The 144,179-nt window shown below is 45.6% G+C and overlaps 2 protein-coding genes and 1 long non-coding RNA gene across 3 annotated transcripts; all 3 read left to right on the plus strand.

Moving 5' to 3' along the window:
- Positions 1-9,629: 9,629 nt before the first annotated feature.
- On the plus strand, positions 9,630-71,060 carry JMJD7 (jumonji domain containing 7). The gene is made up of 8 exons (XM_085627080.1): positions 9,630-9,764; positions 43,305-43,458; positions 59,403-59,656; positions 60,526-60,582; positions 67,197-67,292; positions 67,755-67,831; positions 69,148-69,307; positions 70,799-71,060. The coding sequence occupies exons 1-8, from the start codon at positions 9,707-9,709 to the stop codon at positions 70,885-70,887; spliced, it is 945 nt and encodes a 314-aa protein (XP_085483206.1). The 5' UTR covers positions 9,630-9,706; the 3' UTR covers positions 70,888-71,060.
- Positions 71,061-84,681: 13,621 nt separating this feature from the next.
- LOC146799514 (acyl-coenzyme A thioesterase 1-like) lies at positions 84,682-96,565 on the plus strand. The gene is made up of 3 exons (XM_085627081.1): positions 84,682-85,272; positions 91,216-91,418; positions 92,656-96,565. Exons 1-3 carry the CDS (start codon positions 84,816-84,818, stop codon positions 93,274-93,276), a joined length of 1,281 nt encoding a protein of 426 aa, XP_085483207.1. The 5' UTR covers positions 84,682-84,815; the 3' UTR covers positions 93,277-96,565.
- A 42,023-nt stretch (positions 96,566-138,588) lies between these two features.
- Positions 138,589-140,147, plus strand: LOC146799515 (uncharacterized). The gene is made up of 3 exons (XR_014969280.1): positions 138,589-138,687; positions 138,963-139,116; positions 139,757-140,147. It is a non-coding gene; the product is annotated as an uncharacterized LOC146799515 (long non-coding RNA).
- The last annotated feature ends 4,032 nt before the right edge of the window (positions 140,148-144,179 follow it).

Below are 144,179 nucleotides of genomic sequence, written 5' to 3' on the forward strand. Positions count from 1 at the left end.
GTAGCGTTTGTGAGTGTTGGGTGCCCAAGATCCACTGATAAACTTGCAAGCGTCTCGTGAAAGGCCTGGGACCGACCAACGGTCCCAGAAAGTCGCCAAGCCAGAAGACGGAGAGAGCCTGACTGGATCAGGGGATGTGGATTGCCGAGAGGGTCCAGCAAAAGATTCCACTTCTGGGGAAGAAGGATCGGCACTGCACAACACATTTCCAGGAGAACTGGGAACCAAGCTTGAGCCCTCCACAGAGAAGCAATCAGAATCAGCTCTGACTGATAACGCTTTGTGCGAGCCAGGACTCTCAGAATCATCATGAACAGGGGAAAGGCGTAGCACAGAAGGGGAGGCCAGGTCTGGAGAAATGCGTCCGTGGCCAGGGCTTCCGGATCCGGTCTCCAGCTGAAGAACCGGGGAAGCTGCGTGTTGAGGCGAGAGGCAAACAGGTCTATGTGACACTGCCCCCAAAACCGGCAGAGATGGCGGAAGATGCGAGGATGAAGCCTCCAATCGCTGTAATCCCGAAGGTGACGCGAATGCCAGTCCGCAATCTGATTGTTGCAGCCGGGAAGATACTCGGCAATAACAGTGATCTTTTTCCGCAGACAAAAATGCCAAAAATCCTTGGTGATCTCTGCTAATATCTTGGATCTTGTGCCGCCCAACTTGTTGACATAACGAACCGCGGACACATTGTCCATGCGGAGAAGAATGCAACAATTGGACCGAAGAGGAGTGAAGTAACGGATTGCAAAGGACCCCGCCAGGAGTTCCAGACAATTGATGTGGAGAGACAACTCCTGAGGAGACCATCGACCCCCCGTTGAAATTGGACCGCACCGGGCCCCCCAGCCCCACAGGCTGGCATCTGACTCTATCACCATCTCCGGGGAAGAACCGAACAGGGCTCGCCCATTCCAGGCCTCCATGTGGTCCAGCCACCACTGCATCTCGCACCTTGCCTCCTCCGAAAGAGGAATCAGATCTGAATAGCGAAGGCCGTTCTGGAGATGACGAATGTTCAACTGTTGTAATGCCCTGTAATGCAGAGGACCCGGAAAAATCGCCTGAATTGAAGACCGACTACACGAGCTATAGATCTCAATGACACAATCCGTTTGGAGATAATCGAAACCAACTCCCGTTTGATGTAGCGAATCTTTTGATTGGGTAAAAGAAGCTGACAGGTCAGAGAATTGATCTGGAAGCCTAGAAAGTCCATCACCTGAGATGGGATGAGAACAGATTTCTGAGGATTCACAAGAAATCCCAGGGATTGTAAAAGGTCGATCGTCCATTCGAGATGCAAGATCAATTTGTGTGGACAATCTGCCATGATCAGAATGTCGTCCAAATAAATAATCATGCGGAGACCCAGAGCGCGTAAGTTCTCCACCACTGGCTTCAGAAGCTTCGTGAAGCACCAGGGCGCCGACGAGAGGCCGAACGGGAGGACCTTGTATTCGAACCAGTCCCCTTGCCATTGGAACTGGAGAGACCGACGATGTGGACCGAAGATTGGAATTGACAAATAGGCATCTTTGAGATCTAGACGAACCATCCAATCTCCCGCTCGGAGAAGATCTCGCAAAAGATGGATCCCTTCCATCTTGAAATGGCGGTAAACCACTCCCCCGTTGAACTCCTTTAGATTGAGGACGAGGCGGGATCCGCCCCCTCGTTTCTGAACCAGAAACACCGTGCTCACAAAACACTTGGATGACGGGTAGTTCGAAGAATAGCCCCTTTTGCAAGAAGGGAGTCTATCTCTGATGAAATGATCTCCCGATCCTGAAGAGAGAAGATCAACGGGTTTGGAAGGAAGGATTGAGGAATGAGCTGATAAAATTCTATCTTGTACCCCTGAACCGTGTCCAGCACCCAAGCATCGTTGGAGATTAACTGCCAATTGTGGAGAAAAAATTGGAGCCTTCCCCCCAAAACCACCTCGGAAAAAGGAATCAACCTCACCTGAATTGTTGGAGTCGTGATGACCTCCTTGTTGGCCTCCGAAGCGACCTTTCCGGAACTGACCTTTTCCTTTACGGGAGGGGTAGAAGTTTGAACGGGTGGTAAAGCCGGAATCCTGACCACCCCCTCTGTGGGACTGGAATCCCCGCTGGGAATTCTGCTGCGAACCTCGACCGAACAAACGTCCCCTAAGACGTCCGGCCTTTGCAAAAACCGGCCGAAACGCCCGCCGCAGCGAGGCTTGGGCCTTGTCAAGGCCACTTAAAGTGGCCACAAACTGGGAAAGCTCCTTCAGGAAAGGCTGACCAAATAAGAGCCCCTGAGCCAAGGGGCCGGCTTCTGAAGAAGAAAGCTCCGCCAGCTTGGGATCCAGGCGGAGAAGAATGGAGCGGCGTCGTTCACATGAAATCGCGCAATTTGCATTGCCCAATTGACAAATGGCCCTCTGAGACCATTCAATGAGTTCATCCGGATTTACCAGAGCTGAAGACTCCTTAGCAAGAACTCCCAAATCCCAAATTTTTGTGAGCGGGCCCAATAAATCCAGTAATTTATCCTGGCAGGAACGCCAAGACCTGTCAAGACCTTTTTTGGGGTCTCTGGCGTACTTTTTAAGGTACGTGACCATGGTAGGGTCAACCTCCGGGGTGTCGGCCAAATGGTCTGCCAAATCCGGACGTGGGCACTCGGATCTGAGGCGGGCCCGGACATCCTTTTCAAAAGGCTGGCGAATATGCGCTTGCACATATTTCGCCACTGCTGGAGAAGGCAACCAGGAAGAAGAATGGGGATGTACAATATCCGAAGGTTCAAAAGTTAGAATGGGTGAATGAGAGGGGGCGTCCACGAAGTGCTCCTTACGAGCCTTTTTTCGTGGAGGAGGCTCAAATTTAGAAGAGGAAGAATGCGCTTCGTCAACATCAGTATCAAGGAGGGATGAAAACGAGGTCCCAGCCGACCCCTTAGCAGTAGCCGTGTCAGAAGACAGCGATTTAGCCAACTTCTGAAAATCAGATCTATGAGGATTGACAGGGGACTTACACGTACGCGCAGCTGGTAACCAACCCTGTTTCTGTGCGTAAAGAGACAAATGACGCTTCAAAGGATTGATAGCGCGAACAAGCGCCTTATTCACAGATTGTTGCACCCCTTGATCTAGCGCCTCCACCAAATCATGCTCCAAAGAGCCAGAAGGATCCTCATCATAATAATAGTCATCCTCATAATATTCCTCCATCCTGACACAAAGTGTAACAAGAGTCAAAGCCCACAGGAATGACGTCAAATCAATAATGGCCAAAGCCACAATGCAGGGGGAGTGAAAAAAACCCACAGCAAGCCCACAGTGCAGATTGGCAAATCTGAACACTCTATTAAAATAACTTTAAAATGTGGAGGGAGGGCTTGCTGACAGAAAAAACTAGCACTCTAGGCAAAGCCTATGCACAATTATGCAGCCCAAATGATTTAAATAGCAAATGGGCGTCAGGAGGGGCGAATACACAGGCTGTGGGCTCTTCGGTGCAAAACGACCGTTCTGACAGGATAAATCACCTGATTCCAATAACAAATATGGCCGCCGCGCATGCGTGGTAACGACCGCCCGGTATTCAAACACACGGAGCACTCGCAGAGCTAGCGCGAGCCTCCGAGCCCCTGTCTCCCTCTCCACAATAACAGAGACGCGGGCGCAAATCGCCCGTCCCCGGGAAGGTGAACCACACGCTCCCCGCACTTATATAAAGACCGCGGCGAGCGGAGAAAAAACCACTGAAATGCAAATACAACAGTCACCATGGAAACGTAAACAAAAGCGTGAAAACACGCGGAAACAATACGCTGTCAATAGCGAGGCAAGCACAATTGCAACAGTTACAAGCGTGTAAAATATAAGAGAAGAAACACTTAACTGGCTGCGGAGCAGCAAAGAAAGAGGATGTTGTACTTGCTATGTGACCTTTTATACTATGGTCTCTATGGTTGTTTACGTCATACCCCTGTGTTTATGGGTATTGTAGTTTTTTCTTGGCATATACTGTGTTTTTATTGGCTGCTGAGCATTTCTAGTAAAGAAATGAGAAAGCATAATCGGAGCCTCCTGTCCTGACATAAAAATCTAAAGAAGCAACGATATGCGAGGAAGCCGGTTTAGGAAAGCTGGTGAAAGCAGCTATTTTTAAACTACCAATCCCACGTTAAAATGCGTTGAAACTACATGTGCACGTCATGTTACACCTCAGGACTGGAGTTGAAAAGGCAATACTATGCTGCGCCCTTAGAGATGCACAAAGGGGCTACACTGAGAAGGAGCATTAGATATGGACTGGGGTCATATGGACTTGAAGCAGATATCTTTTGGGGAGCAAGATCGGTAAATAGCATAACCTCGCCAAAATACTACAAATATGCTCACCTGAGTAGCTAGTGTACGTTGTGTCTATTAAAAGAGAAACAGTACGTTGTCCCTCTGTAATATGTGCAAGGCTGGTTATGAGAAAACTAAAACAAACAAGAAACGAGAAAACAAAAACAAACGAGAAAACATCCTCGGCTAAAGTGTGCAACGGCGTTAATAAAACCAAACAAAAGTACCCGTCTGCTATCTTACCTCCTGTCAGCCGTGGTTGGTAGTGGGAGTAGCTGCCGGGCGGTGACGTGGGGAGGGGGGTAGTAAACTATGGATTACGGAGGTTTTCAGGTAAGTACACATATAAATAAATAAAACAAATTTTGTTGCGTGCACTGCATCGCATTTGGAGATGCAGTGAACGCAACAAAATTCATTTCATTTATTTATATGTGTACTTACCTGAAAACCTCCGTAATCCATAGTTTACTACCCTCCACCCTGCCCCTCCCCCTCCCCACGTCACAGCCCGGCAGCTACTCCCTCTACCAACCGCGGCTGCGGCTCCTGTTCATAAACTGGCAGCAATGTCTGTTAATGTGAAATAGTAACGCTGCACATTGCCGGTCTCCCTTTATATACCCTTTGATCAGGATTGTTCTTAATTAGTTCCACCAGAACATAATCACTGTGCCAGAGTTACATGGAAAGCCTGAACCGGATTGAATTATTCCGCTCCACCGATTCTCACTTCCTATTTGCTTTCTACAAAATAGAAGGATTTCTTGCTAAACACAACAAAAGAACCTAAATACTGCTGGAAAAATAACCAGTGCATCCTAGCTAATAAATGGTCAAAATAACCAGTACTGAAAAGGACAAAATCATACATGTCAAAAGGTATAGAGCACTGCGGGATCGAACCCGTGGTCTTTATCATGAAAATCCATCCTCTAGCTAGGTGTGCCAAGACTTCTACTAAGTTTATGGAATGTAAATCCCCAAAAAGTGGAAAAAGAAACAAGAGATTCATTGTAGGATATAATTGAATAGAAAGTTTGTGCTTTATCGATGTATTTCTTACCTGACCTGGAAAAAATCCCGCCTCGCTAGGTAAAGGGCACGGAAATCCTAAAGCAATGTGTTAGCAATAATATATAAACCATTAAAGGCTGGTGTGCCTCTAAGCATGCAGCCCGATACCACTGGGAAAGATAAACAAATTGTGTAACATTCTGTTTGTAACGCAGTTCTTTTAAATCAAAAAGATGGGGCTCACAGTTCTTAACATGCTGTTCATGGATTCTAACTAAACGTAACTACAGAGAGTTGCACTTGAAACTTGCAGAACAAGCCCACTAAGCTCCGAGAGGGAGCGTGAAGAAAGAGTCGATGTCCAAAACTCTTTGCTGCTGACAACACAAGGATAGAAATGACACAGGACGTAGTGTTGTGACGACACGCCTTACTTGAATAACACAGCTCGGATCCTCACGGTGCTGCTCTGACCGGGAACATTTTACAGCCAGCACTCATTTTTGGGTGTTGGTATTTATGGGAATAAAGCGATGTCAATGGCTCACAACAAGGCGTCCATTTGCAAGACTAGATGCACGCATTAACAAGCTGTCGGCATTACGCAAAGGCAGCCGCTTGTTAAGATTTGCATTGTGCTTTCACTTACAATAGCTGCCGCCTCACACAGCACTCGCGGGGTGGGGCAGCAGCTATTGTAAAGTGAAAGTGCAATGCCAAAATAAACACGCGCCGCCTTTGCCAAAGCCCCTAATGAACGGCCGCAAAAGTGAAAGTGATCGCGATCAAGCGCGATGAGCAATGTGCTTAATGAGCATGAGGCGGAAAGCCATATGGCGCCTCTGCTCGTAAGCGCGAGTCCGAGCACATGCACTGTAGCTATAGGCTGGCCCTGGTAGCCCTTTTTTGAGCCCTCACAAAAAGTCTCGCCAGACCAGCGCATGCGCTGGGTCAGACGAGACCTAAAAAATGAATATTCCCTGGAGCCTAGTGGGCTTTCTGCCCTGGGGGTCAGATCAGGGTCTACTGCCCCCGTCTCCCTCCTGAGGGGAGGTGGGGTCAGAAAGACTGTGGCATGTTTGTGTGTGGGGGCATTGGCATACCCCGTCTGGGCATCCCCCTCCCCAGAACTTTGATGAAAAATAATCCCTGATGCCTAGCGGGCTTTCTGCCCCGACGGGGGTAGATAAGGGTCTATTGTCCTCATCTGCCTCTCGGGGGCAGAAAGACTGTGGCAATTTTTGGGGGGTGGGGGCATTGGCAGGCCCATTCTCTGCAGCCCCTAGCTATAAATAAATAAAAAAACGAATCCCTGGTGCTTAGTGGGCTTTATGCCCTCCCCGAAGTCAGATCAGGGGCTATTGCCCCCACATGCCTGTTGGGAGGGGAGCAGAAAGACTTCAGCCTTTTGGGGGGGGGGGGGCATTGGCATGCCCATGCAGGGCATCCCCATCCCTGACCTAAAAAAAGAATCCCTGGCGTCTAAGTTGCTTTCTGCCCCCCGGGGGGCAGACTGGGGGCTCCCGCCCCCATCTTCCCCCCAGAGGAAGCAGAAAGACTGATCATTACAGTTTTTTTGAGGGGGGAGCAAAGGCCCTTGCCCAAGGGGTCGCTCCCCCTCACTGGTGCCTAGTGGGTGGATCCCTGCTTGAGGATCACATTCCTTGGGGTGAACTCCAAGCAGGGTTCCACTAGGGAAGGTCCCTAGTACTCCTGTGGAGTGCTTGAAAACCAAGAAAAACATTGCTTCGCAAACTGGGAGCAGTGTAAGGAGACATGCACTTGGTCCATGCGCTATGGGAGGTCCAAATACAAGAATAGGTCATGAAGCCTGCATGTCATGACGAATGGCATCAAAGAAAATTGGAGCGACGCTGAAGTTTACCAATGGCAGGAGATGGTCTGGCTATAAGCCCACAGATAGAACATGCGCTGGCTAGCTGAGACCTAAAAAAAAAAAGGAAACCCTAAAAAAAAAGGAAACCTCAAAAGCAGTTGTTTTATAACTGGCATACAAGGTGTGTGCTACTTTGTTTTTCAGGTCACCTACTGACACTCAAGTAACTCAACAGACTTTAGTAGGAGGACAAAATCATAACACTGTTTCAACTCATCCCTAAAACATACTCACTGTCTACATTTCATATTTTACTCCATTTGCATTCCCTAAGAATACACACTTTTTCCAGATGTTGTGTTCATGTCGTATTTTTATCATGCACCTCGCCTGAAGGCAGCAGATTGCTGCACATGGACAAAGACACGCATAAATTTAATGATTAAGAAGATGGGGCTGGGTTAGGGACTGTTAATACATTCTGTTGTGCTCATTAAAGTGGTGGGTATATAACTGTTCCCTAAATTAGAGCAGCTTTGGGGCAGTCCCGGAACATATGGCGATATTGGTCCAGATCCTAGGTTTGTAGATGGGAAAGACCTGCTGTCTTGTGTTTTCTTTTTTACACTTCTTAGTCTGCAGTCTGATGGTTTCCTGGCTGCGGGTGTGCCAAGATCCACCCAGGAGAGTTTCTCCCAGGTGTTGTCGGTGAGGGTGAGTCATAAAGTTGTTTCAACAATATGCTGATCTAATACGTAGCCTGTCTGCGGAGAACACATACTGACTGTCACACGAGTGCCAATGTAATTACTATGTTATCTGCAAAGTGTGTGAAGGAGGTACACACCTGTCAAAATACTGACAGCAGTAGGGGGTGTCTGCGAGCGTGAGAGAGAGAATGTGAAGTGGGCGGCACAAGGAAGTGCATACAGGAAGACAGAGTGAAAAGACAGTAGGGAAGAGGAAGGAGATAATGTGTAAAATATATACAGATAGACAATTTCAAAATGGTGAGGGAAGCAAAAGGGCATATATATCAAAGAAGGAGAAACTGCACAGCAAAGTGATGGGAAAGGAGTTATTGACACAAGACCACTAGCCACTTAAAGACCAAGGGGCAGATCTATATTGGAGATGCGCCACTTTTACGCCGCCGTTGCGTCACTTTTGTGACGCAGCAGCGGTGTACACCCTGCGCCACGTTGCGCCATATTTACATCGTGACGCATCTATGGAGATGCGTCACGATGTAAAGCCCTGCGCCACGTAAAACCTGCGTCAGGTTTCACGTGGGCGTGTCGACAGAGGGGGGGGGGGGGCGTTCCGTCGCAGGAACGCCCCTGAAAAGTGACTCAGTCAAATCTATAAGATTTGACTGAGTCACTTTACCAACGCTGATGCGCCAAAACCCTGCGCCTGCTTGAAGCAGGCGTAAGGCTTGACGCACCATGTTAGGGATAGGGTAGGTTGGAACAGTGCTGGAGTTGCGTCGCGCTTGCGACGCAACTGAAGCACTGCGCCAACCTTACGCCATCGGATGCGTCACGCATCTGTTTATTCCTGCGCCGCATTGTAAATGCGGCGCATCATGTGTGGCGCAAGGGTAAACTTGCGTGACGCATCATTCCTGGCGCATCCTTGCTGATTTGCAGGGATGCGCCAGGAAACATAAATCTGCCCCATAGTAATTTTCAATTCACTGTATAATATTCTCAGAATGGAAACATTTTCATTTCTAATTGATCATAAAATGATTGTAGTACTCATTGATATCATACTGATAACAGGCATTGGAAACACCAATAGAGCTGGATTGTTTTAGCCATATATTCATTGTGGTGTGATATTTTGGATACAATAACAGAAGACTCGGAGAGGCTCTCAAATACAGGCCATTTCATTGATTTATTTGCCCACAAAGTGTCACTCCGAGTGTCACAAATCTGACAGTGTAGCATGCCACTGTTATACACAGTGAAACTATAGAAACTTCACACAAAAACGGTCTGAAATCTTGACACCTACTCTCACACAAACGCGCGATGACATACGTTGACTAATTACAGTCCTCGCTGTTACCGGATATCTACGTTCTGAAAGTGGTTTCACAAACTGCAACTTTCGGTTAAGGTTTAGAATTTTCCCCATGGCTCTTTCCGTTTGCACACAATTATTGTTGGGTACTATCGAGAGTAAAATTATCGTTTGTTATTGCGAGCTCAAAGGTTACTAAAAGTCAAATTATGCCCATTGCGATTTCGAAGATATGTTTCTTTAATTTTAACTTTTAAATGTTAACTTCTAGTCTTCGTTTGGACAACGTAAAGTTGACGTCGTTATGCAAAGGAGGTGCGGCCACCTGAAGGCTGCTCTCTTGTCTACATCCAACATGGCTTCCAAGTAAGCATGTACCGCGGTGTAGTTGTTTGTTTGAGCAGTCAGCTAATCAGCGCTAGGCAGCATTAATCGCGTACCGAATCCTGGCATGCGCCCCCGGTTTCACATGCTGTATTTGGGGTGGCATGGCAGAGGTGGAATCTGTGCGGCGGTGCCTGAGGGACTTCTCTCTCGAAGCTCGGGGTGAGGCCACATTGATCGTCATTCAGCTGTGGGTCGGGGAAGAGTCCTTGCATGGCAGCACTGTAAATTGTGTCGGTTGTACTTTTACTGTTGCTCCAATTGGCCCACAAGTTCCAACATACAAAACGTTCCTGCAAAAAAAAAAAAAAGCCATATCAGACTGAAGAAGATGAAATGGCACAAATATGCGTGAAGGTTCAATACCTAGATCGGGGTTTTCAGACGCTTGAAAGCCGGGCCGGTCCTAGGATATGTGGGGCCCCGGGCAGAATAGGAACAAGTGAGGCCCCCTAAGCAGATACGACGCTGGAATGGTTCGGGCCGGCTCAGAAAGTATTTTTTTTCTTTCTTTAAATTAAAATTACCCTCCCCCACAGTTAACAGCTAACAACCATTGACATAACGCAGCTGCGGCCGACTCCTGCCTGGCCGCGACTGGGTTTTGACAATGGTTGTTAGCATTTTCAACTAAACGAGTACCTACAATTAATGATCTTACTTTCACCCAGTGCTTTAAATGGGAAAAAATAAATGCAGGTACTCATTGAACTGAGCTAGAGGAGTAGTGAGGGGGCGGGGCTAAGGGCAAGATATGATGATACTTAACAACTTCTATATTAGTTGCAGCACATACCAAAACACATGAGAAATGTGTTTATATAAACAAAGCAGGTTAACTCATTACACAAAATGAAAGAGAAATGTGATAATATATTAACATTTCCTTTCTTTGCAATAGTTGCACTTTCTTAATGTCATACTGTTGATTGCTGTTTGGCACAATACTATGGGGCAGATTTATGTTCCCTGGCGCATCCCTGCAAATCAGCATGGATGCGCCAGGGAAGATGCGTCAGGCAAGTTTGCCCTTGCGCCACCGCAGATGCGCCGCATTTACAATGCGGTGCATCGTGGCGCAAGGACAAGCAGATACGTTACGCATCTGCCGGCGTAAGGTTGGCGAAGTGCTGAAGTTGCGTCGCAAGTGCGACACAACTTCAGCACTGTTCCAACCTACCCTATCCCTAACATGGTACGTCAAGCCTTACGCCTGCTTCAAGCAGGCGCAGGGTTTTGACGCACCAGCGTTGGGAAAGTGACTCAGTGAAATCTTATAGATTTCACTGAGTCACTTTTCAGGGGCGTTCCTGCGACGGAACGCCCCCCCTGAGTAGAAACACCCACATGAAACCTGACGCAGGTTTCATGTGGCGCCGGGCTTTACACCGTGACGCATCTCCGTAGATGCGTCACGATGTAAATGGGGCGCAACATGGTGCAGGGTTTACGCCGCCGTGTCACAAAAGTGACGCAACAGCGGCGTAAAAGTGGCGCAACTCTGATATAAATCTGCCCCTAATATTTTTGAGCACGTGAGTAGAAAGAAACTTAAAATACCCACACGTCGCACCAAAGCTCTTCTGGCACCAAGCAAATGAAGCAACTCATCATGACCCTCCCCAGAAGATATCTCTTGTCTCTTCCATCAATCTATCCATTCATCCTACCATTTATCTGCTGATGTCCACCATTTAACCTTTACATTCAATCGTCTCTTCAGTCTTTCATCAATCATTCAGTTTTTCACCATTCCGTCTATCCACCGTTCATATCTAAACCTATCCATCCATCTCCACACCTATCCATTCATCCTTTCACTCATTCATCAATCCTTTTGCTCATCCATCCATCAACCCTTTTACTCCTTTATTCCATCCACCCTTTCACTCAATCCCTCCTTTCACTCATCCATCATCCACCCTTTCATCCATCCTCCCTACCTTTCATTAATCCATCCAAACTTTCACTTATCCACCCATCATCCGCCCTTTTATCCAATCATCACCCATGCATGCTTTCACTCATCCATCCATCCATCCATCCATCCATCCATCTATACATCTACCCTTGCTCACTCATCCATCCACTCACTCATCCACCCACCAACCCTCCCTGTTACGTTATTTATGAATGTTTGTCGCAGACCAGACATGTACAAAGTGCCACACATTTTCTTTAAACTACCTCCTGAGAGTGTCTTGATTCTCTCTCTCTTTCACTTTTTTCATACACACAAACGTAGCAGACACACAAAAGACTCCGGTATGATAAAAGCCATCTTTTCTCTTCAGCTACCATGGCTTTTTTAATTGCCATCAGGGCCGGACTGGCCGTAGCCTGATTGCCACTGCCAGGGCACTGACATGATTCCTGTACTAGCAGGAATGCACAGGATAGTGTGAACGTGATTGTGATTGACAGCACAGGGCCTGAATGGACCCTGCTCTGTCAAGCACAGCATGATGCGTGATGGTGAGCACCCGGACATTATTCAAATGAGCCCTGCTGAATAGCTCAGCTGGGGCTCAGATCGGGACTACAGAAGAGGCGCCTTGGCTGCCAGAGACACGTTCCACTCCTGCTCACCAGCACAGGTAATGAGCCTACCTTTTCATGAGTACTGGTACTCTCCATGGCAGTAGTGAAGTGTCGGTACTCAGAGTGATAAATCAAAGAAGTGCCGGTACTCAGTACCGGTATATACTGGCCCATTTAAAGCACTGCTTTCACCTTGTTGTTTTGACCAATAAGTAGCTCCTTCACACACACTTGCATAGAACCACTACTGCAATGCAGGACCATTGTTCTTTGTGCTCTGCAGAGAGGCCATATTTTGAATGGTCATGTAATCTGAACACGTTTTTGACCCACAGACAGGCACAGTGTGAAAGTTGTACAGCCTGCAGCCTCCTCTCCAAAGTGCTCAACTGTAGTCTGTTATAAACACCTGAAGGCAACTCAGTACAAAGGGTGCATCATCCAAGAGTAAACTGCTGTGAAATAAAATACACCAACACACATGCTGGAAATAGCTAGCACTCTTGGGAAATGCAAAATTCAGTAAAGCATGGGAAATATAAATAGGAACAAAATTACTGCCATAGATTTCCCCAACAGCAGGACTACTGGAATTATGCAGGAGAGGGTTAAATTATGTGGCAGGGTGAGTCAATTATGTGGCAAGAAAAGGCAAATTATGCTGCATAATCCGGCACATTTTGAAATAGTATTACTTCATTTTTTAGCCATTTTTAAGTCTCGCTGAGTCAGCGCGCATGCGCTGCTTGGAGAGACATTTAGTAGGTGAGTTTTCAAAGTGCTGCTGGCTGGCGACAAGCTTGCGTTCACGCGCACAGCCGGCTGCTTTGCAATATGTACAGCCATGATCACTTTCGCGCGCGCAGCCTACTTTCACTTTTCGCGCGCGCACACCACTCGCGTTTCTTGTTAACTCAAGGTCTTGTTTTTCATGTGTGCCAGAACCGCATTCCTGCAGCCCCATTTTTTTTCCTACTCTGTCATTTCCATTGGCTTGGAGCCATCCCCACCATCATAATTTTGGTCGCCATTTAGTGCCGTTTGTGCTTAATGGCTTTTCAAGTAAATGCTGGTCTGGGTTATTTATTAACAAGATTGCATGTACACTGTCAAAGAGAATGCTGAGTTCGCTCAAAGGGCCCATGTGTTGACAACTGCGAGTGACCAGCAATGTCACCACGTCTTTCAGAAGAAACACTAACCTAGTTAGCCGGAAGCTGAAGGCGGTTCCCAGTCATAACAATTAAGTCGAACGGGGTTAATTAGAAGCTGCGTGGGTGAATGTGGCAGCTAACGTGCGTATCCGGGTTCGCGGGAGATTGTGTTTTCATATGCACGTGTTTCGAGGAAAACCTGCAAAGCACGCAGAAGATTTGGGGGAATGACACGCAATTGAGAGGGAGTAAAATACAGCATGTTAATATCCCGTTCGCAAGCCATTCTCATTGCTGAATCATCAGGTCGTTTAAGTGGAAATATGTTCTAACCTCCAAATTCAGAGTGATGTTATTTTTTTCTGAAAAGTAACTGCTCCAGAGAGGCCTCTTGTCAAGCAATTGAGGGGTTATTTGTCTTCATTTTCTTTTTACTTGTGATAGGCCATCTGTTTATTGGCCCTTCACTTGGTCACGGGATAGTTGCTCACAGGAATGCTTTGTAAAGCTAGAACACGCAGGAAGTGGGTCCGAAGGCACTTCCCTTATCAGCATCACAAACTCTTCAAGTTTTATTGAGCCTCCTCCCACGGTTGGATAGATTTGAGGAGCAAAATTCCCTTGAGAGTTGCTAGAGAAACAAGCATTGGCATAGCTAATAGATCTCGCCTTTGGGACCTTATTTTAGTTATGCAGCACAATATCCTTACTGCAACAACATTAACTGTTGCATGGCTAAACACTTATAAGGTCCCAAAGGCGAGACCTATTGGCTATGCCATTGCTTGTTAAACTTGGTAACACTGTTTGGGAACTGGTTGCACCCCATTAGTACCAATTTAACACCCACATTTAGCAGTGGGAAACAGAAAGTTGACTATTCCAGCTTTTCAAAGGGCCTTCCCACATGCGGCAAGACATGTCGCTGCATTTTTAGTAACTTTTGAACCGTTAGAGATAGAAAGCAATTTTGTTGTTAAAATCTGTAGATTATGCAGCAGCTGATGGATTATGTGGCAAATGCATAATTATGCAGAAATCGCCGCCCCTGCACAATCGCATAATTCCAGTGGCCCTGCCTAACATGCAGCATCAGACTGGGACAGAAAATAGGCCTCTGTACCAAAATAAAAAGGGCCCCCATTAGGGAGTTAGTTAGCTAGAAAAGTGTCCCATGTTTGCAGACTAGCCCAGTTTTCAACTTGTAAACACATGCTGTATAGGTTTTTTGTAAGGTATGGAAGGACTGCCCTGATTTTAGTTTGCTGCAGGCAACGTTTGCTTTATTATCATAAAAATCAACAGTAAAACCGGCTCACTTGCCCATAAAGTAGGTCAGCAACTAGCCAAAGAAAACGGCCTACATGCTGACCTGACAGCAGGGCTTTAACTGGGATGAAAAAAACAGTAATTGCCTCCAGATTAATATTCCAACAAGTAAAATTACACCTAGAACAAGCCAGTACTATTGGCTTTGTCAGTGGTTATTAGTTGCATAAGATGAATAAGCAACATCTACAGCTTTCTTGTTCATAATGTTGAAAATCCTTCAGTTCGGACATGATGAGAGTGTGAAAGAACTATAAGGAGTCTCTTTGAAGTTGCATTAAAGGCAGCGAAGGGTGGCACTGCTTCAGAGTTAAGATTTGTTTTTAGGTCTCGGCTAGCGTAGGCTGCACAGACATGCGCAGTCTCGCTGGCGAGATTTTATGTTTTTGGGTAGCTTTCACTAGTGGGGTTTAAGCCCCGCCCCTCTTTTCCATTGGCTGGCGTCACGGTTTATGCTAAACGGTGGCCAGCCATTGGAAAAGAGCTTCCAGTGACGTACACTTTTCTCTTTTAGAGCCGTCCCAGTTAGACTGGCTCGTCTGACTTCCTGCTGGCGTAAAAGGTTTCTTATCTTCTTTATGGGGCCAAACACATAGCCCCATAAAGACAAGAAACCTTTTAGTAGGCGAGGCCATCCAAGTGGGACGGAAGAAAAAGGCGACGAAATGTCATGGCGAGCGCCTTTTATTTTATTACTGTCACGCGCTATGTCACTGTAATTCGTGATTTATCTGCAGAGAGTCCTTCTATGCCACACACAAGCACCTTCATGGCATTTTGTGCCACAGCAGTCGTTCCTAAACATCTCTAGCTTCCTTGCATGGAGACAGTACAAGCAATTTCTGGGCGTGTAAGATCTACAGAGCCGTGTTTTTTGTCTTGCAGTTTTATATAGCTCGAATTCAACCTGGAGGTATCAGGGCGCTTTACAGGAGCACCAGCTGTTCCAGACGGGCACATCCATGTTTTGTTAGGCGCGGGGAGATGAAGTGATTTTCCCAGAATCACAAGAGGTTGAGCCGTAGAGACTCGAACCTGGTTACCCAGCTTCGAGGTCATATGCTCTAACCGTTAGGCCACATATTAACGAGTCCAGCCTGCAGGGACAGGGGCCCCTGTACTTACACTCCAGAGTGTGTCACTCCTAAGTTTGTCAGTCCTGTGTGTCTCTCCTGAGGTTATCACTCCTGCATGTATCACTACTGGGTGTGTCATTACTGAGGGTCTCACTCCTGATTGTGTCACTGGGGCGTGGGGTAGAGCAAACAACCCCGTACTGGTCACCGTGTTCTATTTGTATGCCGATGCTTGTTTAAACCCGAGATGCGCTTGGTGGGCGCTATACCCCGACCTTGTCACGTGAGAGCTGGTGTCTCACTCTTCGCCAACCAGCAGGAAGTGCGTGAATCTTCTGGGAGAGAGAGGCACTTATGGAGGGGAGAGAGTGCATCCCCCACGAGCACACCTCTGAGGCACGTGACAGTGAGTGCATGTGTGAGGGCATGTAGGATCCGCAGAGCCGTGTTTTTTGTATTGCAGTTTTATATAGCTCGAACTCGACCCGGAGGTATCATGGTGCTTTACACGAGAACCAGCTGTTCCAGATGGGCACATCCATGTTTTGTTAGGCGTGGGCAGATGTAGTGATTTGCCCAGAATCACAAGAGGTTGAGCCGCAGAGACTCGAACCTGGTAACCCAGCTGTGAGGTCATTCGCTCTAACAGTTAGGCCACATTTTAATGAGTCCAGCCTGCAGGGACAGGGTCCCATGTACTTACACTCCAGAGTGTGTCACTCTTAAGTTTGTCAGTCCTGTGTGTCTCTCCTGAGGTTATCACTCATGGATGTATCACTACCGGGTGTGTCATTACTGGGTGTGTCATTACTGAGGGTGTCACTCCTGAGTGTGTCACTGGGGCGTGGGGTAGAGCAAAGAACCCCGTACTGGTCACCGTGTACTATTTGTATGACGATGCTTGCTTAAACCTGAGATGCGCTTTGCGGGCGCTTTACCCCGACTTTGTCACGTGAGAGCTTGCGTCTCACTCTTCACCAACCAGCAGGAAGTGCATGAATTTTTCTCGGAGCACGGGCTACATATGGAGGGGGAGAGTGCATCCCCCACGAGCACGAGAGCATCTCTGAGACCTGTGACAGTGAGTGCACGTGTGAGGGCATGTGAGATCCGCAGAGCCGTGTTTTTTGTCATGTAGGTTTATATAGCTTGAACTCAACCCGGAGGTATCAGGGTGCTTTACAAGAGCACCAGCTGTTCCAGACGGGCACATCCATGTTTTGTTAGGCGTGGGGAGATGAAGTGATTTGCCCAGAATCACAAGAGGTTGAGCCGCAGAGACTCGAACCTGGCTACCAAGCTTCGAGGTCGTACGCTCTAGCTGTTAGGCCACATCTTATTGAGTCTAGCCTGCAGGGACAGGGTCCCCTGTACTCACACTCCAGAGCGTGTCACTCCTGGGCGTGTCACTCTTAAGTTTGTGAGTCCTGTGTGTCTCTCCTGAGGTTATCACTCCTGGATGTATCACCACTGGGTGTGTCATTACTGAGGGTGTCAATCCTGAGTGCGTCACTGGGGCGTGGGGTAGAGCAAACAACCCCGTACTGGTCACCGTGTTCTATTTGTATGCCGATGCTTGTTTAAACCGGAGATGCGCTTGGTGGGCGCTATACCCCGACCTTGTCACGTGAGAGCTTGTGTCTCACTCTTCGCCAATCAGCAGGAAGTGCGTGAATCTTCTGGGAGCGAGGGGCACTTATGGAGGAGAGAGAGTGTATCCCCCACGAGCACGAGAGTACCTCTGAGGCACGTGGCAGTGAGTGCACGTGTGAGGGCATGTAAGATCCGCAGAACCGTGTTTTTTGTCTTGCAGTTTTATATAGCTTGAACTCAACCCGGAGGTATCATGGCGCTTTACACGAGTACCAGCTGTTGCAGACGGGCACATCCATGTTTTGTTAGGCGTGGGGCGATGAAGTGATTTGCTCAGAATCACAAGAGGTTGAGCCGCAGAGACTCGAACCTGGTTACCAAGCTTCGAGGTCGTACGCTCTAGCCGTTAGGCCACATCTTATTGAGTCTAGCCTGCAGGGACAGGGTCCCCTGTACTTACACTCCAGAGCGTGTCACTCCTGGGCGTGTCACTCTTAAGTTTGTCAGTCCTGTGTGTCTCTCCTGAGGTTATCACTCCTGGATGTATCACTACTGGGTGTCATTACTGAGGGTGTCACTCCTGAGTGTGTCACTGGGGCGTGGGGGAGAGCAAACAACCCCGTACCTGTCACCATGTTCTATTTGTATGCCGATGCTTGTTTAAACCCGAGAGGCACACTTCACACGTACTGTAATGTACAAACTACACACAATCCGTCATGCTCAGTCTTCTGAATGAAAGGCAGCTACCGTTGAATAAATAAACACTGATCGTGTCTCTCAGCTGTTTCACATGCAGACCCCACAGAGGTCAGTGCTTCGACGCGCACCCTCCGAGCTTTGTAACACTCACTTGCAGCCTCCGACTCTGTACACCTCCGGAGCCACACACCTATTCCTATGTGTACCTCCCTTCCCCGGCCCCACGCTTTCTCAGCGTACTGAAACTCCCCTGGATGTCTAGCTCCTCTTTACTCCTCTCGGCGCTATGTCATATGCTACAGGAGCAGGCGCAGTGCTGGGAGGTGAACAAGGGAGGGCGCCTCATTTCCTCACAGCTGTGATCGGTAGCAATCTGAGTATATCAAGCATGTGAGGCAGGGCACAGACCACCAAAAAATACAAGAATTCTGTTTTAAATGCAAGCCTGCAGCTGTTCCACAACTACGTGTCAACAATATCGGTAGTCATAGGCGCACTGTTGACACATTCTGTAGTGTGCACACCACGCACACACTTGACACGTACTGTAGTGTACAGACCACACACACATTTGACACGTACTGTAATGTACAAACTATGCACAATCCGTCACGACCAGTCTTTTGAATGAACGGCAGCTACCGTTGAATAAATAAACACTGATTGTGTCTCCGAAGTCCGCGCTTGGCATTACTCACAGTGAGGACTCTAGAATCTTCCTTTCAGAAACTGTTGCTAAGCTCGAAACTGCATTAAAGGTTTGCAAGATTTGGCTCCCTCTAACCCACGGCTCTTACCTTCATTAGGTACGCCTTCTGTGTTGTGTACCGTTCCCATTGTACCCTTCATACTTTGTAGCACACAGTGTAGACAAGGGTATTCATAGACAAGTGTAGACATTTTGTAAACAAAAGGGGTCATATGTGGTTCGGCGAAGTGGCAAACCCTCTGCAAGGGTTAACTGGTCAGCTTTCAGTTGACGATTGCGGCATTCAGGTGTTAAACTGGTACTAATGAGGTGCGGCTTTGCTCATACACTATTAGTAGTTGTTAAACTGTCAAAAAACTGAAATATTACTGCTACATATTGTGCCACATTATGTTACATATTCGGCTTTCCTTGCTGCATAATTATGTCAACCCTATTCTTCACTGCCACTTAATTCTAGTGGCCGTGCTATAGTGCTTTATAGTGTTTACTTAGCTGATGTAAGACATACCTCATGGGCAGATATTTCTATTGTTCTGGTGTCAATCTGGTACTGACCAGGTGTGGCAACAACACCTTGTCACAGCCTGGAGTGCTGGACCATTGGCAGAACCCCCAATCTGAAGCGAGAATAAACAGTATACATGAGTGGCGGGTCATTATATCCAAATAAGTTTTTCTGCCCCTATAGATTTTGTTTCCAGCTATCGCTATCATGTACTGCTAGTAATTGCGGCCTCCGTGGTGGTTCTTTCTGGCTTATCTGTACGTCATAGACATTTTCACCATTCAGAAATAAATAAATCTAAAGGGAAAGTTGAAAGAAATGAAGGGCGAAAGCAGCTCAAGTATTTAGGATTACCAAGTCAGGATTCACGGTGTTACAGTTCGCATGAAGCGCACAACAGGAAGCAGCTACGGATAGGTCGCATTATAGTACTTGGTGTCATGTGAGCCAGAGCGCCACCCTCTGACACAAATGTCACCTGATAAGTAATGTAAACCCTTCTCCCCACCATAATAACAAAAAGATGCAACCAGGTCTGGACTGACCCAAAAGCAGCAGCAAATGCTGCTCAGTCTGTACATTCACCCTGCCAATAACAAGGATTACTGCCTTCACTATTGAAAAACATAGCCAATAGGTCTCGCCTTTGGGCCCTTATAAATATTTAGTTATGCAGCACAATATCCTTGATTCTACAACATCAAACGTTGCATGGCTAAACACTTATAAGGTCACGAAGGCGAGACCTATTGGCTATGCCAATGCTTGTGTCCCTCTGAGAGTGAGGGCAAAAATGGAGAGCGGGCCCGTCTCATCACCTGCTTTTCAGAAATTTCATTCATTGTGCAGACACTGGATCAATGTTTTTGCAGGCAAAGTTAAGGACATGAATATAGGGCCCCTTTTCAATGTCCATTTTAATTTACTACCCGGTCTAAGACTTGAGTGACCCAGCAGACTTTAAACCCCGCTCCATCCACTTTGGCATGCGGATTCTGCTTCTCTGCGTGCAACTCTTGTCTCAATGCCGCACACACAACTATCTGCTCCCCCCTACTGTATTCCATTTGTCTTGCCCCTTTTATTCGCCTCTCTGCTCCCTTTCTACTTGTCCTCGGTGAGCAGTTTCCATTTTGATGCGCCGCCATCGCCACTCTATCCTTATCTGTGCCCCTGCAGGATATTCTGTCTTTTATTTATTTAGGGGCAGGGCCACTTCACAGGCAAGGGCACTCAAATTACTTGTCTGATTGCTGTCATCAACATGCAGATACAGCTATTAGGCCCACAGAGAGGGGCCAGCAGGGGAGATTGATATAAAAGAGAAAACATATAAACTCTCAGGGGGGCCCCTGGGCCTAGAACTTCTGATGACTTTTGATGAGACTTTTGTAGTGATATGTGCGCTTAATAAATATCCCTTGATTTGATTTGATTTGATGTCTTTAAAGGTGCGAGGCCCCATGGCTGCGAGTAAGTGTGGGGCCCTGGGCAGCTGCCCATGCCTAGCGCCGGCCCTGCTTGAAAGCATGCACAGCTTACAATACAGCTTACGATCTCACATTCTAGGGCAGAGGTCTTCAAACCGGGGTGCTGGCCCCCCTGGGGGGCCTTAAGTGATCTGGGGGGTGGAGGGGAGGGATCAGTCTCTGGCCAAAAGAAGTATCATGCTTTGTTTTAAGTGTTAAAAACATAAGCAGCAGTAAGCCGCCTTGTAATGAGCCATCACTACCAACTATTGTCATTTATAACCTGACCGGGAGGACGTGTACAAAGGGGTAACAGAGTTTAAATGCAATGTTTAAATATGTTTAAATATATTCAAACATTTGCAATTTAGCAGAATAGCTGTGAAGTGATTGAGGGGGGGCCTGAGGATTTTTTTTGTTTATGGGGGGCACAGCATTAAGAAGTTTGAAGACCTCCGTTCTACGGTCAGGGCGGTGTGATTGGTGCCACTGCACCGGGCGCTGGCATCTATTTTACAAGTATAATATCTTTTTAAAAGCATCTGCTGCCACGTTCCTGGCATCCAGCAATTTTCTGGCATCAATTAAAATGTCAAAATAACTCTGGTGATTAATCGTCTCCCTGGAAAGAGAACAGAGGTTCGTCTAGTGGAAGTTTTGACTCATCCTAAGGTAGCGTAGTAAGTTAAGATGCTTGCTGCTAAGAACCTGTACTATGCAGATAAAAAAGTGCATGTAATGTAAATAGGTCAGTAGGTTCCTGCTTCTGTAAGAGTGCTCTTTTTGTAACTTGTTTATAAGTCAAAATCCTAATATAGAAAGAACATTGAGGTATTAACTGTCATCAAAGAGCTGCATGCAATCTGCAAGTTATATGTTAGAGCTATATTATTTTTGCCCATTCTTTCATCATCCTAATCTTTCTAAAAGGGTTCATGTGGGAAGAAAACAATTTTTTTTTTTTTTTTTGAAACCGTTTATTGCAATCTCAAGAATATACAAGTATGGGCCTACAACCTTCCGGCCGGCCGCTAGAATGACAGGAGCATATGACATACGTACAAAAACACTTGGTGTTGCAGAGAAGCAAAATCAGGAGGTATCAGCGTCGTGGGCCACATCACTCTGACCCCACAATACGGTTTCATTTTATACAAACAACACAAAAACCACACCCGCAAGGCAACCCGCAATCGAAAGTAACAGCACGTGCTCCCCGAATGGGGGACCCCAGTCATCCACAGGAATCTAAAGAGGGGAAGGGGAACAGATCAAGGACTGGGGGAACTCCGTGTTCGGGGCTAGGGAAAGGAGTCAACTAAGGGGACGGGGCTGGTGAGGCCGCAGGCAGCAGTGGTGGCGCGCAGATACCCCCGCGGTAGGCGTTCCAGGGGCCCCATACTTTCACCCATGCCCCAGGCTTACCCCTCGCCACATACACCACCTTTTCTCGGAACATGCACCAATCCATGTGTTCTTTCCAGGCCGACACCGCCGGGGGCCTCTGGGATCCCCACAGTTGAGCAATGTCACGCTTAGCTATCATATATCCCAGAGTCACCCATCGCGTCTGCGGAACCGAGTAGTCAGTTGGTTCCCACACATTCAGTAGGCATCTCCTCGCTTCAGGTAGCAGCGCGACATGCGTAACCACTCGCAGGACCTCATGCACACCACGCCAGAATCGCTCCACCTTCGGGCATTCCCACAAAATATGCAAAAAAGTCGCCAAAGCACCACACCCACGCTTACACAACCCATCCTCAGCATAGCCCATACGCAGAAGCCTTGGCCCCGTCATGTAAACCCGATGGAGTATCTTAAGCTGGACGAAGCGAAGGCGAGCCGGTATGGCCACCTCCTTCGGAGAGGCCACCGCGGAAATCCAGTCTTCGTCGTCCAACTCCAGCCCGTCGGCAACCCAAGCCTCGCGGAGGCCAGTCAGCAAGCCCGAGCGGTCATTAATCAATTTTTTGTAAATAAGGGAGATCGTGCTGTCCGGAACGTGGCCATCCAGCACTCTATCCTCCAGGGGGGAAGACTCCGGGATGGAGGCGACGTCTGGGAAGACTGAGCCCAGCGCGTGAAGGACCTGCAAGTACCGAAAGTATTCACTGCCCTGCAGCTGAAACTCCGTCTGCAGCGTCTCGAATGTTTTAAATCCCCCCCCTCGTCCAGAGGTCCCCCACTTTACTGATGCCGATCGTGTCCCACTTCTCGAAGCCCTTCGAGGTCCACAGGGAGCCCAATCTCTTAGACGCGTACAACGGTGATGCCCGGGTCAAACGGTCCTTCCACCCCATAGCTGCGTTAGCCGCGTGCCATACTCGTACCATGACACGCGTAGGTCCCGTCAGGCGGGGTCCGGGCGCGCCAGAGTAGAGCGCTCGATTATAGTCGCCACCAGGCAGGAGCATCTTGTCCATTTCAAATGCCGGGTTTAAGGCGGGCCCGTAAAGGCCATGATTAATTGCAGCTAGCTGGGAGGCCCAGTAATACCGTTTAATATCCGGGAGGGCAATCCCCCCGTCGTACCATGGGAGCGTCAACTTCGCCAGGGCAATACGCGGCCTCCCGTCCCAGAACAGGCGGCGCTGTAGACTCTCCACCTCACGGAAGTAGCGCGCCGGGACTAAATCCATAGTATTCTGGAGAGCGTACAGGAAGCGTGGCAACGACATCATCTTAAACAATGCCGCCCGGCCGAGCGGCGAAAGCGGCAAGCGCCGCCAGCGCGCGACGTCCTCCTTCAAGCGCTGGAGGGGGGAAAGCAAATTCCGCTCGTAGCGGGCCTCCGGGTCCAGAGTAATGTAAACCCCCAGGTACCGAAACCCCTGTGAGGCAATCTGGATCGGACAGCCCCGCGGGAGGACGGGAGCCTCCCCGGAAAGCACATACACACATGATTTAGCCCAGTTGATGACAAGGCCTGAGTTGCGGCCGAATGAGCGCAAAACATCAACCAGGACAATCAGTGATTTACGCGGGGAGGCTAGGTACAAAAGGATATCGTCAGCGTATAGGGACACGCGGTCCTCATACTCGGGGGTCCAACGGAGACCACGGATGGAAGGGTGCCACCGCAGCCACTCCGCCAGGGGTTCCAAGGCCAGCGCGAACAGGAGCGGCGACAAGGGACAGCCCTGTCGCGTGCCCCGTCCCAGCTCGAATGGGACCGATACTCTTCCATTCACCACCACCTGCGCCAATGGGCCCGAATACAACAATTTGACCCAGCTGATGAACCCCGGGCCAAATCCAAACTTCGCCAGCATAGCCCAGATGTATGGCCACTCGAGCGTGTCAAACGCCATGGTGGCGTCTAAGGACGCCAATATGGCCGGCTCCCGCACAAACGGGACACGCGCGAGCACCCCGTGCAAGCGCCGCAGATTAAGGGCCGTATTGCGATGGGGAATAAAGCCGGACTGGTCTTGGTGGACCAAATCGCCCACCACGCCGACCAGCCGGTTGGCTAGCACCCTGGCGAGGATTTTGGGCTCCGCATTCAAGAGCGAGATAGGCCGGTAGGATGTAACCCGGTCTCGAGGTCTCCCTTCCTTGTGGATCACCACGATTGTAGCCAGACGTTGATCCGGCGGGAGGGAGCCCAGCGAGTGGGCCGCTAGGAACATCGCACGGAGGTGGGGTGCCAGTACATCCGGTCGCAGCTTATACAACTCGATAGGGATGCCGTTCGGGCCCATGGCCTTGCCGGATGCGACCGAGCGTATGGCGAGGGCAATTTCGTCGGAGGTAGGAGCGGCATCTAACGACACCCTGTCTTCCACCGAAAGGGAAGGCAGCGCGATATCCCTAAGCAGGGCATGGGAATCCTCCTCCGAGCAGGGAGAAACCGGGGAATACACCTCGCGGAAATAATCCGCGAAACAAGAGACAATGTCCTCTGGCTCGGTGACACGCACACCATCCATCCTCTCAATCAACGGGACCACACGACTCGCTCTCTCCTTTTTATCCAACCATGCAAGCAGTTTACCAGCCTTATCACCCACATCATACAGTCGCCCCTGTTGCTCTCTATAGAGGCCCCTGGCCGCCTCCGTGACGAGGGCCCTGTAGGCCGCCTGCTTAAGTTGTAGGACATGTAGTGCAGCATCCGTCACCCCACCCTCTAGATCACCCTCCAATTCAGCGATTTCGGCCTCCACCCGGGTCACCTCCTCCTGCTCGCGCCTCCGGGCATGGGAAATAAAGGAGAGGGCCTCCCCTCTAAGAACTGTTTTGAAGGCTTCCCACAGGGAGATAGCCGAAGGGACGGACCCCACATTCTCATCGAAATACCGCTGCAAGGATTTAATCAAATCAGCGCGAATAGTGGGGTCGCGCAGGTACCAGGCATTGATTGGAGCTACCCTGCCCTCCCCCCTCGGGAAGACATCAACGTGCAACAGGAGCGGGGAGTGATCTGAAGAAAAGAAAACAATTCTTATTATTAAAGAGAGCCCCTAACAATGATGTTACGTTTTAAATTCTGAATTTGTGCTTTTCCAGAATGACTCTTAAACTTTATTGCCTACGATGACGATGACACGTCACTCCTACACCTTGTAGTCCTGTCTGATGTAACATTTCTTATACACTGATTTACACAAATATGTGTGTGCGATGCAAAGTGCTCTGACACCTTACAATGGTGTGAGTGGTGCCATAAAACGAAATTAATGTGAGAGACAGTGGTTATGGAGACTTGAGGGGCCCTGTTAAAGAGTGCTAGTGAGGGAATTCATGGCAGAGGTGGTCATGGTGGGTGGCCAACAAACATTGTCGCACAGGGCGCCACCAGTGTTAAAGCCGTCCCTGTCTATGGTGACAGAGTGTACAACTTCTTAGGGGTTCACTTGCTTAGGTTGTCAATCAAAAGTTATTTTCTGAACTCTCAAGCTTCCAGTTTCCAGGCATGATTAGATCACCCAGTCCATGTTTTTGTCTGTGTGTGTTGGGATTTGCAGACCTGTGTAAGCCATTGTAAAGCCACGACTACAAATCCAAGAATTTAAAGACAATTTCTGTATTGTTTGACCTACGCAAGCATGGAACAGGTAAAATTTAGAACTCTGTATTTTGACTATACTTTCTATCGTAGTATCTTTTGTGCTATAAGTTAAGTGAATCTTACTGTTCTTTTATTCGCGTGTTAATAACTTTTAATGACTTATTTTATTTTTTATTGAAAATAGGCTCGGTTGATTGGCTCAAGTTGTCTGAGCGTCTGCCGATGGTTTCAGTGGAAAAGTTGAAGGTGTCTGAGTTACATGTATGGTTTGCACATGACTCCATGCTTTCCGGACACTACTTTTCCATTCAAAGATTTTATTTTTCCAAGTCATTCTTTTCAGGTGTATTAGTCTAGTTGGTTGAATTGACCTGAATCAAGACTACATCTCCCGAATTGCACTGACTTGTTACATGATAGTCCACGACAGGCAACCAGGTGTCTCAGTGACATGGAGTTGTTTGGTAACACTAGCTACATCACTACCAAGTTTCCTCGATCCAGACGTGAAAAGGTAGGCCAGTCTCTCTATTTTCATTGAATTCTAGGAATGGTAGTACTGGGTTTACTCTGGGTCAGATACGACTACAAGTCCCAGAATTCTTAGAAAAACCCTAGACTAGCCTAACTAGGCAAACATGGACCTGGAAAACATGCCAGCTATGTAGCTAAAGCATGCCTGTGAGGTGGCGATGGCCCTAGAAGGATTCTTTGAGATCTGGATTTTCAAGGGTTGACTGATGGCCAGCTGAGGGCTCACGGAGAGTGTCCAAAGGGCTAGGTGAGGATGTCAGATGGTCTATACCAACAGGCTGAGGGGTTCTGAGGGCTGTCAGAAGTAGAAGTTGGGCAAGCCACTGAAAGCTCGAGCCTGAAGACTGCCTCTGGCTCAGCTCGAGGTCCTGTTGCTACATCAAGCCAGTAACGAGCCGAAAAGCGTGTGGCTTCTTCCTGCCACCCTCAATCTACCCTCATGCACAAAGAGGTAAAAACAAAGCATTGATGTTTGAGGTAAAAGGAGAGACAAATACGATACCAACGTAGTGGCTGATTTGTACTATGTGAACCAAAAAACCTGCATTAATTGCAGCTTCCCCACTTATCAAATTGTTTGATCTTCTTCTGCAAATATTTTTTATTTTACCAATCCTCTTTTTTGTTCTCTATTGCACATGAAAGCACGTTCAAATACGTGAGTTCAGAATACAAGATATACAAAGACCTGTTGTTACATTTTATAAACTATAATGTAGCTGTATGTTTAAGAATCTTGGCCACACACTGGGTTCAACTGTCTTGGCTTGTACTTAACGAATGGCACTATTATCAGGATGGGGCAGAATGGTTCTGAGTTCAGGTTTAAAAACTAACACTTTTAATAATTACTTCACAGTGCAGTGTTGTAATGCAACATATTAATGTCAAAGCTTCCACATGGTAGATAAACGTTTTCAAACTTTGGAGGGACTCTTACCATATTTTACATGATGTATGTTGCATGATTTACATGGCAGTCATTCTCAGGGCTCAACTAGTGCATGGGCTCTAAGACCTAAGCGAGACACCCTGGCTCGGCACGCCCTGTTAATTGGCTGGCTCGCCTACCTCTAGTCAGATAGGATCTGAGGGCCGACTGAGAGTCCATGAGTGATGGTTCAGGGAATGCGAGATCTAGCCATGGGCATCTAAAGGTTGCTTGAAGTCGGTACAACCTACAATTTGTAGTTGCAAAATAGCCAAATCTCATGTGACATATTTGGTTTGCACACACTTTTTAATTATTAGCATGGCTCATTTTGGTTATAGCAATTTTGTGTTTCCCATTAAAAGCATGGACTTAACTTCCCCTGCATGCAAAGGGCTGTTGGATAAAACGCTAGTACTGGCTTTAGCTGTTCTTCCATGACATGAAGCCACTTGGCAGCTATGAATATAGACTCTGAGGATACATTTAGGATTGTCTGACAGATGTTGCATTATCTTAGAACAAGGTGATGGTTTCTGAGGATTGTTAGGCTATTGAGAGGCTCCAGTGGCTGGTTGTATGTCCCCTAGGAGATGCTGAATGTTTTTCTGGTTAAGTTGTTCGTCTAGGAGAGTCCATGAAGGCTGGTTGTCAGAATCTCAAGTTAGCCAGTTCCATGTATGAGTAGGTCACCTAGTCCAGGTTTTTGTCTTTGTATCCTGAGGTCTGTAATCCTGTACAAGCCATTATAAAACCAGTACTATAAACCCCACAATTGGGAACAGGGAAACTTGAGAGCCCTCCGTATCAATATTCTACAGTTAATAGAAAGAGCTTTCCTTGCTGACATTAGTTGACTGCCAGCGTCATTTGATATTAATGGAATACGTAAGAGGTAACAGAGTGGTTTTCTTGCAGGAAATCTCTGTAGACAGGTCAACTCTGAGAATTGAAATAGCTGAAAGATTACACTTTACTTGTAAATAATAATTTAGACCTGCCCAAATTACAGTGGCGGCTCTATACGTTTTTTGGGAAGAGACTGCCTAAGGTCGCATTTGAGTGGTACCGCTAGAGTCATCGGCTTCTTTCATTATCATTAATTGTGATGTTTTATTGAACTGCCTGGAACGAACATTACAGGTGATCAAAAGGTGGGGCCACAGCCTCAGTAGTGGAAATTTGTCATGCCCCCCCCTATCATATGTGATATGAAGTAATTTCTTGATATTTTGAAAGCATTGGGTTAGGGTTTCATATCTGTGTGGACAACAGTTGGTAGGTTCTGCTACTGAGTTGATATTTTCTTCATGATGCCACATCCCTGACAGAGGTATTGCCGTAGATTAGAGAGTGGCTTGTAATAAACACCCGGAAGCAGGAGCTGCAGTTGTTGGAGTTCGTTTATTATGGTCTGGCATGACAGTGTAGTTGTCGCCAGACAATTATTTGAGTATCCCCAGGAGATGGGCTTTGGTTCCCCCCACATGTGGGGAGCCAGGAGTACATGTTTTGATTTGGTGCCTCCACAAAAAAATGTGCTAGCTTTCTACACAGCTGTGATCATTTTATTTATTCATCCAGGTACCTGCACTTTAACTTTTAGGGGCACACACATGTCATTGCAGTGTTATTAAAGTGTCTTAAATGGCAAGATAATATAAGGCATTTCTCTCTGGCAGAAGCACTGATTGAGGAGGGCTGTAGTTATTTTTAGGTGTGCCTTTGGATTGCATTCATAAGCAGAACTAGTGGCATTGTCAATGCTTGTCCTTAAAAAGCCTGGAGAGCACATACTGTAGCTGGGTCCCTGTGTGCTTTGGACATCAGTGTTCCCATAGATGTTAAAATCCATGGTTTGGTGTTCGACCGCTGGAGGAACCAGAAAGGACAGGTTAAACTGCTAAGTTATGTTGCTGTCATATACGCCTGCTTCATAAACTTCAGCCTCTTCTGTCTGAAGCAGACAGAGCCAACATTGCCAGAGCCATACTAGACAGTAGGCTCGAGTCTGTAGTACCATTTGTGTAGGCGCCCTATAGAAGCCTAGAGCCCTTACAGAGGCCTCAGAATACTGCTGGGCAGGTGTACTTGGATAAAGTTGCTGTGTGCAAGTAAGGCTGGTACTGAGAAGCCTTCACGGATTCCCAATTGCAAAGAGGTTTTACAGATTAGTTACAATTGGTAAAATGTTATACTTTGATTGTCTCCTACACTGGAAAACTAGATCCAAATTTATTGCCCACGCATGACATTGAAATCCCAGAATATGGACAGGCTGACAATACCTAAATACAAGAGGGCTACACTGGGTGCGTGGATGGTAGCGTATTAGGCTTCTCCAGGGAATAGGGGATACCTGGTGGAAATGACTTCATGAAGGTCTGCACAGGGGCCCTTATTGAAATTTATGAGCAGACTGAAAACCTGTTTGCTTTAGATGACTTTTATTCATGGGCTTTTTTTTTGTTTTTTTGTGGCTATGCTATGATAGCTATGGGTTACAGCGCTCTACAGATCATTTTGTTTTGGTGTGGTGGGGCAGTCTCTCAGGCTTTGACTATCTGACAGACTGCTTCCTTTGCTGACAACAGTTGCCCAGCAGAACAAAATTTCCAGGGCTCACTAAACTGTCATACATTGCTTCTGTCTATGGCAATAACCATGTAGGCAGCAGGTTCGGTCAGGGTGCGAACAGCTGACGAATGGCACTTCCATTGCTGGCATAGTAGACTCACATTGTATTGTCTGATGGCTCAAACATCCCACAAACTGTGGTTGCCTTCCTCGAATTAGAAGACTTCCTGCTCAACCTTAGCATCCTTGAATAGCATACAGTATACACTTCCTTTACTGCGTTAGGGCTCAGGAAGGCAAATCTGTTTGTGTTCTTTGTTTAAAAAAATAAAATGTCACTCTTTTGGGATGGGAATGTCCTCTGCATGGTGTGCAGATGTGTTCTCCTACCCTGAGTGCGTGTATCTGGTATCCTGGTTTTCAAATTTGGCCCTATCATTGCACCAATCTAGACTGAGTTCTAGGCCGTTCCTTTGACATGAGCGAGGCCCTGGAGCTGTCCTGTAACCTGCAGGGCTGCTTCAAGTCTGCCATCATTGTACAGGAACTGGACTACTGGCTCTGTCACGTGTTTCGGCACTTGAAGTGGTGTCGGCAGTGTACTGTGTTTCTGTCACTTGAGTAGAGGCTTACTGGCCCATTCGTGTAAAGTTCAGCTCCTATGTGCTGCTAACCCAGATCTTAGCTCTAACCTCTCAAGTGTATGTTGTGCATGTGTGTGTGTGTGTGTGTGTGTGTGTGTGCGCGCGCGCGCGCAGTCGTTATGGTGTGTATGCTTTCATGGTGTGCATGAGTGAACCAGAGTAAAGGAGGCGCGTGATCCATCTTGGATACCTTGTGCACAAGATGGAGCTGTGGTTGTTTTCCCAGATAGAGCAAGGGTATTGCTGACATAGGTGAAGATCTGCACTGAAGTGGGTGGAAAGAGGCTACACGGCTTCTTTAAAAATGAGATTATGCCTTTTGTTGGGAACAGATGCTTATTAGTCTTCCTGGAGCACTGCCAGTTGGTAGAAGGGGTAAAGTGTGATACTGCAGTCTCTGTAGTTCAAGGTGAAAGGACCTTCTCGGGTGCTGTCAGCCTTTTGTCGTTACCAGATCATTCTTCATTGTGACTGTTGACAGCCAAGTGAAGATGCTTACAACTCTTTGTGCCTCTGTTTTGGGTGCTATAGACCCTGCAATGAGGGGCCTCACTCTATGAAGAGGCTGTACTTGGAAGCCGGAAGAGGACATTTGAAAGGAGATGCAAGGCGAACCAGTTTTGATAGTGCCGGCAGTGAATCCAGATCTTTTGTCTGCTTTGACTGTCTAAAAGTAAGACCCATTGACCCATTTGTTGTTCCAATTATACGTTTTCTATGCTCAAGGATTAGAGTGCTCAGCAGAGTACTTCGGGGGCTGCTGTGCAAACGGAGCTGGTGCTGGTCTAGCAGTCGGCATACCAGAGGTAAGGGGACATAAGCAAAGCCCACCCCTTGCTACAAGAGCTGCTTACTTGTCCTGAAAGGCCTAGATGACATCAGTTCTGCTGAGAGAGGGAAGGAGTCTGCCATCTCTGCAGGAGAAGGGGCTGCTGAGGAGGAGTGAGGTACAGCATGACCCTGTTGCAGTGGGTCGGTGGAAGAGGACGACTGCTTCGAGTCATCTGCATGCATGGAACTACTTCTCCTGAGGCGGAAAGCCGGGAGTAGGCTGAGCTTGCAATCATTTTTAAAATTAGTGTGTGTTTATTTTAAGAAACCTACCCGATTGGATCTTGACTCGCTTGGGGTCACACGCTCCTACTGTCACCGTGCAGCGGATCTAGCGCTGACACGGGACCTTGCGCTTACACAGAACACCCCGCCGCCATCACCGGCGAGGCCGCTGGTCACGCCCCTTTCGAGGCCACGCCCCCCGCCCATGGTATTTAATTGACGCTGAATACGAGCGCCATCAGAAACCACTTCTCCTGAGGCGGAAAGCCAGGAGTAGGCTGAGCTTGCAATCATTTTTAAAATTAGTGTGTGTTTATTTTAAGAAACCTACCCGATTGGATCTTGACTCGCTTGGGGTCACACGCTCCTACTGTCACCGTGCAGCGGATCTAGCGCTGACACGGGACCTTGCGCTTACACAGAACACCCCGCCGCCATCACCGGCGAGGCCGCTGGTCACGCCCCTTTCGAGGCCACGCCCCCCGCCCATGGTATTTAATTGACGCTGAATACGAGCGCCATCAGAAACCACTTCTCCTGAGGCGGAAAGCCAGGAGTAGGCTGAGCTTGCAATCATTTTTAAAATTAGTGTGTGTTTATTTTAAGAAACCTACCCGATTGGATCTTGACTCGCTTGGGGTCACACGCTCCTACTGTCACCGTGCAGCGGATCTAGCGCTGACACGGGACCTTGCGCTTACACAGAACACCCCGCCGCCATCACCGGCGAGGCCGCTGGCCACGCCCCTTTTGAGGCCACGCCCCTCTCACCGTCCTCCGTCACATATAAAAATGTGCAACTTCAGGAAGCGCAGCGGGCGCGCCTAAGCCGCGCCTAAGGCAAGCCCGTCTGCGCCCGTCCGCGACGGGCCGGGACTAGGGGCTACGACCCCTGGTATTACACTCTCTGGTCTACCTCATACTTACTCTAGGGAGGCTCTCCTTAGCCTCAGGCCTTTACAGTGTTCTCACTGTACTACTATGAATCCTCATTGTGTTCCTTTAACCTGCCCGGTTTGCTTTCTCCCCCTTACATCCTTCCCCTCCCTAACCAACATAGCCTCATCTGATTTTCCGCCATCACGCCCAAAACCTACATCTATAGACCTGCCTCAGACTCGGACGCTGATCAGCTTAAACTGTAGATCATTAGTCAAACATAAGAGAGAGATCTTTGATCTACTCGTCTCGGTGGAACCCGTAGCCTTATTCCTCACTGAGACATGGCTAAAAGACTACTCTGGCCCGGCTATTGCTGCTGCTCTCCCTGACAATTACACTTATGTTGGTAAAAACAGATTAATGAAGGATGGTGGAGGGATAGCCATAATTTATAATAGACTGTACTCCTGCAAATGGGAAGACTTTGAACTACCTAACAGCGAAGCCGGTCTTTTCAAACTTTCGCTATCTCCCAACTTTACTCTCTCTGGGATGCTCATTTATCGCCCCCCTGGCCCAGCGAGTTCCTGGGCCGCCACCTTTCCTGAGTACGTAGCACCTTTAATTTAGTGTTCGACAAACTTTTCAATTATTGGTGATCTGAACCTGCACTTGAATGATCTTTCCTGCTCCACCAGCAGCAATCGTTTACAGGACCTGGCTGCTCTTAATATTATTTTACATAATTCTGGTCCTACTCATAAAGCAGGGAACCTGCTGGACCCTATTCTTTCTAATTTAGAAACCATTATATGTGAGGTTCCTTTACCTATTGTATGGTCTGACCACTATATGGTGACTTTCTCTGTTACCATTGGCTGTCCACCGAACACCCTCTCTAATTCTACAGAATCTAGACTATCCAGAAATTGGAACAAATTGGACTTTAAGAAACTCAACTCCTGTCTTGAGAATTCTAGACCTTTCACGGAAGTCACTAGTATTGACGCAGCTGATGCTGTTAATGCCTGGCTTGCACATGCTGCCGATGCCTGCATACCGCAGCGCATGCAAAAACACAACTTCCACCACCCGCCTGCGCCCTGGTTTACAGCTGCCTTCAAAAAAGAAAAAACCATCTGCAAAAACCTCGAGCGCAAATAGCGCATAAAATATGATCTGTGTTCCAAGCAAATTTACAAAGCTGCCTTAACTAAATATCACTCTCTATGCAAAACTAAAAAAGTTGAACATGTCAACCTAACTATTCTTGAGGCACAAAATCGTCCCAAAGCCCTTTTTAAGGTAGTACAACAACTCTCGGGTACACTGTGTCAGCCCAAACCACCTTGTCTAGATACTGCACAGTGCAACTCTCTGGCTGAATTTTTTATCGCCAAAATTGATACCATTTCTTCTGATTTTGAAAAACTTGCCCCTCCTCCTTCTCTGTCTCACCTACCAGCCCCAATCACATCTTCTGATCGAGTGACTTTAGAGGATAGGTCCCTTACCCCTGCACAGCAGACCCCCCCCCACAGTATCTAACCTTACGACCTCCTGTGATTCAGGGGTCCCACGGGATACCTGTCCTCCTGCTTCACAGTTGATCGACACATGGGATCCTCTTAACATCAATACTCTTTCTGATATTATCAGTAAAATCAAATCCGGCTCCCCATTGGATCCTTTTCCCCCTCAAATATTAAAAATGCTGGACAATTCGTCCCTTGAACTCATTATGGATCTTCTTAACTCCTCCCTCAGAGAAGCTACAGTACCCTCTGCATGGAAACATGCAATGATGGTGCCTCTGCTAAAAAAGGCCAATGCTGACCCTAGCATTCCATCTAACTTCCGTCCTATTTCACTTCTCCCAGTTTTCTCAAAAATTATGGAAAAGCACATCAACTCTCAACTCTCCTCCCATGTTGAATCCAGGGGAATTTTACATCCATCCCAATCCGGTTTTAGGTCAGGTTTCTCGACGGAATCTACTCTATTGGGGGTCTCTGAAAACATACGATGCCGAGTGGATAGGGGGGAAACCGTGGCACTCATTTTGCTTGATTTGAGTGCCGCATTTGACACGGTTTCCCACCCCATTCTTATCAATGCCCTTAGATCATCTGGCATCACCGGCTCAGCCCTCAACTGGTTTGTTAGTTTTTTATCAGACCGTACCTTCCAAGTCTTCTCTTCCTCATTAGCCTCCCAAACCTATAAATCGGCGTACGGTGTTCCGCAAGGTTCCATCTTGAACCCCTTGCTCTTTAATTTGTATGTCAGACCTTTGGCTACTATTGCGGAGCAAGCTGGGCTCACTATTTACTCGTACGCCGATGATACCCAGGTCATCTACTCTCTTTCTACGGGTTCTCACTCCTCCCCCTCTTCCCTCTGCACAGGACTCAGTAACATTGCAGCTTGGATGTATGATAACAAACTGAAACTGAACGGGGGGAAAACAGAGCTTCTTCTGTTTGGCCATAATACCATCTTATGGGGACCCCAACACTGGCCCTCTCAAATGGGCACTCTACCTATTCCATCTAAAACAGCACGCAACCTCGGCGTCATTTTTGACGACCAGTTATCCATGAAAAACCACGTGGTTAAGACTTCCTCCACTTGCATCACTATCGTTAAGTGGTTGCGTAAGATCATCTGGATGCTCCCCCAGGATACTCAGAAAACCGTGGTCCAGGCCTTAATCACCTCTAGACTGGACTACGGGAACATTCTCCTCCTGGGAGCTTGCAAAGAGGTAATTCGTAAATTACAGACAGTCCAGAATATGGCAGCGCGACTGCTCTGTAAACTCCCCAATACATCCCCTACCTCTAACTCTCTACGCACTCTGCACTGGCTCCGCATTGAAAGCCGTACAAAATTTAAGGCCCTTTGCACCATGTACAGAATAAATGCTGGCCTGGCCCCACCCTATCTTAACTCCTTGGTACAGCACTACTGTCCCCCCCGCACTCTGCGATCATCTAATCAGCATTTGTTCTTGGTCCCTAGAATCAAAAGATCCAGAATGGGTGGCCGCTCTTTCACCTGGCTGGCCCCCTCACTCTGGAATTCTCTTCCTCTCCGGTTGCGAACTGAACCCTGCTACCTTAAGTTTCGCAGACAGGTAAAAAATTGGTTATTCAATATGTAACAGACTTCCTTTCTGACTCTCCCCCTCTCATTTGGTTTTCAGCGCCGGGAAACCTACGGGTAGCTGAGCGCTTTACAAACTTAAATATAATAATAATAATAATGGTTACTGAGGGCTTCAGAATCTCCTGTGTGATTCCTAATGGAAATTGGAAACATTGTGGGGTCACCTGAGCCACTATGCCTCATCTTAGAAATGTGGTGTAACCTAAGCCTATGATGTGTCAGATCCTTTAGGTGTGACTTGATCTGCTTAACTGTTACTGAGCTGTTGAAGATTACAGCATGACCTGAGCTGCTGCACCAGATTTGCAAATCCATGGCATGACCCTAGATGCTGCATTGCCAGCGCCACCACATGATCTAGAGCAATCAAGATCGCAGCATGCCTGAAGCCTTGGCACAACATTGGACCTGACCAGTCTGTGCTTGGCATCGACTTCTGCTTCTGCCTGGCTCACAGATCCAGACCCGAACATCCCCTAGCAGGACTACACCAAACACTCTCTGGAGCAGCCAATAAGGGGATCTAGCTCTCCCTAGGCAGCTGTTCCCTTTCCACATCTCTATCTCCAGACGCCACCCCTGAGGAGGCGAGGATGACTGCAGGCTTGTGCTCAGCCCAGAAGATGAAGGGCGTGCGAGTCCTAGAGAAGACATGCGTTCAATGAAGAGGGGCCAGCCCCTACCATGGAATGGGAGAGACTTGTGGGTAAAAACCAAGAGAGAACTATTTAAAACTGTGCGCTTACACTAAGGTATGGGAGTAATCTGGCCCTAAGCCAAATCATGGTAAGTACCTGACCTGGGTTGGGGACCACCAGGACCATAATCAGGGCGAGGGACAGGATTCAGTAGCAGGAGGAGGCAGTAACCTGCTCTATGTGCCCGAACACTAACATATGTTTGTGTAGTATTCATTTATAGTGTACATTAAGAGTACTTTTCTTCCTTCAAGAAGTACTTCTTCATCTTGAAAATCAAGCCATAGGTGGGAGAATCTGTTATTTTATGGATGTGTGTTGTTGAGTGCTGAGTTGGAGCAGCCACAAACTACCTTCCTGAATAGCCTGTGAATGCTCGCCATCGCTAGCACTGAGAGTCAAGGGCTGAAGAGGTTGTACTTCGCCCAATTTGCAGCGCCATAGCAGGATAGACCCCAGGACATCGGAGGTAAACGGCCTCAGCCCCCACGGTTGTGGCCCAGTAGCACCTGCATCGCCCCAAGGCCACAGCAAGCGGGGTCTGACAGTTGGTGGCTAGCGGTGTGAGATCCTGCTAGTTCCAACGTACAGCATTGGTGTAGTAAGTCCAACTTGAACACATTTGAAAGTATACAATGATATGTCAGGTACAAGGTTAGCAGGGGTAGAGCTTTACACCCTGTCCTTGGATCAGTTGAGGGACTTGTGTCAGGATAGACAATGGAGGGTTCACAGGAACAAGAACAGGGAGGTCCTTTTGAGTCACATTAGAGACCAGTTAGAGAAACTGGAGTGGTGGGAAGAAACTGTGGACTCTGGAGATTGTACAACGATAGGAACCCAGGAAATGTTGTGGTATAAAAAAAGCTCGCTTTGCCCAGTAACACAAGTTTCCCCAGGCACACTCAGTGCCAAATTTGTTTTGCAGTGTTTTCCTCAAGACAGTCACTGCCACCAATTGCTAGATCACTATTGTTACAGACTCCAGGAATTATTCCTGTGGGAGGCTTACGTCTAGCTGAGACTCTGAACTTGCATTTGGTTCGCCAGAAAGCTATGCCTGAGGAAGAGAAGGCTATGAAACTTGAACGGTAGAAGCTCAAATTAGCTGGTGAGGAAGAAGGTGAAAGAAGGAGGGTGAGTCCAAAGGAATGGGTACATCAAGAGAGAAAAAGGGAGCCTGAGGAGCAGTAAAATAGAAGGCAGGGAAAGGAGAGAGAATTGGGGAGTGCGAGGATAGCTTTGGAGATAGAAAATCTCAGGATGGCACTAGGGACAGTTACATCTAGGAAAAGTGATTGCACTTTCAATTCTACTGGAGTAAACGCCAAGGTTCAAAAAGAGCTTGTGCAAATGTATGTTGAGGGACAAGGTATTTTGGGATGGTTCCAAGCTTTGAGACTGCAGGCTTTGAATGATGTGTCTGAGGCAGCCACTTCAATGAATCGCTTGCCTATCCAAGGTACAGCAGTCCTTGGAAGGATGGCTGCAGCTGAGTAAATTCATTTTGCGTGAATAAAGGAAGCTTTAATGAAACAGTTTGGACTGAAGCCAGCTTAGTTCCTCAAGAGGTTTAAAATTAGCAAGAGCGAGACTGAAATGTAGAGGGCATTGGTACATGGAATGCACGAGGCATAAATATGTACCCTGAGAGGCATAAGGCGTATGCCTACCGTAAACATCTTGGGACTCAAATTGCTATGCTTCAAGAAATCCATTTGCTTAACTCTGAGAAGGAATAAGTGGAGGGGCATGTTTACGTAGCCAACTATTCTTGAGGTGTATGTATAGGGATCTCTGCTGGGGCCCATTTCAAAAGCGGGAAGTAGTGTCAAACCCACAGGACAGATGCATCATTGTATTATGCCTTCTGGATGGAATTGAAGCCTGTCTAATAAACACTTAAACAAGAAATATTGACGTCACAATGTTTTTTGAGAGAGTAATATGGGCAGCGTCATGAATGGGCAAATGAACAAATCCCCCCCCAAACCTTAAACAAAACTATGAATGGAAACTACACTGGTAATGTAGTGAGGTAATTCAACTTAATAGACGTACACAAACATCAACACCTGACCAACAGAGTTAACTCTTAGTACTCCTACGTTCATCATATGCACAGTAGAATATATTGCATATTGGGGAAAATAAAGTACCTGGTGAAATTTGGTGATGTCAATTATTTAAACAGATTCCTTTCTGATCACTCACCATTACATGTCTGGCCCAAAAGATCCTATTTAGGAGACTCAGAACTGGGGTACTGATCGATCGAGCCTTCATCTCACACATGCAAACTTATACGACGCAGTTCTTTCAGAGCAATGAGACAACCGAAAGTAGAGCAACGAAATGGGAAGCCTTTAAAATGGCCTTTGTAGAGGAATGGATCTCCCAGGTCAGGGGAGTGAGGATGCAGTTAGACCACACTCTTAATGAAACAGAGAAAACTATGATAAACTTAGAAAGAGAAGGTAGTATTTGACCCCAATAAAACATAACAATTAGAAGACACAAACCAACAACTTGAAGACACCTGGGCATATAACTCCCACACCCACTATAGACAAATACTTTTCTGGGAGGGTGACAAATCTGGCCGGATGTTGGCATGGTTAATAAAAAATGAAAGACCCTACACACCCATTAGGAGATTGCGCAAGGAAGGAGAACAGGGCACAATATCCAGGGAATTAATACATTACAAATGTAGAGAATTTGTGGAAGGGATTATGCTGAACCCAATAACTTGTCAAGAGCAGAGGTTCTCAACTACTTTAACGAGATGAAGCTCCCTGGGCTGTCACACAAGCAACATGCTAGTCTGAAGGTCTCGCTCAGTACAGGTGATCTTACGTATGGCATACCTGCTGACCTATATCGAGCAATGCCCACAGTGCTCCTAGATAAATTACTGAGAGTAACCTTCCTCCACCCCCCCCCCCAATCCCCAAGAGAGCAGAAATTATTCTGATTCCCAAAGTGGGCAAGGACCAAAGTCTGAAATTAGGATTTATCGACTCCTGTCAATGTTTGTTTTTGGGGGGTGAGTTCTATATAGTGCAAACTTGACCCGAAGGCATCGGAGCACTTTACATGAGCACCAGTTGCATTACAGATTGACACATTGATTTTTGTTTGGCACGGGGAGATTACGTGATTTGCCCAGAATCACAGGATGTTGAGCGTCCCTGCAGAGACTCAAACCCGATTCCCCAGCTTCTAGGTCGACCACTCTGGCCGTAAGGCAACATCTCCTCCCCGTTGAATAGAGATGCAAAGCTGCTTAGCGAAGTCCTAGCACATAGACTCCTGCTAGTGATAAGGTCCCTCTCCCATGAAGAGCAAATTTGATTTATTCCTGGCAGGAGTACTTTGCACAAAATTAGGCAACTTATGCACATTATGCGTTCTCCGGACACCTCAGGAAGACTACGATCTGGCAAACATGGACATAGATTGCACCTTTTAAATGGTGTGCTGTGAATATACCTGGCTTGTCATTGAACAAATGGGATTTGGGCCTGCACTTCTGTATACTGAGCTGAAGGCAAGGGTGCACATGAGAAGCTTGATCTTAGCCTGCTGGACATTGGAGAGGGTCCCGTCAGTGTTGCCCTTTCTCTCCTATGCTGTTTGCGCTCGATGTCGAGACACTGGCCTGCAGACTGAGAGATGTCATTCCATAATGAGGCATAGAGTTTGGGCTCACAAAACACCTTGTATCGCTGTACGTGGATGATATGTTGGTTTACCTAAAAGACCCTGCACAGTCGGTGCCCCTAATCTCAACTGAACTGGAGAATGTTGGCCACGTTTCTGGAGTAAAAGCCAAGTGGAGCAAATCCAAACTCTTCCCTTGGGGTAGACTTTATGGGCTCATGGATAGTTCCCTCCACTATCAGAGAATTGAATGATAAGCAAATAACAAAAAGGAAGAGACAGTAAAAATGAGAAAAGCTAGCAAAAGAGCATATGATGTTCTGTTTTAAACTTGGGTTCACGGTTTGCTGCATTACTGGAATCAGCAGGTGACAGGAATGGATGAGAAGGATTTTCATGCTCATAACTAGTTGATGGGTACTTGGAGACTCAAGGGGTGCTGTACCCCACTTGGGCAACCCTTGGCAGCGCCGGTAGAAAGTGATGTAGAGAAACATGCAGTGTTAACTGATAAGTGGTTATCTAACAGAGCTAACAAAGGACTGGATCAGAATGGCTCTAAGCCAAAGGCAGAGAAGAACTCTGTCCAAACCAGGGAATAGGCACCAAGGCAATGCCCAAGGTTCCAAGTAGATAGGGGATTGGATTCCAAGTTGGGGTCAACACAAGGAGAAGGCGGGACATGGAGGTTCTTCCAAGCTCACGGTGATTGCTTGTTATAGGTGTCACAAGGAGGGGCGTTATGAGAGAGACAGGTGAAAGACTCTGCATCAGCTGTACCCTGAATAGTGAATGTGTTGACTGTAGGTGAAGGAACCTGAGAGGGCCCATTTGCACTCAACCTCTTGGCTATGCGAATCTGGGAGAGGGACATAGAAGTTTTGCAACACATTCATCCAAACACAGTGGTGTTTGTGCTAGAAGCTAGCACTGTTCCTGCAGTGAGAGCGATACAAGAGCTTACAAAATTATGATTGAGAAGTACCACCTCAGTCCTGAGGAAATTGTTCCTGGTGCTAAGTGGCACAGGTTTGATATCCATTGGAGAGGACATAACGTACCCGATTCCCAAAGTTGAGGTAGAAATCGTTGGCAAGTCTGCATGGTTTGATGTAGGGGTGACACAGACACAAGGTGCTGAGTGTCTCTTGGGCAATGAATTGATTTTCCCTGGTTTAGCACCAGGATAAGCTACCTGAATGGCTTGAACCACATACGCTCTGTTGACTGGTACTCCAGGTGCATGTCTTGTCTCTGAAGGGAACTGTGACCATTCCTGGTTTGATTGAACCAGAGCAAATTAATAAGCAAATCAGAGCAGACTTCTGAGAAGGCTCTGGCTGTGGGATCCATTGCCCATCTCCAGACTGCCAGGAGGATTAGAAATTCAAAGCTGACCAGGTGTTGGAGTCTGAGTCAGTGCCAGAGCTAACGGGGTTTGTTAGATGCTGGAGGACGTACCCAGTGGGGAATTCTGAAAGGCACAGGTTTAGTGCCCTACACATGTGGGACTTCGAAGGAAACCCAGAAACAGAAGGGCTCTTGTAGTGGTGTACAGTGAGCCTGTAAATCCTGAACCAAGTTTATCTTTTGGGAGGAGTTTTATATAGCGCTAACTCGACCTGAAGGTATCAGATCACTTTACATGAGCACCAGTTACGTTACACAAGGTCACATTCATTTTTGTTAGGGATGGGGAGATTAAGTGATTTGCCCAGAATCACAGGATATTGAGCGTCATTGCTGAGACTCGATCCCGATTCCCTAGATTTGAGATCGACCGCCCTAGCCCTTTAGGCCACATCCTCTCCCCAAGTGCTGACAAGAGGTTAGTGGTTCCACTAGTGCACATAAGTCTCTTGTTGTCACTAGCCCACAAAGTGCTCTTAGAAGGACACTTGGACTTTAGAAATACCCATGATAGGTTGGACCTTCTGATTTACTGTCCATGCATGCGAAGAGCCACTGAGATTTCCTGTAGAACCGGTCTCACTTGCCAGTAGAGCGGTAAGTCAAGAGGAAAGACTAAGGCATTGTTAGTGCCTCTGCTTGGTGTGTTCCATTTGAGCTGTTAGGAATAGAAATTGTAGGTCCATTTGACCCCCCTCAACATTGGGCAACAAGTAAATTTTGGTAGCGTTGAAGAACACTGCTGGGGTGGTCTTTTGAAAGCAGGAGCCACCTTGGGGAGTGGACACAGGGCAAAGAGGTGGTGACTAATTCACAAAACTATCGAATGCCAACAGATTGTTAATAAGATATGTTATATGTTATGTTATGTTATATGCACTTGTAGCGCGCACAGATACTCCGAGGAGTGTCCCGGCGCGAACCCAACAAGGATAACACAGCCAAAAAAAGGGGACTAAAACAGGAGGGTCTTCAGATGCTTTTTAAAAATAAAAGGATCTTTAATGCCCCTCAAAGTCAATGGCAGCGCGTTCCAAGCCTGAGCCGCCAGCCGTGAGAAAGAGCAGCCGCCCAGTCTAACACGCTTGAAGCGAGGAATCTCTGCCAAGAGTTGAGAGGACGAGCGCAGCTGTCGTACCGGGACATAAAAGGCCAGCCTATTCTGTAGATAGGTAGGGCCCAAAGCATACAAGACCTTATGGGCGATGGATAAAATTTTGAATTTTATACGGTCCTTTACAGGAAGCCAATGCAACAGTCGCAAGTGTGCACCCACACTACATCTGCTTGAAAGGCCCAGCAGAAGACGGGCGGCCGCGTTTTGGATCACCTGCAGTTTATCCAACAAGTAACCTGGAATGCCAGCATACAATGCATTGGAATTTTCGAGGCATTAGAGGATTAGCGCACGAACCACAGTTTCCTTAGCCGCTCTGGGCAGAAAAGGCAAAAACTTCCTAAGAGACCTGAGGATACTAAAACAGGAGCCTGTTAACTTCTTTACCTGTGAGGAAATAATCAGGTTCTCGCTAAACCAAATCCCAAGGTTCTATATGTATATATACTTTTAACAGTATTAATGATTTTATGATACAGTACTAATGATGATCAATACATTTGTTTTTTATATGTCTTGTTATATATTGTTGCATTTTAGGTGTCTGTCTTAACATATTCATGAACTGTGATAAAGAGTAAAGTGTTTTAATTGAATATGCATAAGTTTCTGTTTATTTGTGTTTTTTTTTTTTTAAAGTTACATTAAATACATTTAATTTTTAGACAAAATGGAAGTACATTTTAATTTATAGTCCGTGGTTACTTTTTTTAGTGCTCGTGTGCCCTTTCTTTTAAGAGGAAAACTGGTATACAAAACCTGTCTAAAGCAGACGTCTGACAGTCATCAAGAAGGAAAGGGCATAAAAAAAGAGAGATAAATGGAGTAGGCCTAAAATGGCATAAATTGGTTGCGTGTTACTCCAGGTCGCATGACACATCGCTCCTCCACTAAGTTGTCCTTTTTTCTTTTGTATAGAGCTCAGCATCACAGAATCCCTGCCCTACCTCAACGGCCCTCAAAAGCCCTTGCAGTTTTACCGTGAGTGGATCTGTCCCAATAGACCTTGCATAATCCGCAATGCCTTCAACCACTGGCCGGCACTGGAGAAGTGGACGTTCTCATACTTGCGGTAAGGACTAACCGCAGGCTCAGGTCTAGATGTTACTGGTGTAGATATACCTCCTTTCTGAGGTCGACTTGGCTTTCCGAGCCATGCTTGTTAACCAACAAAAAGTATACAAGAATAGGTGTGCGCTAATAAAAAAGAGATGCGAATAAACCCTGATGTGGGCATCATTCCTATCCATGTCTATGGACAGCTGTCTCACAGCAATCTGAATCCAACCAACATTGCTACTTACTGGCACCACCGCCTTATCATTTAGCCATTTATTCCCCCAAGACAAAGCTCTTTAAAGGTAAAATGTATTGTGTAAAATGTGTTTTTTTAGTTTGGCACAATATGGCCAAATTTTGTCCTTTGAAAATCTGTCATGGTACTGCAGGCCTTTTAGCAAGTCAAGAGTTTCATCACACAAGTCATATCGTGCAATGATTTCTCACCGCGCTCCAGTTTAGGGCTGCACAGCAGGAACACTCTAGCTTCCAAAAGTGTCCTCTAGTAAGAAACCAAACCATCCTTTTCTAACAATTCAAAGACAGATGTACTTCTATCTTCTGGCTTCTTTAATTTTATTATTTGTATCTGGTTGTTTTGTTTTTGATGAGTAAAGTTAACTTTTGGTTCACCTTTTCTAAATAAAATCCTTGGTGGATCTTGACAACTACAGTGCTAACGTATGCCTATATCAAAATCCCCTTTATCTCAAAATGGCACAACCTTTTGAATGCTTAAACTGTTCCTAATCCTGCTTCAACCTACAGTATTAAAAGCAAACAAGCAGGTTTAAGTTTCTCCATATATCAGAACTTAGCTCTCAGTTTATAATGGTCTCTCCAAAGCTTTGAAAACAGTGTCCTTCAAGACTGACTATTTAGCCTTGTTTGGCCATTGAGCTGAACTCAACTTCATTGGCAATCGCTCCCCTGCAACGGTCTTGTGTACAGTCTGTCTCTAAATGAAAGTTTCTTGCAGTGCAAAAAATCCCATGGCCTCTCTTTTGACAGTAGTTTCCGCACTTGCTACATTGTCATTGGTGTTGGTGTGTGTCAGTGTGCCGTCACACCTAAGTGCTGCTACCCAACTGTTAAAGTACCATCTGTTCTGATGGCACCCAACTATACTAAGACAATATATGCTGAAAACAAACACCTTTTGCCGGTATATGTTTTCCAACTACTGTTCAAGTGTCTCTTTTCCAGAACAGCCTATCAATGCTGTAAAGATGGAGGCATTCTAGACTGGAATGACTAGCCAGGTTTCTCCACCGGATGCTAGAAATATGATCCTCTCCATCTCCTTCATCTGATTGGTCCTTTTAGCCAACACAGCTGATACCAACATCAGCCTTTTCATTAAACTCCCCAAACATTACAAACATACTTTATATAACCCAAACCGTTTCGAGCTTAATAAAACTGCAGCGAGTGAAAGGGATCTAGGATATGCTGACATTTTTTCTGATGTGGCCACTTGTAGCTCGCCCATCACAAAGCAGACCCTTCACACTAGCGGGTCATGTTGTATATGGAAAATGCCATATGGTGTTGGAAAGTACAAACCTGTGTTTTTTTGAGGTGGCCATGGTGAGGCTGACGACATATATAGGAAGAGAGGGGCTACACTTGCACATTGGTTGCTTTCTTGGTCTGTTCCCACGTCTGAAATCCCCAAAAGGTGGGTTTTGAAGAGACAGGACACATCAGGAGATTGAAAGATGGCTTATTGAGATATCAGGAACGACCCCTGGAAACACCAGCCACTTTCCACTGCAACTGCTCTCCCTCTGCCCTTTACATTCCAGAGCAGCCTCAGAGAAGACAGGTTGCTAGGGAGCAGCCAGTGTTCCAATGCATCTTATGAATTGTACATGTAATATATATTTTAATTAGTTTGGAGAATATAACACATCTCCCCTTTTAAGAAACATTTTCAACAGAAAGAAAAAACTTGAAATTATGAACATATGTAATCATCATATTTTTTTGGCATTATGCGTATGCGTCCAGAACTAATTCTAACTCTAGACGCAGGTACATCATTTGAACCGTGAACAGGCATGCGTGCGTCAGTGTCATGCTGGACATTAGATGATGCAACAATCTCAGTGTTAGAGCATGGCGACACTTTTCTAGTGTTCCACCAATTACCGTCTGATAACATCAAACTGTTTCCCCTCACAAGAACTACCTTCTTGGGAGAGGACCATTTTGAACAACCCTTCCTAGATTTGTCACCCAAAAATACTCTTACAAACATTCCCTGCGTGAACAAACGTTTGTGTTTTATAATGTTCTTATTATGCCTATGACAATATGGTTTTTGGTATTTGTTTACTCTAAGTTGTACCTTTTTTAGATCCGCTTCATATTTACCAGCTTTATTCATCCAAGCTGGTACAGCTACAGAATATGGTACTCTACCCTTGAGTAAGGAAAAAGGTGTCTCTTTGTTCACCAAATGAGGAGTAGTGCGATACGACCATAACATAGCTTCCAACACTCACCACTCATACATGCTAGTTGGATACACTCAACCAACACTCTGTTAAAGCGTTCCACAAGGCCGTTGCCCCTGGGGTGATAAACAGGTGTTCTTGTATGTTTGATGCCCCACCTGACAAGAAATCTCTTGAATTCCTCTGAGATAAATTGAGGACCATTATCTGTGACTATCTCAGCAGGACAACACTCCCTTCTGAATATGTCCTCACAAAACGAAATAACACTACTAGGCCTAATTTCTCTTACGAAAGCTACTTCTGGCCACTTAGAAAAATAATCAACCATGACTATGGCAAATCTTTCAGTCACATTTAAAACATCAAAAGGTCCACAAATGCCAATGGCCAATTTATCCCAAGGACCTTTGGGAATAGATGAAACAATGGTGGTTTCCTGGGATGAATGGGTCTTGTCACTGCATGTACATGCTATGCAATCACAAACAAATCGCTCGATTTGTATGTCCATCCCGGGCCACCAAAAATCCTCCCTAATTCTCCTTTTCATAGCGGACATTCCACCATGTCCTTTATGCATGATGTTTAATAATTTTTCTCTCAAAGTCACAGGTACAACCAACCTACTACCTCTCCTAAGTAACTCATCTACAACATTTAATTCAGACCAAATTAACTTGAATGACTCCAATTTCTTATGCAATTTCCATCCATGTTCGCGATTTAAAACACTCTTGATTTTGGTCAACACGTCATCTCTATCTAGAGCCTCCCTCCAATCTTCTTCACTGATGGCACTACAAACATCTTTTACTTCTGCTACCATCCATTCATCATCCTCTTCGTCTTGTATATTATCTAAAGGTAATCTTGATACACCGTGTCACCGGTGTTAGGCTTTGTTTATTTTTACTTTGTACTACCAAGATGGCGGCACGTATTACGTAGACGTCGTGCGTGACCTCTTGATTGGGACGTCTTGCAGCTTAGTCATAGCGAGACGTCATCAGGGATGTATCATAGAGAGAACTTCCAGATGGCGAGATTTGAATCAAAGCGGCAGACAAAGTAAGCGCACGGGCTTTTTTCCTTTTTAACTGGTATAGCTCTTTGAAAGTAAACATGTTGCTCGACTGAAGTTATGCCCAATCAGTTCAAAATCGGAACATAAAACAAGTCTTTTGACAATGAGGCGAATAGATTCTTCCACAGTCACACTTCTCAAAGAGAAAGCCTCACCATTCAACAGTCACTGCTTTAAAAAAAAAAAAATAAGTCACGTTAGCTCTATATCTTCTGGAGAACATTTAAAAAAAAAAAAATACTCAATAACGAAAGGAGCAACCTCAGAGGTTGTCCACATGTGGAAGTTCCAGATTCTCTCAGATAACTTGATAAGCAAAGTCCTTCCACCTTAAGTTACAAGTGGAAACTGTAATTATTCCATTGGCTAGGTGGACACTATAATATTAGTGTCAGCATACGTCCAACAAAAAGACAATCCAGGGGTCACTTACAGTTTGAAATATGTTCCTCTTCAGTAAGCTATATGTTAAAGTCTCATATGTTGGTGTCCTCTTCTTTAAAAGGGTGATCTCATCCTCGTCACCAGTTCTGAAGAGACAGGACACATCAGGAGATTAAAAGATGGTTTATTGAGATATCAGGAACGACCCCTGGAAACACCAGCCACTTTCCACTGCAACTGCTCTCCCTCTGCCCTTTACATTCCAGAGCAGCCTCAGAGAAGACAGGTTGCTAGGGAGCAGCCAGTGTTCCAATGCATCTTATGAATTGTACATGTAATATATATTTTAATTAGTTTGGAGAATATAACAGTGGGTATTGAATTTCTTCACTTGGCCTTGGCACTGTTCTGGCTAAAATGTCAGTCGCAATGTCCTGAAATCCACAGTGGCTCCCTTGTTGAAAAGATGCTCGTAATGGGTCTTGAGAAGAGGCTTAAAGCAAGGTACCAACTGGAAAAGAGAGCAGGTGCACAAGTAAAAAGCCAATAGCATCTTTTTCGGCTTAAGTATTACCCTTTTTTTTCTTTTTTTTAAAAAATCAAACCAAAATGACAACACATCAATTCTCCCGATGGTCGACATCAAGCATCCTCTGATTACCTAATCTCTACTTAAACAACATGGTACAGGCCACAATCCAACCAAATTGGGAATTAGATAGACATGTGGATAATATAATAAAGACAATCCCTCCCATATCAGTAGTTGACCTCTCTCCTTCTCCAATAACGTCCCACTCCCCCAGAATTTCCTGATCATTGACCCTACAATTCTTCATCTGGAAGAACATACCTTAATCCATGGATGTGCCTCTAGAAGTTACAAAAGAAATGTTACCTTGAGGTTAAACTGTTTAAGGTTGATGTTCCTTGGTGGTTATAGGTTGCTCAGCAAGAAAAACATTAAGCAAACATTATCAATTCAATGTTGAAGCAGTGACAACAAATTATGTGTAGGTATTGAACAGTAAATAAAGTATATGTGGGAATGATCTACTGTTTCAAACCGTAAAGTGATATTTTTTTGAGAAATTTGTTTTAAACTGCATGAAACACGGTACATATCGGGATAACTTTATCCCCAGTCTGTCGCCTCTGCAAAATGCGAATGATTGCAGTGTTTATGATGACCATGTATACTTTCAAGTGCCAATACTGCTGTTTAAAAAATGCTGTGTGTGAAAACTGCTTTGTCTACCTTTAGTGACCACAAGAAAGCCTGAATCATTGACAAAATCAATAGTTCCATCATTTGTATATTAAAAGATTGTTACTGTTGCCCTAGCTGTACCTTAGTTTGGAATCAAATAAACTTTACAGCATGTGCCAGGGTGGATCTGGGTGTTATCTCTCAACTGGCAAGGTTTTAAGTGTACAGTGATAGTGAAATATTCACCCATTCTAAGATTTCCATTAAAAGGCTTTGGCCAGGCCGGATGCACATTTAGTTAGGCAGTGGCCATTTTTGGAAGTAAAAATTGGGAGTGGTACGAGGTGGGCCCCTAAATGAGGGTCTCTCGACAGCTCTTATCAGTGGTGTCTGTAATGCCTGGTTTCTTCCTGAGAGTCTTTTAAGCATAGTCACATGGGCCAGAGATGCTGGTGGTAGTACCAGGGCACTGGGGTGGGTGCCTTCCTACCTCCTTCCTCTTCATGGCCAATGCGCTGATTGGCAACCTGTATTTGTCAGACTTGTGACTGGTGAGTAACAGGAGCTGGTCAAAGGAGGGAGCCTGACAAGAAGCCAGATCTGGGAAGGTAAGCGAGAGAGAGACCGTGGAACAAGCATGAATAAGGACAAGGCGAAGGTAGAGTAAGAAGGACGGTGTGAAGGCGTGAGCAGAAGGGGCACATGTGAACACTGTTATAAGTCAAACCTCCACCACGAGCATTCAGAGGAGTTTAGATGCACACATGAGGCTTTGGTGAGCAGTGTGAGATGCAGGCACGGTGTACAGGGGCAAGGTATGGCCTTGGTGGGCACTGTGCGACGCTGGTACTGGTTGGCATAAGAGGACATGATACAGTGGTCCAGAGTGAGAACCTTTCCCTGCAAACAGCTGGCACTGATGGGTAAGGTGAGGACATGTCATTGGTTGGTAGTGTGAGACACTTGCACTAGTGGTCAATGAGAATAACCTGCACTAATTTGAGACGAGAGAAGCAGGTTCCGGTGGGCAGTGTGATCTGGCATCTGTGGGCAGAGTGAAGTGTGGGTTCTAGAGGGCTATGTGCAAAGCTGGCACCGGAGAAAGCCTGAACAGATGTGTCTGGTGGGTAGTGTGAAGTCTGGCGGTGAGGACTGTGAGGAGCAGATTCCTATCAGCAGTGTGAGCAGCTGTCACTGTTGGACGGCGAGGAGCTGGCACCAGTAGGCAGATTGTGACACTCCCATTTGGCACTGGTAGGAAGTGCTAGCAGTAGGCACAGGGAGCTGGCACTGGTGGGCAGTGCAAAAAACCAGCACAAATGGGCAGCATTAGGTGCGCGCTCTGGTAGGCAAGTGAGAAGGTTTCATTTGTTGGGAGGATAAGGAAAGCGCACATCTGGGCAGTGCAAGGCGTGGACACTGCTGGACGATAGAAGGAGCTAGCACTGATGAGCAGTAAAATAATGTGGTGCTGTTGTAGTCCAATGCGTCTAACTGAAACTGACTCCAGTGGACATCCTGATGAGCTTTCACCGCTGAGTAGTGTTGTAGAGTTGACATTGGAGGACAGTCTGATGACCCTACACTGGAGGGTAGTGCAAGAAGCGGATATCTGCAGACCGTGTGAATAGCTTCGACCGATAGGCCGAGTAAGGAGCTGACACTAGTATGCAGTGATTCAAAACTGTATTGCTGTCAGTATATGCTATAGCAATAAAAAGCTATTGCAATAAGAAAACAAAAGAGTACTTAATAAACATAAGGCCATAAAAATAACATCTTAAAGAGAGCGCTGGTGAACCAGCTGAGAATATGACACTATCATTAGATAAACAGTCCTGCTCATATTGATACTGCCGCTGTCTACCCCTTTCAGCATACAACCATGCATATCAAACATACTGCAAAATACATTGGTTGATCACTCCTGTAACAAAGTGCAAATACTTAGGTAAATCAAGTGTTAATGTAGGTTTTAAATATTGGTAATTATCACTTCCTCCGCGTGGTACATGTATTTGTACAGAAAAGCTTAACATCTACATTGGAATCCCTAGCCCACCGAGACAGCTGATAGATTTTGTCTGGTCCCACTTGGCACTGTATGGTGTCTTTGGTAGGGTTCCTGTTCTAAATTTAAGATACAAAGTGCACCATGTCTCCAGTGGGATCCAATCTAAGTAAGATTAGAAGGCAGTATTTTCCTTGTAAGAAAGGTAACTATTTCAGAGAGCTGTGTGCAACTTCACGAAATGTTTTCCTCCATTTCACAAGCCAGTATTCCTTCTTGATTGAACCAGTCATATCGACTTTGACACGCTCAGGATTACAGTATTCTACTTCCCTGAGGGTATTCTTCACACGTGAAATCTAGAGATCTGCCACAGTCAGTAGGGTGCCAACTCTACCATGGAGCTAAGATAGGTTCAGCTCCTATGTAGCAGGAACCAATACAAAAGTGGGCAAAGAGCAATAATGACAGCTGTGGGTTTTATGCCAAGCTCCAAGTAAAGTGGTAGCAAAAGGGGCCAGGCACCAGTCGGTGCTATGATTAAAACATTTTTTTTAGTTCTCTTCAAATATCTGACCTGTATAATCTCTCAAAGCTCAGCATTGTACATGGATGCTGCTTCTGTCCTTATCCTCTGCACATGGAGAATTGTGCTTCGTCAACTGACTGTCGATTGTCTGCTTCAATCTTAGGACAGAAGCAGCGGTATGTTACTGGTAGCCTTCTCTCTATTCTTGCCCTTGTCAAGCTTGCAATCAAGGCAGATCCTAAAGTAGTCAAAGTTGTTCTCATAATATTAGAGATGACTAGTGATGATTAATTGTCCTCCAGGAGACGAGTAGACTTCATAATCATGACGTTAGTTTTGACTTCATTGGTGGTCGACTTCTTCATCACGCAATATGGTTTACACTGCTAATTTGTTTATGCATGGTCAGTTCAGTTAAGAAGAGCAGAATATCATCGCCAGCAACATGAGCAATGGTATTTTCCATACCTTGTGGGTGTCACAATTGAGACCAACCAGTTAGCCACCAACATCATTTAAAAACAGGCTAAATAATAAAGGGACCAGAAGACAACCCTGCCTCACTCTTGATGAAAGTGAAAATATTTCAGTTTATGCCCCTGATGGACCATTTGATGCTCATGTGGCGATTTTTAAGGGAAGGAACTGTGTAGCAACTAATAGCGATTTTTGAAGACCCTGCCGTAACCACCTTTTTAGGGTTATAAATGATATATCTAGCTGGACTTAGTCCACACAAACCAAGTATAATCTCATCTGTAAGGATGGTTTCGAGTCGACCCAACTCAGTAGATGGTTCAGCATTACTTTTTTTTTTTTTTTAATTATAATTTTTTTTATTGAATAACATACCAGTACAGATCTGCATTTGTTACAACAACATCATATAGTTTTTCTTTATAGTCACTTAGTCAAATCAGTTTTATCGCAATACATCTATATTCCCACACCCTTACACGTCTCCGTCCGACTCACTATCATGTTCTGGGGGTGAACAAATTTCTCCTCTATGTGTGTTCCACTTGCCCCACACCCTAGCCCATTTACGAGGGCATCTTCAGTTTATAAAGGTGGCCTTCTCCGCTACCATGACCATATCCATATCCATATCTCTATACCACTGTAATATTGTTGGTAGTGTTCCCACACCCCATTTCTGCGCTATGTTCCTTTTGGCAATCATTATGCCATTTGTGGCCCACAGGCGTTCAGCATGGTTAAGGTCTGTCGGACCCCAGACGTTAAGAAGACAGCACTGGGGCTCGAATGGAACCTGCTTCCCGGTAACTTCTATAATCGTGCCTATCACTTCCTCCCAGTAGGGCATAAGTTTCGGGCATTCCCATAACGTGTGATAATATGTACCGACATCCCCGCAGAGGCGCAAACAATTAGGTTCAGGAGCCCTCCCCATCTTGTGTAGTACCGTCCGTGTGAAGTGGGTCCTATGTAATATTTTAAACTGCACCAGGCGTAATCTGGAGGAAATTGCCACTTCTTTAGGTGAAGCTAGTGCCTCTCGCCAATCGGGATCATCCATATCTCCCACTTCGGACTGCCAAAGTTCCCTAAGCGGATAAGGGGGTCCGGTCGATTATTGATGATTTTTTTTATATGTCAGGGATGTCGCTTTTTTTTGGAGGTGATCGGTGAGCAGTCGGTCCTCTAAGGGGGAAGCCGCCGGAAGCGTTGCCTCCGCAGGGAGTGCTATTTCAATTGCATGTTTGATTTGGGTGTATCGGAACCTTTCGCCTAGAGCCATGGAGTACTGTTCTTGCAGGTGAGTGAAGCTGACCACTTTCCCCTTTTGCCAAAGATCCCCCAGTCGGGTGATGCCAATTAAATCCCAACTGCGGAATCCTTTACTATTGCCCAGTGTTCCAAATTTACGTGCGTCTCATAATGGTGTATGTTTCGTGAGTATGTCAGTCCAGCCCAAATGCCTGTTTACTGTGTGCCAGATGTGGACAGTATGTGCCGCCGGGCCGATAAGGTCTCGGGTTTTCTGTGTATTGTAGAGTGCACTATTAAAACCGCCTTTCCCTAGAGTCATTCTGTCAAGGTGGTAAGCCGGGTCCGAATCTGGCACGTGAAGCCATTGATTAATGACTGTAAGTTGCGAGGCCAAGTAGTAGGCCTTGATATCAGGAAGAGCATCCCACCATCATACCAGCTCCTCGCCATTTTCGTCGCCGCCACTCTCGGCGGCCTGGCGTCCCAGAGGAGAGCGGCTATCTCAGCGTTTACTGCTTTAAAGTATGAGTCTGGGACTGGATACGGGGTATTATGCAGGGCATTTAGAAATCTGGGCAAGGCCATCATTTTAAAAAGAGCCGCCCTGCCCAAAAGTGAGAGCGGCAATGACTTCCATTGTCGAATATCGCATTCTAGTCGTTGCATGGGGGCTTGTAAATTCAGTGTCAGTAAAGTGTCACGGTCCGAAGTAATATGTATGCCAAGGTATTTGACAGTGTCCGTGACTTTCTGGACCTCTCAGTCTTTTTGGAGACGCGGGGGCGGTCCGTGTAGCAGATATAATACAGACTTATCCCAGTTGATGGCATAGCCGGATACAGAGCCATAGACAGCGCAGATATTAAGCAGTGCATGCAGCGACCATCTTGGGTGAGGCTATATACAATAACACATCGTCCGCATACAAGGAAATGTGGTCTTCCCAGTCCTCCCTCCATTTCAACCCTCGAACCATGGGGTCCCATCGTATCCATGCCGCCAGCGGCTCTAGAACCAACGCAAACAGCAAGGGTGATAATGGGCATCCCTGCCATGTACCTTTCCCCAGGGTGAATCCCCTCGATATGTGACCATTAGCGACTACGTGCGCCACCGGATCCGTATAGAGTAGACGTACCCATGAGCAGAACTTCGGCCCGAACCCCAAATGTTGAAGGACCGCAAAGAGGAAGGCCCACTCCACCGAATCGAATGCCATCCGCGCATCCAAGGATAGGACCGCCGTGTCTTCCTGAATAGTGTGTTTCCGACTTATTACGCTCTGGAGGCGTCTAAGATTCAGGGCTGTGTTCCTACCCGGCATAAAGCCGGATTGGTCCGGGTGTATTAATGTGCTGAGATGGGGAGTGAGTCTGAGTGCCAGTGTTTTAGCTAAAATTTTCCCTTCGGCTTTGATTAAGAAGATAGGGCGATAGGACGCGTAGTCCTCCACTGACTTCCCAGGCTTATGAATGGCTGCCAGTCTCTGGGGAGTGTCCCTATTTCGCGACTGGCTTCGAACATTTGCAGCATATATGGGGTTATTTTGTCCGCCATGTGCTTATATAATTCCATCGGGATTCCATTAGGACCGGTGGCTTTACCGGATTGTATTTGGGAAATGGCCAGTTTGAGTTCATCAACTGTAAGGTCTGCTTCCAGAGTTTTGGCATCTTTAGACGTGAGCCGAGGCATATGAATATCATGAAGGAATGCCAGCGCTTCTTGTACAGTGGTGGTATTTGTGGAGGTGTATACTTGCTCGTAGTGTCGTGCTAATGTGTCCACCATGTGTTGCAGGTCGGACATGAGTGGTTCAGCATTACTTAACCAACTATTTCGCCGAATCAATTCAAGAGTGAAATTGGCCGTTAGTTGTCTGGGTTTCCGTGGTTGCCCTTCTTACACAGAGTGCCGATTACTGCCGACTTCCATAAGCAAATGACAGTGTTGATTGCTGGTGCTCAGGTGTTGGATTCTGCTAGATGCAAGTCCTCTGGGACAGGATATTGTGTTAGGGGGTGGTAGGGTGGTTGGGGGACACCAAGAGCTTTGTTCAGCTTGTGATGTCTTATTTTACCTCAAACGTAAGAATAAAATGGTTAAATTCCTGGTCCCTTTGGGTTGTTTCAGGCTAGTCTTCACTAGATTTGTTCATCCTTCCTGTCTGCATATAAGTTTTTAAAGTAGTTTACCAGTTTGTTCCTTACTCAGCATAGCTCCAGGTGGTTTGCGTGCCCCTTGCGTTCAAGGGGGATGAGCTCCAAGAACCCCTTAGAATTGTTTATCTATAGAAACCGTCTTTAATTTATCCCACATTCTCTGCTGGGCTCTAGGGATTTTACTTGCAATCAATTTTCTACGTTATTAGCTTGATTAAGGAACATTGATCTCCTTCTTAGCAGCATAGTGGCATACTACTAGGCCTGGGAAAGCTCACACTTCCTTTACCATCACTCCTCATTAAACCTGGATGTTATGATCAGAGTTTCCTTTGGAGAGTTTAGAAGTAGTAAAAAAGAGTCTTTTGTAATTACTTACTCATGTGAATTCAACATTATTCCCTAATTCCTTCCCTAGGTAAAAGGATTTCATTGAACACTTCCTCTATTGCCTCCATTAACTATGCGGCAAGCATATCCTATTTCTCATTCTCAATTTAATTGCTCTTCTATTTATTATTGGAAATGATTTCAGTGGGTGCTCATTGGCCCTGCCTCTTCAGGAACTTGGAACTGTTGAAGTAGACATAGTTGCACAATTACAATTAAATCATGGTCCCTTTCGAAACATGGCGCTACTCTCATATCTACCACCAGTTCCCAAGATATTGACCATGATGCAGTCAATCAAACTTCACCAATTTTTTTACTTGAAGATCTTTTTAGCTAGTGCATTTGCGTGAGTGTGGGTGTTCAAGACATGCAAGCTAATAACTGTGATGTAAAGCTTTTCTCTCACTTCTTCTTAACACAGATAAGGCTCGGGGATCTGCCAGTCCTCTGATTGCATCCACGACATGGAATGACCTCCCTCAACACATTAGCGCCTCTTCGTCACTTCTTGAGCTCTGCAAGAAGCTTAAGACCTTGCTCTTCGTATAAGCATCTTGGATACCACAAATCTGCGCAGGCGCCTGGATACCCTCTCAAGTGATTAGTCCACTATACAAATCAATATACCATAACAAACTAGTTCTTCATGAGTAGTGGCATTTTCTAACTTTAGTGGTAGATGCATTATAAACACTGCATACTAATAAAGTATGTTGAGCTACGTTACTAGTCATAAGAATACCTCCATGAACTACTACTTCAACATCTGCAAATACAGACATAAAAATTAAATACATCAAATGCTTTCTCTAGCAGTACAATCCGAGTTTGGTTAATATTCACGAGAAGGGCTAGTGTTAAGTAGGATGATGAGTGGGCTCTGGTGTCCATTGTGAGGAGCGGCCTCTTGTGAGCAGTTTGAGAATCTAGCACTGTTGAACAGCATGAGGAACGGACCCTGGTGGAATCTGGATGTGGCCATAATGATCAATGTAAAAGGATGGCATTGGTGGGAAGAACCTAGCACCTGTGGGCAGTATGAAGAGCTGGCACTGGCTGGTAGTAAAAGGTGCCTGTACAAGCCGGAAAAATCTACTCACTCACTTGCTATAGCGAGTCCGATTGTATCAGGTTGAGCGATATTTAAGACCTACTCACCTGTTCTGGCAAGTTGACAAAGAGCAGGTGTTTTGTTCAGTCAGAAAGTGAAGGAGCAATAAAGATGCCTTGAAAGCTTGTTTTTATCTGGTCACATTTGCTCTGTGTTCAGAGACAGAGATGAGAAGTTAGTTTACAATTACTTTTCCTTCTCAGATTGCAGGGTTCCAGGATTTTATAAAGTGAACTGTCTGACCTGCTGTACGAAGTGTGAAATGAAAGGCTGTAGGGCATCAGATATTTCCTAACACACATTTAAATAGCTAATAAGTCAACTACACAAACATTTCAAAAAATATCTCAGTAGTTGTGAAAGCCCATGTTCTATACTTCTGTGTGTTGAAAAATATATTTTAATAGAATGAAAAACAAATCAGAATACTTTACTTGGTGATGTGCAAATGATAAATATGTCTTCCGAAACCCAATTTTCACAGATTATTGTTAATACGCTATATAGTTTTATCAATAAAGCTGCAAAGTAGTAGGAAGGTTTTTGGACATTTCTTGGAAATTTACTGTCTGTAAATAACAGTGCGCTACTGCATCATGCTTTAGTAATATATTGCTTAAAAGTAAGTGTTTAAAGATGAACTGGAAAAAACCTCCTGCCCATGTCTTGATGGCAATGCTGTCAGTAAACTGAGAGGCAAGTCTGGGATCATGCGTACTCTATATGTGGGCTAGATTCTTATTACTCATGGAGCAAATGTTTAGTCTATTTAATCAAACTAAATAGTTTTGTTTTGTACTGCAGAAATGCTGAACTCACATAGTTGAAGGTGGACTCCTATGTAAGAATGAAGAAAAAAGCAACTCTGTAAAATGAAATATTTGTAAAAGATCACACAATTTGGGACCAGTTTAGGGGTCAAGTACATTAAAGTTAGGTTGCATACACTATTCAAGTTACTTGACCTGCAGGTCTAGTAACACTTTTCTGATTTTTCGAGCCCTGCTGTATTGGTGAACAGCGTGAGGAATGATCAAGATGAAGCAGGCATTGCTGGGCAGTCTGAAGTTGGTAATAAGAGACTGGGGACCACTGTGAGAATCTGGGACTGGTGGCTGGTGAAAGGAGATCTTGTTTGTCGAACTGTGAGGGGTGGGGAGTATAAGCAGATGAGAAGCAGTAAAAGGTGGGTAGTGTGGTGAACTTTAACTGTTGGTCATAGTGAGGAATTAGTACAGGTAGGTTGCACCAGTAGTCAGGGATAGGTGTGAACATTGATGAGCCTGTTGGACAGTGTGAGAAGCTGGCACTGGTGGGCAGTGTGAGAAGCTGGTACTGGTTGGCAGTGTGAGTAAGGGTGCACAGTAAACAGAGAGAGAACAGAGAGAACACTCTAATGGGCAGTGTGAGGTGTTCACATTGGCGTGGAGAACCTTTTGCCTTAACACTCTATCTGTCGCACGGTGAACATGGGAAGTTTGGTAGGACTGAAAAAGAGTGGCAGAATCTCCTTAAAGGGACCTTTGTCAGCACTTGCAGCATGCAGAGGGGACTTGAGACGTATATTTCCTAATTACACATTCACAAATGGCGTTTGCTTGCACTTTCTTTGTATGTTGGCGAGGATGATGATCGTATGATGTTGATCCTTTTCTGGAAGACAACGTATGCTATAAAAATTCCAGAGCAAAGGTTTTCATTTCTCATATCATACACAGGCGTGCACTGACAGTACATTGGTCATTACTCGAACTAAATCAGTTGTCCCAGTGAAGACCACTTGTCCTGCTCAGAGCAGGAATCCACAGATCACAGCAGAATCACAAGGGGCAGCATAGCAGGGGAGTGGGGTGGAGGTGTGAGATCACCTGTTGAGATCTGGGAAAGAAGGGGATACGTTTTGCGTTCTAACTTCTGCAGTGCAGTTTCCATATACACTTTTGTATACTGTGACGAATGACGTCAAAGACCAACAAAAAGAGTGAACCATACCAGCCCTGCTTTTAAGACCTCCCCTTCACTCTGCCAACTCACTACAGCCAATCTCACTTCTGCTGTGTGAACTGTCATTAACATGGGTGAAGAACTAGATTTGTCGAAGTGATTTAGTCTATTTAGAAGGAGCAAATGGCTCCCGATGTAGCAGGGCAGCGTCAATTTGCATAAAATAGGCTTGCCATACTTTACCCAATGTGCGCTTACGAACAATGCGTATCAATAAAACTACACTTTGACAGTCTTCAGTAAATGTAAAGATTCCGTCAGCTCTCTTTCCCATTTTCTTGCTAACATCAGTGCAGCCTCCCCCCCCCCCCCCCAGCAAAAGCCTGTAGCACAATGACACAGTTGTGTCCTTGTTGATGGCAGGTTTCCCGGGCGCTTTATTTCACATTGTTCTTAAGCCATTATGTTGTGTAGTCCTCCGGGTACATTGATGAGCAGTCTTGAGATCTTCCCTTTGCAGTACTGTGGCTGAAATGCTGTGGATGCTTCTGGGCATACCATGTTTTCTTAGCTCAGATAATATGGCATCCTGGTGTACTTCCATGCTTATATCTTTGAAAACTGCAAAAAGGAAACCGAAAAAACACCAAATCTTCGTTGGCAAGAGCAAAATTGCACCATCCAACTCATTCAGAAAATGTGGACACAGTTCTAATGTAGAACTACTGCAGTCGAAATTATAGAAAAAGTGTAAAATCCTTTAAGAAATATCATGCACGTCTTAGGATGTAATCACCTGTAAGGAAAAGAGAGCTCCTGTGTGCTTGTGGAAGAGATGACGCCTTTTCATTGTGCTCTTGAGAGCCTGCTTGAGCCTTAGCAGATGTGCTTATTTTTGTTTTTAATGTACATGTGTTTCCTTTTTCATAGACGGGTGGTGGGCTCCAGAGACGTTAGCGTGGCAGTGACTCCCAATGGTTATGCCGATGCTGTATACGGCGATAGGTTTGTCATGCCGGAAGAACGCAGCATGACCTTCAGCTCCTTTCTGGACATCGTGGAGAAGAAGGTGGCCCGGCCAGGAGTATTCTATGTCCAGAAGCAGTGCTCCAACCTGACTGAGGAGTTCTCCCAGCTCATCGATGATGTCGAGCCCGATATCCCATGGATGACTGAAGCCTTAGGTGCGGACTCTAAAACATCGTCTTTTACCTGGATTTGATCATATCTGGCTAAAGCTGCATTTGAGATTGGCGCATCCAGCTCTCACTGCACTGGGGATCCAGCTCATGAATACGCGAGTGGTGGCCTGGGTCATTGCACTAGGGATTGCCCTTTACTAGAGTCTAGTTTAGAGTGGAAAGGCCCAGTCGGAGGATGGACTACAGCAGACAGAGGTTGTTTGCCACCTGCTATTATCCTCTTGGGAAGAGCGTTGTAGAGGAGGTGCCCTGGAATATTAATGGTCTATAATGTTTTAGCTAGCGGCGAGTTGTTTATCAATTTAAAAGGGGTTTTATTGTTATAAACCTATTTATTCCACAATGTTTATTTGTTGCATTTAATTGTAGCCTCAATATACTATTTTCACTGAATGGGAGTAATCAGAAGAAAATTGATGTATGCTCTCACCAGGCCATTACTCCAATGGAAGGGCAGTTCCAACAGGTACCTGGCAAGATTGGACCAGTGAAATGGTTCTGAAGGCCACTGACTCAGACCTCCACCAGAAATACCCTCCCTTGCTAGAATGACCCTTTATTCGCCATATATTGCAGTGCAAACCAGTGCCTGTTGACAGCTGGTACCCTGGTTGAAAAGGGGGCATTATTATTGTTGATACCTCAGCCTTCATGCACTCTGACTGCCTTGAGCTGGCATGCATCTTTGATCTGTCATGTCTCTGGTCTTGCCAGGTCTGTCTGTGATGATCTAGAGGTATGTGGGAAATGTTGATCAAGCATGGGAGAAATGATTAGTTTCAGATACTAGAATTTGGTTGTGAATTGATAATGTACCATAGTCATCACCGGTGCCTTTGCTTCCTCCTTAGGAAAGAAACCAGATGCTGTGAACTTCTGGCTTGGGGAGTCAGCTGCAGTAACATCAAGTAAGCACAGTACTCTCTTGCTCTGGTAATAGTATCACATACCAGTAACGCTCTGGCAGTGCGCTATACAGCAAACTCTGGTCCAAGGGTAACAGTGTATTTCGGCAGGACACCTTTTTTGGTGAAGATTATTGAATAAGGAATAACACAATGGCATTATTACCTGTAGTTTTCTGACCATGCACCTGGAGTTACAAGAATCTTATAAAATGAGTATTGGAATCCTTAAGTGTGTAATTCGACAGAAAGTGGGATGCATCAAACATATCCATATCCCACCCATTTATGGCTTAACACCATACATTTCAGTTGTACGTCCAAGAGCAGCCGGCCAACATGAAGGAGGAGCGACGAGCTAGCAATGCAAGAACAAACACAACACAGGCTTCTTTCGGTGGTGGGTGTGGTGCGTACTAGCCATGGCATCCTGCATTGTGACACATGATGACTCAGAAAACTCATACTTGAAAACTGAATTAAGCATCATCATGAAAAAGGAGCCTGCTGACTCCACGTGCAGGACTGCGGAGAATTGCACAGAGCTCACCCAGTCTCAATGGTGCTCTACGCTAACCCTGTACAGGTCCATGGTCTAACAGCAGCATGAACCTATGGAGGAGCTTTGTCAAAATGACGCCGCTGGATATGGCCAAGAGGAGGCTTGGACGTCGTTTCCCTCCATTTGTGATTCTGGACGTGATCCGAGAGAGGTGAAATGAACTCCCATCAACAGCTGCTCACATCAGTGCCATCCCAGCCCCTGTCGAGGCACTTGTCGCAGTATTCGTCCTACCGAACGGCTCTTTTCAGAGGAGCAGTGGAATCAGGGCCGACATTCGACAAGCTGGTCGATCCTGATGCTGGCACCGCGCCTCAGCAATACAAGCAAAATATTCTGTATGGAGAGTGGCATTGTGGCAGCGCTGTTGTACAGTGTGGGTTGTATGTAGAGGATTCACTGCAGCATGTCTGCAGCAGGCATTGAATTCATTGATGTACAGTCAGTGATGACGTGTTAGGTGCCGATGATTGGGTGCCCATGACCAGAATAAGGAACTAGATGTAGTGGTGCAACTGGGAAGTAGACGGACACCTAGAAGCAGATACACTGATGCATAATGCCCACAAAAGAGGTGCATGGAAGGAAAGGGAAGTTAAATCAAGAATTGTGGGGCAGTCCTGTTTTGGGTTCATGGGGGTGGGCCCTTCGATCAGTAACAGCCTACTCCCCCCCCCCCCCCCCCTCCAGCGCCTTGAGACCCTCGCAGGTATGTAGTGCGCTTTACAAATGTTTGATTGATTGATCGATTGCATAAATAGAAAAAAGATCAAATGTACAGTTTGGGGAATTCAGCATGGGGATAAGACTCGTGAGTACGCTAAAATGGTGAACTACCCTACTGTCCTAAAATCACTTGAGACCACTCTCCACATGTGCTTAGAACACCTGTCTCATTACCATAACAGCCACCAAAAAACGTGAATATCGTTTTGTTGTCCCTACTACTGACTGGTAGTTTATGCGATGCCATGGGACACATCATGCATGTGCATGTCATTATACCTGGTGTAACATATAACAGCTACACCTTTTTACAGTCACTGAAAGTAGCACACCTCTTGGAAATGATGGCAAAATGTGGCTGTTTTGGTGAGTATTTGTGCTAATGCAGTTCTACAGGTATGAAATGATCATGGGCCTTTTGACATCACTTGGCGGTGCATACATTTTGCTTAAACTCTGATATTTGGTGAGTGACACACTCTAGAATGTATGTAGATAAATGCATGTAGGTGACAATCCCATACTTTAAAGCAAATCCTTTACAATGACGGTACCGACCTCTTTTACTCATTTCTCGTGACACCCTTTCGGTGGTTCTCTACAGAACTTCTACAAGGGTATAACTTAGCTCACATGAATGCCCGTGGCAACTCTTGAAGTCATGCTTGAGGTTCCTGGATCACACTTGTAGAGTACAGTGATACCCCTTAGCCGTAGCGTGCAAGATTATTATGGCCCGTTGATTGTTGCACTAAATCTCGCTGCATCATATCATACATAGTGGCCTCAACCTGGAACCCTTCAGCACCCAGGTGCTGCTGTATCGAAGAATGGGACTGGGGGGTGCAGGCAGAAACAGTCTGCTGGCATCCTTTTTCATGCAGGTTCCTCTTCCCAGGCTTGAGTTCTGCCAATGACATCTGTCAGTTGTATGCTTTTGATCACAAGTGGCTTCTGCCACTTGACTAGCTATGATATTGGGACATCTTTGTCAACATACCCTCTCAAGGCCTTCCTTTGGCTGGACAAGGATGTGCCACCACAGCCAATATATACACAAAGCACGCCAAAAAGGCATGTATGCCAGGGCAGCTACAACCCACCCACTGTTGTGCTACCCAGATATTTTAGGGATCACACCTGCTAGAATTCCTGGCTCCAAAAGCTAACTCATTTTTTCAGAGAAAAGGAAAACTGGCATGTGTCTGTTTCCTCTCTCATTGAGTTGCACTCTTGCAGATTTGGCTTGTAAGGAGTGAGACAAACCTGTCAAAGAATCGCTTACAACTGCAGGTGATGTAGCATAGCCCCGCCCGAACCCCAGAATAGCACACACAACTTGTAGACTTACACTACAGTTAAAAATCTGGTGAATGCAAATTATCATAATAATATCTCTGCAATTCAACACTATATAAGGGGGAAAACTAGATACACCCCAAAAACTTTTCATCACACATCCCTCACCTGTTAGTAAAATATCTGATTGTATCGTATTTAAATGGCCCACAGATTCATGTATTTAATTGTAAATATTTCATAATGCTTGACGACCTGTATGCCAGTATGTCTCAAAATGGAGCCCTAACTGGTCAGTCTGCTTGTGCGAGGGACAGCGGAACAAGTGAGTGCGCCCCTCGCTCTGAGCCTGTATTTTAAACAGGACCTAAGTTGGTTGAAGAAGCTGTGGCAGCTTCTGCTTTGTATTCGGTTCATTCCGTCAGCGCATTGCTTTCCCAAGGTCAGCCTGCAAGCAGATTTCTAGATAGTGTAAAATGCTGCAGAGAATGGAAAACCCTTGTGATGTGAGCTGCAAAAAGATACGAATTTAGTAAATACCGTTTCTTTTAGCAAACATTCAATTAAGACGCCCTCGTTACTGAAAATCTGATTCTATGCTGTATAATTTGTCATGCGCTCAAATCCGTACAGTGTACAAACAAGGGCCATGTGCATATGCCTCAAGGCCTGTGACCTTGAAGCATATAGAAACAGCATGCTCACATACAACACCACTCAGGTCACTTTCAATACCAAATAATCTGCTACCTTGGAGTCTAGCAAAGTCTGTTCTGGATTGTCTATAACAAATACGGTTTAAAGCCGGAGGGTCTTAGGGATAGTTTAGAGACCACACAGGGTTTATTCCCCATAGACAAGATAAGCAACAGTACAAAACCCCGGGGTCTATCAAAAAGCTAAGAAGGTGTGGAAAACCACTACAACAAGGTTGAATCAGAACAACAAAAAGGGTGAAACAAAACCTGCATCTAAGCCCTATACTCATTTAATTAGGTATATCCCTTTTATAGGACGAAATCCCTCACTCACCAAAGGTGACATGCTTCATCATTTGGGATTCTCCTCCCAGAGGAAATGCCTGGTTCCTCTGGGGGGCTACAACCCCCTCACTGAGAGGGAGGAGCTCAGGGATGTTTTAAATGTAATTTTGGATATACTAAATCCACAAATGTAGAGCTAAAAGTGTGAGTGAGGGCGCAGTGCAGAAAAAAAGATGGGTGAAGGTAAGTGAAGTTAAAACTAGCTCAAAAACGTGAAAAAGGTAACTCGTATTGTCTTTTAAAGCGTTTTTGGCCAGGATTAAGAAAAGTGCACCAGCAGTAGTAAGTTTTCAAACTGCGGTGGTGGAGTGATTGGTCGACATGTTTCAGCCATGCAGTCTATAGGAAGACTTGGCTTTCATCAGGACCTGTAATACTGCTGCGTACAAGTAAAAATGTGAAATTAACACAAAAAAGGATACAAGGACAAACACTCTTTCAATGTGTCCAAGAGTGTTAGGGATTACCTGAAAAATAAAAACCATAAATGTAATATTACTAAATATGACAAAGAAACAAGTAGTATTCCACTGTAAGAATCAAAGGCACTTACCCGTAAACACTGGGTAAGTCACCACACCTCTACCTGGCATCCGCTCAGGAAAGGAGCACCGCTCTAGAAGAAACGGCGGTAACCTATTGTTAATATAACATGTCTTAAAGGTAAAGAAAGAAGGGGGAAAGTAGTAGTAATTTGTATTTCTTTAAAGCCCCTTAATGAGCATGTTTAGAAGAGGAGACAAAACGAATAACAGAAGGCTGCCATCATATCATCAAAAAATAAGTAAAGACAGAACCATATGTTTAAACTTAAAACATATAGTTGCTAATGACAGTGCATGCAACACAGTCTTCATAAGTAAGCAAACCAATGTATAGTACATGGTGCAAACAAACAACAAGTAAATAATAAAGGCTGTGAAATAATTGCAAAGTTCAACATCCAACGCTACTAGAGCAAAGATACTGAGTCACACTGAGAAAAAATAGGTTCAATCCACCTCGAAGCGCGCATGCCTAACAAAACAGTGTTGCGTGATACTGACATGCGCAATGATAATAAGCATTATTTACCGGGTGCCGCAATTGGCTATCCATTTTTGAGGTGGGGCTTTTATAGGAAATGATTTCACTGTCCCGGTACCTCCGGCTGCAGGGTCTACACCGCGCTGGGGTACCGACGGACAGGTAAGCCACGATAGTTTTTTCTGTTCAAAATTTATCCTATTTTTTCTCAGTGTGACTCAGTATCTTTGCTCTAGTAGCGTTTATATTGGTTCTCCATTGTAATATCGTTTTTTTGATTAGTGATTTCTTTTTTGTCACACGAGTTATATAGGACGTTGAACTTTGCAATTACATATTCGTAGTACATTCGAAGTACATATTCGGATTTCTATATTAATTTATATATTAATGTTATCATTGGGGCAATATTTTGTTAATAGGAATGGGCGTTCGGTTAATGTACAATAAAAAAAAAATAGATTTAAGTGAAAAAAATTAAATTGACTGTTTTAACTTTTTTTGAGTTTTGAAATGTAGAAAAGTGTTTGTAAAATAAAAATTGTTTAAAAAAAAATGCATTAGTTATCAAAATTATAATTTTATTGGATAGCAAATTAAGTTTATTTAATATGCATGTACATATAATATATAACATTTTGAGAAATTGGCTTTTTTTAAATTAAGATAATGAATCAGAAAACACTACCTTCTAATATCTGTATTTTCCCCAAAGTTATTTTGAAAGCAGATAAAATAGCAATGCAACCCTCTGCCCCACAAATATATGCGCTTTCCCCAATGTTTGTGGGACTGGAGTTAGAATAGTAAGTCTGACCCCCTGTTTAATGTAGACACTTTCTACAGTGCCAGGTCTGGTCCTGTCCTACTAGGATAGTCTCCCATAAGTGTGCACTTTCTCCAATTTAGTAGGACAGAATAGTAATCCAACCTCCCCGAATATCAAATCTATGCACTTCTCATAATTTGTGTTGGACTGTAGTTAGAATAGTAAATCTGATCCAAACAAATATATGCACTTTTCCCAATGTTAGTGGCATTTGAAGTAGATAGTAAATCTATTCCTTTGAGGGTATGCAGTTTCCTACTATATATAGTTTACATTTGATAAGTTTGTACTCGATATTTTGCTACTTTATATTATTGTTGTCATTATTTTGACAATTGTTTTGGACCAAAATATTTTTGTTGTCGATATTGTGACCTAAAATCACAGTAGCCGGTGAGGCAACCCTCTGTTTTAATGCTCATGGACAAATCGCATAGAATATGATTTATACATGATCAGTCATGTTTTAAGTGTGTTTTGTTGCACATTTGTGTACAAATAAGTTATGTGGCCGTAGTGGGCTGAGCTGTATACTCCGCTACTTATCAAAGTTAGCTTTGACGCAATAAACGATGAGGCTCGTCTAAAGAGTTGGGTGGGAAAGCAAGCACTGCTGCAATTGGAGTGGGAAGTATTACCTTTTTTGAAAGAATCCAGGAGAGAATATGCAGTAAACCCTGCAGGGCAGTGGGTGAAAATGCTGCAAGAGCATTACATTGACAGTAACTTAAAGTTCTGTGTCATTTTCGCATTACTCCTTGTCATAGAAATAAGGAGTCCTCTGATTCTCACACATTTCCTCCACTCTAAATTAGGCTGTAAGTGTTGTTTGTCAGGTCTATAATAGGCTCTTTATTGCTAAGAGAAAAATATGTTGTAAATTTCACTGCTGCTCTGTTTGGAGTCTTGAAATATAAATGTAATCGCAAGACCCAGATTTTATGGAGTGCTACGGTTGACCAGAGCGTGTCATGACAAAAAGTCATCATCTCTAGTATGTGGTTCTTACAGGATCTTGGATGTGCTGTTTTACCTTTTCGTCCACCTTTGCCTTTTTTGTTTTTTTGCTTTTATGCCTAACTCTCTATTTCCTATGTTCTCCTCCTACCCTCTTTTCTTCTTTCTGTCTCAGTGCACAAAGATCACTATGAAAACTTGTACTGTGTGATTTCCGGGGAGAAGCATTTCCTGCTGCACCCGCCGAGTGACCGCCCCTTCATCCCTTATGGTAAGTGGCCACGCCCCAATTGCAGGTTCTTATGGCCATAAAGGCATGAAAGCTTGCCATTGCTACTGAGACTTTGATGCACATATTCACATTCAGCCTTTTACTTCGCATGTGAAGCAAGAAGGGATTACTCATTTCTTTACTTTTTTCCTAGTGTGGTTTGTCAGTTTTCTTAAATTGCCAACCAATGTGAGGAAGGAAAATATGTATCTTCTTTGTTGGCATTACCTCCCACTATTGTAATATATTAATGTCACTAAAATGATATGGAAACATTGGAAGGGCACTCCTGGGAATACCATAGCACTGACGTAGAACATGAGAACCTGCTGTGAAAGTTGGTGGCCCAGAGCTCCAAAAGCTGTCCATTTGGAACCTTCTCTTGCAGTTGATTCAATGCTCTGCATGTTGTGGCAAATGCAGATGATTGATTTGTGCTTTTCTCTGTATTCCTTTCCTCAGAACTTTACGCACCTGCAACATACTCTGTGTCTGAAGATGGATCTTTCGAAGTCATTGACGATGAGGCTGCGGAGCAGGTAATGCCTGGCTGTGTTGAGTTTACGCTGCATGCTGATGGTAAGTGGGATGGGATACTAACCTGCCTCTTGGTTTCCAAGTTTCTGCCTGGCCGTCCTGTTGTGAGTATTTGTGAGACAACAGTGCACGTTTCCACGTTCAGTGTAAACCTCAGTGGTCTAGAGTTCAGCGCTGTAGTGGAGGTTGCTGAGTACCCATCTGTTTGGTAAATCAACATGTACCGTACAGTCAGTTGGTTTCCTGTCACTAGGTTTTGAAATAATGTCACTAGTTCTAAGGTTTACTTAATAGCATTACTCATATTGTCAGAGCTTGCACAAGGATTTTTAGTCACCCGTGGCTAAGTGACATTTTGGCGACCCCGCCATCTGTCATTCGGTCTCTTTTTGTACTTGTATGGACAATCTGCCACAACCACCTCCCGCCCCTACTACGCTGTTACTCTTCTGCCGCCTGCCAAAGCTGGTCCTACCGTAGGAGAACACCATTGGGTATTTAGAACCTGCCCGACGTACTTCAGTTGGTTTCCTGTCACTAGGTTTTGAAATAATTTCACTAGTTCTAAGGTTTACTTAATAGCATTACTCATATTGTCAGAGCTTGCACAAGGAGTTTTAGTCACCCCTGGCTAAGTGACATTTTGGCGACCCCGCCATCTGTCATTCGGTCTCTTTTTGTACTTGTTTGGACAATCTGCCACAACCGCCTCCCGCCCCCTAGTACGCTGTTACTCTTCTGCCGCCTGCCAAAGCTGGTCCTACCGTAGGAGAACACCATTGGGTTTTTAGAACCTGCCCGACGTACTTCGGTTGTTTTCCATCGAATTGCATTTAGAACTCTAATGTAATGCCCCTTTGACACTGATGGTTAATACATTGTGATTAAGAAAAATTAGTTCTGCACTGGAGACAAAGACATGATTTCTTAGTAAGCCTATATAATAGTAAACAAGAGAGCAAGTTAATTTGGTGTACAAAATTGAGTCGAATGTACGTCATTGCTTATGTTCTACTAGGAGAAATATAGTGCCGGTGCAGTTTAATCTGTCTTTCTGTACCACATAATTGTTTTATGAGCACCATTCCATTTAGAAATATTTACAGGCAGGGTTATGGGACATGGGCAATTTTTTAGTCCATCTACGTATGTCTTAGTCCAAAGAGGGTCTTTCTGTTGCACTTAAGCAGAAAATATTCAACTTAAGATCATGCTTTTTGTTGGAAGGATTCAAGTGTTTGGTGTGGAGTCGGGATCACAGGAAGGGCTAGTAGTGACGACTCATGCAATGACATCTTGTGCCGCCTTGTCCTTGCAGGTACCCTGGATCCCGCTTGATCCACTGAACCCAGACCTGCAGCGGTACCCATCTTATGCACAGTTGAAGCCCCTGCCGTGCACGCTGAAGGCCGGTGAGATGCTTTACCTCCCCTCGCTCTGGTTTCACCATGTCCAGCAGTCTCATGGCTGCATAGCAGGTACGGATGTTGGGCAAAGCATGCTTGTTACTGTCTTCACCCCACAAATGGCCGCTCAAGAGGTCCTCTTTTTGGGTCTGCTGTAGAGGCTGCTCTAGGTGTCTTGCAAGCCACATATAATGACACACAATCATCAATAAAATACATACACTTACATACATTAGATTGTGTTTGTGCCAGCCCTCTTCATACATTGGTCCGTCCAACATTTTGCTTTCTCCGACCACAACATACAGCATGGGGCAGTGGGTGAGCCCGCTTCAGCGATTGGCTAATGTGAGTGATAGTATTTTGCCTCATTACTGGTGAACATCTGCCTAGAAAGAAGTGCACTTCAGAGTCCAGGCCGAGGTTAATGTGTAAAAGAATAATTACCAGGGCCCAGTGTTTGCTTAAAAGCCGGGGCTGGGGCTGCGGAAGGTCGTGGGTTGCTGACTGCAAAGCCTTCATAGCATTTATTCTACCTCATACCTTGTTCATCCAGAAGCAGACACCCCCGTCCCTTTTTTTTTTTTATCCCTTCCTTGTCCCTTTATCACTGTTTTTTTGCATCTTCCTCCCTCTTTGCCGTTTCGGTTTTTCGCTATCTTGCTCTGGAGCAAAGCAAACACACAAGATGATGGACGGAGTGACTGTTTGACATTGTTCAACATTCTGTGCATCAATTGTTCTTTTTGCATTTGTCATCCTGAGTGGGACGGGTATGCCCATACGTGGGTCCCGTGCTCTCCTTGCTCTCCATGCTACTGGAGTCAAGCTAGCCTGGCTGATGAGGGGTGAAACACCAAAACTGGTCCCAGGATGCTTGTTTCCGGTCCAGGGAGGGCCTGGCCTGGCAGTTCAGGCTGGACTGTTCCCATAGGGAACAAGGTCAAGACTGATTTGCATATGGCTAGGTTTAAACTGGAATGGCAGGGGGAGCACACAAATGATGGATGTAGGCCCAGATCTCTGTACTGGGGTGAATGTTTGACATTTTTCAACATTCTGTCCATCAATTGTTCTTTTTGCATTTGCTCTGGATCAAGTTAAGGAAAAATAAGTGCTGGTGGGCCCCACCTGCGACCACCGGCAAAATATTCAGCATGGGTGCCAGGGCTGCTGAGTAAAGACTTCCCGTTGCCAATGCTTTTCTACTTTCTATTTTTTTCCAGCCAAATTTGTGTGTTTAAACCGTGTTTTTTAGCTATAGTAATTCAAATCCAATGGTACATTTTCCTTGCACCAGTAAGAATGATAATTTGCTGTGACATACGTTAAAATTAAAAAAAGCCTCTATTCCTGTTGTAAGTATACCTGCCTGCTAGGAAGCACGGTGGCTGTTCTATTAAAGTTACATGTGATGATTATTTGTTTTATACTGCAAGCATATGCCCAGACTTGGACCTATTGGCTTTGCCAAAGCTTCTTGTGCATGATTCACAATGGCGCTTAAAATAGAAAGTGGTTATTTCATAATTGTATGCCTGTTTTGTCTTCCTCTTTCTGCAGTCAATTATTGGTATGACATGGATTTCGACATTAAGTACTCGTACTTCCAGCTCTTGGAATCTCTTTCGAAAACAGTGGGGCATTTGTGACGATCTGCAACCTGCTGAAGCGTCTTGTGGTTGGCAGAGCACCTTAAATGAGAGAGTGCCTCCCCGCATGAAGGAACTGATCATGCGGCCAGAAAGAGAATAGTACCAACGAAGGTCCTGTTCTGTTAACATGTTTACACTTCTCTCCATACGCAGAACAAGAGGTTTTACCAGTGAGTGCAAAATTTAAATTTTACCCTCAAAGTTTGCTGAGCTGACAAGCTCACCTGCGTGTGAAAATGCTGCTACCTTGTTTTTTTGCAGAAGTATTTTCTGGTAAAACTTGTTCTGCTTGGATTTTCCCTCAGAGCCTACTATTGGATTTATTTCCTGCAAGTACACATTTTTTTTCTTTTCTTTTCTTTTTTCGAAGTTTTATATAGCGCAAACTTGACCCAAAATCCGGTATCAGAGCGCTTTACATGAGCACCAGTTGTGTTACATGAGGACACATTCATTTTTGTTAGGCACGGGGAGATTAAGTGATTTGCCCAGAATCACAGGATGTTAAGCATCGATGCCGAGACTCGAACCTGGTACCCCTAACCGTTAGGCTACATCCTTTCCCCAACTTTTGCAACATTTCTCAAACTTCATGTAGTTTGTAAGATTTTGAAAAAATAAATCACAAAGTTTTCGGAAAGAAATCTTTTTAACGTCACTCACCCCAATTATATACATAGGCTTCATAATTTCAGTGCACTCCGCCCGCTTGGATTTGTAGCCTGTGGGTCTAATCTCACTGATGCTTTGAAGGAAACCTGGATGTTAAAGTTTCAAATGGAGATTTGTTTACATCTGTATAAAACCCCTTTTGTACCACTGAAGATTATCAATAACAATTATTGATGTTTCAGTATTGAATAGTACTTACTGGATTATTTGTTTACAACTAGGGTTTCACTGTTTTATACATATATATAAGATTTCACCCTTTGAAACTCAGTTTGACACTGTAATATGAAAAAGCATTTGAAATTTTGAAAATTCCTTCAAGGTACATAGGCACCCACTCACCACCTGATTTTTCAAGATGGTGAGAACAACCTTCCCATTTCCATTCTTTAATGATGCAGGAAATCGAGTAGTTTCTCTCCACTGGCCCTGCCACTCCTCCAGCATCACCAGAATAACAATGAAGCAGGGTTTCATCTCTCTCAAAGATGGCATCTTACTTTGGGCAGCCAGCAAGCCTGCCTGCAAGCACGTGTGCCACTCCTCCATCCTAGACAGGCAAAGAAGCCAATACTTTGTGTTACAGTTGTGCCTTTTGTCAAGCTTGGCCATCTCTAGATCCTAATCCCATCACCGTCCCGGTTGTGAGATCTCCTCCTGCCAGGTCTTATCTGTCTTCCAATTGTTTATCATACCCGTGAACACCACTCTACCTTCCACAGTCTTGAACTTGGAACACACACAATGCCTTCACTACTGGCCAAGCCAGATCTACTGTATGGTGTTTGGTACAGATTTTCTTGATGCCATTGCATCCCCCAGCCATACCCACCCAAGCCTGAGGCACTGGTGCCTTGGAGTCCACCTCACTCATCAAGACTACAATTGATGTCAGCACCTGCTGAGGTCATCTTCACTAGCAAAAATAATCACTAGTGGAGAGAAAATCTAGTACCACCACCAAACCTAGAGAGGTTTTCCAGGCCATTTAGAGCTACTGAAACCATCCACTACCTCATACTCCCATCGAAAATCAGTATATTTTTTTTTAACACATTTTATTCATTTTCTCTAGCTATAGTACATGAAAAAGAACTTTACGGAATAGCTTTTCTGCACAGCAGGATTACACATATATATACACGATGATGACAGATCCAATACACTCTTAGCATAACAGAGCCTTGTATTGAAAAGCAGTATGACAACCTGACTAGTCTCTTTGTGACAACCATCCTCAAAACTATTAGGTTATCACCTCCAAGTTACCATTGACCCCACTCCAAGAGTGCAGCCGCTTTCATGTCTGCTCCACCGCTCAGTCTAATTAAAACAAATTGCCTCAGACTGTGCACTGTACCTCAGCTCTCATCCCAGGCTTGCTGAATATACTGTTATCTGCCAATAAGATCTGTGAGACTTTAAGTAGGTTAATCTTCCCTCCTGGCACCATTTATAAACCACAGGTTCTCATTGCATGTATGCTTGCATACATATATGTATGTGGTATGTTCATAGCGCCAACCTAGCCAAAAAGGCACAGCCCTGTAAGGGATCAATAGCAGGGATGCAATCAGTGAATGACTGATTAGGAATCTGGGTTCATTGGGTGGAGGTGGAATGTTACTTTGCCGTGATGTAGGGTTCTTTGAAGAGGTGTGTCTTCATTTCTTTTCTACATTGGTGCAGGGTTGGGCTGTCCTCATAGATATAGGGATGTCGGTCCTGACCCTGGGTCCATAAATGGAGAATGCGCATTGCCTTGTTTTTTCTTTTTTGGACTTCAGCTCCAGTCTGATGCTGCCCTAGCTCTGGGTGTGGTGAGAACCACCAGAGGTGGTGAGCTACTAGGCAGGTGTGCCAGCTGTCATGGCTTTGTAGACATGCAGCTGGTTTTAAGGATGGGGCAGACTGAAAAGCGGAGCTAATGGAATTCCAGCAGGGTGGGACTAATGTGTTCATATTTCTTTAAGTGCTTGATGTGGCATGCGGCAGCATCTACCAAACCATTTTTGGGAGCTAGTATAGAGTCCAGGAAGCTATGCAAGTGTGTTGTAGCCATTATGCAGGTGCTGTCCCTTCAATTGTAACACTACTTGAGTTTGTCCTTCACCCCTGTCTGTTGATGACAATATTGCTTCCCCTTCTCCTGGGGACCCCTTCCCGTTTGCGAGTGCTTTACAAACCTTCTGAGAAGAGTGGTAAACTACAAGTGTTTTACGTCCGCAATTGCGTTTGCAAAACATTCTTACATAGCTTTAGAAGTCGCTATTATGAAGGGACGCCCTTGGAACGCCCCTTCCTAATAGCGAGTCGCTAATCCTATTTTGCGATTCGCACATTGATTTAGGCCTCGCAAAATAGGATTAGTAGATGGGCCACAGGTTTTATTGCGGGCGCAAACGGGTCTAAACCCCATTTGCGCCCGCAAAAACCTTTGTACATCTGGCCCTGTATCTCATCCACTCAAACCCCCTGCTTGTATATTGAGAATTAACCTCAAACCCTTAAGCCCAATCTACAAGCACATCTTCTGCACTGTGCCCATCTGAAAGCCAACCACCTACGTCTGATGGCTTCCATCGCAAGGTACATCATAAAGGGTGAATTACACAGGCCCTCATGATATGAAACAAGAAATCTATTATGACTAGTTGTTTTCTTCTCTGCACCACAAACTGCCCATTCTCATTCTCTGTACATGCCTCTCACTGATGAACTGCAGCACTTTAAGGACGACCACGAGCCCTCATGATACCTGCTCAGAATTTTAAGTGAGATATTACCTTCATCTGTTACTGGATGTCCTGCATGCTTGTGCCTTGGGGTAATTCAGTTTGTAGTGTGCAGTTTAAAAGTGTCATGAATTAAACCATACACGCTTGAATATGAAGCTGGATGATGCGTATATGTGCAATATAATAACTAGTTTTGTAAAGTATTGCAGTTGTCCTAAAAGGAACTACATCAGTTACTGTTTTACTCTTAGAGCTCAATATAACTTAAAAATTTGCCTCCAGAGCATTAGAGCAATAGAGCAATGAGGTGCACCCTCTTGCATTTTTGTCCTGGTTCAGAACAAATACCTGTAATTTGGAGGGATTTCCAGTACTTCTAAGTAGACTTTTACTCCTTTTATAATTACCTGTAAAATATTGTTTTATTTGAGGAACCTATTTCATTTATTTGAAATATAATTATTTTATGTTGTTAGAGTTAAAATATACTTTCTGTTAAACTTGAAATTCAGGTAAATTAAAATATATTTTTAAATTAAAAAGTTTGTGCCTTTTTTATTTTTTTCTCTGGCTTATCTGTCTGTCTTCCTCTTAAGGCTCTTTTCTCTCACCGCTGTTTGTCCTGCCTATGTTATATACATTATGCTATATTTCTCTCATTCCCCTTATGATGTCTCCTTCATTTATATCTTAGCCATCTTGTGTGTTGCCTCTCATCCTGTCCATTCTTTCATTCTGTTTTTTTTTTGTGTTGCATTGTCCTAAGTAAGGGTGAATAAAAATTATAATTCTGGTGCCATAATTAAGCAATATCCTTCATTTTGCAGTTTCATCTATATGCTGATGCTTTCATTTTTCTTTCAACCAGTCATGACCCTGGTGATGTTTCCCTGTTTGTGCAAGCAGTATTGTAAAGGAAGTACAAATTATGATAACATGGACGGATAGCTACTAAATATCCAAAGAAACAAGAGAGAGCCTGTCTACCAACTACTACCAATCATAATCATAACATGCCTTATGTCATCCAACATTTATAGAGGTTTTATTTACAAGTTGAGAATAATCATCAAACGTACGATACATTTAAATTAAATGTATTCATACATAATATTAAAAAAAAAAAAATTATTTTATGAAAAAGAAATATAAAATATTCATATTTCTAAAAGCCCCCTAACACTCATACCTCATTCATTCCATATATCACCAAGGTTGTTGTTGTTGTTCCCAGTAACTTTGTGCAACTGTGAAAAAGCTAGATTAAGGCCTGGGATCTCATAACTACAAACTTCTAAGAGTAAGCTCCGAAGCAAGGTTTCGGTAGAATAACTTTAATTGAACCACCTTCATCAGGACCCTGTGCATTTTTGGCCGACTATATAGATGAAGAGCTCACCTTTAAAGATAGCGTGATCAATTTGCAATCATTAAAACATTATATAGAGTACATTTCAATGTATGAATTCTCAGACAGTGATACAAATTATTGTACTTTACAAGCCACCCATTGTGCTGTAATAAGCTACCATTATAATGGCAAATGTTGTATATTGCCACCACCTTAAAACACTAGGAACGTCTGCTATGTGTTGATATCACACCACCAGCAATGCCATAAGTTGTGGATGTGCAAGTTTGACATAGTAACGTCTTTTGTTCTATATGTTGGGGACAAGTCAGAAAGTTCTATAATAGGAGACGCTGCGCTTCTGTCCTTCAGTTCGTCGTTCCAGTGAAGCGGCAGAGAAGTTATCGGCTGCCATGATAACACTTTCTTTGGGTAAAGTGCTGTGACTTTAGGACAAGACCAAAGGCTAGTATTAACCATTAACTCTTTTTCACTACTCCTCACAACATTTAAAAGCCCCTCACAAACACCTTAGCAACCACAGCCTTAAGATGACTGAATCTGGCTCACATAACATCTCTGTTGTGATCTGGAAATCATAGGGGAACCATGGTCACAAATTGTAGAACTTTATTCCAAGTCTGAAACGTCACACAACATCTCTTCGATGACAACTCTCCAACTCGAATCAGCTACTGATTGAAGATTGGAACTGCGCACCAAGAACCATGGGATAACAAACACAAATGTTTCACCGGTTAAATAAGCATTAACCAAACACAAATCTATAGCTTACTTCATCTGTGTGTGATAACAGTGTACTGTAAAGCGCTCTGATACCCCCGTGGGTCATGTTCGCGTTACATAAAACTTTATAAATAAATAAATCTGTCTACCAACCATTCCTTATCCTTGAAAGTGGCTCCTCACAAAGTAAGTAATTACATGTCTTTCTCTCACTAGGGCAGTAAAATGGACTCTTGCAGTGGTTGCTACTTTTTATTTGTGGGAGGCGTTTGGAAGCTGAAACATTTAAGGTTTTTTAACTGTTAGATTTGGATCAGTATGCCAATAGAATGAAAAGTAAAATAAAACTTGTTAGGTTTTTCTTGGAATTTCCCAATGGTAGCAAGATGTATCCCTAAAGGAGGCAACAAAAATAATAAAAAAAAGATAGATATATATATATATTTCCGATTTTGTTGGGGGATTTGTCAAGCAGTCTTTAGTAGAGCAATATTTTATTCTTGAGGCGGTTTTTAAAAGGCGTGTTAGCAGCAGAGCTCACCATGCAGACGTGCAAACGTGAATGGCATGTGAGACCTACCTTGTCGTGATGAAAGGCAGCAAGCAAGTTAATAGTGACTTCCCAGGTAGAACAGAAATGAGTGCGGGAGAGAGCCACTGAGGATGAGGTTTCTCTCCTCGTGAGGCACACCGAATCACTAAGAGGTTTGGCAGCCATTTTTGTTTAGGGAAAAGACTAATTAAAAGACTAGTCGACGCGTCTCCATCAGGCGCTTTGAAAACAGTTGTCGATCCCATGGGGAATTTTGCAAACGGCTAACAGAATATTTGTCACAGTTCTCACAAAAAGTGTACTTGCTTTACTGAGGCTGATAGCAGAAAAAAAAAAGTGAAGAAACAAATGAATGGAAAAGTACGGACAGATTGATTTTGATTGATTTTTGGGTGAAAAGATTCAGAAGGATATTATTTGAAAGTTGGTTCTGAGTGTTATTTTTATTAAGGATACTGTTCAAAGAGTTATGAGTAATTGTCAAAAAGGGTGGTTGTATCGAAGGAGGAATATTGGTCCACATCAACGCAAAAGGAAGAAAAAGAAAAAGGTTAGAAATGGTTGAGGAAGAGCAAACATTTGGCTAAGGATGGTGAAGTGTTATATAGAAAGTGGTATGAGAGGGCGGTCAAAGCTCCATAATAAGGAAAGGTGTCCTTTGCGACAAGCGGACATCTCAGCATAAGGTGGAAGAAGAGTGTTTTACTGAGTATTTGAGGCGGATCCACAAGGCAGGAATATCTTTTGGCCACATGCCTTAAGACACCCCAGGAGTGCATATTGGTGGCTTGCGGGCCTTGTAATAATTATATTAAAGGAAGGATTTGTAAGCCTCTAGAAAGGACGATACGAGGCATTATGAAAGCCAAATGATCAAGACCCATTGTAGAAGACAAGGTGTATGTTATAACTAAATTCGACCCTGAGTTGGATCTGTTTCTTTAATTGGATAGGAAGGAATCCTCTGATAGGTTAGAGAGAGAGTGTAAACAGTGCCAGGACAGGTCTTTGGATATGTTAGGACCATTGGCACACATTGTGGTTATGCCAGAGGAAGCACAGACGAAAGCTGTAATTTTGCATATAGCCCTACTAAGAGGTTGGAGCCGGAGGGCTATTTGTTTTTTATTTTGTGTAATGTCAATGCGTTTTTGTTTTTATAGACTAGCAAGGCAGTGCTTATGGAAATATGTCCAACATTGGGTGATTTGGCAAATAAAAACACTGGAGAATAGACCAGAAGTCTTTTCTTTGGAGAAGGTCTTCATTTCAGTTCAAATATCTTAATTTGGTCTAATTAGAGTTATTAGACCATAAAAGAATAAAAAAACAATTAAAGCATATATAAAAAGAACATCAATAAACAATAATCCATTAAATATCCATATAAAATTCCTAAAACATCACATCAAAACAGTGGCCCTCTGCTTAAAGGCTCATTCAATGTATACAGCAGCAAAAATGCACATCTTAATAGTAGGTAAAGTTTGCAGGTAAGTAAAAGCTGCTCTGCAATAGCGAATATTTGCCGCCCTAAAAATGGGCAATATGTAGCCTTTCCTCAACAGCGAATAAAATTTACAAAATAACATAAAATGTAAGCAGCCACAAAGTGCACAGTGCATGACCTGAGTCTGACTAATAAAAATGTGTGATACATATTGCCCACCCATATTAAATATAGCGCAAGACTGGCACTCAGACAGATCCCCATAAAAGCCTGGATCTTTGGCTTATCTACAGCCCTCTGCATTCTAACCTCCAGTCATCCCTCTAAATACGCATTATTTAAAGTCTCAATAGAGCTGGCTAGCGCACTGCTGGAAGCGGTGAAGCGGTGAAAATCCTCATGCCCAATGCTAAGACAGATGTTCTGAATATATTTCATCCAGAGAATACTCAGTGGTCGAGTTTCAGGCAGTCTGCAAGCACAGCCTTATTAAAGGAAGTCTGGCTTTTGGTCCAAATTCTAAGCCACAGTAGGAGGGGTTAAATCTTAATGAGATCACTATTGTATCCAATCCCCACCTCTGTGTGGCAAATAAAGGAGCTAGTACTTTGGGGGACAGCTAGGAGCCTCTTAATAGATTAGATTGAAGCTTATAAGGCCATTCTTAATTTTTTCAAGCCCCCCCTATCTTCAATGCCCCACACCCCTTCCCCATAGAAGCAATAGGACAACACTTGGCTTTGTAAACAGACAAAAGTTCCTTTATGGGCTTCTGGCCAAGTCTGTGGGCAAAATTGAGAGCAGCCTCCACTGATTTAGGAAGGCATCAGTTCTGCTGGTCTTCAGGGGTCCCCATTAAAGACATGTATCAAAGGGGGTGCCTAAATAAGAAAAGGTGGGAACAGAGCCAACTTTATTGCTGTTTACTAAGAAGGATGCACTATCCTTCTTCCTTCTAGCCTTCTTCCTTCCCACAAAGATCATTGAGTCTTATCTTGGTTGACCATGAGATCTATACTCGCCATGAACTCACAAAAACAGTCCAGCAGGTGTTGCAAGCCATTCGCAGTCCTGGCAATTTGGACAGTGTCGTTTTCATAAATTATGATCACCTACACGAGGACAATCTGACCTAAGTTCTACCAATTTATCCTCCAGGCTGTTTATATAAATAGAAAAGGGGCAGGGGGCCAGAACATAGCTGTGGCATACGCCCCTTGCCAGGCTAAAAGCTGGCATAGTGAAGCCCCCACCCTCTCTCCCCCCTTCGCCATACCTTACACTGGCAATGATATTATTGTGTAATTCTTTAAGAAAATTAACAATATACAAGTCAACCCCATATCAGTCATGATGCCCCTCAATTTGGGCCTATTGACAGAGTCGAAGGCAGAACTCAATCCATAAAAACCTAATACAACTTGATACGCTTGGCCACTGTATATTTGGCAGTTAGCAAATGTACATTTAAGGACTGCTCGACTGTGCCTAGGCCAGAGTGGAAACCAAATTGAAGATCCAAGATTATGTTATGCTCCTCGGCCCATGGCTGCAAACGGTCTAGCAAAATTAGTCCCATGATCTTTGCAGTAGAATTGATCAAAGAGTTGGGCCGATAGCAGTGGGGATCATTTTTTCAGCTCTTTTAAAAATTGGAACAATATTCACATGAGACCAGTTCTTGGGGGTGCCAGTGGCTAGGGCGACTATAGGACGTTTGTCAACAATGGGACCCACAGTGGAGTGTTAGCTTTAGACATGTCAGAGGGAAGCCCATCTGGACCAGGGGCTCGCCTAGCCGGACAGCGAGCCACTGCCTGCAAAACCTCACCCAATTCAATAGCTGGGCCAGCAGACATTTTAGCAGTAAGCTGGGACACAGTTGAAAGGCTGGTTGGCGGCTGAGGTGAAACCAGAGGGGTATAATCAGGGGTATCTGAGTGTCCTGAGTAAGAGCCAGCATAAAGTTTAGTAATATGGGCGACCCAGATGGCAGGAGGAATAGCAGTATAAATGCCAGGATCTTTTATGGCCTCAAAATAACTACAATTCACTGTTGCCCAGAAAGCCACCTCTCTAATAGTATCCTTCCTGGTTCTATGGGCGTCTCGCTATAGAGTTCTACATCCCTCCACCGCATCCTGCTTTCTGGGATTTTTTCAAAGCAGTAAGTAGCTGATTATATGCATAAGTGCAGTTAGCATCAAACCACTTTGCAGGTGACTTACAGCCCATAACAATTGGAACCAGAAGGAGTTCATATGACGCTCTACAGTTCTTATCAAACTATTGAGAAGCGCAGGTCCCCAACCCTGAATGTGATCGTCTGATAAACAGACCAAAAAGTCAGGGTGTGTAGAGGCCACTAAATGCTTTAAAAGGTAAGGTTCATCAACCTTAGACCAGGCCTTGATCACCCCACGATTCCTAGAAAATAATAGGCGATGTGGATGGATCACTACAGAAATTCTGGAAAACAGTGAGCCATGTAGAGAAAGAGACAGAAGTCTATAGTCACTGATTGGGGAATTAGCAAGATTGTAATCCAGAACCCAATGTCTTAGTGATTTGGAAGAAAGAATAAAATCAATGTGGCTTGAAGTACCTCGCGTCAAAGGAAAGGATGAGATTAAATTTAGCAAGCAGTAACGCCAAGAGGACAATGTAGAAACTGGGCAAGATGAACCCCAGCCTCATCCTCCAGCCCACAGATATTTTCCTGAGAGAAATGACAGGCCTTTAGGTTAAAATCCCCCAACAAAACCACATCACAACTTCCTTGACTGTTACTAATGCATTTCTCAATATCATTAAGCAGAGACCACACTAGATCAACCTTGGTATAGTCAAATACATTATTATATGGATTTATGAGCAATAATCGTATTGCAGAACACAAACAGCAAAATATGGTGGTATACTGAATCACAATTTGACCATAACACCTTTGCCGGAAATGTAAGTGAAAAGAACGTTGCAAGACCACTCTTGGCCCTACCCATGTTACTAGCCACCGCTGGAGTGTAGTAAATAGCAAACCTGTCCACAGAAATAGGGTCAATAAGCCAAGTCTCTTGGAGACATATAACAGCATGGCGTCCAATAAACCTAAGCCAATCATGCCCATCTCATGCTAAACCAGCAATGTTCCAAGAAGCTATAGATCGTGCTTGCTTTATATGGTTTTCAGTGTGCTCAGTGGGAATAGGCCTGCAGCTGGAAGGCACAGGGGGCGTAGATTCAGTATCAATCCCTAATTGCACACACTCTACTGTTGCATCACTTAGACCCAAGGGAGTAACTGCGCCAGGGAGTCAGTCCTGTTGATCTAGTTGCGAAAGAGGAGGAAACCTCTTAAAGGTTGGAAAGATGGGCTCGGATGGTAAAGGAGTGAGCAGACGACCCTGAGGTTTATAAAAATAGCCTAGCAGGAGGGCCTCGATAGCAGTTGGCGCAAGGTGAACAAAACTTAACTTGGACAAGATGTCACTAGCCACTCTTCTATCTTTAAAATGAATAACGATACAGTCCGTGTCGTCTGGTTTTGGAGTACTACCCACTCGGGGAACTCTGCTCATAAGATTAATCTGGTTGTGACATAGCGCGAAACCCCTGAGTTGGGTGTTAGCCCAGTGGACAATATAGTATATTACCGAATCGCAAAATGTGCAAACCCCTTGTCAGAATTATCTGAACCTTCCTAAATGATGGGTTGGTAGGTAAACGATGTAGGTTTTTTTGTTTGTTTCTGAACGTTTGAATGATTTGATATATTTTAATCTACGTAAAAAAAAAACGATATGAAGCACTTGTTCAAGCACATTTTTTAATAGTCTATTCCAACACCACAATGTGGAGAGATCCTTAACTCTGATCTTTTACCGGTGAAAGTGACAAAAAATGTCTATATGAATATGCAATAATGAATGACAACTTGAGCCTTTGATTTGGCTGTAAACAATGGATAAACAATGTTTTTATACAAAGTGGTCTATTGTTAGTCAAGAAACATATGAAATTTGTTGTACTGTGCAAAAAATTATGGAAAAAGTATGTGCTCAATAATTATTGGTGTGTGGCGATTAATATATCTTTTTATAGTTTGGCTTACACTCTACTAATGTGTGTAGGGATGAAATATAAACAATACTGTTCGAATGAAAAAGTAAGGTAAGTCATGTTTGTAGCCCTGAAAAAGCCCGTAACCGGGCGAAACACGCTGGCTGCTCAGAATTGTTTTCTTCAGTTGGAAGATCTTGAATAAAGAATTGCACAGATTAAGAAAATCACCTCTCGATTCGTCTATTTGTGATTGTATAGCACATTCCTGTTACTCAAGATTTTGCTTGAAGTTCCCTCTCTGTTGTGGTTCAAGAAATCCTTAGTATTAATGGCTTACATTGGTGGTTAGCCATTTAAGGTGGGCAACATCAACTTTGTACTTAAACAATCATAACACGCATGGTAGTGCGACAAACGGGTCTCCTAGCCGCCATTACTTGCTTGGTCACTAATGCACATTTTGTGTTAAATACACAAATGCATTGTAAGCGTCAATACCAAAACACACACAGGAGGATTGAGATTGTTGTTAGGACCTGGGCAGCACCGTTTATTAATTCCCTCATGTCACTTGGATTAAACCATTAATTTTAACATAATGGGGAATCAAGTGTCTGATATGGAGCCTTCCAGTATTGTGCATGTGTGATACTACACTGCTCTCGGTTGACAATGCTTACTTTCTACAAAAATAACTGCCAGAGCCCAAGGTACTATTTAGGATGCTACTGCAGCTTTCATCCCCCCCCCCCTCCCACTGCCCCTATCAGTGCTGCAAAAATGGCACTACTAATGACACTACCAGTGGCCTGGGCACAATGCTATTATTATTTAGCGTATATGGAATGGCTAAACTGACGTGGTCTGCTGAAAACAGGCAGACACCGCCCCCATGTGCTTTACTATCATCAAAAAAGTGCCAGTGTTAGGAATTAAGTGCTGGTGCTGTGCTCTGGAAAACACCGGCACAAATTAAGCACTGTCGGTTGGTAATTGGTCTGTACACGAAGGAGGTTTACACTCCTGCAAACTACGCTGTACCTATTGTATGTGTGCAGGTGGTGTGCAGTGCTGTTATCACAAATGTACCTGATTTGTGCACATGGTGGACGTGCGTGTGGGTGACGTGCTACTGCTCTCCTTTGCTACCTGTTCTAGGGTCAAGGAGGGCTTGCACTCCTTCTGACCATGATACACCTATTCTGTGAATGCTCGGTGGCTTCCGCTGCTGCTCTCAGTTACCTGTACTATGCTCATGAGATTTGCACGCCTGCTAACTACGCTGTACCTATTCTGCGTGTGCATGTGACTTGTGCTGCTGCTGTCACAAGCGTGCCTGATTTGTGCACAAGGTAGGCTTGCACTGACTGCTACTGCTGAGCAGTACCAGTTCTGCGTGGGACTTGTGCTGCTGCTGTCAGCATACCTCATTTGTGAAGAATGGTGGCTTGCAGTGCACTGTGCCAGTGTGTGGCTTGCACTGCTTCTGTCAGCGTGGCTGGTTTGTGTGTGAGGGACGCTTGCACTGCTGATTCTGTGCTGTACTTGTTCAATGAGAGACACGTTTGCACTGCTCCTGTCTGTGCCGCTCTTGCCCGTGCAGCTCTTGTTCTGAATGTGACGGTAACTTGCATTGTTGCTGTCACTAGTGTGTCACCTCATATGTGCACGAGGAAACCGTGCCATGCTGCTGCCAATGTTGTACTTCTGTGGTTTGTTTAACTTGCACTACTGTTGCACTACGCCACTGATATTTACGCCAGGGAAACTTGAACTGCTGATGTCAGAGTTGTGTCTATTCTGTGTGTGCGGGAAGTTTAAAGATCGTGGCTAGATAGGAACTGGGTTCTACTTGTAGTAGCCCTACTTGACCACGTTGTGTGATCTTGCACATAACGAATCATCTCGTGCAGAAAAATTGCAGGAGCCGGGCTAAATGGCTAAAAATAAACCATAAGAAATCTAAAAGCCTTGCAAAAATGTTGAAGCCAAACCGGGGTATGCTTTCGCCAGATTTCCGCTAAATAAAAGACGCAAATGCATAAATGAATGAAGTATGCCGTGGTAATAAACAAATGTAGAAACACGAGCCCGTGCGTCACATTCAATAGGTCTTTGAAGTTCTGTTGCTTGACTTTGACAGCTCGTAAAAAATAACTACACCTCCCAGCGCTCTGTTCTCACTTAGACCCTGATCCATTGCGTCGGGCGTCGATTGGATTTCCTGATACATTGCCCTATTGCCCTGAAAATCCAGGCTGCTGGTGGGGAACTCGCACTACCGCCAAACTGTCTGCTCTACGAGCAGCCGAGTTCTTAAGGAGGGCCTTGATCCCTGCTTACAGAGTCTCCATGGCTCCCGTGAGCATGGGGCTCGCCCCCTCCTCCAAGTGCCTGTTTGATGACCCTGTGCGGATCTCAGTGAGTGGCCTCTCACCGCTGCAGGACGTCACACTCCGGGCTTCTCTCACTGATGAGACGGGGGTGTCTTTCCGATCCTCCGCCCAGTATAGGGCGGACAGCAGCGGGGAGCTGGACCTGACTAGCTCTCCAGCCCTGGGGGGCAGTTACACGGGGGTGGAGCCCATGGGACTGGTGTGGTCGCTGCTCCCAGAGACCCCACACAGGCGCCTGGTGAAGAGAGACGTCCTGACCCCCTTCTTTGTGGACTTTGAAGTGTACGAGGGTTTCGACCCTCCTGGTCAGCGCCTTGCCCAGGTCACCAACGAGCGAAGCTTCCTGCGAGAGGGGGTGCAGAGGATCCCCGTCCGCGAGGGCAAGGTCAGAGCCACCCTCTTTGTGCCCCCTGGTGAGTTGGTGCATTGCAGACATCACTAAACTGCGTGGGGTGACGTGAAACATCAAATCACGTATCGACTGGTAGTACATCGCGCATATGTTTTCTAGCTCCTAGCATGAATCGGTCAGCCCTTGAAGGTTGTTTCTTTGCATTCTGGGATTTGTAGTGATTATCACTGTATACAATTAGGACTGAAAGTCCCAGAATGCAATGATAGCCCCTGGGTTGCATGAGCTACCCACACATGATCTGGACCTGGAAAACTGAAGAAGCTACTAATATAATTTATAATTGCCACCCCTGAGTGTTGTGTCTGTTCTCCTCATTTTTGCCCAGACGTAATTCTACCGCCTCCCCTGCGGCGTATTTAGTGCACTTTAACACCCAAGGACGTTTAAAGGCGGGTTGAGGCATGTTGGTGTTCTTATCAAGTGAGCAGTAGTCATTTTTATCGAGCAAGGAAGGCTGAGTGACGCCGGAAACCAACCCATGACCAGACATAGAGAGTATATGAGGAATTAATGGCTATTGTTTACAATGATCACCTCTAGCGTACCAGAGCCTCATCTAGTACTAATGAGACAGTGCGGTGGTCTAGTTCAACAGCCCAATGAATTCTGGGGGTTGTAGTCCTCCTCAACTGGTGGGAAAGTAAGGCAGTGAAGAGCTGTGCAAAATTTACTGTCATAGAAGCTATGGAATTGTGATACCGCCCCCCACACAAAATGTAGTGCAGCAATATACTCCACAAAACATGGAGCACTGTGGCCTGTGGTGAACACTTAGGGTGATCAGATGCTGTGTGAGCGGTCTAGTTCTCTGTGGCTTTTATAATGGCTCGTTTGTTATCCAGCTTTGACTGACACTGCTCTAGATGAACACCTCGGGTGCACGCCTGGACAACTCAGTGGGTTTGAGGCCAGTTGTCTGAGAATCCTCCATAATGGGTTTCCACATTGGTGATACTGTAGTCTGTAACAGCCCACAGACCCACCTCTCAAAATGAACTGGAGTCCCACCATAACCCAGGATGAGGTTTTAGGAGGGAGTATACCGGCTCACAAGGGTATGTTTAAGAGGGGGCAGGGGGCGGCAAGAAGTTAACCTCTTGGGAACACCATAGCTTACAGGGAGATGTGATGTGAAGGGGCTGCGGGGTCTGAACTGGCTCTGTGATATTGTGTCAACTTGTTTTCTTTTAGCCCTTTCACACAAACCTTGCTCTTTTCTGTCAATCTTTGACCTGGGGTTAGACACGTTGGTTCAAGTGTGCAAACAACGAGTGACAAAGGTCAGTCTAGTGCAGACTTTGCTCTTTAACAATAAGAATGCACCGTGCTCATGAGCTCCTGCAATCCTTTGATGCACTTGATCTTTCTAAAGACGATATTAAGTCGTCAGTATAGTGTGTTTACTGGCTGAGCACCTTGATTGGCAGGCTTTGGAGGAAGGGGAGGGTCTGTTTTCAGTGGGTCATGCACATCGGTCAATCTCCAGTAAATGCTTGCATGGTGTTTGGACCTACGCAATAGTGCCCAAATATCCCTACAATCAATTACTTATCATGTTCACAGAAGCAAAGCTGTCTGTTATAGGGTATTTGTTTATTTAGGTGGTTTTATAAAACCCCGAGTGTCACTTTGCTATTATTTCGGATATATGCGGAAATGTACAAAATGTACAGTAAAACGCAGATCCAAGCATACCAAGCATTGGCAAAACCAATATGTCTTGCCTTTTGGCTTTGCCAGGGCAATCCTCTTGGCTTTGCTCATGTTGTGTAGCTTCAGAAAAAAACAAAAATTGTTGTTGGCATGTTCAAAAACATCAGTAAAACAAAAGTATGACAATGCAAGCAAAGCCGTTTGCCAGGACGCCTTCTAGAGAATAGCTGCGCTCTACAAATGCAGTTCCTTTGCGACTTGATTTAGGCATACACACACATGTCATCACTTATGCTTGCACCTATGTCTTGATGCCCCAGTCCTTTTGTTCTTTGTTTTTGTTAATGCTCTTGCTGCCCTCGAATGATGAGGCCCCCTTTGGACAAACATGGTCTTATGTTGTTTGTGTTCCAATTCAGATAGGACCTAACTTTGGCAATTTGGGCTGGACTGCTTCTTTTGGAACAGGACCGATACTGATTAGAACATTGGAAGGTTGAGTGCTCCTTTGAAAACAATGGAGTGCTCCAGACTTCTAATGGCTGGTAGAAGCCCGGGGCATCAATTTCCCAATGTTTAACAAAGGCCTTGCAGAGCCCGAGGATATTTCAACCCCCTCGGGCTCCGTGAGGCTTTTGTTTTACAAATTAGAACATTCTGCCCTCTAGAGACGGAATGTTCTAATAGCCTTGGAGACCTCCGCTGGCTCTATCGGCCATTAAAGGCCCGCTCCCTTGTTAAAGGCCTGAGCCGAACGCTGGAGCGGGCCTTTAATTGGCTGGTAGAGCCGACTACGTCGGGCTCTAAGGCTATATCAACTTACAGCTTGGTCTAATATGAGTTGGCATAGTGGGCAAAAAGAACGATGTGTTAGGATGTTGCCCAGGGTAATTACCAGTAGTTAGTTTAATTGAAAGCATTCTTCCAATCACTTTTTGTGTGTTTTGGGCTGGACTGTTCCCATTGGAGCAGGGTCAAGACTGATTTGCATGTAGCTGGGTCCAAACTGAGGTGGCATGGTGTGCAAAATAAGATGAATTGGGATGCAGTAGAGTAATTACAGTGTCTGAGATTAATTCAAGCATTCCATCCATCACTTTTTGTATACTTTAGTATGTCGCCGGAAGTAGGGGTGCTGCAGTATTGTTCAAAATAATCGTGCTGGAGTTTAGAAGATGAATGGGCAAAAAAGATGCCTTTATTTTTTTTTCTGTTAATATCTGCTGGGCTTCAATACAGAGGTCAGATGTCAGGCAGTATCTTCTGGCAAACTACTCTCTCATCGTTTAACATGGAGAATAGTTTTTATTTTCCCTAAATACAAAGCTGAGGATTTTGTGAAGTGAATGATTTATGTTGCAATCTTGCAGAGGTAGAGAAGTTTTCATTTTTTTTCCTAATACATAACGTTTATATAGCTGTAAATCAACTGTACAAATGTTTCAGGCTATATCAGCAGTTTGGAAAGCACAAAGGAAGCACATTTTTTGTCATTGTAAAGTGTGATGGAAACAAAGATTTGAATAGGATCAAAATAAATCAAGACATACCCATTTCCTGAAATACAATTTCCACACATTATCGTTTACGTGTTTTTCCTCAGTTAGAAACTATGTCTGAGGAAATGTAGTTTCCATTTCAATGGAAAATATGCGGTCTATAAAGGATACTGGCTACAATGCCTTAGTAATATATTTGCACCACCAGCTACATACTACACCCTTACCACGCTCCTGCTAAATACATTTTGTACACTTGCTGTTTGTGTGACAATTGGAATTTTAACAATCCATCCAACTTCAGTGATGTAACTTGAAGACAGTAACCCACTCTGAAAAGTGTTCCAGCACCACTGATCACAATTCATTGCTGGAAGTCTAACATTTTTTTGAAGCTGAATTCTTCAAAAACTGATATATTGATCACAAGAAACGATGAATAGAAAAAGCAGTTTTCCTTCTGACCCGACATTATGTGCCCCTGTACAGAGTGCTCTAAGGTAGTACATGCTAGGGGCTTGTTTCTAGAAGCCAATCTCACTTTAGAGCATCATGTCTCCAGGGTACCCACCAAATGTTTTTGGCAATCAAAAGTGGTAAAAAAGAAATTGCTTAACCTTGCTAACAACTACCATCTTCTTGCCATTCAAGCATTGGGTCAATCCTGTTTAGATTATGGAAATGCCTCCTGCCTGGGACTTTCAGACACCCTCAGTCAATTCAGCACGTCCCATCACTGGTACTTCTCTTCCAGCGCCGGACTGGGAACCAAAACCGGCCCTGGCAAAGTGCTCGGCCGGCACCCCCGGGCTTGGGGGTGCCGCCAGGCTCTTTGCCCGGGCCGGTTTTCAGGCGATTTTGTTACAGGGCCGATTTTGCAGCTATGCTGCAAAAACGGCCCTGTAACAAAAACGGCCCCCAGGATCCCAAAACCGGCCCCCGCCCGTGCGGCGCACCGGGGGATTGCCCGGTGCCCGCTACGGGCAGTCCGGCCCTGTTCTCTTCCCCATCTTACAACCACAGTCCTTATTCATTTGCATTGGTGCCCATCAAGAAAAAGGATTCTCTTTAAGGCTACGATAAAACAAGTTCCCCCAGTTTCTCTCCTCTAAATTCACAATGTACCAGCTGGCCAGATCCCTGTGATCCCTTGGCTCCAGGGTACTCCACATTCCTAAAACACTGGCAGGGGCGGCTCCTCTGCAATGGCGGTGGAGCACCGCCCCACTGGCTCAGAGCCAGCAGCAAAAAAATAAAACAATATTTCATTATTTTATTTTTAAGTCGCTGGCATAGCCAGCGTGTGCAGGAAGGGGTGGGGCCGAGGCATGGGAGGGGGAGGAGAAGTGCCATGTGCACTCCCTAAGTGCTCATGTGTGTTTGACCTGCCATCTCAGGCCAACCAAAACGCACATGCACACTTAGGTTTCTCTAACCCAGCTGTACTGAACAGCCAGGTTAGAGAAACACCACGGACTTCCTGAGCAGAGCATCTTTCCAGCCCGCTCAGGCCAGTCCCCATGCTGATTGGACAGGGAGTCTGTCACATACTCGCAGTGTCTGCTGGGACAAGGAAGTCCCAGCACTGAGGCACGATGTGGCCGGCAGCAGGGAAGTTTACCTTTAAAAATGTTTTATTATTATTGTAGTACCTTGTCCCGTGCACCCCTCCCGTGCTCCCTGGCCTCCTCCCCACGCTACCACTTTTTGTATGTGGTTGCCGCCACTGAACACTGGGCCAAAGTCTTTGGAAACCGAGCGTTCTCAATGGCTGTGGCCAGGGAATGGACAAGTTTCCCAGCGCCCTTTGGTCCTCCTCAGTTTTGCACTCTTTCTGCAAGCTTTTAAAACCCATGTTTTAGGGTGGACCAGCCTGTTATTTTAGAACCTTTTTTCATGTTGTGTTTTCTCTCAGCACCATAAAGCTTTGGTGTACTTGCGCTTCATGAATAACAAAAAAACAATCCTCTGAATTCTAAAATAACTAGAAATGTATTCCTTACCTACGAGTAACCTTTGCAAAAGTCGATGTGGGCCCACGTACACCCACAAATACAACGAAATCTATATCTGGGTATGTAAAAAAAGACATGTAGTATGAGGGGGACTACTACCCCATCAACATCGCCATGCATGCTTTCCTCTTTCATTCAGCTGTGTCCCCTTCAGCCTTCCCCAGTCTGCTTTTCATCTATCTTGCTTTCTACATCCCATCTGGTCTCATTTTCCTCCACCCATTAAAGACTCCTGCCCGCTCCTCATCTCTGTATACCTTCCTTCCTCCCATTAAGTCTCCGTCCTCAACATCCCTAAATACACTGCTCGGTTGTGCCTGTCTCTTTCCACTTTCTGACTGTCTTTTCTTTTGCAACTCTTCAGCTAGAACCGTGCCCCTTTATTTTTGCTGAGCTATCTCCATGCCCCTTTTACCCATACGCCTACAGGCAGAGTCACCAGTCTGTTGCATGCGTTCAGGCAATCTATGCATGGTCACTGCATTTCTGATAGATACAATGTGCCATGCGTAATGGCTTGGCTAATGTGGCCTTGAAGTTCCTTATTGCACATACAGCCAGATTAGAACTTTCAGCAGCGCTCCTGGTAGTGGCTTCGCACCAAAGACTTGCCACCTTGTGAAGTGCTCTCACCTAGCCCCTGCCAGCTGTAGGTGGCTCCTCCGGCCTAAGTCTGCAGAGCTCTTCAGAAAGTACAAACAAGAGCAATCTGATATATTGTTTCTGTACTTATAAAAAAAAAAAATGACGGTGCCTATCTCTTCTACACCCTAGGGCCTGGGCCGTTCCCTGCTGTCGTTGACTTGTATGGCACTGCCGGAGGTCTCCCGGAGTACAGAGCGAGTCTGCTGGCGAACCGAGGGTTTGTGACGTTGGCGCTGGCCTATTTTGGTTTTGAGGATCTTCCGAAAGGCGTGGACCAGTTCCACCTGGATTATTTTGGGTCAGCTGTGGAATTTCTGAAGAATCAGCAGCAGGTTTGATTGTTATTTGTCTATACAATTGGGTTTGCTTTGTCCCTTCCTGGGCTTGGGTTTCCTTCCCAGCTGAACTTATCCATAAACTTATACACACTAAGCCTGCCCCAAACCATTAAGACATTTTGCACCTACGAGCAGTCTTAGGAGCAGGGGCCATCTCTCTCAAGTTGGAGGGGTAGGGAACGCTTAGACTGTGGTTCTTCAGTATAGTTCCAGGATGGCTGGAAGCAGTCCAGATTTTAAAGATAACCAGTGACTCTATATCTCTTTCATGTAAATTCAGTATATGTACATTATGTGAATATCTTGAAACTCTAACATGGATCGTTTTCTCCTGGAGCCATGTTAGACACCCCTGACTTAGACTGTAAGTGTTGTGCTTGGTGTTAACATCTCAGTTAGCTCGGTGATCAATGCGAACTCTCTTGTTGCTTTACATTCGAGTGTGCAAAGATCACCTTAACAATTAGCTACCGAATAGTTTCTTCTGGTGGTTCAACTGAGTTACTAACTTACATGCAAACGCTCTCTCCGTTGTCACAATTTGCCTTGGTATTTCATGTTACGTATTTGTTGTGTACAAAAATGTATTTCCTCTTTGAGGGTTGGCCACTTACTATTGACCATAACTCTTAACGGAGAACAGCTTAACTTCCATTCTCCCTTCAGAAGAGCAGTTTCCATCCTTTGGCTGACACCATCCTTGGTCTTAGCTCAATTGGTAGATGCATTAGCCATGGTTCTCCTTGAAGTTGCCTACATGCAGTTAAACTGCCAAGTTTACTTTCATAAATTTTATTATTACTATATCTATAGGGTCCTTAAAAACATGAAAGTTCTTTAAAATGTTAAATCACTTTGTCACATCTGCAGTAAATGCAAATATCTCTGAGGAGTTAGCAACTGAGGACAAGTTCTGAGATTTTACAGGCAACCTTCATGGGCCTTCAGTTCGGCCTTCGACCCAATGCAGAAATATTCAAAACACCAAGTAATGTGCTTTAGTTTCTACTTTTTATGTTGCTTTTGAATATGCCAAAAAGAAAAGGTAGCCTGATCTCAGTAACTGATCTCAGTGTTATAACATGATAGCCATGTGCCTGTGAATTAATTTAGGCTTTGCAAAAGCCAAGCACATGTTTGGCATTCCCATCCCTCCTCTTTTTTTCATTGTAAACCAAGAAAGTACAGTTGGCTGTATTTTAATTTTGATTTCTTCTACCTTTTTCTTTAGGTAAAGCTCTCCGGGATTGGTGTTCTAGGTATCTCCAAAGGTGCTGATCTGGCTCTCTCTATGGCCACGTTTTTACCCGGGATCAAGGCGGCGGTCAGTATCTCTGGATGTGGTGTGAACACCTTTGCTCCTTTGTACTGTGATGGGTTCACCCTACCAGGTCTTCCGTTCAGCCCGGAAAGGATACAGTTTACTGAAGACAATGTGATGAATTTCTTGGAAGCTCTCGATGACCCATCAGACCCCGCACACAAGGACTGCCACATCCCCGTAGAAAAATCCTCTGCTGCTTTCCTCTTCCTGTCTGGTGTGGAGGACCAAAACTCAAAGAGCGTTTTGTTCTGCCGGGAACCCATCGAGCGTCTTCAGAAACATGGGAAGCAGGTGGAGGTCCACAATTATGAGGGGGCGGGACACCTCCTGGAGCCTCCCTTCTTGCCTGTGTGCCATGCATCGTTTCACAAGCTTATGGGGATGCCTGTGTTGTGGGGAGGGCAGCCAGAAAAACACGCCCGGGCTCAGGAGGATGCTTGGCATAGGATCCAAACATTCCTCTTTCGTCACTTGTTGGACTCCAAGGATCACATTCTCACACGCCAACATTTACCGTCATCTCTGTGAAGAAAAGGGATACTCTTGCAGACACCTTTATGGTATTTTAGCAAACTGAGCAGTGTGAAGGAAGTCTAAAAGCTTCATGAAACTGAATAGAAAAAAGCCATGTTTCCAATAAAACTGCATCAACCTTTAATAGTCAGTAGTCTGTGCCGCTGTTTCTCAGACCACCATGCAAGACGTGCTAAACTTACAAAGACCTTCCCATTAAAAATAATCTTGGCTCAACCAAAGAGTAAAGCTAGTGCCTCACATGTAACATGTATATCAAAACTACAGAAGTAGAAAAATGTGAAGATTCCAAGGTCAAACTGGCTTCTGCCTTGTCCATGAGACCGCACCAATCCTGCTCCAGGCTAGGATGATCATCCGTGATTCATAAATCACATGTACTTGATTAAAACTCTTTGGTGGACCTTGACATGGCTGACCATCTCTTATTCATATGCCACTTAAGTTGGGTGACATACCTTGCCAGTGATGGATTGCCAGTGATGGAGTGGAGATCCTTGTATCTCAGTCACTTGGTAAAGTCATCAAACAGGACTTTCCACTGGAACTGTCGACTTGAAGCGACAGAAAGGAGCTAACATCAGAAACATTTCAATTGCAGTGAAACCAATGTGGTTCCACAGAAACGACAGGGATGGGGTAGTCCAAGCCGTATGGGGTTTATTAGCAATTTAGTTCAGGTTACAACATAAATCAGCTTGCAAAACTGCAGCAAATATACTGTCAGAGCATACATACTAAGATGATCTTTCAGTCTGAATTTATATATAATGAAGAAGCAAATGCAAAATATAACTACATAGAATAGGCAAAATGTCAGTTAAACAGGTTACATAAAGGGGCTTCCCTATTCTAAATAAAAGCATCAATGTGACAAGGGGGATTTCTAAGGGGAAGTTGTCAGCAGCAGATGAACCAAGTTTAAGTCTCGGGGGAAAAAGTATGAAGGCTCAAGCATGAAGCTCAACACCTGAGCAGAAGAAATTAGCAAAGTTTGACAAGAGGTCTTCGCTTAGCAAAGTTAGTACAGGGTCTACTAAAGTTATTCTAAGGACAGTCGCGGTCTGTGCAGGTAAAAGAGTTGGGGTGGTGGGGCCGCGTGAGGGGGTAGTTTGAGGGCTGATGCAGAGGGAAAATTAAATACAACGTTTATTTTCCCTCGGCAACGTCCCTCGAAATCCCCGCTCACGCGGCTCCACCTCCCCACCGCTGTTACCTGCATGGACCGCGGCTGTCTAAGAAACACGTGATTAATACATGAAGGAAAGTTATGGAAGATTCTTTCTATCAGTTCCCACCAACCGGACCAATTAAGAATGGCCTTTTTCTGGGAGCAGGTAAATTCCTTGGTTTTCCAGTGCTCGACAATGAAGCAAACATCTGTGCGACCTTGGATGTATCATTGGTCCAATATGCCTGGTACAGGAGGCTCTTGGCCATCATCACAGTTTCCATGTCCGAGGCCAAGTTCTAATTAAGTTTTAACTATCTCCCAGTTCAGTACACTGTGACTAAGCCTATTCTAGCTAACAAGAGGCACTATTGGACACTTGCAGAGGAAAAAGAACAAGAAACTTGCAAAACATTTATAAATGTGAACTACATGTATTTCGGGCCTGGTTACAAGTTAGGCCAACTTTAAATCAACATGGCTTCCAAGCAAATACAGTTCGCATGAGTAAACACCATTGATTACATTTAAAGAATATATACCTTGTTCTATATAATGAGACTACATTGTTTATAATCCTGCTAAATATATAGAGGGCTCTCATTAGAGTAAATATAGTCCCGTACCACATTTGGATAATATATTGCAAGCAGATTTATACATTAAACACACATGGAGTATTGTCTGCATATAAGTGTATGGAGCACTAAATTACTCTGCTCCACAGGTAACTAGCACCCTAGTCAATAAACAAAACTAAGAGAACAATTATCTGATCCGATGAACCTCATGGAGATCCCAAGAGTCTCCAATATCCATCTTGCTCTTTATTTTCTACATATGGCCAAACCCCTCAATAATCGAAGAACACTGGTTCTTTTCTTAGTCCTGCATGGATTATACCTAAGTATTTTTAGAGTTCCAGACTCCAACAACTGATCTTAAACTATAATTAGTGGTCTTTGCATACTGGGTCTTGGCAGCCCAGACCTACTGTATCTTGAAGAGAATGGGGGTTAAACTAAATTAATGTTTCAAGGTCTAAAACATCCCCTTTAAGAGACAATGGCATTGATGATGTTTCTGCTTTTTTCAAGTTAATATTCTTCTGACAAACAAAGTGATGATGCCCTAACCATAGAAAAATAACAACACAATGTGAGAAAACAACTTTTAATTGGGCATCCTTATGGATAGCGTAGCTTTCATCCTCGATCAATGTAATAATCATTGGCATAAAATGATGGTTCGAAGCTTGATTAGTTACAGGTTAACCATGTGTAGTTCCTTTTATCTAACAACCGAGATTAATTCTTTTCAAATAATGCAATTTATACCGACCACACGGACGTTGAACACTACAGTTTGCAATTCCATTGCTCTGGTTCCTTTTGGAATTGGCAATGAATTTTAAGCTTTATTTTTCTAAGGTATTTCGTATAGTTCTGACCTATTTCCAGGAGACGGCGATATCACTTATGAGAGGCTATTTGGATCCTCAGCTGCACTTCATAGAAAAACTATGCAATGTTTGACTTGTAACCAGATTATATAAACAAGGAGATCATGGGCTAGGGTTGCTGGGACCTGTGTTTGGGATTTCACAGCATACAGTTGATGTTTTCATGTGTATATTGCTCATATACAATATGTGTTACTGGAGAACAGTGAGTAACTCATAATGAAATAATTTTTAGTCAAGCGACAAAGCAGGGACTGCAACCCATGTGTCCTCGTTCCAAAATCAACAGTTTACACACTGGAGCACATCTTCCCCTATACATTACTGTTATCTTCTCATTATGTTTAAAAATAAAACTAACCGGGTAGAAAGCTGTGATGATCGTTTTCCTTTTTGAGAGACCACAATCACACCTAGTCATAGATGGTCATTGTATCTGAGTAGGTCAACACCTCCACTGGAACAAGACTCTTTGAAGTTTATCGTAACCACCTCCTATAATCAATATAACCTCACAACAGTTTTTTTCTGTAATGTAATAAGTTAACGAGAAGTGGCCTGAGGTGATTTACTTTTCAGTAGATGCTGTGTAAAACGTGTAAACAAAGAACTAATAAAGTGACTTCATTTGAGCTTTTTTGAGGCCAATATAGATCTGACCTTATTCCACATTTTTTCAATTCACTATTATCTTCATAGGATAAAATAACATTTTCACTTTGCATTGCCTTCAAGCCACTTCTAAGCTTTGAGATGGAAGTTGCCTTATGTTGAAGAACGGTGTGGGTATTAATCAGAAGTGCCATATCTGGACCACCTCTACCATGCATTTTTGTGATTTCCGAAGCATTTAAGGTTTTCAGGAATGCTTGTAAGTCTACTCTAAAGATTTCAGCATATTGAAATCTAACAGGGGTGAATTTCTGCAGGATAAACTGTGAGACAATAGTGCCCATCTTATTGGATGAGAAATTCCTTTCATTGCTTCATCATCAATTCTGGGGATGTTGCCTTCACTGATCCACCCTGAAAGCTCATTTACTCCAGCTAATGGCCTGAGTAATTTTCTGACTTATTCCAGGATGGTTTGCAAACATTCCCCAGATTTGCAAGTTGGAGGATTTTGGCCAACTTTCACTGATGAGTTTACCCACAAACTTGCTGCTAATATATTATCTCACACAGAAATGTCAGTATACTAGCGGAGTTGCTTTGTAAGCAAACCCCATATTCGAATGCAAAATCCCGTTGCTCCTGATGAAGTGGATTTTTCATGTACAAATGAATTTTATGTGCACCTACGTTGTGCAAAAACATTGTGGGTCAGGTCATTCATATATGCCAAGTGCACAACACTTAATCATTCTGAACCCCTAGGGCTTGGGGTTGGCAGGGCTCCTGGAGGCAGAGAGGAGTGTGGGTGGTTTAGGAAGAGGGCAGAGAGTGGGAACAGAAGAGGCAGTAAGCCTGAGGGCGAAACCGTTTTTGAAAACAAGGGTGATTCACTGCAAAGCAGAACAAAGTTGCCCTGGCAAATTAAATATGAATTTCATATCACTGATGTGCTTTTTCATGTCACATCAATTGCTTAAATAATTTGCGAAGCATAAAGTTGTGATGAGATAGACTATTAACATAAACCCTTAAACATTTTTTTAGAAAGAGGCCAACTTTTTTCTAAATCAAAACAAATTTAAATTACACCCTGTGGGGTAGAAAAATGATCCTCCTCCACAGCGGCGGTGCCGTTCTTTCCAGAAAGGGCTTACAAGTTAGCATTTTGAAGTCTGAATCAGACATAAGTGGTTGCTGGGCCAAGACTACTTTTTGTTTTGAAGAAAACATTTTCACGATAGTTCATTTTTATGGTCTTGACAGAGGACGACCCTAAACCACTGCAAAAATTGATACTGTCTAAGAATTAATTGACTATAAAGGGCATTTTTGCTTGCATCGGGTGAAACAAGTTACATTCATCTTTACATAATAGGAGAAGGACAAACTTAAAGCAAATATGGTTGCTGAAGATTTGAAATTGGAATTAGGTCTGTGTGACTCATGGAAAATTATAATCCCTATTCTACGGAGTATACTTGTATTTCTATCATCAGGTTAAAGTCTGCCTGAAGAATTGACTACCTCCTAGTTTCTAAGACTTTTAGAGGGCACGAGGTTATGAAAACCTCCAACTATGCCACCATTTAACCAGAGGTTCAGGTGAAAAGCAAAGACAGGAAGCAAAAGCGATGTTAATTTAATAAAATGATATCCCAGAATACGTATTGGGTGACTGTGACAAGGAGGTTCATTGATGAACTGTTCTATCCGAATGCAGGGTCGACTGAAGCATCAAACTTCTGAGATGCTTTTAGGGCCATGTTTAGGGTTCACTCCTATAATATTTATGAATCTTATGCGAACAACATTTCCTTATTGAGGGGAAATATAGCCAGAACAGGGGCAATATCCTTGAAATTGCGAGCTGCCTTCAGTAAATAAAATGTGGATGGAGGCTAACAATACTTTTTAAGAGCTCTACTACACAGTGGGGACATACCGTATGAGAAGAGCGATCATATGGGGAAACTCCTAGCTCGGACTGCTAACATTAAGCTTAACCAAACTAGCGTGCAAAAACCTTTGTGATCCAGTTGTGAGTGGTCTCACTAGTGATCCAAAACTAATTTCAGAAATATTTTTGCAGCTCTACAAGATGTTCTATCTGGAGGATAAAGCTTCAGATAAGTCTGCAATCAGCAAATATCTTCCACCTCTACCATTCACAGAGGGTAACGTGTCAGATGTTGTATTTAACCTTGCAAATTGTGAATCGTTTGGTAAAAATAGAGTTTCAAAAAACATTTATAGATGTATTAATAAATGTATGTTTTTTGCTTGGTGACTTTTCTGTCAACAGGAGCATTTGCTCATAATGAATTGACTGCAGCAAGGAAGACGGACGAGAAGGTAATGTTAAATTCTCATGGAAGTGTCAGAGGATGGGCAGTACATGTGCCCATAATCCCATTTAGTACCGAAATGAAGGAGGATTTACTAGGATCCTGGATCCAGCATCCATTAATAAGCCAGGTCCGGGATCTGTATGGTCCCCAGCTAAATCTGCTGAATGTGTCCCAGTGTAATTTGTCAGCACTGGGGCACAATTCAGCAGTGCCTGCACATTGCCCGCTTTCTGTTTGGAGGAGCAACGAGCAAGCAGCGAGGGGGAAAATCTTGTTTTAGGTTCGAGCTAGGCCCAGAACAAAGGACTGATTTAAAGGGCTATCAACCCTCCTTTTGTTCAAGTATGATCCTAGCTGGTGTCGCGTCGCCATGCCTGACCGAGTCCTGGACTTCCGGGTCAGGCATGGCAAGAAGACGACGGGAGGGGGCGGCGCAAGTGCGCGCGCACTGGATGGGCAGTAGTTAAGAGAATAAAGACGGGTTGAACAGCTCCGTGAGTGTCGCGTATTATTCAGCGCGTGCGACGCTAAACCTGGCGACAAGGGTGGGATGCTAAGACACCCCCTCCAACTACACATGACAAGAAGAGCGCCCAGACAACAAGAGGAGGCGCGCTCCAAAGAAACAGGCAAACACTGCCGATCAGCTCAGCCATGCAGCCACGTCAAGGAGCTCCTGGGAGACGAGTTCCTGAGGCCCCAAATGAACAAATGGTGCGCAGCACTGGGGTAAGGACTGTAATTTTCATGTCCCCAACTGCACACAGGCGTCCCATCTGGCGGCCATCTTAAAGTCAGGCACGCCCCATAGGAAGACATTGGCCTCAGCTCTGCGGCCATTTTGAGGTCAGACAAAGGAAAAAAGCACCCTGAGCCCGTCAAAAATAATCTTTTGAAGTCTTGCAAAGCCACAAGGTTTGTCAGGAGGGACAGTGAAGATCACAGAATATCACCATGTCCACTCGACCTGACTCCACGCAGAATGCAACAACCGGTCCAGCCTCAGCTGCACCACAAGGGCCTATATTAATGGGGGTATCGTTCCTGCGCCCCCCTGAATCACTGATATTGACATCAGGAAACAGTACGGGCCCCAAGTGGAAAAACTGGATAGAAGATTTTGAAGACTTTATGAAAGGCTCAAGAGTAGATGATCCTGGAGGAGGAGCCTAGCGCGCAACCAAGATGGCCGCGTAGGTGCGAAGCTCCCGAGGACCTCCGCGACCTCCTGAATTAATCCTGATTATATCCTGTCTTTGATGAGGGGACTGTGTCTGTGTACCCGAGCTGAGGCGGCACCCGTTTTCCGTTCTCGAATCGGACCCCGGACACTGGTGGGAGCACCGATCGAAGATTGCGGCCTTCTCCGCGCCGGCCCCCCGGATTGGAGTTGTGGGGCGATCCGGGGACAAAGCGAACAACAGCGGCGGACAGGGCTGAGCGACTCGCGTACCCCGCGCTTTCACTTTCGCTTCTGCGCCCTCCTTGCCCTCAAGCGAGGTAGGGTTGCGGAGCGGGGTGCGGTGGTGTGGCCTTGTCCCTGCGCCCGGCTGACCCGCCGGCTGTGAGTTGTCCTGCGGTCCAGTGGTCACCCCCCCCCGGAACCCGTGAACTGGTTTATCGGCCCTTTCGAGGAGATTGGCACGACTTTGGGAGTGCGACATGTCCACAAAGCAAGATGGCGACCGGGCCAAGGTGAAATCGACCCGCCGCGGCCCGGCACCTCAGTCAAACAGTATGGACCGCTATACCCTCCAGAAGGGATCCCCAGAGGCACAGCGTACATCCCCCGCGGGCCCGGCTGAGGCGTCTGCTCAACCCGCGGATCTGACCCTCCGGGACGTCATGGGCGCCATTGCCGAGATGAAGGCCTCGGTGGACCAGCGCTTTGATACTCTGGCGCAGAAGATTGACTCGGCCTTGGTGGAGGTGGGCCTGGTGAGAGCCGACTTGTCTAAAACAAATGACCGGGTCGATTCCCTGGCCCACACCACCTCAAGTCTCAATACAGACGTGGCGGCCCTTCAAAAGGAGGTGCACCGGCTTGGCCAGGCGAGCGCCATGATGGACCGTCGATTGGAGGACGCCGAGGGTCGGGCCCGGAGGAACAACGTTCGTATTGTCGGGGTGCCGGAGGGACGGGAGGAGGAGGCGGCAGATTTGTTTGTGGAAGACCTGATCCTCACCCATCTCCAGCCCCGGGGGCTGAGTAAACTTTTTGCGGTGGAACGTGCTCACAGGGTCCCCGGAGGAAGACCTAAGGTCGGAGCTCCGCCGCGGCCTCTCATTGCCCGGATTTTTAACTTTCGGGACAGAGACGCTATCTTGCAGACTTCCAGGCTACAGGGACCGGTCAAGCTCGATAATATGGACGTGAATTTCTACCCTGACTTTACTCCGACGGTCCAAAAGCAGAGACTGAGTTTTCTCGGAGTTAAACGTCGCCTACGGGACATGAACCTTAAGTACTCAATGCTTTTTCCAGCTAAGCTGAGGGTGGAGGTGGATGGTCGCACGCACTTTTTTGACCGTCCCGAGGCGGCTGGGGACTGGTTGGATACTCTGCCTGGGGATCGGGGCCGGGGGGGTGGGGGGGGTGCGGTTGGCGGGGAGGGCTCGCCGGATCAGAACTGAGGGGTGAATAGTAGGCCTTGCTCTGGACAACATTTCGGTTACCATTCACTGATCGTGTATGTTCCCCTCCTATGGAGGTCGTACGGGGTCCGTTGGGGGCTTTCCCTCCTCCTCTGGGGGACTAGTTAGTTTTTCATCTATGGGGCGACAGGCACACTGCACTTTGGGGGGGCTGTCTGGGCTCATGCAGGGGTGCAGGGAGGGGGGAGTTCTGTTGGGATGGGTGGGTGGGGGTGGAGTGTTGTTTGTTTGCACCGCAAGGCGAACCCTTTACTGTATTGTTGTTTTTGAGATGCTCTTTGGGGGACGATTGATGGCTTCTATGTATGATGGGGGGTAGGGATCTGACTGTGTTATCATGGAACGTTAACGGACTGGGGGATAGGATTAAGCGTGGTGTGGTCCTGCAGTATCTGAAACGAATTTCACCAGATGTGATCTTCCTGCAGGAGACACACCTTATAGGTAATTCCTTTCATGCCATGAATCGGAGAGGCTATCGCTTGGTGGCCCATTCGGGCTTCACCTCGGGCTCGCGGGGGGTGGGCATCATGATTAAGAACTCGCTCCCATTGGAGATTGATGAGGTGCGCCATGATGAGAGGGGACGTTACACTGTCTTGGTGGGTAGAATGGAGGGCAGAGTGGTCGTTTTTGTATCGGTGTACGTTCCGCCGGGGTTGCAATCTACCACGTTTGCGGACCTGGGGCGCCTCCTCCTTGACCTCCCGGATGGGCTTCTGGTAGTTGGGGGGGACTTCAATGCGGTGGCTTCGGGGTCTATGGATCGTCATCCCCCCAGGGACCTCCCCCGGGCACAGGCGTGGCTGTCCGGCCTCTTAGATACACTAGGATTGGTGGATTGCTGGCGACTAAAGCATCCCGCGCAGCTGCAATACACCTTCCACTCGGGTGCCCATGGTAGCCTCTCGCGGCTTGATTATATCCTGGTTCCTGCGGCCTATGCTGGGAGGGTGGGAGAGGTGCGCCATTTGGCGCGGGGTATTTCAGATCACTCCCCACTACTGCTGCATCTTGATGTCTTCCCGAGGGGGGAGGGCAGGGTAGCCCCGATCAATGCCTGGTACCTGCGCGACCCCACTATTCGAGCCGAATTGATCAAATCCTTGCAGCGGTACTTTGAGGAGAATGTGGGGTCTGTCCCTTCTGCCATCTCCCTTTGGGAGGCTTTTAAGGTAGTTCTTAGGGGGGAGGCCCTCTCCTTTATCTCCCATGCCCGGAGGCGCGAGCGGGAGGAGGTAACCCGGGTGGAGGCCGAAATTACTGAACTAGAGGGTGACCTGGGGAGCGGGGTGACGGATGCCACATTGCATGTTCTACATCTCAAGCAGGCGGCCTATAGGGCCCTCGTCACGGAGGCGGCCAGGGGCCTCAGTAGAGAGCAACAGGGGCGACTGTATGATGTGGGTGATAAGGCTGGTAAATTGATAGCGTGGTTGGATAAAAAGGAGAGAGCGAGTCGTGTGGTTCCGTTGATCGAGAGGATGGATGGTGTATGTGTCACCGAGCCGGACGCCATTGTCTCCTGCTTCGCGGATTATTTCCGCGAGGTATATTCCCCGGTTTCTCCCTGCTCGGAGGAGGATTCCCATGCCCTGCTTCGGGACATCGCGCTGCCCTCCCTTTCGGTGGAGGACAGGGATTCGCTGGACGCTCCTCCCACCTCGGACGAAATTGCCCTTGCTATCCGCTCGGTCGCATCTGGCAAGGCCATGGGCCCCAATGGCATTCCTATCGAGCTGTACAAGCTGCGACCGGATGTGCTGGCGCCCCACCTGCGCGCGATGTTCCTGGCGGCCTGCTCGCGGGGTTCCCTTCCGCCGGACCAGCGTCTGGCCACGATCGTGGTGATCCACAAGGAGGGGAGACCCCGTGAGCGGGTCACATCCTATAGGCCTATCTCGCTCTTGAACGCGGAGCCCAAAATCCTCGCCAAGGTGCTGGCCAACCGGCTGGTCGGCGTGGTGGGCGACTTGGTCCACCAAGACCAGTCCGGTTTCATACCCCATCGTAACACGGCCCTTAATCTGCGACGCTTGCACGGGGTGCTCGCGCGTGTCCCGTTCGTGCGGGAACCGGCCATCTTGGCGTCCCTGGACGCCACCATGGCGTTTGATACGCTTGAGTGGCCATACATTTGGGCGATGCTGGCGAAGTTTGGCTTCGGACCGGGCTTCATCAGCTGGGTCAAGTTGTTGTATTCCGGCCCATTGGCGCAGGTGGTGGTGAATGGACGAGTTTCGGCCCCATTCGCACTGGGACGGGGTACGCGACAGGGCTGCACCCTGTCGCCTCTCCTGTTTGCACTGGCCCTGGAGCCCCTGGCGGAGTGGCTGCGGTGGCACCCTTCCATCCGTGGTCTCCGTTGGACCCCCGAGCATGAGGACCGTGTGTCCCTCTACGCTGATGATATCCTTCTATATCTCGCCTCCACGCGTAAATCACTGATCGTCCTAGTTGATGTTTTGCGCTCATTCGGTCGCAACTCAGGCCTCGTCATCAACTGGGCGAAATCCTGTGTATATGTGCTTGCCGGGGAGGCTCCGGTCCTACCACGGGACTGTCCGATCCAGATCGCCTCCCAGGGGTTTCGGTACCTGGGTATATATATTACTCTGGACCCGGAGGCCCGCTACGAGCGGAATTTGCTGCCCCCCCTCCAGCGCTTGAAGGAGGACGTGGTGCGTTGGCGGCGTCTGCCGCTTTCGCCGCTTGGCCGAGCGGCCTTGTTTAAGATGATGTCGTTGCCGCGCTTTCTGTACGCTCTCCAGAACACTATGGATTTGGTTCCGGCGCGCTACTTCCGAGAGGTGGAGAGTTTGCAGCGTCGCCTGTTCTGGGACGGGAGGCCACGTATCGCCTTGGCTAAATTGACGCTCCCGTGGTACGATGGGGGGGTTGCCCTCCCGGATATTAAACGGTATTACTGGGCCTCCCAGCTAGCTGCGATTAACCATGGCCTTTACGGGCCCGCCCTGAACCCGGCATTTGAAATGGACAAGATGCTCCTGCCCGGTGGCGACTACAATCGGGCGCTCTACTCTGGCGCGCCGGACCCTCGCCTGACGGGACCGACGCGTGTCATGGTGCGTGTATGGCACGCGGCTAACGCAGCTATGGGGTGGAAGGACCGTTTGACCCGGGCGTCACCGCTATATGCGTCGGCGAGGTTGGGCGCCTTGTGGACCTCGAAGGGCTTCGAGAAATGGGACACGATCGGCATCAGCACAGTGGGAGATCTCTGGACGAGGGGGGGATTCAAAACTTTCGAGATGCTGCAGACGGAGTTTCAGTTGCAAGGCAGTGAGTACTTCCGGTACTTACAAGTCCGCCACGCGCTGGGCTCCGTCTTCCCGGATGTCGCGTCCATTCCGGAGTCTTCCCCCCTGGAGGACAGAGTGCTGGATGGCCATGTCCCAGACAGCACGATCTCCCTTATATATAAAAAACTGATTAACGACCGATCGGGCCTGCTGACTGGCCTCCGCGAGGCCTGGGTTGCCGATGGGCTGGAGTTGGACGACGAGGACTGGATGTCCGCGGTGGCCTCTCCGAAGGAGGTGGCCATCCCGGCTCGCCTTCGCTTCGTCCAGCTTAAGATCCTCCACCGGGTTTACGTGACGGGGCCAAGGCTTCTACGTATGGGCTTAGCTGAGGATGGACTGTGTAAGCGTGGCTGTGGTGCTTTGGCAACTTTCTTGCATATTCTGTGGGAATGCCCAAAGGTGGAGCGATTCTGGCGTGGTGTGCATGAGGTCCTGCGAGTGGTTACGCGTGTCGTGCTGTTGCCTGAAGCGAGGAGATGCTTGCTGAATGTGTGGGAGCCAACTGACTACTCGGTTCCGCAGACGCGGTGGGTGACTCTGGGATACATGATCGCTAAGCGTGACATTGCTCAATTGTGGGGATCCCAGAGGCCTCCGGCGGTGTCGGCCTGGAAAGAACACATGGATTGGTGTATGTTTCGTGAAAAGGTGGTGTATGTTGCGAGGGGTAAGCCTGGGGCGTGGGTGAAAATCTGGGGCCCCTGGAACGCCTATCGCGGGGGTATTTGCGAGCCGCCGCTGCTGCCGGCTGCTTCGCCAGCTCCGTCCCCCTAGCCGACCCCCTCCCCCAGCCATGGGCATGTGGTCCCCCTGTCCCTGATCTGTTCTCATTCCCCTCTTCAGAGTTTGGCGATTGGTTGGGGTCCCCCACTTAAGGAGCGTGTGCTGTCACTTGGGATTGCGGGTTGCCTTGCGGGTGTGGTTGTTTTTGTGTTGTTGTGTTTTGACAAAAGGAAACCGTATTGTTGGTTTGGAGTTATGTGGCCAGCACTACTGATATCTCCTGATTTACCCTTTTTGCACCGCCAAGAGATTTTTCTGTATGTATATCATATGCTACTGCCACTCTAGCGGCCGGACAGACGGTTGTAGGCCCATACTTGTAACTATATGAGATTGTAATAAACGGTTTCAAAAAAAAAAAAAAAAAGATTAGATGATCCTGACCATCAACTTATAGCGCAAAAAATTTTTGTGAGCAAAGACATTGGAGAGATAATCAAAGAATTGCCCCCAGCAGATACTGCATCATATGCCAACGTGAAGGACGCTCTGGTCAGAATATTGCTCCATAAATGCAACCTAGACTATGAACGCCACACCTTCAATCTCACGTCCCAAGAACGTGATGAATCAATGGCCGATTTCATCTCACGACTAAAGCGTCTGGCACGATATTGCGAGTTTGACAACCTTAACACTGAGGACGCACTTCGCGTACGCATCATCGAAGGATGCCAATCCGAATCACTGCGACGTCGATTCCTTAAAAAACACAACTCGCTCGACGACATTGAAGAACTCACACGCATAAATGACCAAGCCGAAGAGCACGCAAAGAAAATGGAAGCCGGGAAGACAGAAAAGCGGGAACAAGCTCTCTGAGTCCAATCCCAGACGGACACAAGACGTCGGCCGGATCATCGGAGGCCTGACAAACCTACGAGCTCGTCCCACGGTGGGACCAGAAGCAGTACAACCCGGAAACAACCGCCACACTGCTACCGATGTGGCCTGGAATATCCACACACTGGCACGTGCCCAGCCATGGGCCAACAATGCCATAGATGTGGGAGAGATAATCACTTCGAAGCTATGTGCCAAACCAGGCGTAAAGAAACTAGGCCAGTCAGACGAAGTGCCAGGACAAGTCACCATGCGAGGGCAGTGCACGGAAGAAGAGACCGATCAACCAGCTCCTCCAGGTCCAGCACCCAGTCCCAGGCGTCGTATCGTTCTCACAGGTCGACATCAAGAGAATCGTCCGCACTCACTCCCATATCGCAGGACAGTGACGAATATGAATGCATGGTGGCCGACCCAGACCGGCTTAAGAAATACCCCGACTAGATATTCGAATGGGAAACTACTCTGCCAAGTTTGTTCTGGACACTGGAGCATCACTGAACTATATCTGCACAACGGAATATGAAAAGATGTGCCCGAAACCAAACTGGAACCAGTGGAAGCAGTGCGCGTCTACACCTGGATGTCCAAGGAACCACTGCCATGCCTAGGACGTTTTCCCACAACTCTAACCTACAAGAACAGATCAATTCAAGCTCAAATTCATGTCATAGAAGGCCCTGAAGCTGCTGACTGCCTACTCAGCTTACCCACAGCAGAACGGCTGAGGCTGGTAGAGATCCTATTCAAAGTGGATGACTCGCCTGACATGATCAACAAATTCCCGAAGTTGTTCTCAGGCCTAGGAAAGTTAGCCAACGTCAAAGTCAAATTACACATAAACGAGCAAGTCACGCCAGTGGCCCAGCACCACAGGAAAGTACTATTTCACCTCCAGCAAGCGGTTGATGATGAGCTTCAAGATCTACTGAGAGCAGACATCATAGAACGATCATCTGGACCCACCCCCTGGGTGTCAGCAGTGGTAGTCGTGCCCAAACGAGGGCATGAAAACAAAGTACGCCTGTGCGTGGACATGCGCACCCCAAATACAGCCATAGAGCGGGAAAGACATTTCGGACCTCATATTAGCAACATGATTACCCGCCTAAACGGAGCAACGGTCTTTTCAAAATTAGACCTCAACAAAGGATACCACCAGCTCTAACTCCACGAGATACATTACCATAGTCACCACTCATCAAGGACTCTTCAGATATAAACACCTCAACTTTGGCATCTCATCAGCGGCGGAAATCTTTCAAGAAGCTGTTTGGCGGGTGATCCACCACATTCCCAACTCATTTCACTATAGTGACGACATACTTGTATTTGGCCCGACACGTGAAGAACACGACAAAGCCTTAGACCGTGTGTGCCATGCCCTTCTGAGTGCCAATCTCACACTCAACAGAGACAAGTGTGAATTTCACAAGTCAACTCTCAAGTTCTACGGGCACATCTTCTCCAAAGATGGCATGAGACCAGACCCAGACAAGGTCTCAGCAATCACTGACACACCGCAACCCCGCAATGTCAGTGACGTTCGGTCATTCCTGGGCATGGCCAGTTATTGTGCCAGATACATTAAAGACTGCAACCATCAGTTACCCACTGCGAGAGCTAACAAGACAAGGTCAACCCTTTAACTGGTCCAAGGCATGTGAACATGCTTTCAATAAGATCAAAGGCACGGTGAGCTCTGCTGCCCATTTGGCCTACTTCAACCCCAAAAGGAAAACAGAGGTCACCGTTGACACCAGTCCCGTGGGCCTGGGTGCCATCTTTGCCCAGTATGATGATGAAAGAGACCAGCGTCACATCATAGCCTATGCCAGCCACAGCCTCACCGACACGGAGAAAGCATATTCGCAACCGGAGAAGGAAAGCCTAGCTGTTGTGTGGGCGTGCAAACATTTCCACTTGTTCGTCTACGGGAAGCACTTCACCCTTATTACCGACCATCAGGCTCTAATTACTATCTTCGGCAACCCGCGAGCCAAGATGCCGCCAAGGGTCAAAAGGTGGGGGGTCCGCCTGCAGGACTAAACCTACACCATTATCCACAAACCGGGAAAGGCAGAAAATCCAGCGGACTACATTTCACGCCATCCTCAGACATTGACACAGACACGCATTTCGCTGGCTGAGGAATATCTTCACTTTGTGATTGATCAAGCGCGCCCACCAGCCGTTCCACTAGATGCTATTATTGAAGCCACTGCCAAGGATGCCACACTCCAAGATGTTATGCAGCGCATTCAAGCAGACTCATGGAGACATCTGGAGTCTTCCCAAGCCATCACTGATATCAACATGCAAGAACTCTCATCCTTCAAACACGTCAAGGATGACCTCCCGATCAGTGCAGATGGATTGCTACTGAGGGATAGGAGGATTGTCTTTCCTCGGCAATTACGACAAGGGACCATTAATCTAGCCCACGAAGGCCACAGGGGTGTGGTGGCCACAAAGAAAGCACTGAGAGAGAGAGTCTGGTTCCTGTCTCTTGACCAGATGGTAGAGGCCACGCTTCAAGACTGCCCACAATGCCAACTAGTGGGGCGAGAAGAACCACACACCCCATTGCAAATGTCTGATCTCCCGTACGGCGTATGGCAACAAGTAGCCGTCGATTACTTCGACCCACTAAAATCTGGGAAATATGTCATCGTTGTCATGGACGAATATTCTCGCTTTCCCATTGCACACCAACTACCGTCCACAAGAGCATCTGCAGTCATACCCGTCCTTGATGAAATATTCGCAGCATGGGGGATTCCACAGACCGCAGACAGTAAAAACGGACAATGGACCACCTTACAACGGACATGAGTTTACAGAATTCGCAGACCACCTGAACTTTAGACACCGGAAAATCACCCCCCTTTGGCCTCAAGCCAATGGGATGGTTGAGCGCTTCATGGCCACCCTGAAGAAAACAATACAACAAGCGGAACTGTCCCAGCGGGACATACAACCGGCACTCAATGAAGTACTGAGAGCCTACCGCACAACACCACACAGTACCACCAACCAGTGACCTGCTACCCTGATGCTTGGGAGAACTCCGCGCACCAGGATTCCGACGTCGGACGCAGTCATACACTCCAGACTCCCGACCACAGATCATGAGACATTAATGAACATTGATAGAGACAAGAAAGCAAAGATGAAAGACTACACTGACAATCGGCGCCATGCAAAGATATTCAACATCCAAGAAGGAGACTGGGTACTAGTGAATCAGGAACAGAGAACTAAAGCTGACAGCCGATATCATGGTCACCCGCTGCAAGTAGTGAAGAAAAAAGGAACCATGATCATAGCAGCCTCCACAACAAAGAGAACCACGAGAAACGTCTCACATTTCAAGAAGTGCAATCCAGCGGCATACCGTCGAGAAGAGGAACGGACAGAGGCACAGACACCACAGACCCAGGAGCAGGCAGTCTCGAAAAATGCTTTCATGCAATAACATGGATGAACCCGAGGAACAGCGACCCCCCCTCGCAGGCCGGTCCGACTCATTGAAGAACTTTAAAAATAGCGACCCAAGGTAAATGACAATTTACAAAAGGGGGAGATGTTGCGTCGCCATGCCTGACCGAGTCCTGGACTTCCGGGACAGGCATGGCAGGAAGACGACGGGAGGGGACGGCGCGAGTGCGAACGCACTCGGGGGGGGGGGGAGGGGGGCAGTGGTTAAGAGAATAAAGACGGGTTAAACAGCTCCGTGAGTGTCGCTTATTATTTAGCACGTGCAACGCTAAAGCTGGGAGCTGACACCTAGATGCCAATGTGATGGAGGTTAAAAAACAAAGGCACGCAGCTTGTTATTATTTCACGCATACTTAAGAGAAACTATGATTTGGAGGCAAGGATTTGACTTTGTTTAATCCCTGTATATAAGAGATATGCATGCACTGTAAGAATGCCAGAGGTATCGGTCTGTACGAAAATGTACATTTAAATAGCATTTACTATTTTTTCATTGACTTATTTTGTAGTGTTACTTATCCGACTGTAGAATGTCAGAGTGCTTTACATCACACACATTATAAATAAATCATACAAGTTGATGTACAGGATGTTAAATGAGACAATGAATGTTTTCCAGGTGTCGCATTGTCATTTTTTAAAATTTGATTTTATACATTTTCAAACATACAACAAACACGTAGAACTACGTGTCGACAATCCCCAGCATGGTACCATAGGATAATCAGCGTTCCTATTGTACATCAAGATACAGATATGCCGTACAGCAATACAACCTGCTTTTCATTTGATTTTTTTACTCAACTAAAACATTCCTACATCTGGTGCGGCATCAGCAGCTGTTGACAACAGATATGACCTTGGGCCTTGATGACATTGGCAGTTCTTTGGCATAATGCAACAGTTGGCCCCTACAGTATGGATGCATTTTTACTATCCCAATTTTGTGCCACCTTCCTCTTTGCTAACAACAATGCAATCAAGACTAGCCGTCTATTCTCCGGCTTCAAATGATTCACAAGTCCCAGCAGACACACCCGTGGGGTACATCCCACTGTTTCCAAAACCATTTTCTGACAGAGCCTGAGTAACCAGTGGCAGTAATTAAGCCCTCTTTCGCACATCCAAGACAAATGAATGAAGCCTGCCTCTTGCATGTGGCACCTTTTACAATTAGCCGCCTCTCCCAGACCATATCTTTGTAACAGGTGTCACATTGTCATTACTGGTAGGGGTTGTATGTTAAGAGTGCAACGCCAGGCGAAGCACAAAATCTGGATTTAAAACTTAACACAGTGCTAAGGGTTGTCTGTGCTAAAAATACTTTATTACTATAACAAAAAAAAAACTTTTTAGCAGCCTTATAAAAACACCAGATAGAGAAATAAAAATAAGATTCCAAACCCATGCCATGCAGTTTGCATGCTGCTCCTTGATGCCGGATTTATAGCTCACTGTGCTATGTAAGAAGGCTTGCATTTTATGAATTGCAAGTAATACAAGCATTGGCAAAGCCAATAGGTCTCACCTATGGAAAAGCTATTGGCTTTGTCAATATGTTTTAGGAATGTGGCACACCAGGGTCTCTGCTGTTCAGCATGGCTAAAACTTAGTAGGGTAAAGGAGTGGAGTGTCATAAAGTGGAGTGCTATGGAGTGGCGTACAGTAGAATTGAGTGAAGTGGAATATCATGGAGTTGCAAACAGTGTTGTGGAGGGAGTAGAGTGTCGTAGAGTGGATGGCATAGAGTGGAGCACAGTGTCAGAGTAGAGTGGAGTGGCATAGACTGGAGTGGAGTGGTGTAGAGTGGAGTGGCATAGAGGGTGTTGCATAGAGTGTTGTAGCGTGGCATACAGCTCAGTAGATTGTCATAGAGTGTAGTGGAGTAGCATGTTATAGAATACAGTCTAGTAAAGTGGCATGTAGTGGCATTTAGGGAGTTGCGTAGAGTGTCGTAGAGTGGAGTAGTGTCAGGATGGCATAGAGTGGATTCGAGTGATATGGAGTGGCATAGAGTAGAGTAAAGTGTCAGTGGAGCAGAGTATAACGAGTGGAGTGGTCTAGAGTGAAGTTGCGTAAAGTACAGTGGTGTATAGTAGATTGACGTAGAGTGCACTAGTTTTGAGTAAAGTGGTGTAGAGTGCATTGGTGTAAAGTGCAGTGGCATAGAGTAGAGTGGTGCAAAGTAGATTGTAGTGGCATAGAGGGCAGTGTAGTGGTGCAGAGTGGCACAAAGTGGAGTTGAGTGGCGGAGAGTGCAGTGGTGTAGAGTGTAGTGGCATAGTGTTGAGTGGTGCAGTTGAATGCTGTGGCATAGAGTGCAGTCATGAAGAGTAGTGTGTCAGAGTGTAGGGTCATAGAGTGTTGCAGAGTACAGTTTCAGACAGTAGTGACGTAGAGTACAGTGGTACAGAGTAGACTAGACTGGCGTAGAGTGCAGTGACGTAGAGTGCAGTGGTGTAGAGTGACATAGAGTGCAGCGGCACAGAGTGCACTGGCATAGAGTGGAATGTTGTAGAGTATAGTGGCATAAAGTGCAGTGGTGCAAGGTAGGTGGCATAGGTGCAGCCTATAGGTTTTGAGTAAAGTGGTGTAGAGTGCATTGGCATAGAGCGCACTGGTTTAGAGTACAGTGGCATAGCGTAGACTACAGTGGCTTAGAGTGAAGTAGAGTACAGTGGCACAGTGTAGATTGTTTCAGAGTACAGTGAAGTGGTGCAAGTTAGAGTATAGTGGTGCAGGGTAGAGCGCAGTGGCATAGAGTAGAATGGTGTAGAGTGGCACAGCATTGATTGCAGTGGTGCAGAGTAGAGTGCAGTGGCGTAGAGTTAATTGCTTCAGAGTAGGGTGAAGTGGAGTAGAGTGGAGTGGTATAGAGTAGTTGCGCAGAGTGCATTGGCGTGGAGTTCAGTGTTGCAGGGTGGAGTGGTGCAGAGTGGAACTGCCTAGTGCAGTGTCATAGAGTGCAGTGGTGCACAGTAGATTTAGTGGCATGGAGTGCATTAGCGTAGAGTGGTATGTAGTTCAACAGCAGAGAGTACAGAGAGTTCAATGCAGAGTAGTGTCGTAGAGTAGAGTGGTATGAGAAGCTGGCCTGGTATATGATGTCCACTAATCTAAGTGGGCACCTTGCACCAGTCCGGACAACTCTTATGGTGATTTAAGAGGTCTTAGACAACCTTAGAAAGCTCTCTAAGTGGTAGCTGTGGAGAGCAGCCTTCAGGCTTAGTCCAGAAGGTGTGCAATGCAGCTTGTTTTATCAGAATGCAATCTTATAGTATAGATTAAGTGAAAAAAGAACCACACAAGCTATTTATAAAATTATGTATTTATTATATAATACTCTCTAACATGTTTAGATATCTCCTACATGAAGATAAACACAATGCACACAATGCTTAGCATAGAAATACAGTAAATATCACAGAATACACAGTGGGCCCCAGGGGGAGACCAAACCACATACTAAGAAAGTGGTATAAGAACCATGACTCGGGTCAAGAAACTGTCGAGAGGAGGTAGAAGTGCTGGTACCTAAGGAACCACCCAAGGTGAGTGACTAGGAACCCCAGAGAGAGAGTGTGCAGTGTGGGAACACGGCCGCATGCTCTGTACAACTATATGTGTAAGTCGCGGTTGGAATTTTAAAGATTGAGAGCCCTTCCCAGTGGACCCTGAAGAAACCCCGTGGAAGACAGAAGGTTGGAGAGCTACCCCACCTGTGGATAACCTACTACCCACGTTACCTACACCAGGGAAGCCGGGTGCATTGGTGTGAAGTGGAGTCGGAAACACCCGTAGAACCCAATGGAGGACTTCAGGAAAGTGCCGCTGCTGAAGAAGGGGAAAGTGTCCGGTGGAATCTGAAGGTGGATTCTAGTTGAGAGGTACCTGCAAGCAGAGGTGATAGAGTCTATGTCAGGAGTGACCAGGAGACTTGGAAGACGAATGCCCTCCGATGTCGGGTGTTGCAGGAGAGATGATGACTTTGACTCTGCAGCTGTGAGGACCAGGCGACGCTGAGGAAGACCAGGAGCCATGCACAAGCTGTCCCACATTGGATGTCGAGTGCTGAGGGGTCGGTGTCCGGCGGCAGCACCAACAAGCCTTTGCAAATGCAACCAATGCAGAAATCGAAGAAGGTGCAAGTTCGGGACTAGCAAGGTCCATGGGACTCACCACAAGCAGGGGAGTCAGGGCAGGCCCCAAGCAATTGGGGGCACCCAAAAGAAACAAAGGTGACCCTCAAATGCACCCACAGGCCGGAGGCACTGGAGTCGTGAGAGGACCGCAAGCTGCTCACCAAAAGATGCAGGCCACTATGTATACCATACAGTGTGGCTGAAGATTCTGGTCACTGGAGATGCCCGAGATTGGGGCTACTTGAAGCCTGTTATGTTATGTTATGTTAGGGTAGCTTATATAGCGCATGGCTACCCCAGCAACGGGGCGTCCCAGCGCTTGCAGACGGACCAGATACGCAGCGACCAAGCCAGGAGTGAGAAGAACCACAGAGAACCGGGCCTAAAGATTGGCAAATAGCCAAGTCTTAATTCTCTGTCTGAAAGACAGGTGATTCGTAATAGCACGAGCTTCAGGCGGGATTGTGTTCCACAATAAAGATCTTCTTGGAAAGAAGCCAACAAGCCTTTGCAACTGCAAGTTGATGCAGTGCACAGGGGTTCGGTTATGCATTATGCATGGGGATACCAAATGTGCCCCTCATGCAGACTGAGTGGCACTGTCAAGCGCACCCACCCAGCCCCAATACACTAAATCCTGTCTGGGAGGTGGTCAGACCTCACTGTGACAGGATGGCTATTGTTCTGCCTTCCCCTGCTCGAGCTTGGCTCAGCAGCAGGAGGGCAGAATCGTGTCTCTGGTCAGCAGCAACCATTTTGTTCTGTCTCTGTCTTGAAGGCTGGCACAAGAACAAAGAAAGTACTTGGAATCGTTCCTCCCACACCATTTACGGTGTGCGAGGTATGATTCCAACATGTTTGATACCAAAGATGATAGCATTCGTTGCAGCCAGTTTCGAGATGGTCATCGCGTAATTACGCGGTGCCCCTCTATATAATATATGGCTGCTTCACTTACAACCCTATGGGACAGATGTATCAATAATTGCTTTTGCAATTCTATAATAGTGAATTTTACTGATTTGCTATTACAGGATCACAAAATGCAATTTATGTAGGTTTCGCGGAAAAATTTGTGATTCCTACATATTCTTTATTTGTGACTCGCAAATTGCGAGTCGCAAATAAGGAGTAGCTTCCCATTCATTCCTATGGGCCTAAAGGCCCATAGGAATGAATGGGAATTGCATGCGCAATTTGCGAGTACCCAATAGGTACTCGCATATTGCACATGCAATTTCTACGGTGCAAGGGTGCCAAATGGACAACCTGTTGCACCCCTGAAATATGCATTTGTGCACATGTGGTGCACATATACTTGAAAAATGCAAAAAAGTGAATTTTGCATGGAATTCGCATATTACCACCAACTTGAAGTTGGTGGTAATTTACGATTCCTTAAAGCCTGGTTGCAAATATTTTTCGCTTCCTGCTTTCCTTTTAAGGAATCGCAAATTTTGCGATTCCTTATTTTGCTAAGGCTAAGGCCTTTTGGGATGATACATCCCAAAAGGCTTTTTCCAGTTCGCAAATGGGCCGATTCTGATAATCGGCCCGTTTGCGAACATGAAAACCCTTGATACATCTGGCCCAATATCTTTAGAAAGTGGTGCTAGCAACAGCTTACACAGGCTGCAATGGCAGGCCTGTAGTTCCATTTTGAATTGTCTCCTATGGGTGGCATAATGCATGCTTCAGCCCATGGGGTACCTATGCCCGGGTACCTTAGTACCATATATTAGGAACTGATAAGGTTACCCCAGAATCCAATCTGGGATGTTCTTAAGTACTGACAACAACAATTTAAGGGAGAAAGCAGAAAGAGTGGGGTCCTGATTAGCAGGATCCCAGTCAGACTAGTCAAAAACAGCTTAGCACCAGGCAAAACATGGTGGTAACTATGCAGAAGATCCTACCTTCCTACAAGTGGCGTAGAGTGCATTAGTGTTGAGTGCAGTGGCATAGAGTAGTACAGAGTAAAATGACAGAGTGCAATGGTGTAGAGTGAAGTAAAGCATAGTGGAGTACAGTGCAGTGGTGCAGAGTAGATTGGTATAGAATACAGTGGCTTAGAGTGTATTGGTTTGGAGTAAAGTGGTGTAGAGAGCATTGTGTTGAGTGCAGTGGTATAAAATTGAGTGGCATAGTCTGGCATAGAGTAGAACAGAGCAGCGTATACCTCAGGGGCATAGAGTAAATTGTTTCAGAGTAGAGTGAAGTGGTGTAAAGTGCATTGGTATAGAGTATACTGTCGGAGAGTGCAGAGGTGCACAGTAGATTAGAGTGGTTTAGGGTGGATTGGTGTAGAGTACAGTGGCGTAGAGTGGAGAGCTGCAGAGTAGAGTGGTGTAGAGTTCAGTAGCATAGAATGGAATTGAGTGGAGTTTATGTTTATATGTTTCTAAAGCGCTCGAATGCCGAAGCGTCTTGGCGCTGGAGGTGTAGTGGCAGTGAAATCGGGGTACAGCGGCCTATGTGGCTGCGAAGAGCTTAGTTTTTAGGTTTTTTCTAAACATCTGAAGGTTGGATTGGAGCCTCATGGACTGGGGCAGCTTGTTCCAAAGTCTGGCCGCACAGTGTGTGATCGTCCGGCCCCCCAACCTTCTCTTATGATCCTAGGTACTCTGACTAAACCTTGAGTGGCCGATCTTAGGGTACGCAACGGGACATAGGATACAAAGAAACTTTCCAAGTCCTCAGCAGCCCCCCCATAGATTGCCTTATGCACATATGTAAGCGCTTTGAATTCTATGCGCTGCTTTATGGGCAGCCAATGGAGGGATCGTATCCAATCTGACATGGGTTGTCCTCTATGTAGGCCCAATATCAGCCTGGCTGCTGCGTTCTGCAATGATTGTAGTTTCAACAATTGAAACCTGTTGATCCCCAAGAACAGGGCGTTTGAATAGTCCAGCTTCGAAAGCAAAAGAGCCACCATCACCTTTTTTTGAAGCTCCTGAGTTATAAAGGGGAACATTTTTCTCAGCGTCTTCAATAGAAAAAAAACACGAGGACACAAGACTATTAACTTGTGCAGCAAAGTTAAGCTTGCTATCGAAAAGAACCCCCAAGTTTCTGACCTTCTCTACTGGGGACGGACATTCTCCCGCCTCCACCGGCCACCATGATTGATTCCACACGGGTGGACCCGGCCCAAACTCCATCACCTCTGTTTTGTCTGTGTTTATTTTTAGATAATTCTGGCCCATCCAGGACATGATTTCCGTAAGGCATGCGTAAAATCTGCGTGCAGTGGTTTCGAGCTGATTGGTGGTAGATATAATCAGTTGGGAGTTGTCCGCGTACGATATCAGCGCAAAACCATGTTTCCTGACGAGGTCGGCCAGAGGTGTAACATATAGATTAAACAGAGTTGGAGATAGGGCCGACCCCTGTGGAACTCCGCAGGCGAGGCGGAAGCTGTCAGATCTCATACCTTCCCAGAACAACCTGTGCTCTCTATTTTCTAGGAAGGAGGTTAGCAGGGACAAGGCGGTCCCTCCCACTCTCATGTCCCTCAGCCGCTGCACCAGAACCATATGGTTGATGGTGTCGAACGCGGCCGACAAATCGAGGAGTACCTGCACCGCCTTCCCACCTCCATCCACTACCCTGCGAATCTCTTCGACTGTTTTGACTAACGCTGTTTCAGTTGAGTGGCGTGGTCGAAAACCATGTTGAGAGGAGTCTAGCAAGCCATCTGTATCTAAATGGACAGTAAGGGATTTATTCAGATGTTTCCCTAGGACTTTAGCTGCGAGGGGGGAGGCCCGCAATGGGGCGATAGTTGTTGGGGTTACAGGGGTCCAAACTAGGTTATTTTAGCAAGGGAGTAATGGCTGCCTTTTTCCAGGTAGTAGGATATTGTCCAGAGATTATGATTTGATTTAGGATGGGAGTGAGATGTTCAGAAATTGGACCTACAGCTTGATGCATGATAGTCGGTGGACATGGATCAGTGAGCGCCCCTGATTTTAAAGAGAGGAGAGTTTTATTGACCTCCCCTTTGCTAATCAGCTGAAAGCTAGTCAGCTTACAGCTGGAGCGTATAATGGGCCCTATCGAATCCAAGGGTTTTATGGTGTTTGAAAAGTTGTTATATATTTTTTTAACATATTCATACAATGTGGTGGATTTGCTATATTATGATCCGCACATCACCGTGTCTCCAGTTAGTCATAAATCGACAATATCTTAATTTTTTCTTCCAATATTGGGTGCAATCTTAGTGTCAAACACTCATCGACCTAGTGTTATAGCCTGGATACACAAAACTATGTGTCCCAGTACAACCTTGACAAGACAAAGACACGAGAGCACACCATGCATAGGTAACTCTAATCCCATAGATTTTGTGCACTTTCAAACCGCTATGTCATCATATTATAGGAGAGTCCCAAATCAATTTCCACGTAGCTGTAGGTCATTCAGAAATCTTTGTATTTTCTTTTTTTGAAATGCAGCAGCCACTCGTGTCTTTGTCATGTATTTATTTAACCTTCTCTTGGAAGTGGTCCGCGAGGGTGTTGCAAAAGCATTGGTCTGGCTTGAAGGTACTGACTTGCTGGGGGTTTACCAGCAGGTTGACCGTCTTGACCAATTCCCTTTTGGAATTTCCTGCGTCCTTAATTTTGACTGTAAAAAAATGCTTTTTGGCGGCCACTATAGCCTCTTTATATATTTTAGTAGAGAGACTATATAGAATTTTCTTTTGGCAGTCATAGTCTATCCTCCAGTGCCGTTCCGCCTTTCTGCATTTAATCTTTAGGCCCTTAAGTTTGGGGGTGTACCACGGGGCTGATGTCTTTGCTCTCTTTATTTTAACTGTTTTTACTGGAGCAACCCTATCCTCTGCTGCCAATATCCAGTCATTGAACTGCTGTACTGCCTTATTGTTGTCATGTTCTAGTTTAATTGGACCTTGATCAAGCGCTGACTCGAATGCTCCTTCCTTAATTTTGCCCAATCGTCTAATTGGACGTTTGACTAAGCTCACTTGTACATTGGGCTGTGACTGAAGAATTTTAAGATTAAAGTAGATAGCCTTATGGTCGGTCCATGGCACGTCCAATGAGTTAGAGAAGCTGATATCTGGGTTATTGGTAAAAATCCCATCCAGCGTGTGACCCGCTGTATGGGTGGAGCCAATTATCACTTGTTTTAGGTCAAAAGCCATAAGGTTGTCTAGGAGTCTAGTAGTATCTAGATTGTTATTTGATTCAAGATAATAATTGAAATCACCTAAGACCGTAAGTGAATGGGAGTCTGTGTATGATTCCAGGAGGGTCAGCAAAGCTTGTGAGAAGGCGCTTCTTGGACCTGGGGGGCGATAAATCAATATGCCCTGGAAAATCTGCGCGTTGTTAAACTTTATACGGAACTGTAATGCCTCTGCCGGGAGGGTAGAAATCGGTTCTACATCTAGTTTGAAATTAGCTCGATAGAGAATAGCTATCCCCCCTCCCTTGCCTGATACTCTATTTTGGGCGGAGTACGCATAGCCGTGTGGGACAGCGATGTTCCAGTCGGGGGCAGAGGCTTTGTCCGTCCAGGTTTCTGTTAGGAGGACTAAATCTGGTGTAGAACGCTGAATGAGGTCCTCCAATTCGTATTTGTGTTTGACCACAGAACGAGCGTTAACTAGAAGACATTTAATGTGTTCAGGTGTGGCTCCTTCAAAATTGTCGGATACCTGCTCTGTATTTTTCACCTTAAGACCTAACTCGGCCTCTGTATTGTTCTGAGGATTACCCTCTGTCCTCCACCTCTGGTCTTTTCCCTGTGTGTTGGGACTGAGTCTGAAGGTGCAGCCTGGGCACTCGACAGCAGTTCTAATGCCCTCAACTACCGATACATTTTTGTGAACGCATGGAATAGGCTTTAAATCAAGTAGAGCTTGTCTGTCATATCTGTCTGGGCTGTTAGAACCAGGGGTCCTGGCGCTGGTCGCGCTCCGGGCACAGACGGGCTTGCCTTTGGCACGCCTTTGGCGCGCTGCTGGCGCGCCCGCTGCGTGAACGCTCCAGCGTGAACTAAATAGCAATGTCGATCTGAGGAACTAGTGCGTCAACCCCGGGTGCAGTGCGGTCCCAAACTACTTCCGGGAACCGCAGGGGTCGAACGCCGAAGTATTCTCTTACGGATAAGGGCTAATTAATGCGAGCAAGTATCACAAGTAAGTAGAAAACGATTAAAAATACATTTAAGAAGGGGTAAAAATGAGCAGCTTTTTGTGAAATAAAATGCAATAGTAGCGAAAGGAGTGCAAAATGAGCAGCGTTTCACCTTACAAACAACGGAGACACTGATGCCCTGCCACACACATGCTGAGCGAACGCTCCAGCGTGAACTAAATAGCAATGTCGATCTGAGCAACTAGTGCGTCAATCCCGGGTGCAGTGCGGTCCCGATCTACTTCCGGGAACCGCAGGGGTCGAACGCCGAAATATTCTCTTACGGATAAGGGCTAGGGTAAAAGGAGTGGTGCAGGGTAAAATGCAGTGGCATAAGAGTGGAGTGATGCAGAGTAGAGTGGTGTAGAGTGGATTGGCATAGAGTAGAGTGGTGCTGTGGTGTAGAGTGCTGTCATGCAGAGTAGAGTGTCTTCGAGTACAGTGGTGCTGAGTAGAGTGGTGCAGAGAGCAGTGACGTCGAGTACAGTGCAGAATAGAGTGGCGGAGAGTGCATTGACGTAGAGCGCAATGGTGTAGAGTGATGTAGCGTGTAGGGGCATAGAATAGAATGTTGTAGAGCATTGTGGCGTAAAGTGCGGTGGTGCAAAGTAGTTGGCATATCTGCTTTTGGTCTACCTTTCATTGAAACGACTCAAGCAAGTAGGGTAAGTTCCTCAATGAACATCAGAATTCGCTGGTGTCTTAATGTTCTGGCCGAAAACTCTTAGGTTGGAATGTTCAGGAATAATATTTCTTTTCTACCATATGTTATATAGCAAAATGCCTAAATCAGCATTTCAGGTTTTAGAATGTATTTTATACACCAAGTCGTCACTAGAGGGAGCCAAAATATCTATTTCAATAAAAAAAATGATGCAGGCCCTTTTGTATTGTCTCGCAACATTACTAAAGATGGCAATCTTCGAAAACTGGGCAATGGAAAATATAAAGACGTTACAGATTTAATTTAGAAGTGATATTTCATTTCATGTTTGTAATTGGCGTTGCGTGTTTACTAAATTACCCCCTAGGGCATACCTCTTATTAAACAAGCATTGGCATAGCCAATAGGTCTCGCTTTTGGGACCTTATAAGTATTTAGTTATGCAACAGTTGCATGGCTAAACACTTATAAGGTCCCAAAGGCGAGACCTATTGACTATGCCAATGCTTGTTATGTTAATCTTGACAGAAGTGCAGGATTGCATTGCCCTGGACACACACACATGCTTTGACATACACAGGCAAACACACACAGATGCTTTCACATACACAGGCAAACATACACAGGCATGCACACACACACAGATACAGATACACGCCCAGGCACGCACACACACACAGATGCGCACACACGCCCAGGCATGCACACACAGGCCCAGATACGCACGCAGGCACACACACACAGATGCGCACACATATACAGGCACACACACATAGGCCGCACACATCCCCAGACACAGATGCTTTCACATACACAGGCAAACATACACAGGCATGCACATACACACAGATACACACACACGCCCAGGCACGCACACACCAAACACACACACACACACCCATACATTCATGTTTCCGTCTGCGAGGCTGCGAGAAGCAGTCAATTCCAACCACAACAAGTAGAAACCCTTAGTGCACAATTTGCACCACAGCTGGGATTCCGTTTTGGATGCAAACTTCTTTTTGCAGCACATCGGGATTTACACGGCCCTTGGGATACAGAAACAGTGTCCATCAGAAACAAGTAACTTTATTATCACTTACGCTAACTTTGATATGGCTCTTCTCGCAAGCCGAAAACGTGACTGACATTAAAGCAGGAACATTTGCTTCTTCATCAATCATCGCATTTCCGCAAGAACGGCACTCGAAGTGGACGCTGGTCGCTGTAATGGTAATACGCACTCTATTTAGCGGCCCATGCCAAACTTACTGTCGTTTCTAAGCGCTGTAAATTACAGGTGTCGGTAGTACTACAATAGTGACCAATAGTAACTGAGTTTTTCCAACATGGGGGCATGAAATCAGCCTTGCTTGCATCTCAGAGCAGGCAACTGCACTCGAGTGGTTCGAAATAGCTTGGTGAGCATACAGCCCCGATTGCTTGCAGTATTATAGATACCCTTTGTGCATACGTGAAAGGCGCGACACTGAAAGCAAGTCACTAGAGGGTGCTAGACACTCACAATAAGTAGTACATACACACACACAGCTGAGCACCGAAGTCGTTAATGTAGAAATAATGTCGAAAACCGCCCGTGAATGACCTTCTCCAGCTGGGGTACGAACAGATTTCACTTTGCACACATGCAACTTTCACAACAACGCCAAATATAGTCTCCAAGTGGAACATGAGACCCACTGACTGGCCTCATATAGACATATTATGAATGACCTGGTCCTCCTTGATCTCTCCGCCGCCTTTGACACGGTGGACCATACCATCTTACTTTCCCGTGTCAAGGCGGCCGGCATCGGGGGATCAGCTTTGATCTGGCTCTCCTCCTTTCTGAGGGACCGCACTCAGGCGGTTCGACTAGGCGACTTCACTTCCACCCCTCTCCCTGTCACCTGCGGGGTTCCCCAGGGCTCTTCTCTCTCTCCTTTACTTTTCAATCTTTATATTTTCCCTCTTATCTTTGCACTCCAGCAGCTGGAGGTCACCGTCTACAATTACGCGGATGACCTCCAGCTCATCTTTGATCTATCCCCTTCTTCTCTCTCGGTCTCTAATTTCCAGTCAACTATGACATTTATCAGGGACTGGATGAACCACAACCATCTTAAACTGAACCCGGACAAAACCGAGCTGGTTCTTACTGGTGGTTCATCCAGCCCCTGGAACTCTCTTTTCTGGCCCCCCGCTCTTGGCCCGGCACCATCCCTCTCTACCACTGTCAAAACACTGGGTGTCAAAATTAATAATCAGCTCACTCTTCACTCACAAATCAGCTCTGTGGTTTCCTCCTGTTTCCTCACTCTCCGAACTATCCGCTCTGTCTCCCGTTTCTTCTCCCCTCAGGCACTAAAGATCATCATAGCCGCCCTGGTAATTTCGCGTTTGGACTACGCCAACGCCCTCTATCATGGCATTCCAGCGTACAGCCTGCGCAGACTCCAAACCATCCAGAACCAGGCGGCTCGGTTGGTATACGGTCTTCCACGCTACCACCACTCCACTCCCCTTTTAAAGGAGCTTCATTGGCTCCCCGTGAAACAACGCTCCCTCTTTAAGATCGGATGCATGGTCTTTCAGGCCCGTCAGGGCACTGCCCCCGCTTTCATCTCCTCACTAGTCAAACCTTATGTCCCCGCAAGAGATCTCCGGTCTTCCTCCAAGTCTCTTCTCCAGATTCCCCGCTTCTCACGCAAAAAGTGGGGCGGGTCTAACTTCTCATTTCTGGCCCCCACTCTCTGGAACTCACTTCCAGACCATCTCCGCTCCGCATCCCACTACCTCTCCTTCCGTAGAGATCTGAAAACCTTCCTCTTCTGCCAGGCTTTCCCCGCCTAAACTTATCTCATTCTTTTCCTGGTCTTTCTCCCTCAGTTACTCAACCCCCAGCGCCAAGAAACCGCAAGGTGTACGCCGCGCTCTACAAATGTTTTAAATTAGAAATTAGAAATTAAATTAGAAATTAGACCTCCGAACACGACAGACATTAAAACGCCATCATGCAGTTTTCCTCAACAAGTCCACTATTCCCGACGGTGTGCGCGCTTTGATTCAATAATGTATTCAGAATATCTGCGTGGAACCGCGCGCGGCAACCTAGTGGCCTCTACCAACGCAGCCTTGTATAGAAGCTGTTTACTGTAGGTAACGTGATTTATTCTTAGTCTCCTGCAACAGAGCATGCACCCATGCAACCAAGATTTTGAGGTTTAATAATTTTGCATTTCTTATTCCCTTGCACAAAAAAAGCGTATTCTTGCACTGTCTTTAGTTGTTGCCATTACTCAAGAACTCGTGTCTTTTCTGTCGAAGTAGTGGTCGATCAAGAGGTCAGAGTATGATTGATTGATTGATTGATTTGATAACTTTATTTCGGTCAAAGACCATAAAAGTGCAAATAAAATACATACATACATAGCACATCCAATAAAATAATAAATATATGTATATTTTTTTTTTCTTTAAAAAAAAAAAAGATGAAACAGTAGGTTATCAGAGCTATTTCGATGGTTTAAAAGGTTTAAAACTTGTCCTACGACGCCACATACCATAAAGGAAACGGGAGACAGCAAATACAATGGGCGGGGAAGTGTCATATTTAAGAACTCTACCCGCCTGCACACAATGTCTAAAACCCAAGTTTCTACATATTGGAATAAGCCAGGTTTTGCGTATGTTGCTGTATGCTGGGCAAAAAACATAAGACATGGAGAACATCTTCTCTAATGTAGTTATATGCTGGGCAATTTTCATTTTCAGTTTTTGCCCATTTCGAGGTAAATGACCTAATGGGTAAAGAGTCATGCCTTAATTGGACATATAATTTCCTCGCAAGAGGGGGTTGGACTACATCCAAGAATTTCTCCCACCCCATTTCAAATTTGAATGTGAGGAACTCAGTAGAAAGCCTACCATAGGATGTTGAGCTTTGTAGTGCGCGTAGATTTTGCTGTCTCACCAGATTTAACAACTGGGCCCTAGATATCCTCGGGCAGCTCAGCTCAGGGGTCCCCCATAACTGGGGCAAACCTATTTTTAAAGAAAGGGCCTTAATGTGGGAAAGCCAGGGAATATTTTTGTTTTTTAACTGTTCCCAGGCCTCCCGAAATTCGACTCTGAAGGACACCAGCTCAGGTACTGACCAGAGCCTCCTCCAGTAAAGCAAGGGTCGCACATCTGCCAAATTCTCAATAGACTCCAAACCCACGTCCATTCGCAAGGGGATAAGGGGTGTACTTGTCGGTAGGCCCGCCAAACTTCTCATAAACGCCTGTTCAACCCTCAGGAGGCTTGATACGTTCTTGTGGCCCCAAAGTCCAGCACCATAAAGAGATGCAGTCCGAGCCTGGAGGCCATAGATCTCAAGGGCAGGCGCAACCGGTTTAGATATCGATGCTCTCTGAAGCTTGCCAATGCCCCCTGCTATTTGTGAAAGTCTAAGAGCAGATTTGGCAATCTGATGGCCCCAGCCAAAATCCTCCGTCAAAGTAATCCCAAGGTAGACGAAGGTTTTAACTCGTTCCAACAGAACACCATTCAAAAGTGGGTTCGGGCGCGTGCGCCTCGGGGGATTAAAGATCATCAACTTGGTTTTGTCCAAATTGATCTCCAAACACCTCGAGGCGCAAAAGCTCACAAAACCATCCAGGACACGTTGTTCGGGATAGCAACAGGGTGTCATCCACGAATATTAATGCGGGCAACCGGCCCGTCGTCAACCAGGGGGCATCATTGTCCTTTACTTCATTTAGGGTGTCGCCAAGACCATTAATGAATAGGCTAAAAAGGGTAGGGGCCAAAACGCACCCCTGCCGAACGCCCCTAGAGACAGGGAAACGATCCGAGAGGACCCCATGTCTTCCACACCTGACCTGTGCATAATTTCCAACGTGCAAACGGGTCAGGATATTGAGCAGGTAGGGCGGAAGGCCCAGGTCAGCCAATACCTCCCACAATTTTTCCCTAGGGACTAAGTTGAAAGCAGCCCGCAGGTCCACAAAGACAAGGTAGAGGCTGCCACCCTCGACCCTTGTGGTTTTCCAAAAAAGGGCCTGGAGCCGGAAAATTTGGTCCAAGGTTGAGATGCCGGATCTGAATCCAGCCTGGAGGGTGGACAATATTTCCCGTTCCTCCATCCATGCTTGTATCCTGTCCAGTATAATTCTGCCCATTAGTTTTTGTGTTGTATCTAACAGACTAATGGGCCTGTAATTTGAAGGGGTAAGTGAGCAGCCCTTTTTGTAAATGGGGACGATCTCAGCCCCCAGCCAAGTGTCCGGTGGATCAGACCCCGTTAGGATCGCGTTAAACAAAATAACAAGGTAAGGAGCCCATATTTTAGGCTGGGATCAAAACAGGTCCCCCGGCAATTTGTCGAGGCCGGGAGCTTTGTTTGGGAGCAATCTAAACTATGGCGGTTTCTACCTCCTTCAGGGTGATGCTCTCTGGGAGGTCAAAGGGATGCACGCTCGGTCCCGACCCTCCACCCGAGGCCCCCGTCAGTCGATACTCATGACGGGGGTCTGGGGTAGGGGGTCGGGGGAGTGCCGCAGTTCCCTCCTGATTAAGTCCAGGGGCTAGGTTGAAACCTGGCCGCGGTGGGTCATCATGCTCCAGACATACATATAGAGCCCCAAAATGAGCATCCCACACTGAGGGTGCAATATTTGGGAAGGTAGCTTGCCCTCCTCCCTTAGAACCTGTACTAACAATGGCCCAAAATGACTTTGCGTCCTTAGTCAGGAGCGCATTTCTCAGCTCTTCCCACCTAGCTTCCTCCCAGTCCCTCTTGGCTCCCTCGATTGCATTTTTATAAGGTCCTTCTTAGCTTTCCTACAGGTGACATTATACCAGGGGTGTATCTTAGCCCCACCTCGTCTAGGCCTACTTAGTGGGCAAAGAACATCCCCCAACGCACTGGCCAACTGCCTGTGGATTTTTACAGCATGGCCGTTTGGTGGCAAATCGGCCATCGCAGCTATCCATGGTATAGCGAGCTGGTATACTTCACCCAGCCTAGACGGGGAGTTCTGAAAGTGAGTCCAATTAACCCTACGTCGACTATTCGAGACCATGAGGGGCGTGATCATATTAGTAGTAGGACCAGCTTCAGGGTTAGTCAGCCCAAAGCTCCCCGGCTTCAGTGTTAGGACAAGGGCGTTGTGGTCACTATCATGTCTCGGATACACTCTAAATTCCAAGAGCCTGTCCCAATGTCTTACTTCCATCATGATGTAGTCAATGGTGGACGTTTGTTCTACCCTGTTAAATGTAGGAAATCCCGGGCGGTCAGGGTCCAGTCTCCCATTACACGCCCGCAAAGACGTAGCAAGTGAGAATGATTTTATTTGGAGGACCAGCCGAGTCCATGCCTTGACAGGAGGGATCTTTGGTTCCGGGATACACCAGAGCAGGTCTTCATCGTCCTGCTCATCCGAATCAGGGTTAACCAAGGGCTCAAATTGGCAATTAAAATCCCCACCAACGATTATTATAACTGAGGGGTCAAGTGTCTGACTCCTGCCCACTCCTAACTGGCCTAGAATAGATATTTATTATGGCTATTTTTGGTGTGTTCAGGGGTGTCAATAACACACATTGGACATCAGAGGAGTTAGTTGGTATTTGAGTAGCTTGGACGCACAAGTGGGTGCCTATCCAAATTGACAGGCCACCAGATGGGCGGCCTCTGCCACTAGATACTGCCAAGATATGAAAAGTTGCATAACCTGGACTAACACTCTCCTCTAAAGCCCAAGTTTCCTAGATCAGGCAGATATCATGTGCTGCCATAAAGGAGCCCCAGTCAGGATTAGATAATTTGTTTTTTAAACCAGCAACATTCCACGAAAGGATTTTTATAGTGCCATCGACTACCTTACCAGTGTCTTTTGAGATTCCTATTGCCATAATGGAAGAACTATCGCAAATGGGGGACGCTAAATGAACTTTCCTCTCCGTTTTGTTTATACTAGGTGCTTCCCCCCTACAACAGAAACTCCCCGCGGGAGCCCCGCATCCCCCGAATCACTCCCTCCCGCCCAGCCCGAAGAACCAGAAGGTATGCCCTCTGTAGAGATAGGGGTTTTGGTATTTCCCTCCAGTGTAGTTAAAGGCGTAGATGTTTCACTAGTGTTATTCGGGACTAGCTCCTTGTCATGTGGGCGTCAATCAACCTGGTTCAGTACACTAAACCTATTTCTATGCACAAAGGAAGACAGAGGGGGGTTATAGGCATAGACGTCCACCCAGCTTGTTTGCCCCTGGTGCACTCCAGATGAACAACCATTTCGGCCCTCGTCATATTTAGCACTTTTACGATGAGCTGATCTCAGATGGAGCACGGGATAAAAGTATGACAAGTGGAGGGGGAGGATTTGAGTATTTAATCTAGAGGGGGACAAACCACAGATGTACTCAACGGCAGCAGTATCCCTAAAGTTTATTACTACACAATTCCCTGCAATAGTTTTGGGACCCTTCCCAATCCAGTCTCTTCGTCTTACAGAGAGTATTTCCCCAGAAATGTATGAGGGGAGAGGTCTGTTTACATTAAGCCACTGGATACACTTATTTTTTAACTCAGTATGGCTTTCATTTTTTCCCTGGGTTAAAAGTGGTACCCCCGTTAAAACTACAACGTACGGTAAAGACTCTGGGGGAAGGTTAATAGTTTGCAACTCCGATGGGGTAGCTATGAAAGATGGATTTATATTTGTTGGAACCAGGACATCGGAGGACCCCCTTTCCAGTCTATATCTTTCACATCCTGTCGTCTCATCACTGGGAGTGACTTTTGCATTTACAGAAGCCGGGACCGGGATCGCAGCTACATGGGATCCGTCAGCGACTATGTATGTACTTAGAGAAGGGCTAACTGTTTCCAAAGCTGGCTCATTGTTAATGGGGGCCAATCGTGTTCCTTTGTTCCATGTAGCACTATCAACTACTAAGGCAGTCCCAACTTGAGGAGCACTACCACCTGTTCCACTAGAGGCAGATTTCCCGTGTGGAACCGTTGGGGACGTTTTCCCCAAACCCATATTATTGAGGGTAGAGACTAATCTATCAATCCTAGATGCCAGGGATTTGGTATGTTTACCAATAATCTGTTCTAAGAGAGACTGGAAGTCAGCTACTAAACTGGTAACCCACAGCGGAGCTACCGTATTCGCTGGGGAAGGGCCGGTGGTAGTTAGTACAGAATCGTACTTATGTCCTATATTTTTAATTGACTTCTTTACAAGTCTCCTTTTCTTACCTCTGGAGCCCGGGTTAATTTATTATAATAGTGTTTGGAGGAAGAGGAGATAAGCTTGGGGATGCATTGCTAACTATAGCATCTGTAGGGACCTGGGCGCAAGGTAGGTCAGCAAATGATGGCGTAAGGAAGGAACTTACGTCTGGAGGGTTTGTTACAATTGTTGAATAGTCCCCTACTTGCTCTACCAAGGGGGCCACAGGGGTAATTGACAACCTTCGTGCTGTGTTTTCAATAGCATTTACCACTACCCCAATGGTTTTTTGGAGCATCTTATCGATAGCCGTTAGCGAAGGAAGGGGTAGTGCCGTGGCCACCTGTTGTCTCGTCACGGGGCGGGAAACTACGACCTTTTGGTTTTTACCCATTGTGGAGGTTGGCTAAAAGGATAGTCCTGACCTGCAAATCCTTAGTTAAAAAGCCCAAGGAAAAAGTAATGATCAGAGATAACAGTACCTATGAGCAAATAACCAGCCTATCGAGGGTAACCAATGGCGATGTTAGGGGGGTGTCCCGTCCTGGCCTCCTCCGGCCCCTGACGGGCAAGGACGGGCCCGCCCTTGGCCCGGGCGCCACCCGCGCGCGTCCCGTGCGGCGGTGTCTGAAGCGCTTTTGTAGCGCGTAGTCAGCAGCAGTTCCTCCCACCAGGGAGCAAAGGCTTGTGGGTCTTGTAGTCCCCAGCGATGGTGGCAGTTGTTGGCGCGTCCCGCGTGGCGGTGTCTGCTAGCGCTTTTGTAGCGCGTAGTCAGCAGCAGTTCCTCCCACCAGGGAGCAAAGGCTTGTGGGTCTTGAGGTCCCCAGCGATGGTGGCAGTTGTTGGCGCGTCCCGCGCGGCGGTGTCTGCAAGCGCTTTTGTAGCACGTAGTCAGCAGCAGTTCCTCCCACCAGGGAGCAAAGGCTTGTGGGTCTTGTAGTCCCGAGCGATGGTGGCAGTTGTTGGCGCGTCCCGCGCGGCGGTGACTGCAAGCGCTTTTGTAGCGCGTAGTCAGCAGCAGTTCCTCCCACCAGGGAGCAAAGGCTTGTGGGTCTTGTAGTCCTCAGCGATGGTGGCAGTTGTTGGCGCGTCCCGCGCGGCGGTGTCTGCAAGCGCTTTTGTAGCGCGTAGTCAGCAGCAGTTCCTCCCACCAGGGAGCAAAGGCTTGTGGGTCTTGTAGTCCCCAGCGATGGTGGCAGTTGTTGGCGCGTCAGAGTATGCCAATGAGGGCTCCTGGGGGGCGGAGGCAGGGAGCAAGCAAGAGGAAAGACAGATGGTGCTGAAGGCTGGCGGTTCGCGCGTGCACGCTCGTGTGAACGCAAGCTTGTCGCCAGCCAGCAGCACTTTGAAAACTCACCTACTAAAGTCTCTCCGAGCAGTGCATGCGCGCTGACTCAGCATGACCTAAGAAACGGAAAAGCCATTGAGCCGCACAGGGCAACGTCGGCCAGTATATACACGCCATAGCCTGATATTTGGGCCTCGCTGAGCCGCATTCATGTCCGGGTTTTCTTGATCTCGAGAGCTGATGTATTTACAAATGATAGCACACATAATGCAAACTGATGCCCCAATACCTTTACGCATAGAGTTTCCAGTGCTGACAGCGCTTGGCTGATCATCCCTGCTGCAACAGAGTGCCAACTGCCCCCATTCCAGTGGTCGTAGTGGGGTTAAATTGTTAAACAAGCATTTGCAATGCAATACGTCTCGCATTTGCGAGAGTTTAAGCTATTGGCATTGTAAATGGCAATGCCTTTCTTATATGTTTTAAAAACCAACACATAAATAAAAGGCATTGTCATTTACAATGCCAATAGCTCAAGCTCTCGCAAAAGCGAGACCTCTTGCATTGCCAATGCTTGTTTTAATAAATGGTTTGTATTTTTCCTTCAGACAAAGAAAAGTAAACACCCAAAAGCAGTGGACAGTAACGTTATGCAACACCTGCTAGTCACCTCCCTTGAAAACAGACACCAGCTTCAGATTACAAAAGACACACAATTGATGAACGGAATGCAGAACAAATCAAAACATGCAGAACAAATCAAAACATTCACCCCGAGCCAAGAGATCTGGGCCAAATCCATCATTCTTTTGCTCAACTTGCCCCCTCATTTTAGACCTGGCCATATGCAAATCAGTCTTGACCCTGTGCCTCATGGGAACAGTCCAGCCCGAACTGCTAAGCCAGGTCCTCCCTGGACTGGAAACAAGCATCCGAGGACCAGTTTCGGGGTTTCACTCCTCTTCAGCCAGGATAGCTTGAATCCAGTGGCACAGTGAGCCCGGCACCCACATCTGGGCATACCTGGCACACTTAGGGCGAGGAAGCAAAAGACACACAATTGATTAACGGAATGCAGAACAGATCAAAACATTCACCCCCAGCCAAGAGATCTGAGCCAAATCCATCATTCTTTTGCTCAACATGCCACCCCAGTTTAAACCTGGCCATATGCAAATCAGTCTTGACCCTGGGCCTCATGGAAACAGTCCAGCCCGAACTGCTAAGCCAGGTCCTCCCTGGACCGGAAATAAGCATCCTAGGACCAGTTTTGGGGTTTCACCCCTCTTCAGCCAGCTTGAATCCAGTGGCACAGTGAGCCGGGGACCCACATCTGGGCTCTCCATGCCACTGGAATCAAGCTATCCTGGCTGAAGAGGGGTGAAACCCCGAAACCGGTCCTAGGATGCTTGTTTGCAGTCCAGGGAGGACCTGGCTTAGCAGTTCAGGCTGGACTGTCCTTCTTTCCGCTGAGTCCTTCTTTCCAAGGGGCATATTATCAAGCACAGCGTTAAAATTATCGCCGTTTTAGTGGCAGAAAACTGCCACTAAAGCGGCGATAATGGGCTTGATAATATGCCCTTGAGAATTCCCATAGAAGCCCATGTTCTGGTGTCAACATTGGCTTCTATTGGAATTCTCTGCGGCATATTTTCAAGCCCATTATCGCCGCGTCAGCGGCAGTATTCTGCCGCTATAGCGCGATAATTTTAACGCCGTGCTTGATAATATGCCTCCAAGTTCTTGTACTGCTAAGTTCAAGAATGGACATATCTGTGCCTCCAATTTCAAGTAAAGTGCTTGTGCTTAAGACTAGGAGGGGAGAGAGGGAAAGTGCAAATTAGAAGTTCTGGAAAGGACTCTGCCCGACTACACAATCAGCACATCTGCAGTAGTTTACTTGTAGTGATCTGCCTAAAATGTAGTTCCGTTTAGTGCTAAAGTTGGTGGACCAATCTTTGCTTTTTTTTGCAGAGATTTATCTAGCGCGAACTTGACCTGAATCCAATCAGGTATCAGAGCGCTTTACATAGCACCAGTTACGTTACATGAGGACACAAATTAATTCTTTGTTAGGCACGGGGAGATTAGGTGATTTGCCCAGAATCACAGGATGTTCATCGTCGTTACTGAGACTCAAACCCAGTTCCCCAGGTCCAAGGTCGAGCGCCCTAGCCGATAGGCCAACTCCTCTCATTCGTGTTTTTATTCCATGTTCATTTAAATTTATTTTTGTGATGTGTCAATGTTTTTTTCCCTTTGTACAAATATACAGGTCGCCTTTAGATGGCATCATTTTTTACGCAGTATTATTTTTAAACTTGTATCACCTAATGTACAGCTTAGCCACAACAACAAAAAATTCAAAATTATAAAAAAAAAGTATACATTTGCCATATCTAGACCCAATGGCATTGCACAATGCTATTTTTATTAACATTTCAAGACACGGAGTAAAGTCCAACAGCAGCGTTTAAATACGCCAACTTCAACAGAAGCCTGTGGTGGCGTACTATTATTAGGGGGTTTACAAGTTTGTGTTTATTGAATGCGAAAGTAAACTCAAAAAGAAAACCAAAGCCGGTTCAGAAGGTATATGTTTGGGCCTAATAAATAGGTACCTAATACGAAGCAAAACAAAACTGCAAAAGAATAGACAGAATATGCATCAAACACCCAACACAAATATAGATATACAAATATATATCTTTTTTATTTATTTTTTGTTTTTTAGTTCAGTGATTTATTTTAGTTTATACAAAAACATTCAAGTTAATACAAAAACAATCTTTGTCCAATAAATACAAATCTAGGTATTAAACATACAGTAAGGGTACATTCATCTATATGTATCTGTTCGTAGAAAACAGCGTTCAAAGCCCCATAGACAAACAATCAGAATCATACACCTACTCATTCAATCTAAATCACATTCATCAATCCACATTACAAAATAAAATAAGTTATCCTTGGGTATTTAGGTGGATATAATGGTTGGTAAATTTTCCAACGAAGCCAGATGGTACTCAAAAGAGAGAAAGGTCGCCAAATCAAGCGCCAACGCGCGTTTCGGTATCGGACCCACTGAGGGGTCTCACCTTCATCAGTTGCGTAGACCAGTGGTTCCCAAACTCTTGACTCCTGAGGACCCCCACTGAATCACTACTGGAGTCCGGGGACCCCCAAGCAATTTTTACAATTTAAATTTCAAAAAATTAAAACAATAATTCGCAAAAAATACACAAACAAGTACACACCAAACAAATACTTGCATTACTAAAGTTTTTATTATTTTATCTTGGAAAATATGCAAAAATTATTTACACGCATTGATTGCATAATGTGCCATGAAGAAACCATTTTAAAATAAACCATTTTAAAATCAATGCAATAATTTGGAGTGGACTACACTTGCAGCCACACTTTTCATGAAACCAACCCTGACAGCGGGAATAAACCAAAATGTCACTGCTACTATCACACAAGCTGATCACTCGTCACACACGAGAAGAATTATAGAAAGGCTGCTGCTAAATCATAGCTGCCAAGGTTTCAGATTGCGGTGTGAGATATTGTCATAAATACAGTGTAATTATGAGTGACATTTCAGTGACTATGAGTGACACTTGCTCACAAGCCACACTTTTCATGAAACCAACCCTGACGGCGGGAATAAACCATAATGTCACTGCTACTAGCACACAAGCTGATCACTCGTCACACACGAGAAGAATTATAGAAAGGCTGCTGCTAAATCATAGCTGCCAAGGTGTCAGATTGCGGTGTGAGATATATTCATAAATACAGTGTCATTATGAGTGACATTTCAGTGACTATGAATGACGCTTGCTCACAAGCAAAATAAAGCAATGAAGATGAGGGAAACATAAATACCAGAAAATACACCAATTTGAGCAACAAGACAGGCTAAGTTAACTGCTTCAAAGCATAAGAAACAATTCATTTATCAGACCATATTAATTGCCAAGTTTTTTCTGTCGCGTTTTACTTTTCCAGCCAGAATAGCGTTTTAACCAAATGCATATTACATTTTCGTGCTAGCAGTTAGTCATTTCACTTGTAACACTAAAACACTGAGCTGCCCTGCGCCTGCAGATTTACTGTGTTTCAAATATTCAGATCATGATAATATCACTCTAACATTCTACAAAAGGAGTGCATGAATATGCCAACATTAAAGTAAACAGACTTTGAGAGCAGCAGCACAATAGCAGTCTGTACACATTGCACAGATACTGACTGAGGAGCAAGCAGACAAGTCATAAAGCGCAAATAGGTACAAGTTACCAGGCATACGCAAATGGTCACCAAGCCCAGACTGAGTGATCAGAAGCTAGAAACAGAACCCTCTCAAACAGATCTAATGAGAGAGGGCAGAATCCGCCAGCAGCTTCACCTGCAGGAACGCCTGAGAGGCCTTTTTTCCAAATCTGTCCGGAATAAAACCTTATTTGTTACTATCCTCAATCTGAGACGAAATTTAAATCAAGCAAGAAAAATGGGGCACGATAAATAGCATCTGTTTTGAGTTTTTGGAGACTAACATGCAGACTGTGGTACTTTGGTACTATAAATAGCACATTTTTCCCCTGTAAGTTTACAGCAGGTTTGACCGTCCTAAATTTTAAGAAGGGTGCAATATTTAACATACCTGGTAATTACATACGCAGCGAATACCACCCAATCACTGCGCAAACAGGGCTTACCCAGAGGTGGGACAATTCCAACCAAATTGTAATGTATTTAGTAAGTACCGGAGGCGCAACTAGAGCCAAATTTCGTGGGGGGCAGGGGGCTAAGAAAAATTTTCAGGGGGGGGGGCTGAATCTAGTTTAAGCAAACGGCAGAGTGGAGCTGCACAGGGCCGGCTTTAGTGCTGGTGGCGCCCTGTGCGACAATGTTTGTTGACGCCACCCCAATGACCACCTCCACCACGGATTCTCTCACTAGCACCCTTTAACAGTGACCAAGTCTCCATAACCACACACTCTCAGATGCATTGAATTAATACCAGTGTAGGCCCGGGTGTCCGAGCACTTTGCATCACACACAAATTACACAGAGACAATCAATCATACGTGTGTAAATCAGTGTATAGGAAATATTACATAAGCCAAAGGACTGAAAGTGTAGGAGTCACATGTCATCCATACTGGTAGGCAGTATAGTTTAAGAGTGCTTGGTGTGGAGAAGCACAAACTCGGAGTCGAAAAAGAAACAGCATAGTTGGGAGTTTTCTTTAATAATAAGAATCGATTTCTAGCCAAATTAACCCTTTTTGCAACATTAATCAATGTTTTAATATTGTATACTTTGCAGTGTGTATGCAGTGCAGGATGAAAGTTAATAGCTCACTATTCTATATTAGGAATTTAAGTTATAAATTGCAAGTAACAAAAGGGTGTCTCTTTTGAAATCAGTAATATTTGATCTGTTTATCATACCCACTCAGTAATCTACTTGGCACACGTTCTTTGCAGCAGGCATATTAACCCTCTGCACTAACTTCACAGAAGTCAAAACCTCAACTATACAAAATGCTGATCTCTCTCCAGGAAGATAATTAATCACAGGAGTTATCTTGACATTTATGTGAGGCCTGGTAATTGCGGCGGAAAGAAACGCTGCAGCAGGTGCTTCAAAATCATAATAAACTTTCAAACACGGACCCAGGTCGCACCGCCCTAAAGCCGGCCCTGGAGCTGCGGGGCTCTTAGAAGGGGTGAAACAACAGTAAGGCCTCATTAACGTGCAAATGGGCTTTTAAATACCTGTGAAGTGCTCGGGTGAAGTCTCATCCCGGGCTGAGGGCCGACACCCACAACGTGATTCCAATAGGTGTTGCGCGACTGGTACACCCGGCCTAAATAATCACGGCGTCCTAATTCCCCTGGCCTTGCCCAACAGCTGTAAATGTAAAATTTTTGAAAAAATTACGAAATAAACACTCACGTGCTCTAGTAGTGGTCCGAGGTGCCGGAATGCTGGTATTTAGAGAGCCGAAAGCGGAGACAGGGCATTGGGCGGCAAAATGCTCCTGGGCTGGCTGCAGACACGAGGGAAGACGCACTGCCGTGCAAGCGTGCGTGAGCGTGCGCGGCTATAAAATAATAAGCCAATCACCCTTCAGCTTCCCCGGCCTAAGCTGAAATGGTGATTGGCCCGATTTTTTTTGGTCCCGCCGCCCCAGCGCTGTCATTCACAGTGCGTGTATGCTTAGTATTTAAAAATAGTTGACTCAAAGGCACTCCAGCCCGCGGACCCCCTGGGAATGTGTCACGGACCCCTGGGGGTCCGCGGCCCACAGTTTGGGAAACGCTGGCGTAGACCAAGGATAATGAGGGGCAAGAACAGAGCCTATGAATGTAAAGAAATAACCACAAATAAACCAAAAATAATAAAATCAGATTCCAACAACATTAGACAAAATTTAAATGCATTTTTCTTCGAAGAGGGCATTAATGCAATTATAGTCCAAAAAACAATTTCCAGTTAATGACGGATATAGGTCAATCAAAGAGTTATTTGACAAGGCCCAATGGGTCCAGAGGTAGCTCAAACAGGCATTCACCAAAAGAATGTAGAAGTCAAGTGAGAAAACTTAGTGAAACCAAGCACCAAGGTGTGAGCAAAGGAGATTTAAAAAGAGGTAGTAAGATGAAAAGGAGGTAGTAAGATGAAAAGCACCAATATCAAATTTCCGATTTAGGGGGTGTACGGATGGAGATATATGCCCGTAAGTGAAAGGAAAATCATCCATAACTAATACATACTAGGCACACAGTCCTTGGGAAAACGTAGGAGTCAATAATTCGCACCTATACTCAAGGCGTTGTCAGAAGTCAGACGGAGGTACCCAGCTTTCTTTAAACAAAAAGAAGTTACATTTGTCACTAAGCTCTGTATAGAGCGCGTTACTTTAACAGAGACACCATGTTCGAGCAAAGAGAATCTGACCCGATGGACAAATTGGTTTATGTTACGAAGCATTCTAACATCAATCACAAGGTCAGACAAACCATCAACTCCCTCTGGTATCTGCTTAATGTTGGTAACGATGGGATGGGGATTCCCAAACCTCTTTTTGCTTTCAAGCGGAACAAGAACTTGAAAAATTGCTTGATTAGAGGTAAGATATCGGACAAAAAGAAAAAAACTCCTATACAAACTGCCATTGTCGGCACCAAACCTGTTGAAGGTAACCATAGGTGCGGCACCTGTCAAGCATGTCCCCAGGCGATGGTAGGCAGCATAATTGACATCAACAATCGAATGATTACACTCCATGGAATGACCAACTGCCGGTCATCCAATGTGGTATATATCATTATTTGTCCTTGCAACCTCCCATACATTGGGGAAACCAGCCGCGAGGTAAGAGTGCGGATTTGTGAACATAAATCAAATATCCGCACTAACAAAACATCAGCCCCCCTAGTCAACCACTGGTTGAGCAAGAACCATAAAGACACCGAATTGAGATGGACTATCTTGGAGAAGATATATACCCCCTCGGGTAGGAACCCTACTTCCATCAGGAAGAAAAGGGAAACTTTTTGGATCTTTTATCTTAATTCTGTCCAGTTTGGCTTAAATGAAACTATTTCCTGGGAAAATGCCATCACATGATTTTCTGACTTTGAACACCTACCTCTCTGGATTCTATGTATGGCCTTATATGAGATCTTCTTCTTTTTGGACCCGGCACTTGTTGTTTTTTTGTTTCTTTGTACCATTAAGTCTTTGTACATTGATTGTGTCTGCCATGTTGGAACCACCTCTTTTGATGTTGAATGGCCGTGATGTATAAAAATCAACCCCGTTTCGGGCTTTTAAAGCCCGCATTTGATCAACTGTATTGTCTCCAACTAATGTATATTCCATCACTTTACTTACTTAGGATTCATGTCGTCGCTATACTCTGATATCAATAACCCGTTCCTAAATGGCGCTGGGCTTGTTGACTTTTCGACTGTGTCTCAGTCCCCTTTCTATGGGTAGTATCCCGCCCCACACCCTGCACCCCATTGGCTAATGACGTAACAACGACGTGTATTTATTATGGCGGAACCGTCGGCTCTTGTAGCGAGGAAGTTTTTGAAGGTCCATGTTTGCCGTACGTGTGAAACAGAGTGAACGCGGGATCCGAATTCTTGAGCAACGAGTAAGTACGCTCGGATAATGAACTGCTGCTCCCTAGACGTCTCCCTGATTAACTAAATATCTTTACGGGTAGTAGCTTGCGGTTCGCGGCTTTTATCTTACCTGGGTAATGACCTGTATTATACCACTCCTCCGTTTAACATCCCGCGTGTATTAGGTGTACCAGCATGTCATCGTTTAGGTTGACTTATTGAATTCTTTGTTAATGGTACGGTATTATTAACGGTGATTTTAGATACCACTATGTTTGCACCCTAATATTTATCTTTTCCACAGATGCGTGCGCACAAAACTTTAGCCACCGTTATCACTTCATTACTGGTCATTGATCCTCGAGCGCATATCTGTGCTTCCCGACGCACTGTGGCCTGACGATACCCGCTGTAATGCATCGGTCATTTGTTTCCACACGTCTCATTCACTGATCCAAGTATGTTCCTCATTTTTGTTTCTACATATATTTTTTTTAATTGTTAACACAGTCTGCCCTGCCTTTACCATCAGAAAACGCTTCTTAAATTATACAGAGCTTAGTGACAAATGTAACTTCTTTTTGTTTAAAGAAAGCTGGGTACCTCCGTCTGACTTCTGACGACGCCTTGAGTATAGGTGCGAATTATTGACTCCTACGTTTTACCAAGGACTGAGTGCCTAGTATGTATTAGTTATGGATCATTTTCCTTTCACTTACGGGCATATATCTCCATCCGTACACCCCCTAAATCGGAAATTTGATATTGGTGCTTTTCATCTTACTACCTCCTTTTCATCTTACTACCTCTTTTTAAATTTCCTTTGCTCACACCTTGGTGCTTGGTTTCACTAAGTTTTCTCACTTGACTTCTACATTCTTTTGGTGAATGCCTGTTTGAGCTACCTCTGGACCCATTGGGCCTTGTCAAATAACTCTTTGATTGACCTATATCCGTCATTAACTGGAAATTGTTTTTTGGACTATAATTGCATTAATGCCCTCTTCGAAGAAAAATGCATTTAAATTTTGTCAAATGTTGTTGGAATCTGATTTTATTATTTTTGGTTTATTTGTGGTTATTTCTTTACATTCATAGGCTCTGTTCTTGCCCCTCATTATCCTTGGTCTACGCCCTGATGAAGGTGGGACCCCTCAGTGGGTCCGATACCGAAACGCGCGTTGGCGCTTGATTTGGCGACCTTTCTCTCTTTTGAGTACCATCTGGCTTCGTTGGAAAATTTACCAACCATTATATCCACCTAAATACCCAAGGATAACTTATTTTATTTTGTAATGTGGATTGATGAATGTGATTTAGATTGAATGAGTAGGTGTATGATTCTGATTGTTTGTCTATGGGGCTTTGAACGCTGTTTTCTACGAACAGATACATATAGATGAATGTACCCTTACTGTATGTTTAATACCTAGATTTGTATTTATTGGACAAAGATTGTTTTTGTATTAACTTGAATGTTTTTGTATAAACTAAAATGAATCACTGTACTAAAAAACAAAAAATAAATAAAAAAGATATATATTTGTATATCTATATTCGTGTTGGGTGTTTGATGCATATTCTGTCTATTCTTTTCCAGTTTTGTTTTGCTTCGTATTAGGTACCTATTTATTAGGCCCAAACATATACCTTCTGAACCGGCTTTGGTTTTCTTTTTGAGTTTACTGTCTTTTACCCCGCATAAACCGGTTCTGTATCGCGTAGTTGGGGTCCCCCTTTCTTTATTGAATGCGAAAGAACAACATCCCAACCAATGGAACAAAAGCTGCATATGCCAGTCAGTGCAAAATGTTAGTCTAGCCTGTCTGCTTCAATAGAGACCATCCCTCTGTGAATTGAATCTGGTAATATTGTCGACAAAACAACTGTAAAACCTGGAGATTTTGGGGGCATATCAACAAGGGCTTTATCTCTGCTTTTTTGGCTTCAAAAGCCAGAAAAGCAGAGATAAAATTAGCGTCCTATCAGCAACACGGTGCTAATACGCGAATTTGCATGTTAGCACCCTTTTACTCTAAGCTTCCCCTTGCATCTCTAATGAGATGCAAAGGGGGCGTTCCAGAGTAAAATAATAGGAGAAAAGTCGCTAAGCGACATTTCTCCTATTATCAAGGATATCGTTAACCCTGTTAGCAACAAAAAAAAGCAACACTAACTGCGGTTAACGCTGCTTTTTTACGGCTGGTATTTTTCTGACTTAGCCATGATATCCTAAGTAAGGTGGATATTATGGCTAAGTATGTCTCTCCCTATCAGCAAGCTATCGCCAAACCTTGTGGGATTATCGCTGTATTTCCAGCGATAATCTCACAATTGGCAGCTTGCGTTCTGAATTTTATCGCTTTGGAGATAAGCGTTGCTGATAGCACGCTATCTCCGCGATACATTTCAGAGTTGGCCGGTGATAATTAACCTCACGCTAAGAGCGCTGAGCGATAATTATCGCCGGCCCTTGCTGATATGCCCCTTAATACTTTATCCATACACAGCATCGTGGAAGTGGCTGCTGAAAGTCCACCGTGCACATTGTATGCCAGCAGCGCTATGGTGGCCCTAGCTCTATGCAGAAACACACATGGGGAAATGTCCGCTGTCCAGGTCCGTCGTTTGAGATGAACTGCCCTGTTGCCGCTGCCCCCATAGGGTGGCGGCATGAAAGAACTGTGCTGTGGGCTGAGCCTTGCAACCACCTGTAGCTGCCAACTCTCCAAGTGCCAACAGGAAGCACGCGCTCCAGGTCCCACGAGAAATGTGTGATTCACGGGCTGGTTTATCTATGCTGCGGGATTCTCTTGTACCACTTCACACCTAGGGTCGGATTGGTAAGGCGGGCGCACGGGCAATGCCCGAGGGGCTGGTATCCGAATTCCAGCTGTGGGCTGCTTTTCTGAGCAGACTGGGGTGCCGATGCGGGTGGTTTCTGCATTGTTCAGATGTTGCCTGTGGCCCAGTGGGTGCCTGAGTGGCCTTTTTGGAGGTAGATGGACGTTCATTTCCTTCCTTTTCACAACGGGCAGAGGTGTCACTCCTTTTCTCTCACTGGGCAGGCCCATTAATATATGGAGATTGAGCAAATGTGGCCTCACTTGTTTTCAGGTGTGTTTCACCAGTGTAAACTAATCTGTGCATTTTTTTACCCCGCCCTCTTTTTTAAAAATAAAATTACGCCGAAGTGGTGTTTTGCGGAAAGGCAATATGCAAATGTGGGCCACTTTTCTTTTTTAGCGTGCCTGGGCCGATTTCTAATCCCCAAAAAACCCTGTTCACACCCGATCAATACCATTTCCATTTCCATTAGTCTTTATTTCGATAAAATTTCATCATAAAAGACATTTTACAGCCAAGAAGTAAATACAATTAAAAAGAATGTTTAAAAAAAGCATGAACAATAAGACACAAAAATGAAGATAACAAATGCAGCGTCATTCAGGTGATTAATTGGCTCCTGTTTCTAATGATCCAAACCCAGCCTAGAAATTTGGCCACTGCAATTACAATGCTTTCACTAGTATCAAATCGCAAGATGTTTAGGGCAACAAAACCCTGTCGAGTTCCCATATTGCGACATATAGGTTTAAGCCATTTGGCCCTAGGGGCAGCATATGCCGGGCAAGCGAAGAATATATGCCCAACTGAGTCAACACAATCAGAACACCAACTACAGGTGTCGCGAGACCCACCCTTCCATTTTTTTGTAAATGATTTGGTAGGTAGAGAACCGACCCTGAATTGGTGGTAGAGTTTCCTATCTCTAGGCCTAGTAATAATGTCCCAATAATCTTCTAAAACAGGGACTATTTTGTGATAAAAAAACCTGCCAGACAATGACTCAATGGGAACTGAGGAGATGTGTTTTTGGGATATCATTGACCAATAAAGATCTTTAAAATGTTTTTTGGATGGAAAGGGGTTGTTGGCTGGGTCTGTCCAAAGTATTCCCAGACCCATGGATTCCAGTAGTAGTCTAACATGCTTGCACCAGGGGATGTTACCGGCTCCCAGAATGCAGCGGACATCCAGAAAGGCCTTAGCGTAGGGTCCTAGTTCCGGTACCGTCCATAATCTCCTCCAAAAGGCCAGTGGTTTAAACCTGGCAATGTCATCAAAGGAATGACATCCAAGATCTAACAAAAGCGGTTTCACTGGGGTGGAGCTGGGGAGGCCCGTAAGCTTTCTAAAGAATTTATATTGTGCTTTGACCAGGGGAGAAAGATCGGCGAAACCCCAGAGTTCAGCGCCATACAAGATCGCTGAAGTGATCCTTGCATCAGAGATTTTAATAGGAGGACCTATCATTTTCGTCTGAGATTGCTTTTGTTCCTTAATCAAGCAGCCCGAAAGTTGGGCGAATTTAAGAGAAAGTACGTCTATTTGAGGCCTCCAATTCAACTTATTTTCAAAAACAACCCCCAAGTAGGTCATGACATTTGTTCGTTCCAGTATGTCGTTATTCATGGACACCTGGCCTTTCACAGGTTTCCCTTTATTGAAAACCATGTATTTGGTTTTTGAGATATTTACTAGCAGGTCATAGTCGGAGCAGAAATTGGAGAATACATTCAGAGCCGACTGCAGCCCGGAGAAGGTTTGTGAAAGAAGTAGGGTGTCATCCGCAAACATGAGTAGGGGTATTTTAGAACCACCTAACGTGGGGGCGTCCGTTGATGTATTAGATCAATACACAAACTGTCCATGTCCAATTAAGGCAGCAACAGCTGAATGCGCTACAATGACCCCGTTTACACAACTCACCTTTTCTTTTCCAAAAATTTTCTGAAAATTATAAGTGCTGATTGATCTAGGCGATGGCCGTGCGAATAGCAGCAGAAGCTTGCTGCTGAAATTCACTAAAAAGTGACTTTTCGGGCCAAACATACACAGGTTGACACATCAATATTACGTTAACAACACAAAGCCGCACAGAGAAGATCACCAGACGAGAACCCCCAAAACTGCATATTTTCATAAATATAAAACTTATAAAGCACCCTGATTTGTTCATTTATTCAGAGTCCACAACTGAAGCACTAATGCCTATGCTTGTATTTTGTTTCTGAATATATTTTATGAGGTTAGCGGGATATCGCTTATTAGAAATGAAAATATTTTAAAAAATATTCGACCATTATACAAGTCCAAAATCGGCAGGTGGCTCAACTCACTCGGTTTGAAAAATGGACACGCTCATGTATTCAAAATTAATATTGTTTATTTTTATGTGCTTTTATTTCTTTCATCTCAGCTGAGGTGGTCCTCGTGCCAATGTTGTCACACACGCAAAAGTCATCACCTTTCTGCTGCTAAATCTCTTGGGTATTTTTAAAGATGACAATGTTTGTCAAGTGAATGTTTGAAATTCGACAGTACCTGTACATAAAAAACACAAATACGAGTCACTCATTGTTCTAAACACAGTTCGGCGCTACATTTGCAGGACAAGTTGTACCATCATTCTTGGTTTTAAGTGTTTTGTGTTTGCATTTGTCGAGGGAGCGCGTGT

The sequence above is a fragment of the Triturus cristatus genome, chromosome 9 (assembly GCF_964204655.1).
Source record: "Triturus cristatus chromosome 9, aTriCri1.1, whole genome shotgun sequence".
In the NCBI taxonomy this organism is placed as follows: domain Eukaryota; kingdom Metazoa; phylum Chordata; class Amphibia; order Caudata; family Salamandridae; genus Triturus; species Triturus cristatus.

Excerpts from the sequence above, each read along its gene's own strand:
- JMJD7 (XM_085627080.1), top strand. The coding sequence starts at position 9,707 with ATGGCAGAGGTGGAATCTGTGCGGCGGTGCCTGAGGGACTTCTCTCTC. Across the intron at positions 43,459-59,402 it reads TGGACGTTCTCATACTTGCG|ACGGGTGGTGGGCTCCAGAG; the intron begins GTAAGGACTAAC and ends CCTTTTTCATAG. Across the intron at positions 67,293-67,754 it reads CCGCCCCTTCATCCCTTATG|AACTTTACGCACCTGCAACA; the intron begins GTAAGTGGCCAC and ends TCCTTTCCTCAG.
- LOC146799514 (XM_085627081.1), top strand. The coding sequence starts at position 84,816 with ATGGCTCCCGTGAGCATGGGGCTCGCCCCCTCCTCCAAGTGCCTGTTT. Across the intron at positions 85,273-91,215 it reads CACCCTCTTTGTGCCCCCTG|GGCCTGGGCCGTTCCCTGCT; the intron begins GTGAGTTGGTGC and ends TCTACACCCTAG. Across the intron at positions 91,419-92,655 it reads TTCTGAAGAATCAGCAGCAG|GTAAAGCTCTCCGGGATTGG; the intron begins GTTTGATTGTTA and ends CTTTTTCTTTAG.